The sequence below is a fragment of the Typopeltis vanoorti genome, chromosome 17, assembly GCF_054136105.1.
Source record: "Typopeltis vanoorti isolate ZY-2024b chromosome 17, IOZ_Tvanoo_1.0, whole genome shotgun sequence".
Classification (NCBI taxonomy): domain Eukaryota; kingdom Metazoa; phylum Arthropoda; class Arachnida; order Uropygi; family Thelyphonidae; genus Typopeltis; species Typopeltis vanoorti.
The window spans coordinates 74,735,511-74,867,986 of NC_143565.1; the positions used below are offsets into that span (position 1 = coordinate 74,735,511).

Consider the following 132,476-nt stretch of genomic DNA (forward strand, 5'->3'; position numbering starts at 1 on the left):
ATATATATATATATATATATATATATATATATATATATATATATATATATATATATATATATATATATATATATATATATATATATATATATTATGTATAAGGACTTTTGGCAAAGCGCCATTAAAAAGAATCAGCTGAGAAGCACATGCTGCTAACAAATCTACACACTGAAGTATTTGTTATAAATAACCGAAGCGTGAATCTGATCCTTTGTTCGACATTGTAAGAACAAAAGAACTTTGAAATTCCAGCTAAAAGTAGAGTTTCTCTTTTCCTATGATATATAAACAGCAAGGTGTCCTTCCTTTGGAGTGAATGGAGTTAAATACCTAAAAATTAGAAATGAATGAAGAAGCAGCTTTGTTAGTCCTTCCAAAAATATCATTAGATGAAAACTTAATCAAATAGCTTAGTTTGGTAGTGTGTGGATTTTCTTTGCTATGTAGTCATGTGCAACCACTACTTGCTCGTGTTCTATATACTAAATGACTTCCAATAGTTTTAGTCTTATTTTCTCTTTTCCTTGAGTACTTTGCTGCTTCCAGCGGCACCAAAGAACAGTATTGTCTCCAGTAAAATACCGTTTTCAACATTCTCCTGCAGTTTCGTTTTCTTTCTGTACTATCACTGGCATTTCTGTTTGTCCTGTCAGGTATCACATGGAGTGATACCTATTTTCAGTGTTTGTGTTTTGTTTCCCTACATGAAGGAAAACCAGGTTTCTCTGTCATATGGAGAGTTGGGGAAGAATATTGCTGATGTATTTCCAATAATGAGTTCGGGGTCCCTCTTTTCCTTTTTCCATCTGTAGGGGCGTAGAGAACGAGAGCATCAAAAGGTGTAGAGCGTGGGTGTCTGAGCAAATGGCCAAGCCATTTTATTTGGTTTCTTTCAACAATGTTGACTAGAGGACATTGCTGGATTTCCTCTAATATAGTAGAGTTGGGAATGTGGTCTTGCCAGGAGTAATCTAGGATATTTCTTTGACAAGTAGTTCCAAAGCTGTTTGTAATATTGATTGCTGCTTTTGTTGAGATGTTACAGGTCTGGAAGCCGTACAAAAAGATAGACTGGCTGGTGCACTTGTAAAGACAAATCTTCGTCTCCTTTGAGATGATGTTCCACTTCCATACTTTTTTAAGGCTTTTGTGAAACTTGAGTGCTTTTTGTTTTCTTGTCTTAATGTCTATTAAGGAATCTGAGATGTGTGATCCTAGGTATACAAAATCCTCTTCTTTGTCACGGTAGACATTTGATTTATATGGATGTGCCCATCTATCTGATTTTTTAATATCTTTGTTTTTTTTAGTTTATTTTTAGTCCAAATATTTCTGCAGTTGTCCTAAGGCTGTTGAAGTGGTTTGGGGAATCTGCAATGTTGGAGTCAATGAGGACTATATCACAAAAGCTGAGGTCTGCCAGGTGCATCGGTGTATATCGGTTCTTTGATGGGATTCCAGATTTAACTTGAACAATTCAAAAATATAGTAAATTACTACGATGAACAGATATGGGGCCAGAGTATCTCCCTGTAGGATTCCTGTAGTGATGGAAAAACTGTCTGTTTTGTCTCCATTAATTAGTACTGTAGCTTAACCCTGGTAGAGTGCCTTGATTGCTCTGATAATTTTTGGTTGAATGCTACAGAGTTTGAATGTTTCCCAAAGTCGTTTCCTATCAACAGAATAAACTGCTTTAGTAAAGTCTATAAAGTTCAAAAGCAGTGTTAAGTTCCTGTCCTTTGAACCCTCTATTAGCCTTCTGATACATTGAACCTGTTCTAGAGAACCATTCTTAAGGAATACAGCCTGGTGTTTACGAAGTGCTGGAGTTATATTTGATTTAATTCTATTTAATATCATTCTATTGTATTTTTAGTGGAGTAGATAAAAGTGTGATTCCTCTATAGTTTTAAGGTCTCTTCAGGTTACCCTTTTTTTTGGATTTAAGATTATTAGACCCTCTTTCCACTTTTCAGGAACTTTCCCAGAGGAAAGTGCTAAGTTGTATATATGTAGGAGTTTTTCTCTAATGTCTGTAGAGCAGTTCTTTAAAGCCTCAACTGTGATATGATACTGCCTATTCTAGGTGATTTTCCTGCTTTTTCTGTTATTGAAGGGCTGTTGTGAGCTGCTAAGAGTTCATTATCATCATCATCATCATCATCATCATCATCATCATCATCATCATCATCATCAAATTCCTCCCATGTACCCTGGAGTGTACAGGATATGATAGTACTACATGAAAAATGTACATAATTATTAACTTCCTATCTACAATTTTCCTCCAAATCAGTCCGTTACTTGTCAAGACTCCAATATTATCAGATCTTATATTTTGTCGTCTAAGGCACTTTGTACCCTATCAAACCACATATATCTTGGTCTTCCTCTGGGTCGTTTTCCTGCCAACATGGCAGAGAAACGTGTTTTGCCAATCTTTCCTCGCCCATTCTGTTTAAATGACCATACTTGAGATTAGCTATGCTAACGCATTCCTGGATATTGCCATTAATGCCATCTGTTCACGCCTCTAATCTTTCTCAGGACTGTCATATCTGCGGTCTCTAGTCTTTGGTCAAGTGTTTTACTTCTGACCCAGCTCTCAGATCCATAAGTTAAAATTGGTTTGAACACTGTCTTGTATACAGCTAATTTAGTGTTCCGACTAATTTCTCTCTTATTCCATATGAATTTATTCAATTGACTTCCTACCATACCAGCTTTGTTGATTCTGTTGTCTATTTCTATATTTAATCCACCATCTTCAGCAAAAATCGTGCCTAAGTAGCTGATATGTTTTACTTGTTCCACAGGTTCCCCGTTCACAATACAGTTGATATTTTCAACGATTCTGCTTATTTTCATTGTCTTTGTCTTTTTATTGCTGACCTTCATACAATATCTATTACAACAGTTATTCAATGTAATCAGGGAATCTTGCAGACTCGTGGATTTATTGATAAGTATAACATATAGCATAAATCGTCCGCATAAAGCAAAGAGCTGACATTATCATCTCGAATTTTGATGTCATATTTAATACAACTTTCCTTCATAATGTGATCCATATAGATAATGAATAACAGAGGGGATAATGTACATCCTTGTCTCACACCAGATTTAACATTAAACCATCTTCCTCTACTTCCTTCAATTCTAACTGCTGACTTACAACTCAAATAAAGACTAAGTATTGCTTGATATAATGCCCCATTGACACCATATAACTGTAGCGTATTGAATAGCTTCTCTCTTGGCACCATGTCATATGCCTTTTTCAGATCGACAAAACTTAAATACAGATCTTTGTTATATTCACGTGATTTCTCCACTATTTGTCGTAAAGTGAAGATCTGATCCTGACAGCCTCTATTTGGCCTGAATCCAGCTTGTTCTTCACCAAGCTTTTCTTCTACAATTCTTCTCAACCGTTTCTTAAGTATACCTGCATAGATCTTGCCAGGAACACTCAGTAGGGAAATACCTTTGTAATTCTCACATTCAGTTTTATTTCCCTTTTTATATTTGGGTACTATTAGAGCTCTACTCCAATCATCCGGAATTCATCCCTCTGTCCAGGCCTCCTGAACTATGCAGTGCAGCTACTGCAAGACTTTTATACCACCATACTTCAGCATTTCTGGATAAATATCATCTACTCCTGCTGCCTTTCCACATTTTAAGCCTTTGATGGCTTTTTCTACTTCAAGTATGGATATGTATTCCTGACTGTATGCCGGTTAAGTTTTTTTTTTACCACTGTGCTATCACTGCTTGTTTCATTTAGCAATTTCTCGAAGTAATTACTCCATATTTCAAGAATAAATTTTTCTCCAGTGTTCATGTCACCTTTATCATCTCTAACTCCTTTTACAGTACTCTTTCTTCCATTTCTAAGCTTTATTACTAACACCATGTTCCAACATAAAAATGTTGGAACATGGTGTTAGTAATAAAGACTATCTTAGTAATAACCAGTCCATGTCCTGAGCAGAAATCCAACAAATATTTGCCATTATTATTAGCTTTGCTCTTTTATCCAAAATTTCCCAACATATTTTTGTATGTCTCACAATCATTTCCTACTCTGCTATTTATATCCACAACAAGGACCAACTTTTCCTTTTTCATTGTGTCAGATGCATTCTCTAAAGCATGAAAACATTCCTCCACTTCTATCTTAGTAGCACCTTCTGTGGGACCATGGGCACAAATAAGTCTCATTGTCCAGTTTCCCATTCTGATATTTTCCCACATCACTCTACTTGAGACTGCCTGCATTTCAAGAAGATTAGCCTCGTATTTAGTGTTGAATACTATGGCTACTCCTTCTTTTCCTTGATTGTCATTTCTTGAATATAGCATTTTGTATTTATTGCTCAGAACGATCTCACCAGTTTTTGTCTTTTTTGTTTTTTCAGTCACCCCTATTATGTCGTTCTGATACTTATCTAATTCCTCAGCTAGCTCCATTTCTTTGACATTCAAGTTTCTGATGTTGATAGTACCGAACTTTAACTCTGGTGATGTTGAGTTGGTGTGTTTTTTCACTGCTAAGAGTTTCCGGTGTTATAGTTTTCTAGCTGAAATCAATGTTTGGGGGTTGGTGTGTTTAGAAGAGTTTGGAAGTGTGCCTTCCATTCATCAAGTTCTTCGGTCTTGTTTTCAAAGGAGGTTCCATCTTTTTTTCTTGATTCTCAATGCTCTGGGTTTTCTTTCCTCTGTTCTCAGGGATTTGGCTATTTTATAAGTTTCTCTTATTTTGTACAATCTGTGACAGCTTTCTAGCTCTTGGCAGAAATGCTGGATGTGGACTTCTTCATCTTTTGAGAGGGCTTCATGTACATCTGTATTTAGTTGTTTTAGTTCATTTTTATATTTAAGGGAGTCTTGGGTTCTTGCCTTGCGTTTTATTTTATTGCTCTTGTCAATCAGTGAGTTTGTTTCTTTAGTTACCCAGTCTTTATTTGTTTGATTGAAGAAATGTTTGGGAGGCTGCTTGGTGGATGACACTAGTTATTGCTTTAAATACATTGTCTGTATTATCATTCGATGTTGCTTGTAGGTGGTTGTTCTTTGTGAGTTGCTGAAATTGATTTGCCTTGTTAGAGTCATTTAATTCTTCCCAATTGTATCTGAGGTGTTTTTTCTGTTATTTGGGTGCTTTAGTCGTAGTTTTAATCATGCATTTACAACAAATCTGTGGTCAGAGTTTAATTCTATGCTGTTATATGTTCTACAGTTTTGGGCTGACCTTATCCATTTGCCATTTATTAAGATATGATCAATTTGAGTATTAGTTCCATTGGAGTGCTGCCAAGTCCATTTTCTTTCTAATTTGTTTAGGAATATTGATTGACGAGATATCAGATTCTGCGAGTTGCAAAGGTCCATAAGAAACTTATTAAACTGTTACAAAGAAGGAGATAATGATTCCTTCTATTTTTTTTTTTTTTTTGCACCTAGATTAGAATTATCTGAAACTGAAACCTACCATAGAACATCATCTTACTTTTCTGCTCTTGAACTGAAAATCACACTTTTTTTTCCGGTTGATATGATATGGTATGAATATTAGAAATATTCTTATTGATCACAGTACTAAAAGTGTATTTGATGGTTGTTATATTATTTAAGAGAATTTTATACCGTTTTGACTGAGATATCTATTTAATAATATGTATGATGTACAAAGAATACAATTATTAGTTTAGTGAATTTTTACCATAAAATTATGAGATTGAAATATTTAGCTTTCTGTTAACATAATAAGCAATAATTGTCATCACTGTTCTGTTGGTTTTCATAAAATTATTATTATGACATGATTAATATCATTATTTACAAATTATCATATGCAATTAGGAGCCTCCGTCGCTCAGTTAGTCAATATGACGGAGCACTTTGGTCGGAAAGAGCTGGGTTCGATTCCCGTCAGTGACGTGAGGAACCTTTATCTAGTCTCTTTCTACCAGAGGTGAGTTAACCGGTCCCATACCGAGGAGGTCGGTTCCCCCCCTCGGTAACTCGGGTTTTTAATCCCTCAAAAACAGGTAAACCGGTCCCGTGAACACACACAGCTGCAGTTATACCACGGCAAGGAAGGCAACTGGAAACCATCTTGCTCATAATCATCTCCCTAATATGGTAGTATAGCTACCCCCCCCCTTCCTACCAGCCGTATGGCCGAGGGAACAGGATAGGATATGCAGTTATTTTAATAAATATTCATCAAATGCTTTGTGTAGGAATGATTTATGCTCCATGACTGCAAATACAAATAAAAAACTACATTCTTTAACGTCTTCTGTTCGGGAAAGATTATATTGTTGGAAAATCGAACCAATAAGAGTTTTTCTTCGGGCAGCCTAGCGCTATGGAACCAAATACCAGATGACTGGTATTTGGTTCTACACAGAGGGCTACACAGTCATCATAATTACAAATATATTTATTATTTTTTTTTCTTTTTCTACTAACAATTTTATTATTGTTCACTACTGCTTTCTTAAATCTTATTTTCTCTGTTTTATTCATTTGAATTTGATAAATTAAGTTTCTCTTTTCTTACAATATTGCAGAGAAACTGCAGACATTGTAGATCTATATGCGAATAAAATTACACACACACCAGTTATAAATCTGTCAGTAATAAATATCGAAGTATTCACTCAAGTAAACGAATGAAATTCCAAGCATCTTCATAAAATCTTATTTAGAATTATAATTATACATAAGTGGGTGGTCTGAAACGTTCTCGGCCTCAACAATAAATTGGAACTCTATCGCAAGCTTTTTTTTCTAAGTTGGTTCATCTATCATAAGCATCCATGTGAAATTGCAAGTCATTCTATCAAGTATTTTTTTTATACAGCTGTCGGAAGCCAAAGTGTTGTTGGTATCCCTCGGAATGGATAAAATTGAGCATCGTGCGGTTATAAAATTCTTTGTAAAAGAAGGTTTAACGCCAAAAGAAATTCATTCGAAGTTCGTAAAAGTTATGAGCACTCTTCTTCGTTTTTGACAATTAAGAAATGGACTGCCGAGTTTAAACGTGGCCGTACCAGTCTTGAAGATGATCCACATGAAGTACGTCCAAAAAGTGTAACAACACCAGAAATCATTGATGAAGTGTACGATATGGTATTGGATGACCGGCGAGTCAAAGTGCGTGAAATTGCTGAGACTATAGGCATTTCAAAAGAACGTGTCGGATATATTTTGCATGAAGAATTGCAAATAAAAAGCTTTGCGCAAGATGGGTGCCTCGCTTGCTCACAGATCAAAAACGCACTCGCATGAAAATCTCTGAACAGTGCTTGGAGCGTTTTAACAGAATAAAACTGATTTTGTGCGTCGATGTATTACTATGGATGAGACTTGGATTCACCATTACGCACCAGAATTCAAACAGCAGTCAAAACAGTGGACAGGAGCCTGTTGTTCAGCGCCAAAGAAGACAAGGGCATGACATCGGTGTTTTGGGATGCTAAAGGCATTTTGTTTATTAATTATCTTGAAAAGGGTAAAACAATAACCGGAGAGTATTATTCCGATCTTTTAGCCAGACTAGACGAAAAACTTCGTGAGAAAAGACCCAGTTTGCAGAAGAAAAAATCATCTTTCATCAGGACTATGCACCTGCCCACAATGCGAAAATTAATGGATCTACACTATGAATTATTGGAACATCCACCCTATTTCTCAGATTTGGCTCCCTCTGACTTCTATCTCTTCCCAAAACTAAAATTCTTCCTTCCTCGCTGGTCAATGTTTTTCTTCGAATCAAGAGGTGATTGCAGCTGTAGAGGGGTATTTTGTAGATCTTACTGAGAATCCCTACAGGCACCGGATAATGGCGCTGGAGCATCGCTGGAATAAATGTATTAGTCTTATGGGGGATTATGTTGAAAAATAAATTAATTTTGAAATTATAAATTCGTTTTTTCATTGTTAGGCCGAGAAATTTTCAGACCACCAACGCAATGCACTACAGGTTTACAGACTTTAGGGGGTGACGTTCGCATTAATATCATATGATATTTGACCAAATTATGATTTTAACGTATATAAAGATATATATGATTCCCGAAATCATATAATTTTTCATGTGATTTTTAAACGTACTAGAACAAGCTGTTGGCAAACTGAAACCATAGGATCCATCAATGTAGAATTATGAGATAATATACAATAAACTTATACTTTCTGTGGTAATAGGCGCAATACAATACGACATTAATAATAATCATATTGGAAATAATCAGATTAAATGCAGTCACTTATCAAGAGAATAGGCATGATATCACAAGATACCAAAGACACATCTTATTCATTTATGACTATCGATATTAGACCTGTAACTTCAGAAAATTATAATTAAAATGATCTTTCAGAATGCCCTCCCTGCATATTGTTTGTTTGTGTTTTGGATTTACGACAGAAGCAACCAACTATGAGAGCAATGTATTATGTCTGTTCATTCCGTGTATTCTTCTAGTCACTTGTTTTCCGGGATGAAAAGCCCCCAATTGCCGTGAGTAAACACAATGAGACCAGCTGTGGATTGTAAGTAGGATTCAAAAACTGTTCAGTCAGTCACATACTCCCACACGAAGCTTGACATTAGCTGATCCAGAAAGTTAGATATGTCAAGCGAATTTGAAATTATATATAAATGTTGATTACACTGCTGTGCAACAACATTGATGAATAACTTCGTGTCAGATCAATAATAAACTGCATTCTGTGACAAACAGGATGTTTGTTTTGCTAAAGGTGTATTTACCGAAAAGTATCACAATAATGTCGAACAACCTACAGCCAGTTGCTTTATCCTTCTCAGTCACACACACACACACACACACACACACACACACACACACACACACACACACACACACACACACACACACACACACACACACACACACACACACACACACACACACACACACACACACACACACACACACACACACACACACACACACACACACACACACACACACACACACTAACCAAAAAACGAGTGATTTATATTAAAATGTTCTCAATAGCATTTTTTCCTGAAATTCCAGTTTTAGCACTCTCTTATGACATATGTTATAAGAGAACGCTAAACATATAACATAATATAACATCAAGCAGTGATACATAACAATTTAATTATTTCTACATCAGTTAGCAGTATATCAGTGAAGGAGCAGCTTGGATATAAAGCCTCACTGAGAACTGAATTTGAGTTCAATATATGCGATAATTAATGTACAGTTTTTTTCGCATTACTTTGTTTTATCGAAATCAAGACTTTTTCACTTCATTTTGAGACGAAAGCACTTGACAGAATATGAAGGCTATTTTTTATGTACAGATCTCAACATAAGGTTTTATAATCGTAATTTAAGAAGACACTAAAACATGAGAATGTTGCAGCAATTAAAACCTCCATCGTTTCTGGTTTCTATTTACATGTTTAAGCACTTCATGTTTGGTTTGGAGAGTTCATTAAAACGAAGGAGATATATTTCCCAAGGCTTTTACCTACTTGATCTGACCATGACCCCAGCAATAAGTGGATACGAAGTTCATCATTTGGTACATTTAATTACGAACATTGTTACGAGTGTGCATGTGACTCAGTTTTAATGTGTGGGTGGGTGTCATAAGTGCGACAATACATCAAATCGTAGCTAAACTCACTATTCGATAGAGAGCGTGTCAGCAATTGATTTTTCTTCTTTTGATTTTATATTAAAGATGGACAGCAAATACTGAATCGTGATTTTCATTACAATAGAAAAATTCTTCCATTTTCTAATTTATATATCACTCTGCCTTTTCATCGGAAGAGCCAGAGCGATATAAATTGAGGATATATATTTTATTTATTTATTTCCAATTTTTGTTTCATTGTGAATTCAAAACTTTCTTCCACATTTTCATTCTGCGTCTTGATTTCACTTACTTCGATAATATTTTCGCAAATTTCTTTCTCCCACTTGTGTGCATATTCATAAGAATATCATTATCAGATCAGTAAGAAATAATTCCTTAATTAAAAAACTTCTTTCATATTATGACTTTCGTATGTCTGATCCCACAAACTCTGCCTAGACATTACGAATAACTACACTTCAAAGTCATAACGCCAACATCCCAATCATTAATTGAGAAGCGATGTTAATGTTAACAGACGTAAACAATAGCAACAACGCAGTTATCATGAAAAAGAATCAAAAGATATACAATGCAAATATTAGTACAACTGCTCTTAGCGCCACAAACAATAACAATAGATCTAATATTTAGAAGCTTGAATTGCATTGTTCAAAAAATGATGTTTTTTTCCTGTTATAAAGCCACAATTATATTGTCGTTAGTGGCGCCTAATGGCAGTTCATCTACTGAAGTAATATAAATGGAACCGCTAAGGAAAGATCATTATTTTAATGAGTTTTGTTTTATATTTTTCACAAATTAACAAGTATCTGAGATTAAATTATGAAACAAACGGATGTGATAATTGTCACCTTAATGCTATTAGAGTCTCTCAAACTACTTTAGTTGCTGGGCAGTATTAGGATAATGTGTAAAAGTTCATGAATGGAAGACGCATCCCGTATTTATCTGAATAAGAATCACCTGATTATGGAAGAATCGATGCCATCGTTACAGGAATAATATTGTTTTAATTCAGAAACATCCATAAAATAATTAATTTATAAAGATAACTTCCCCCTTATATTTTTTCTCTCTCTCTCTCCCCTTCTCTCTTTCTCATCTGGAAGTATGGCGGAAGTAACTAAGGCCGCTGTATTATGTCTTAATTGTGGGTTCTAAAATACTAAATAGGAAAATTCACATGATTTATCTTTGAGTAAGTAATTTCATATAAAAGAATAGAATTCCAGCAGATTAATTGGCCATATTCTTCTACACTTATCGAGTTTAGTGTAAGTGGCGTTATCTAAGTCTGAATTTGTCGTTAGTTGTAGAGTACTGATCTTGTTATTGGCTCAATCTGAACCTTAAGTTGCGAAAAGTTTGACAAGCACTAAGCAGGTTTATTTGTATTTGATAATGAAATATATATTTTGTGAACACTTTATATTAGATCTAATGGTTACGAAAGTCACTATCAAGCATGGTAAAGAAGAAGGAGGTATGTATGAAAGAGAGGAGGAGCAGTGTTGAAATATTTTCCTTTTCCAAACGTTTTGACTTCCAAACTTGTGAGAATTACATAAGTAATTTGCTTATTTTATTTCATGCAGATTTTTTATATTATTTCAGTGCATAAAGTGAATAACAGAATGCTATTTGATTGTAATTCATTTTTCTTTGGAAATCTATTTCATAAGTTGTTATTCAGAATAATTTTTCTGGATTTTGTACCTGTAGAAAAAAAGGTAATGTCAACTTTTAAACAGTTGGAATCACAGCTTTAAGTGAAACTCATTTGAATGATTGAATATTTGGTGAGACTTATGAAAATGACAACGGTCGTAAGCTTTATCAGTGTAACAATTTTTTAAAGGGTTCGAAATAACATTTATTTATCGAAAACAGTACAATACAATACTTAATACAAATATTGTCAGTTTAACAATGACAAATGTGTTTAACCCAAGAGAATAAGCTCATCCGGGTTATAAAATGCGTAACAATTACAGAAATCAATATGCAATGCATGATAGTGCAATGCACAAAATATTGGCAAGAACAATATATATAGGGAATAAAAGATATTAATTATTTTTCAGTGGTTAATTTCTCATTTTGTACTCTTATTCTAAAGAAATTTTTAATATTCTTATGTAATTTTAAGTACTTTCTAATCATCTTTCTGTATGTGTTCACGTTGGCCTCGTTTTGGATTAAGAGAGGCAAGCCATTAAAGATTTTTGGAGTCAAATATAATTTGTTTAGGTTAAACGTGCATATGATTATTAAGGACATTTTCAGTAACAAAAGTCGTCTTTTGACCATTTTTTGAGTTGTTCTTTTGTAATTTCAAAACAAAAAAAAACAGACTCTAGTTCTTAGATAAGTTTAGAGTTCACTAAGCTTATTTCATATGGAAGGAGGTTTTACTTCTACACATACCTTTTTAAGGAATGCGTAGAGGTTTTCGGTGCACGCGAGGTTTAGCACCTAACGTCCAGTTCTTGTGTGTTACACTCTGCTAGCAGTAATAACTAGATACCAAACGAACGACGGCTATTAATTTGTGAATTAAGCTACCAAAGTATGTTCTGTATTTAGCTTATACCAATAAATAATGATGGTACAACAAGATGAAGTGTCAAGTCAGCTGTGGAGTTCGATCGCTTAAACAAGTCCCAAGCTGCTTCCGTCAGAGAATGAGCGAAAACAGATGAAGAGTTTTGATGGATCCGGTAATTTATAGAACTAATAATAAAAATCATTTTTAGCGTTATTTATTTTGATTGATATTTGGAACCGGATGGTCCAATTAAAATTATTTTTGAATTAAAGGATATATTAATTAATTTAGCAAATTCTTAGATACGAAGTAAAGATATAAGAATCTGTAAGGTCTCAATGCATTTATTAAATACACCATCTGATCATAAATATCCGGACACTCCCTTCATAGTAGCGAATATAGGTATATACATCATCACAAACGTGGTTCGTACAGGTGTAAAAGTAAATACACTCTCTTGCAATTTTCATAGATAAACATCAACAGTAAAATGGGCAGCAAAAGAGAGTTTAGTGACTTCCGATTTGGCGTGATGAGGCGGCAGGCGTCATAGGATGCCTGCCACCTTCGCAACAACTCAGTTCTGGAAATTTCTATCCTCCTGCGTCCACTTACTTATCAACAGTAAGTGATGCTATTGTAAAGTGGAGATGCTTAGGAGCAGCATCAGCACAATCACGACCTGGTTGGTCACATAACATAACAAAGCAGGACGGCGGCTAGTTGAAGCGTGTGGCGCAAACAGGAGTTCCGGAATGCTTTCAAACAACGCCAGAAACATAACTAGAGGTCGGGAGCTTATACGCTGATTCGTCGAGGTCTGCAAAAAAGTTTTTTGCTACTGCAATAACCTTTTCCTCCGACGAAAATTTCTTTCTAGCGAAGAAAGTTTTGAGTTTCCGGAATTGGGAGAAACCTGACCGAGCCATCAGGCGAATTCTGGATTTGAAACCAAGTTCATAAAATCTGGTAAACTTGTTCATTGCCGTGGTGAAACTGCACAGTTGTTTGACTATTTCTGGAATTTTTTTCAGAACGTTCTCGCGTAGTTTTCTGCAGAAGGCGAGTATAGTACATTTATAGATTGGTGTTTTGTAAAAGTGATCGACCATTATTGTACCCTTGTAATCCCAGAAGAATGATGCCATGAACTTTGCTAGCCGATGGAAATGCCTTTCCCTTTTTTGGAGTTGGACATTGGAGATGTTCTCGTTGTTTTCGCTCTTCTTTCGCCTATGATTTATAGTGGTGGATCTGAGAAAATCGGATGGATTCTTCGTTAAGAGCTCCAAACACTTCGAAATTTCACATCGAAATTTCACACATTTCGAAATGTGTGTTTGTTCCGGTTTCAATAAACGAGACACTCACCTTTGACATATCCAATTCTTGGATTAGGGAATAATGCCACCCATTCGATTGAGATACTCGTAGTTTCGCTACTCACGGTTTAATTAGTAACTCTTTCTACACCACAGTGCGGATATTTTTCGATGATTTCTTCATTTTTCGCTGTGGATTGTTTTCTACTGAGATGGTCGTTTTCTAAGTTCTCTCTGTCCTGTTTAAATAAAGCTGCCCACTTTTTACTATCGAAAAAAGAAACAAATTCACCTAAAGTAGCATCATTCATGTAGATTTTAATTTCAGTTGGAGTCATATCTTTCGTTACATGATATTTGATGACTGTAAGATGCTCAATATTTTCCAGTTTCTTTAAAGACCGCTAAAGATGGTGATTGCACCTTCAGTAGACGCTCCAAGGTTTTCTAAAAGTTCTAATTTATATTTCGGATCTGAACTTTGTAACTAGCTGTCTAACCTCTTCAATCCGGTCTCTTCCAAGTATATCATCATTGCCATCAATGTACGATATTGCGCATTATCATCTTTTTTGGTGGGAGATGCTACAGACCTGTCCAGAATATTAACGTAATGGTCAATGTTAATTTTCTAATCACTCAGAGAGCAGAGTTGTGGTACAGACAGGAAAAGCATCTTCACGCCATAACATAACCATTCAAAATAATTAACAAGTTGGATAACATACTCTTGTGAATAACTCTGTTGAATACGTGTATGCATCATAATTTGTTTTCAATACTTTCGCTAGATCTACTTCTGTTTGTAACAAATGCTGAACCATTCAAATCGAAACCCGAGCTTCGTGTGATGTTTTTCTTGCATGCAGAAATTTTTCTGTGGAAACTGAGACACCGGAATTTAGTATGTAATGTTTCAGAAGAACAGTTAAAATCTGTGGACGCCCTGAATTACCGGAAGGAACGAACAAGTGGAAACTTGCGTGTCTCCTTACGCCAGTTTATATTTTGGTATCTTTTTACCATCATTTTCTTCTGTTATGAGATGCCAACCACACTAAACCATATGCTCCAACTGAGTTTTATCTTCTTTAAAATAGTCTTTAGCTTTCATGAATCAACTATAATTTAGCAATGTTGACATACGTTTTGATACCTAATTGGTCACAGACTGTGAATACTTTACTTGCATAAGATGTTTATTGGAGGTTTATTCACGGTCAGTTTTTCTATTTTATAGATAAACTGACCGTGAAAAAGATCACAAAAAAGTTGCTCGAGTCAGAAAAATTTAGAGAAAAAACTTTAAGAAAAGTTAATTAGGAATCTGTTCTAGATAAATCTTAGAATTTAAAGGAAGGCTCTTTCCTCTGAAGTAAATTGATGTTCGCCAAAAAAGATGTCACAGCACAAAAGGCATCAAGAATCACTGAAAAAAGAGAGCCAAAAGGCTTCACTTCGGCGATAAAAAATTATTCAAATTAAGTGAATATTGAATCCAACATTATTTCAACCATTTGAAGCTTTTTGGCTCTCTTTTTTCAATAATAATTATGAATTATTTTTCTTGTTTACCTGTTTTCAAAAAGTCAGTGAAAAATAAAAGGGTTCGGCCTTTTGAAATAAAAAGGCGTTTTATTATTGCCAAGTAGTTTTAACTTCAGAAAAGGAAAGGAAATTTTTGAACGCCTGAAAAGTTAAATACAAAAACTACCATTAAATCAAAGCTTACCTTTAAGTACGCTTCGCTTATGGTTTGTCGTTCGCTTGAGACTATGAAAAAAAAATTAATGCTTTGAATGATTTTATTAAACTTCAAAAACAAGAAGAGCGAAAAAATATTGAGCTTAAAGCCTAAGCAACTTACGAGGCTGAAATATGAGGTCTGGTGTGTGTGTGTGTGTGTGTATATTTAGGGGGTCAGCGAACTATTGTCTTTCAGGATAAAAAGCGGATTTTCCGACTCTGAATCACCCGGAAAATCTGCGCTTGATATATATATCTTGATACAATGCATGAAGTTTACATATGTGAAATAGGGGAAATGCAGGAGATCTCTTCCTGTCAATTGCAAGGGATTTCATACACCCTACAAACTGTGAGTGAGCGAGGGGTTAAAATGCAAATATATTTTCAAGACACAGTATAATTTCTTATTCATCTCCACTGATTATTATTCTTTTTCTCCGCCTCTTTTCAGAACATAATTGGTAGCATCGGAAGAGAATGCATCAAGGGGGTAGGTAGAAATTTTCTACCAAGGAACTCGAGTTTTTCAATTTTTAAAACATGCAACGCGCACACACACACACACACACACACACACACACACACACACACACACACACACACACACACACACACACACACACACACACACACACACACACACACACCCGAATTAATATAATGACTTCATAGCTGATTTAGCTATAATTTCTACCAATTGAAAGCGATTATTTCCCCTATCAGTCATTTTTTGAAGTATTATTTTTTTTTAATTAACAGTTTGACCTGTATAGGTTTTATTTCTTTCTCGATTGCAGTATAAAACCTCTTGCAGGTTTTTCTTAAAATTGAAGTGATTAAGAACTATCGGAAAATGTTATATAATTACATTAAAGTACTCCTGTTTAGAGCAATCTGCACAGAGAGAGAACCAGTAACGAAATACACTCATATTTGGTGGGAACAGTAACTAGATCATGTGGAGGAGATATTGACAATAAAAAAAATTAGTTCAAAATATGACCGATAGAGGAAATATGGTGCTGTGAGGAGAAGAAAATTATATTAATGTGAACTGGATGGTATGCGATTGTCAAATGATTCAGACAGAGTTATTGGATTTCGCTCATTTCATAAAATAACGTGATGCAAAAACACATATCACATAGAACTGACATTCTGCTAGGAGCTGTCAAGGAGATCTGGATGATCAATGGAGGTGACGTTCAATGTGTTGCCTTTTGTGCAGGCCGATACCGCTATACAACGTTGTCTACAGCAGAACGCAACTGATCTGTCAAAAGGTTTCGATTTTGTCTTTCAAATTTTCCAGGTAAAAAATTTCGTCTTTATGCACTATACTTTTGAGGTAACCCCTAAAGCCAAAAGTGAAAGGGATTAAGGCCTGGTGAACGCGGTTGTCATTTCATAGAAAATGAGCGACTGTTTGCTCTATCTTCTGTGAAATCTTCACGCACTAATTGTTAATATTCACATCCTACTGTATGTGTGGAGGAGCTCCATCTTGCATCAAAACTGTTGTGTTGAGGCACCCTCTTTGCTGCAGTTGCGGGATGAAAAACAAACTGCTCAACATGTCACAATAATGCAGTCACAGATCGGCTTTCATGGATTATTTCGTAGGCTCGATAATGAACTTGGCATAAAATCCTTTCCATACTGTTACCTTTAGCTAATCTAAGGGATGTTGAAATGCACGGGGATTCTCTGTAGCCTCGATGACAAGTTTGAATGTCTTTGAAAACGCGCGTCATCATTCCATAGGTTGGTCCAAGGTCCAATCCCCGTCCACCTCCATGCCTAACAGAAATGTCAATGAAAACGTTTCTCGGACTCTGGCATCTGCCGTTTGCAAGTCTTGGCTATAGCTGAGTTTACATGGTGGTATTCCAACGACCTGTGTAACGGGATACTGTTGTGAATGGCAAATGTAATTGTCTTGCTACAGCACGTGCACGTACAGATTTCTCATTTGATTTCTCTCACTCAACAACTGCAGTTGTAACATCTTCAGTCATTTGAGGAATTTCGGAAATATCAGTGGGCTGATATTAATGTATGTGTGTTACTTAAAATTATTTAATTATGGCATCATAGAACATCTTCGCCGCTTAATGAAATGTTAATTATTTGTCATTTGTTTCATGTTGAAATATGTTTATCTAAATAAGGAAAAAGTAAGAATACTTTAGAATACTTTGTATAATTTAGAGATTAATTTTTAATTACAAAAATTAAAAATCATTAAAAAATCGTTTATTTGATTCGCATTCCTCTTTCTCTATGTATTAGAATGTATTCATTTACTACGTTTGCAAATTATTAAAATTTTCCCACGCAGCTGTTAGTATAACTAGACTGCAAGAACATGTAATTGTTGTTAATTAATTGTTTCGATTGAACCGAACACAACTTTTTTTGTACTCAAATTTACAACAAGAAAGTTTCATATGTTTTTTTTGTTTGTTAATATTTTATTTTGTCTTTCGGTCAGATTTATAAAGAACAGTAAAAAGATGTTAATCGTAAATTCCATTCAAGCAAAATTTCTCGGATTTTATTTTAATAGAAAAACAACTGTTTTTAACATGTATGTTGAAGAAAATTCCCTATCTGTCTGTCTGTCTGTCTCTCACATGTAGATAAACTGAAATAACATATTCTGTCTCTGGAAGTTCCAAAATTACACACAAAATTGCATTAGACCGCTGGAACAAATACTTTATACAATAAAGTATTTGTAAAATATTGTTCCAAGGGTATCTTTAGAACCAGTGGTTATTTAATGCTATCAGACATGAAAGAAAGTTCATCTTGTCTGATAGCATTAGTGGATAGGCTGTGAAAACAAATCACCAACATGAAATCGCGATTTGCAATTTAAGTTTCCTACAAAAGAGATTTTTGGAAGGATTAACAGTGCAAATCAGTTCTAGGACGTCTTGCTTATTTTGGTTGTTCTTTATCAATATTTATTTCTTTTACTATTAAGGCAGCGTTTGTATTTCTTGCACTCTTGTAGATATAAAAATCTTCTACTTTTACCGGGAATTTTGAAACTGTTTTACACTTATTGTGGCAGTCTAAGAATACGCTTTTCTTGCAAAATACTCGATGTTCAGGTTTGTGAGTAACACGTGATTTCCGGATGTACTCTTTTTATGGCCCTTTGCCAACATCCTCTTTTATATATATATTTTACTGTGGGAGACCAGTTAAGATGTCTAGCTGTGTGACGTTCATTCAGAGTTAAATAACAGAATGTCACAGCTATGCTCGCGACTTTGAAGAAACACTACGTAAGGTCTGAAATTGCACTTAAACACGAGAGTAAGCTACATTTATTTTCTGTATTTAAACGGATGCAGTATCTACCTCAGTCATCATTTCTCCATTACTTTAGTTGTACATTTCTCCAACCAAGGGTAAGTTTTATTATTTTAATGCCGATTTAAATTTTTGAAATGATCAATGCAATAAAAACTTTTCTCGATAAAACTTATATGTTCTTCTTCTTTAATGTTAATTCTATCTGACAATTAATGCAATAGAAATAATGTTGAATTTTAAACACTTGTGAATGTATTGTAAAGACTGTAAAAAATCCAGTTCTTAATGTTATGAAAATACCGCCTTCTTAAGTAACGCAAGCATAACTTATGCATTGATACCTGGAGCTACGACAGATGCAGCATGTAATGCATCTGTTGAGGAAAAATAAGCAGTGAGGTAGTTCTTGTTAATAATAATAATTATTATTCGTGGGGATGGTTATACTGAGATTCAGTGTTGTCGGGACAATCTAATGTACTTGTTTTATTGTTAGGGAAAAAAAAATAGACTATCTGTTGTTGTCGTCATATGGGGTTCCCCCACTTTTCCTCAACCGTCCGTTAGGACAGCGTCAAGGAAGGGAATCGAACCCAGGTGTTTCCAGAACTACGGAGACTCTAGACTGTAACAAACTTATAAGAAACTGTATAAGAAATACACTGGAGAATCTCTGCTGAAGAGAACAATAAAGTACGTTTTAGACATTAGATATTAAGACTACAGACGGATAATAAAGCATGGCGCAAAAAAAAAAAAGTGATGAACTTCAACACCTCCCCTTCGGTACACGCGCTATGAGATATGCCGTCTGACTGCATGCATATTAACAGAATAGCAAGTGTATAGTCTACGCCATCATCATTTAGCTATAGCAATGGTGTTGACGTTGAAAGAAAATACGTTTATTGTTGAGCATTTATTTTCGTTTATACGGAGTTGGAAGACCAAATGGTCCAAGCCTACGACATGTTTGCGAGCAGTTTGTTTCGTTTCAGTAAGCGTGTCCAGTGTCATCATTGCCTTAATCGAGAGGTTCCGACGTACCTGGAGTGTTCTGCTGCATTGCAAAGGGCATTCGGAGAGACCCCGAACTATTAATACAATGAGAATCACGAGCATGTGCTAGAGCAAGTGTCGCAGTCTTCGAATCGCAGTCAACCCCGAACAGCGGTAAAACTTGGGATACCGAGGTGGTCACTACAGAGAATCCTAAATGAGTTGGGTGCCTTTTCCTACGTCATTCAGGTGGGTCAGTAACTTTAACAGCAACGGATTACGCTGCACGTCGGGAAACTGTGCACGTGAGTTGGCCAATGTCTATGAAGATCCGTCCTTCCTCCATAATGTCTGGTTCTCGGAAGAAGTGCATTTCAATCTAAGCGGTCATGTACACCAGGGGTAGCCAAAGTTATTTGCCCGTCGACCCCTTGAAGAGTTTCTTGACTTTTTATCGATCCCCTCTATTTTACTTTACGTAATTATAATAGGACAAGCAAAAAAAAAACCGCTTATGTGAGTTTTTAGATTGTTTATTTTATAGTTACAGTGTTTATTGTATGTATAATATAGTATATATTATTATAGTATATACTATTACTACTACTATTACTATCACTAGTAATATCACTGGTATTACTAGTGATATTAATAAACTACTGGTATTAATATCACTGGTATTACTACCGCGCTGCTCAACTCTTCAACATAGAGAAGTTTAGTTCGTGAATGAATAACGATTGAATTATAATATGTATGTTGATGAATTTTAGAACATTAACGCTCACTTGTATGTCGATGCGCAAAAATGAGACTGGGATCGAATACTTGTAAGTATCAGTAAATAAGAACCACACACGTGTTGCAATCTCGCTCCCACTGCGCCGGCCGGCAGGAACCACCAACATCCGTTTATTGCTAAATACGTCATTTTGGCCTACTTGATTGGCCTCAGTAACTATTTTCATGACCTTACTCCATCTTACAGGTGCTATTCATGGACCTGTAAGACGGAGGTACTGATCCCACGATTCACTCTTAACTGCGTTGTCATTACCTCCATGTCTTTTGTCATGGAGGTAATCCAAGTTAACCGAATTAAATATACCCATACAATGATGTCTTATATTTTTCTGTCGACCCCCAATCGACCTCTGAGCCCGAATCGACCTCTAACAATGTTATATCGGCCCTTTTGGCGACCACTGATGTACACAGACGAACCTACAGGTTTCTTGGTTTCTCGAGACCGAAATTTGTCCAAGAGAAACCGTTTTACAGAGGAAATATCACCGCATGGTGCGCGGTTTCCCACCAGGGCATAATTGGGCCCTACTTCATTGAAGAGTGTAAAAATTTCATTCAAAGTGTTAACTTGAATAGCAAAATTTTACATCGAGAATGTGTTAGTTCCGTTCATCCAGGATTTACATAGGATTTGTAGTGAAAAAACATTCCATTTCCCGCACAAGTATTCCAACAGGAGGGAGCAGCCTGTCACACATCGCGTGCTTCTAGAGCCTATTTATCAGAACACTTCCCTGGGATGCTCATTTCGGAGTTCACAGAATTCCCGTACCCTTCACGTTCTCCTGATCACGCGATGCCTTCGTTTGGGATATGTTGAAGGAATGGGTATTCCACCATGACCTGTCCTCAACCCTTGATGAACTATGGGATAAAATTACACGATACGAGCAGCAGCTGTCCCAACCAATATTCCACCGATAGCTGTGTCTATACATATCATCATATGTAAACATATTTGTTTGTTAATAAACCCGTAATTTACTCCATAACATAAATCGTTGTAGTTATTCAACACTGCTTTTATTTTATTTTATTTTTATTTTTTTATTTTTTTTGCGCCATACTGTATTACATCAGAATCAAGAACAAAACAAAAACTGACATTAAGTTATTTTGAGGATTCTGAAATTTTAGTTTCATATAGCTCTCATTAAACTGCAAATATATGTAATTTGCATAATTTATATAAGGATGATTCTTAATACAATATGCTTGCTGTAATTACTTATATCTGATAGTCAGTGCTACAACTTCAAAAATCTGAGATGCTTCAATAAATTATTTTACCTTATTATTATTTTTTTTTTATCGAGAGGTTTTCGTTGTTCTATGGTTTTCAGCTCTGTATAGCGAACATGAGATTGAGTGAAGTGCCGTAAAGTGTTATTGATAACGTCTTGTTTGCATAGACTCTTATTATGGGCTTACACAATACAGCGTATAGGTATAGAGGAATGAGAAATTTTGCATCTCTCTCTCTCTCTCTCTCTCTTAGATAATTACATTCATCAGCTATTTCATACTACTCGCCTCCTTCGAAGTATTTTTCGTACGATTTGACGGAGTCACCACAGTGCTCCACTGTCGAAAACATTTTTAGAATCCCTGAGTTTGAACACTTTAACTAAAATAGCTGCTTTATTTGTTTATTTATTATAAACTAGAGTTTTAAAAGTGGGGGGGGGGGTAAAAGAGAAAATTCAGAGCGTGGATGAGCAACTACGTTGCATTCTTTTTGTTCCGAAATCCCTCCATATACAAAACGGAGGGAGTTGAATCATATATATATATATATATATATATATATATATATATACATACATACACACATACATACATACATATAATCTTCAGACGGTATTTTTTTCGATCAATTTCACTCAACAAAACTATTTTGAAAAAAACGATGCTCATGTAAGTTCTATATTATTCTAATTCTAATACTAATGAATAAAGTTTTTTTTTCTTCTAATTATAAGATATTTACAGCGTTGGAATATTAATCTAGTTCCGAGAAAGAGATTAATACTCCAATTTACATACATATAAATTACATGCACGTACTTATTCTAGTATTCCTGTAATTGATGGGACGCCTTTCAAACATATTGAAATTGGATTTGAAAAAAGAGGGAAACACAGATGGGAGTTTTATCCCCTACAAGAAACGGATTTTTTTTTTCACAGTTCTGTAAACATTGGCAAACTTGGACTTGCGAACTCATGCAAATTACACCCATAGGACAATTAAGTTGTAGGACAACTTGGCTGCCTCTATATTAAATCAACCTAACTTTGTTCTGTTCTCATTAAAATGCTTCCTTTCGCAGTATTTGGTGTTCCATTTACTGTAAATTCTATCGGTTACTTTTTTATTCTTTTTTTTAATTTATAATTGAAGGTCAACAAAATACAATCTTCTGTTATCCGTAAACAATTACACTAACGCTTGAGTTGTCGAATATAAATACATCACGTGAACGAGTGTACATAACGTGAATTCTAAACTGCTTTTTCTTTAACATTGCCTTTTCATGCTTACTTCACTTATTATTTATTTATTTTTTTATTTCTGAGTGTCGCTGAAGACACAGTATTAAGCGAACGTACGTCACATGCAGGAATTGCGTGACACCAAATTACGTGACATACGATTGTGCTTTAATGGACGCCATCGAATGACGTCCATTATTTACTATTCGGTAAGTGAATACGAAAACTCAGGTCAGAGACATGACAAGACAACATTAAATAAATTTATTTAACTTCAAAAGAAAAAGAAAAAAAGTCGAACCCAATCTCTACCCGAGCGACTTTAAAATCGATCGAGTTTGTTCATTTAAATCAAGTGAGTTATGTTTCTAGCTGGGTTATACTGTATTTCCTTTAGTAAGACGTCTTCACCATATGGTAAGTAAAATTATCTTTGCTATCCATTGATTCTCTTGCCTTTAAAATACTGACGAAATTATTGATTTAACAAATACTAAGGTTTCATTATTAAGATATGGATTGTTTATTTCCGTAGACTAAACTTGTGCTAGTAAATGAATTGATCCATAAATATGACAGAATTAATATTAAGATAAAAATTATAATTGTGTGACAGTTCATTGTTGCTTTAGAGTGCAATAATAACTCATTACATATTAACATTTCCGACAATAGTATTGGGTCACGTCACCAATCACATGATCTTTAAAATACAAATGGGAAGATGATATTATTGGTCAAAATTTAAATATTATTTTCAAATGTCGATTCATTCATTACGTCATAATAGACATCTGTTGAAAATGAAAATGAACCAGCCGAAATACATGGAGACATTGAATTAACTATCAGGAGTTACAAAATTTACAAAATTCACGAAAGAAGCCGAAATATGAATTCCAGCCATTTACGAAAGATCACAACTTATTGCTCCTAAAATTCCATATAAAGCCGGGCGGTATAAGGACCAAATGCTATCTGCAATGAGCAAGTTGATAGACCGTGAACAAGCTGTGTTTTCTTATAGAAATTACAAACAATATTGATTTGCTTAAACAAATTCTTTTCATTACACCTACATTTGAAAGCCATTTCAGACGTTAAAAGACGATGTCATGTATTAGTAATACCGTATACTGTATAATTTACAGTGGTAGTATTTATGTATACCATATATCATTTTCATTATTAAAAGAATCTTTTTGACCATAGTTTTATTGTATACCATTACTTATGTACACTGTGTTTAAACAGATATTTAAATAAGCATATTTCAGAGAAACATCATGTGTGTTCTTGATACTGTTTTGATCTTGCTTTTTTGCTGATGCCCTAAATGATTTATATGCAGCTCTTTACTAGACAACGCCGATTAAAAAAAAATAGATTCAAATTTTATCTATGGCTAATCTTTATAAAAGCTTTTCAGCTAAGAGTAAGTTAATCAATCTCGTACGGAAATATCGAAAACATTAGTTTTTAATCCCTGAAAGAACAAACAGAACAAACATAATACATTAGCAGCATAGAACATCGGTGGCCTTTCCCAACATGAGATTGCAACCAGTGCATTGATATTTTATCATTCATCTGAAGAAAAACAATACAATATTGTATATCAAGAGGTACCATCTGACGTAGAATTGAAGTATAATGAAACAGTAGGTGAGCAACGTCAGTGTAAGCAACTGAAAACTTACTCAAATCCAGCGAAATAGAAAAATCATACGTGGGCTCACTACTAGAAACTCCATTGTCGGTCTTACTAGATCTTTTTTAAATGATCAATTGCAAAAAAGAATCAAATCAGAATTACGTTTCTGGATTGTGAGAGCGAATACATCTATCACGATCTTGACAAAATTAAAATCTCAAGCGATGACACTGTGATTGCACCAAAGCGATATTTACCATTCTGTACGTGTCACTTCGGTGAAGGGCACTAATCTATTGTTTTATTTAAACTGAAAGCAAGCTAATCAGTTACATCAGAAGACGATAGGATTCTTGCTCGCTGGACGTTATATTTATTCTTAGCCACTCAAAATAGTCAAATCTATGGGAGAAAACAGGCAACTGAACGTAATTCAAAGGCCACATAAATTTAGTTGCTTTGGTCAAACTTCTAACACTGATTATTGTGTATCCCTGATCTTCAAAACCTTGTATGTAAGAAAAACACTGCCTTATATATCTCAGATATACTAAACATAATCCACCAAATAATAGAATACTCTTTAGTAATAGCATAATAATTTCATAATCTGTGAGCTCAACAAACTGTACATTCCATCCTATCTCCTTTTATGTGCTATGCTCGATGGCCAGTAAAGAATGACAGAACGGTAATTCTCCGCATAACATATTTGTCTGTTATTGTTATGTGTTGTTTGGCGAGTTTGTGATCCAATAGCACACACATTAATAGGTAAAGTATATAAATGTCAGTCAAAAATCTATTTAAGATAGGAGAAAACCTCTCAGAATACTGTATGCCACTATCATCAATTGGTTTCATTTCGAAATCTCTTATAAATATCCCTAGTGTAGGCGAGATTCGAACTTAGTGTACCAGCCAAAGGAGTTTTTACTATACATGTCACATTAGAAAATAGTAAAAACTCCTTTGGATGGTAATTGGTAATCGGTAATTCGTAATATACAGATTACGAATACGATACTGATTCATATTATTTTAACTGATATTAAATTAAAAGTCAATTCTTCTTCTTTTTTTTTTTTCGTTTTCTTCTTCATCACTTATTGTGAATATTTTCAGTCAGATAGAGGGAAAAAGAGAAAGAGAGAGCGAGACAAAATGGCTAAACTAAACATTTCATATTCTTAATTAATGAATTATGTTATTTTTCCAGTTCATATAAACCATCATGGATAAGGAGGTTAATAAAGATCATCTTTGTGGAATTGGTAATTTCACTCCAAGTTGGCTACAGAGGTTTGCTAATCCCAAAGCTTGCTTAGTAGTGATCAGTGCCCTGAGTCTGATTCAGGGATCGTATTTTGCCTACTCTGTTGGTATCATGACAACGTTGGAGAAACGATTTGGATTTGATAGCACATTTAGCGGTGTGCTGATAGTAGGAGAAAATGTGGGTCCTATAACAGGAAATATTTTGATTGGCTATTACAGTAGACGTTCCCATAGGCCACGTTTTCTTGCTATAGGAATGGCCGCTGTAATGTTTACCTGCTTTCTCTCTATACTTCCATATTTTATCTATGGTGCAAATTATAACTCGCCTGTGGATTCAATGAATGCCACGAGTTTGTCAAAGAAGGAGTACCAAATGTGTAAGGCAACCGGTCTAGAAGCTTCATGTGAAGACGGTGGAACGCCTCTAACCATGCTGCCTTTATGTATATTTTTTATTGCTCATGCACTAAATGGAACTGGATCTATAATCTTTAATCTTATAGGATTACCTTACATAGATGACAATGTAAAAAAGCAAGACTCTCCAGTATATCTGAGTAAGTAACAATTGACTTCTTTTCTAAACCTAAAATGAAAGTTAATTTTCTTACGTACATTAATTTGAAGCAGCTATATTCCTTCTTTTTAAATATAAAATCATTTCTATGTGAATTTGTCATGTATAAAGTATCCCAACAACCATTACCTCGCTCAAATTTAACGTCGTTCCCTCGTGATGTATTTTAGGCTCCTAAAATACATCAGTATGCTCGTGAGATTGAAGTAAACTCCTTGTTTTGATTTTCTATTCTTTATAAAGCTACAAAGCTGTACATTATGGAGCAATCTATACGTATCCCCTATTTATTTAAGTGAAGCATATGTCTTGTTTTTCTTTTCGCTGCTCATGCATAATTCTATGAATTTTATAACAGCTTAAATGTTTTAACTGTGACATGAAGTCATGAAATCAAGTACGTCGATTTATTTATTGTATTTATTTTACTCGCTATTTATTTTTCTACCTAATTTCGATTTATTTTCTAAATGAAATCTTTATTTTCTCTTCCAGGTATATTGTTTGCTTTACGGTTATTAGGACCTGTTCTGGGTTTCTCCCTATCCTCAGTATGCTTAAAATATTACGAAGATCCATTCTGTAAGTAACACGTAGCATATATGTCTGAAAGTGGAATATCTTATGACAAAACTGTAACAAACATTTCCTTGATAGCGTTTAGGTTTTATTGGTTTATATTTGAATCTTAATAACAATCACTTAAAATCAATGTGAGATATTACAGCAATTCCATAAATGTTTCCCTGATTCGTGGAGAGTTGTACGTCATAAACATTTCAAGGACAGAAGAGAATAAAATCGGAATGTTGCAGGAGCTAGCATAAAAGTATTGATATGAACCTCACACAGCAACTATGGGGGTAAAATAAAAAGCTTATATAGAGCACAGACAAGTCTGCCTCAATGGCAAGTTTTCGATCACAATCCATAAGAGTAGTTTGTTGTCTCGGCTGTAGATGATTTTAATATTTTAATATCTTTTGATATGCTTAAGATATTTTTCATTGAATTAAATAGAAAATTATTCCCATCAAAATCTGTTCATACAATATATCTTTATGCCCATATATTTTTATGTTTATTAGATAAAAATAAGTAGGTTAAGTAATTGTTGGTAGAAACATAAAAAACTAAGCAGTAAAACTTCTTAATAGAATTCGAAACGTTCGTCGATATAATGCTGATTTAAATAACGAAATTATCGGTGATCACATGAGATGCATCTTTTTGAACTACTGTAGATATGCTATTTTTTTCCCAGACAAATCCATGGATGAACGTATAAAATCTAGTAGCCTATTTGTGTGCGTATGTACGTTGTGTGTGTGTGTGTGTGTGTGTGTGTGTGTGAGGGGCGGGGGGGTAGATTAGGTTCTTTTCTTGGTTCGATGTTATCACCTGCTTATCAGAGGCGAAAACGGATTTTTTTAAAAAAATGCATATTTCGTATCTAGAACAAAGTTTTTGAAGTATCTAACTCTTAAACCACCTAGGATGCTACTGTTGGTTTAAAATCTTCGTGGGTGGAACATTAATAAAAATATATCGGTAAGAAATTATTTTCTGTCATCTTGCATAAAGTGATGAGTCATGCATGAGTTCTCATGCAGTATATTCTTATTGAACCATAGCATCATACAAATGAAAAGCTGGTGAAAACGGCAATATTTTTGAGAAATATGCAATTATAACGAATCAGTAATGTGTTCTAGTTATTCATTGTGAATAAGTTATGAAATGGAAGTTGTAACCCATTTTGAAGACTATGTTCTCACAAGCTTTCAGGAAAATTTCAATTAGGATATAAAATTGAAATGGATGTATAATATAATTTATAAACTTAGCTTATTTTGGAATTAAACATTTAGGCTCTTATTTTAGTAATTTATTTACACATCTACCAAGAGTTCACTTATGAAAAATATAACTTTCTTACATGTGATGATTGCTACGATCGTGGACTGAGTTCATGTCCTTGAACAATAATTACTGCTATTGTTTTCAGATAATCCTGGATATACATCCGATGATCCTCGATGGATTGGAGCTTGGTGGGTAGGGTATCTTGTGTTGGGCTTTGGTTTACTTCTGTTCACGATTCCAGTTGCTTTGTTTCCAAAAAAAATTAATATTTCTTCAAAATCTACCCAAGAAATATCTTCTCATGATGAAAAAGAAGAAGAAAAGTCACATCCTCCCGGATTAAAATTGTCAGGCAAGTAATGATTTTCAGTATACTAATAGATAAGTATACCAATTACGAATACATATTTTGTAAATTTAACAAGGGATATGTTGTTAAATAAATAATTGTGGTTTGTTAAATTTAAGCAAAATGAGTGGGAAAGTATGAAATTTGAAGAAACTGTATGCGATTTTAACCAAAACGATATATGAACTTTTCATGATCTCATAGGGGTTTTAACCCCGTAAATCAAGGATAAATGATCGTAGAACAGAACTAAGCTATTACAGATCCTAAGTTACATTTTAGAGTAAGAGAGACCACAAGACAGAGACCGTTGTGTGCCATAATTTTCCCCACGGACACTATAAAAATTAATGAAACTTTAGATCAACTGTCAGTGATGGTGAAGGATGGAGCCTAGCTGCTTATCTGATTTCAAAAAAACTTGGAACAAAACTGCTTTTCCTATTCCCTCTGGGAAGTAAAAGGGTGTTGTGTATTTCATTTAATGCGATGTGGTGACGTTTCATAACTCCCCCCTCACACAAACACAATTTCTTATATGTTGAATTATCAAACACTTTTCCTGTTCACTGTTTCTTAGGCTCTTGTTTCTTTCCAATAGGTATCCCCAAAGCTGTGAAGAGATTATTACTAAATCCAATACACGTATGTCAATGCATTTCTCTGATCTTTCATATCAACGCCATTGAAGGTTATTATATGTTCTTACCTAAATATATGGAGACGCAGTATCTCTTCTCCGCCTCTAAGGCAAATCTCCTCTCAGGTAATTAAAAAAAGAAATATTTGTTTATTTATATAACATTTTACGATATTATAAAGATAAAAGTACTTTTCATCAGATGTCCCAAGATAATTCATTGGGTCATCATTATTCTCCAAGAAAATCTGCTTTGTCATCCTACTAAACATGCAAACTAGTTGGACGAAGACTCCCATTCAACAGATTGTGTTTGGAATCTCATGCAGAGACAGAAATTCAAAATAACCATAACTAAGAATGTCATAAATGTTTGATAAATTTAAGTACGTTGCTGAAAACAAATGACTAAATAAAGCACGCTGTTGCGTTGTTCAAAATAATTAATACGAAATAAGTATAGAGAAAAAAAAGTTAATTAGAAATAGTGCGGTAAATTCTGAGAAAACTGAATTACTCCTTGACTTCTCCAATGATTCTGAAGTAGGTTGATTGTGTTTCATGTTAATACTGTCGGTAGCCGTTAGCTGCTCACAATGCCGATTTTATATTGTGTGTGTGTGTGTGTGTGTGTGTGTGTGTGTGTGTGTGTGTGTGTGTGTGTGTGTGTGTGTGTGTGTGTGTGTGTGTGTGTGTGCAACCACAGAGAACATATCCCGTCTTCTAACCAAGCTACATATGAACCATAAAACAGGGTGAGTATTGCATGCAAAAACAATGAACACTTTTTGGGTGGGTTCATCATGAGCATTCAGTAAATTATATTCTTGTTCTCTACTGTATTATGCTCAAGTTAAAGCACGTGGAATCCGTAGATAAAGTTATATTTATTACATATTTCATGTCTTATGTGAGAGACCTATCTGGCGATAAGAAGCATTTAAAACGAAAGAGTAGACCCAGTTCGAGACTATGGATTTTACGTGATATGTTTTGCTGGGATAGGGACTATACTAAAGTCAGTGTAAGAAGAGAAAATTAGTCATGACTGGATAAAAAGTGCGAGTGAAAGCACAGTGTCGTGGAGCATCCTACACAGGACTAGAACATCCTAGACTAGAAAATTTTCAGAGGAAACCATCTATCATCGTACCCAATGAACGGCCACAAAGTAATCTAACAATCCAATCCTAAAAGACAGGAGGAGACTATATGATGGTAAGTTATTAAGATTTGCTCCATGCCAAAGTCGATCTGTTTTAAGGAAATGTCAAAAGCAACACACCGCTTTATCCAGACATTTTCGTGTCTCGTGTTCGAATGTGGATAAGGTTAGCTAGTAGGTATTCCATAGAACGATAGTGGATAAATTCATATTGGTGATAACTAATTAATTGGTAAACCTCTAGGTAGAAAAGTTGGTTGTTAATGATCTTCATTACTTTCTAGAATATATATGGAGGCGGGCAAGTGGATGTGATAACAGTGTGAAAGCTGATTTTTATCTTCTTTTTTTAGTTATGCGCGATGGATTAAACTTGCTTTCATGTTGTTGGGTAGATGCTTGATGAGTAATAAAGTTTATATAGGGGACAGAGGATAGGGTTAATTCTGAAGCACATCCTGAGATATGCTGAGAAGGAACTAATTTTCCTTCATCGTCTAAACAAGAATTGGAGGATTTTTTTTTCTTTCACAAATATCATCTTTTTGCTATGTACGAAGTCTGTTTCGGATTTATTGATAATTTTCTTTAGTGTAGGCTAAGCTAACATGGATTTTTTAACTCAACCATATTTATCTAAGAACCTTGCAACCTGCTTACGCTCAGATAGTTCATTGTTTTATCTTGCGAAGTTTTTTTTTATTATCTTGGAGCACATTCGAACATTTATTTGAAAACTAGAGCTTGCAAAACCCTCATTCCGGCAAGGATTATTTTAGTTATCGGTCGGAGAAGTGTTTGGATCAGGAGTATGGAAACAGCAATGAAAACAATCGTAAAGCTGATTTCAGTGTTTTCTTCCAGTTGACCCTATGATGATCGAAGCAAGTGCGAGTAACGATGAACGTTTTCCTTAAAGCTATGTACTTTGCATTTTGTGTTTTCTTTAATAAAAATATCGTCAAATTTCTCATCTTTGTCTTACTTGCTTCGTTTCATTTTTTCTAGCAAGAAAATGTTTATCTAAACATCAGCTAGTATGAGAATATATCGTTAATATTTGCGAAAATTAAAATTAAAAAAAATTCTCGAAAGTAACCTAAACAATACCAAAGGTAAAAAAAAAAGTTCTGGAATAATTCTCAATGCAAAGTGTGAAACGGGGACATGGTTAGGAGGACAGGTAGTAGGATAATATATATATATATATATATTATCCTACATATATTATCCTATATATATATATAAACAGAATTTTTGTATTTTAATATATTCATTTTGCTCTACAGCAGCGCTTGTAGATAACATTATTCACTTTCGATCACAGACTATGAAAATATCTAGAAAAAGAAAATGCTGATAGCTTTTCAGGATGGTGATAATAACGCCATAAATCCCTCAAATCCTTGAAATGATTAACGGCTTCCTTTCGTTGAGACCTATCCTAACCATGGACAGCTAAAGATTCAGTCTCTTATAGTTCTTATAATTTCCATGATCGTTTATATTACTTTGCAATTTGTACTAAGTGAAGAAGTGTAAAGAATGCTTCAAGACATAGCCACTTTTACTACTTCCCCTTGATTTTTATTAATTTTCTCCTACCATCGAATACTATGTATCTGTTTAATTAACAGCAAATACAAACGATACGGTAATGTTACTTTTCTTCGCAAGACCTGGGTTCGATTCCCTTCTGGGACGCGAAGATCATTTATCAGGTCTTTTCAGATGAAGGTAAGTTGGCCAGTATCATAAGGACGTGAGAGGACTTTTTTCCCTCGAGGAAACTCGGATTTTTCATCCAGTAAAACAGGCAAACCGAGTAAGAGAACACACGCATTCACTAAGCCTAACAAGGGTAGAAAAATGACAAAAAAGAAGTACTTTTATTCACAAAAAGAAAAAAAAAAGAACTTGAGATACTATCTAATAATTCACAAAAACGTGTGAATTATTAGATATAAAAATAGAATAAAAAATATAAATATTTGTTCACCGATCATTAAATTAACTCTCTCTCTCTCTCTCTCTCTCTCTCTCTCTTAGTATCTAAAATTTGAATCGTAATTGACATAATTAATTCATGGCTTTGTTATCTTTCAGGTTCTGCAGCCATGACAACGATGTTTGTGGGTACGCTACTTGGTGGCGCAGTAATTCAAAAGTTTAAGCCAAGACCTCGTTATGTAACGGGATACATCGTGTTTCGTGAAATTATTTTTGCTCTTAGATTACTAGCATTCATTTTTATGAATTGTCCTCCAATAAATATGCATGGAACACTCATGGAAAATGGGTAGGTAATGAAGACTTTGGAATCTTCATTATTATTTGCTATTTGGTTATTAATACATACAGGTCAAAGAGAAAGTCTCTTGTTTTATATGGTATGTATATTTTCGTTTTATACTCCTGTGTCATAATTATATTTTTGATACTTTTAGAGTTAGGTGGGAAGTGAATGTCATTGCCCAATATGAGACTACTTCCGCGTTTATTAGATTCCTAAAGTGGTTTGAAAAGTTCCATGTTTGGTTTCTAGACTACATGATTACCGGACGATGTAAAAATGATAATACAATAATATATAAAATTAGTAAAAAAAAAAAGAAAAGAGAGAAAAACCTTAAAGGCAATATTCAAAATTATAGCATTCTTTATATTACAGACTTCTAAATGTCACTACCAATTGCAGCAGAGGATGTGGATGCACTACAGACGTTTTTGAGCCTGTTTGTTCACCAGATGGCGATATTACTTATTTCTCTTCTTGTTATGCCGGATGCAGCAACTATAGCACACAGCAGAATGGCTCCACAAATGAAATGGTATGTAAGAATCATTTATTATCATAGCTGGGAAACTTTACTAGTAGGGAATGTGCTCTCTCTCTCTCTCTCTCTCTCACACACACACACACACACACACACACACACACACACACACACACACACACACACACACACACACACACACACACACACACACACACACACACACACACACACACACACACACACACACACACACACACACTAAAAACAAAATGAGAACGTGAGTCTGTGATTTGGGGTAGTGTCGAACGCAGACGCCGTTTAGAAACCTGTTTAGTAAAGCATCTCTGATTTCGGTTAGTTGTTCGCTAGGAAGTACTAATGGCTGCAACCGATTCCTTCCTTGGTAAAGTACGGGCAATACTGTCGTGTGGGAAACACTAAATTCCGTGACCAGGTCAGATGCTATTTAATGTTCTTGAATTAAAATAGCAAAGGGAAAGAGCTATCCTTTGTAGCGAAACGGCCATCCTGCAAGCGGGATGGATCCCCTCTCTCTCTCCGTTGCTCAGTCGTCAACCATGATGTACCTTTCATTGGGGGTAGTCTTATGTTCTAATCTCCTGTAGGATGCATTGAACCCTTATAAGAATTTTAAAACTGAAGTGAAGTAGCGTTTCATTAGGCGGCAGCAGGATTTCCCCTCGTGGAAACTGTTTTAGATACTAAATCCACCAAGCCTGGTCAGAAGAATACAGATTAATAGCCATTAGACATTGAGCTCATCGTCCTAGTTTCTTTTGACGTAATTTAAAGCAAAGTACACCAAATAAAATCTGAACTCTGAACGTGGAGAATTGTGCTTACATCAAACCTCGGTGAAATTCTCTTCACACTTTTAGTGCCTCCTAACCATCCTGTTTTTCCAGATAAAAAATCAGAGTTTAAATGGAGATAAAAGACCTTTCGCCTCTGTGTGAGACCGTTTAAATCCAACTACTAAAGACTGATTCTCGCATCCTTTCTAGAGATCACCCAAGTAATGACGAACATTTCCTTCCTCCGATAACCTGGATCTTGATTTTCTTAAAAAAAAGAAGAAGCTTCTTCAAAAGAAACTTCGAAATGGCCATTGGAAAAGGGGTCATTTCGAAATGGTCCTTCTTCAATTCGCTCCAACACCGTTGTTACTCACACTGTACCACGGAGGAGCTTAGTGTAACAGCCAACACTTCTTAACTCTCCCAACTCACAGGCATACAGTGATGCCAATTCTATAAGAAAGAGTAATTCAATGAAGATATTCTAAGTGAGTAAAAAAGGTTTTCACTTACTCGCTATTAAATATATGTATATAAAAAAAACCAGTCTTCGGCATTTAATTATTTTTTTATATCCAAAATAAGCAGCAAGAATATTTTATGAAGGAAATGTATGTAAATAGTGAATTCTAACTATTTAAAGTCCCTATAGTAATATTTTTTATTATGAAAACATATATCTTTTTTTAAAGATAATTAATGAATTACAGATATTCGAGGAGTGCTCCTGTGTTGAAAGTGGTGCTGTTGTAAGTGGTTATTGCTCACAAGAATGTGGTTTCCTGATTCCATTTATGATCATCTTGTGCATCTCTTTAATGATAGAATCTGCTGCTAATCCCGGAGTTACTCTAGTGGCATTAAGGTACCTCTTGTTAAGCTATCAATTGCCAAATGATGTCATAACTGTAATTTATATATATCAATAAAATTTTAGATACTGGAGTTTTTAAACTAAAGGAAATAAAAAGCCTTGCCTTGTATTTTTTCCAAGGCCTTTTATTTCTTAATTAGTTAATAAATTTCTTAATAAATTTATTATTAATAAATAAAATAATAAATTTCTTAATAAAAGGCCTTGGAAAGGCCTTTTATTTCTTAAGTTTATTTCTTTTATTTCTTAAAGAAAGGCCTAAGAAATAAAAGTATAGCTCCTAAAACCCTAACTAACTTCATTCACCGTCAAGCATTTAAAGATAGTGAGTGCGAACTATCAATAAATGAAAACTTTACAGGAAAGGAGTTTGACAGACAACTGCCGCAGATTCGTGCTCATGAATCATAACACTTGTATTTACTATTCGATTTTCTTGAGATGCAGTTTCAGTAAACACTCCTTCCAATAGTCTGACCTGTTTCTACTAAAGGGAGTCTACCAAACTCAGTCACCATTCCAGCTGTAGAAATATATCTTTCATGTTGGAAGAAATGCCAACTAGTTCTATTAGCTGGTAGATGACCTTTTCGCAGTGAAATAAAACGATTATGCTTATTGTAGTACTGAGGTAGCGAATGCCCTCTTTGTTCTCCAGAGTACCGTTTCAGTTTCTATTCTGTAATCCAAAAGTGCATGCTAAATATACTTATAGACCCAAACCTCGTCCATTTCGAGGGTACATCAATAAAAAATGTAGTACCATAGGTCGGCCATGAGATAGTACACAGATCCGAACTTGATGGTGAAGAGTTAGGAGGATTCTCCGTTAGCTGCGCCGCATGATGTTGCTGTTACATACTCGATCAGGTCGTGGCTAGAGACGAGTCCGAATGGTGGTATGTGAATGGCAATGTCGATGACACGTCATGACAAGGAGATAAATTTATATCTATATGGAAGAATGACCAACAGCCCATCTCCTTTTCCTGCATGTCCCACTGTATCCTTCCATTTAACCATAAACCATAAATGTTCCAAGTATGAAGCATATATATATATATATATATATATATATCGTCAGTGCCACTGCGATTAAAACAAATCTCTCTCATTACTTAATCCCATTCATGATAACATTTTATATGATGTGTTTGGTGTGTCTTAGACACCAAATACATCATACAAAACATGCTGGAATTCCCACAAAAAGTCACTTTCACATCCACTTCTCAAACGTGTGGCACAAGCACCAGCATAAATGGTGCGCATCATCACTTACTGTTAACAAAAATCCATATTACAGTTACATCAACTTCAGTATCCATAATGTACTTTACAATTCTTTTCGACAGGAGGGTGATACCTGTACTTTTGTGAGATCTCATACCGCTTGCCAGAGAATGGCCAATTTAGAAATTTTGTTTTTGATCTCCTCTATCTCAAGGTTTCTTTGTCTGATTTAGCAACTTCATCTGATGAATCTACCAGCCTAACGGCGAAAACCGCTATAATATCTTCAACTTTCTCTCCATGAACTCGACCATCTGCAATGCAGCTAACAAAATACTGCAGACCAAGTTGGACAGAAGTGGAAGCCTTTTCGGTAAGCAATCCCCTAACAAAAATCTTACACCTGCCTACCAGAATTTCTGATAATCCTCTTCACCATCCCAATACAATTGATCTCTACTAATTCTGCTTCCGAATACATTGTAGAGGTCACCTCACCACTCAGTAACTCAGAGCCCAATCTTCTGCAAGTCTCTTCTCTCTCTCTCTCTCTCTCTCTCATAAAAAACGTCTGTCCCACAACCACCCCCAACTCCATTTCATCTGGCAGCACGAGCGGAACAACCTTCGGAACTTCTTCTCATTCTTTCCATGGCGAAGCATCTGCTCCGAGTGAACCACAGAAACTACCCATGTCAGCATGAAGACCTTCATTCCATATTCTTCCCAAAATTCTCACCAGTTTTCTCATTCCTGGTGTACCAATGCAGTTCAAGCAAAAATCCCAGCTTATCACAGCTGAACTTCATCAAGAACTGTAGCTTCGTACTCATCCAGCAATAAACAAAAACGAATCATTAACAAATCCGAAATCTGACTTCATGTAGTAGAAGGCTAAAAAATCTCATTCTCTCTAAATGAGAGCCGTTCCTTCTGTTACTGAAGCCATCAGATGCAACTTCGGTTCACGTATGCTTCCGCCTCTCTCTCATTCAGATGACATTATTATTACAGCGCCTAAAAAAGACAAATTTAGCTTCCTAGCATCACTATTTTGCTTCACCTACCATACACCAAAGCAAATGGCCACCTATCATACTAAACACTTTGCTCCATATGTTTCGTGGGGTTTTTAGAAAAAAAAAAACATCAGAAGATTTCTAAACATACTAAAAATCTTCTGGTCCTGATAACATCTCTACGAATGAATTCAAATACTGTTCCTCAGAGCTACTCGTCTCCAATCTTTTACGCTTAACGCATTATAACTATCACGTATCTTAACGCATTGAAGCAAGCATAAATCTATCCTATTCCAAACAATGAGATAAACGTCCACATCAAAGTACCAACCAATTGCCATCACCTGATTCTCCTCCAGTACAATGCAAAAGTCATTAACAGTGAACTTCGCACTACCTAGGGACCCACCAGTTAATCAACTGCCACCGGTATGGATTCCGTGAGTCCAGGTACAAAGATATCTTTCATGTTGGAAGAAAGGCCAACTAGTTCCTTTAGCTGGTAGATGATCTTCTTTTCGCGGTGAAATAAAATGATCGTACTTATTGTAGTACTGAAGTGGCGATACAAGGATGACCTTTTTAGGTTGCATTACCCACCATCGGACACGTTCCATGAAATGATTCGGAGAAATACCTGTTGCTGTTGTTGGCATTATACTCTAGAACAGGGGTCTCAAACTCAAACGCAGCAAAGGGACAGTCAATTAGATGTATATCAAACGCGGGCCGTATTCAATATTATTCAGCGAACCAAAACATAAACTAAAAAAATAAAGTTTCTAACAAAGGCGCTTTTGTTGCCTGGCTTTTCTGACTTACGTAAACAGTTACATCACCATTTAAATTTAAAATTTATAACCTTTTTTTTTTTTTTAAATATTCGTCAACTGCAATGGAAAACGTTTACAAAACTCTTTATTTTTTCACGCAATATATCTTGGATCTTGGAAGTTCTCTGCTATATCTTCAACACGCTCCGTAATTGTATTTTCTGATAGGCTTATACTTTGAAATGCTTGCTTTTTTTCCGGAAATATGATTTTGACTGCGCTTAAAATACAATTTTTAAAAAATTCTCTAATCAGTAAAAAGTTTCGAAGCCCGAGAATTTTTTTTCACTTATGACATAACTACATTTAACAGCATCATCATTTGTTGTGATAACATTCGAAAATATCCTCTGTTGAAACACGGTACAAAGAATTGTAGTAATAAGTTTTACTTTTGTTTAAAGCTATCATAAAACATTTAGAAGTTCGAATTTTTTCTGTTTTAATCCCCGCAGGATGTTAGAAACATTGATTTTTAGAAAAGAAATCATTAAGGTCGCGAGCCGGATACGAAGCCTTTGCGGACCGCCAATTTGCGACCTCTGCTCTAGAGCATTTGATCTCGCAAATTGGCGGTCCGCAAAGGCTTCGTATCCGGCCCGAGATCCCAGTTTACCTACCCTTATCCTCAGTAATAAAATATCACCAGACAGGATCATATCTCTCGGCTTGTACCAACGATAACTCACAGTCCTTCCTGGAATAAACACATCACATCAGTAGCTGTTTCAGAATTTAAAAAATGCTGAAGAAGTTATTCATGTAATGCACTTCTAAAACAGTACCTGTCTTAAATATTCTTGATGCTGTCCAGAATAGAGCAATTAGGCTCATAGATGATTTCTCTCCCCCCCCCTCTCTTTCTCTCAGATGTAGTTTCTGTGCTGTCTCTTATACAAGTACTTCGATGGTCTCTCCTCCACTGAACTGGAATCCCTCGTTTATTAACTTTCAGCTGGACTTGTTAAAACAAAAGGAACATCAGTACCATTTTCAATTCAACTACAGGCACAGCGAAAGAGCGTCTCGCTCTCCCTCGGTTATTCTATCCACCTGTGTTCTCTCGAACAGCCTTCCTCCTGACGTATTTCCAAACAAATTTCAACCAGCAGCTCTTCAAATAAGATGACAATAAACGACTTTTCCAACCTGTCACCTTTACCCAACATACGGCATTAATGTTCTTATAGGTTCTTCCATCTCTCATGTGAGGGATCACACTTTTGATCGAATACCCCGGCAACCGGTCGAAAAAAGGCTTAGAAAAAGTCTGCGACACGAATCGATTGATCTTTCTAGGGAAACTTAATGCTAAGGATGCAAACGTCAATTACATTTGGGGGGGGGTGCTTTAAAAAACACTGCCAATAAAAATATTGAGAATAGCACTCAAATAACTGAAGAACACCCTACATATTTCTCGATCCTTAAGTGAATTAAATAATAAATCTGTGATAAATAAAAGTAAAAAAAATATCGACTTAAAGATGGTTAATAAAAGATTCAGTTCGTTTAAAATTCAAAAATATGACTTTCTCTGATATTGTGTAGAAAATCTAAGATAAACGCTTTTTTTAAAGTATTATAAAGAATGTTTTCTATTTACAGATGTGTTGATGAGGAAGATAAAGCTCTAGCTTTAGGAATGTATGATTTCATTGTCACTTTTTTCGGTAGGTATTCTCATTCTTTCCATGATTGCAATTAGTCCTATCTATATTAATATACCATAGTAGGATTTCGCGTATTATTCAAATTTGCTTTCATGCTCCAACGTTACTACTAAAATTGAATGTAGTATTTACGAAATCAATTCTTAAGAACTCATTTAAAAGTTGGAAAACAATCTTATTTAGATTGAATAATATCAAAATTTCCATAGTACGTAAGCTTATATAATGACCGTGTAAAAAATGACGTCAAGCAATTTGTTCAACCAAACCTGCAACAAGAAGTACAAACCGATGCCGTGATAAAGCCACAGGATTCTTGGTTGCATGATGCTATTGTATAAAGTGAACCCATGCAACGTCAAGTAGTTAATACATACATTATGCATAGATTATTTACCCATTTTTATTTCAGCATTTCTTTGATAATAAACTATTTATTAATGGTTGAAATATAAAGAATATTAAAGTAAAACAGTTATTTTTCGATACACAAAACTTTGATCTAAAATTGCTAACTTTATTTGTGATTCAGCGTTTATTCCTATCCCAATTATAACTGGAGCAGTAACCGACAATGCGTGCATCTTATGGGAAGAAAAATGTGGAGAAACTGGACATTGCTGGTTGTATGATACCGCCAAATTCAGTTATTATCTACAGGGAATGTCCATAGGATTTACTGCAATGGGTCTCTTCTTTAACGCTGGAGTGTGTTTCTTAAGTAAGAGGCTGACAAACTTCTACGACGATGAAAAGAACTTTGAAGATGTAAAAAATATTGAAGATAGCAAAAATCCCAAATCTCAGACAAGTTACAACGGCATGCTCACGCTCAAAGAAATGAATGATGGCCAAAAAGGAAATATTACAGAAATGCATAATATGACAAACTCTGATTAGCCATACCGTACTGTTGATGCTTGTTTTTCTATCCAGTCTCAGGAGAGGTAAAGTGTCCGATCAAAACCGTGTTATTAGCATTTGTAGACTTTAATTAAATTTTTTTTCTACAATGTGTTTGTTTTTGAAAATAGTAAGGTTTATGCTTCTAATATGTTCTCTTTATATTTTAATTACGACACGTTTTCATAATTCATATCTATTCAAGAAATGCCATTAATCATATAATCATATCTAGGGGAGTAATATTTTGGGGAATTATGACACTAAAAGTAAATGTTACTTTTAGTGTCATACAACCCGAACTATAACTTTCCGTTTAGTACTCTTAACATTCCTTTGGTCTGAATTGTTCCTAAATGTTAACACTCCAAGTTTCTCTTAAATGTTAATACTCCAAGCTCTCCAAATGTTAACAATCTAAGTTCTTCATAAGTGCATTATCTTGTTAGTGACCTTTTGGTAGAATATAGAAAGTTATTGTTTCAGCACTTAGGAGCAATCCTTAAATTACTGAATTACTAAACTTAATGTTGGAGTCTTGACCGGTAACAGATTGATTTGGAGGAAAATTGTGGATAAGAAGTTGGTAATGATGTAAATTTTTCATGTAGTACTATCATATGCTGTACACTCCTTGAGGGTACATATCAGGAATTTAATGATGATGATGAACCAAGATTTCATGAGCTGTTATATTAGTCTAACGGTTTTCATAATCACTTATATTAGAGTATCGTTTCAGCAAACCATTTTGTCCTATTTTTAACTTGCTATATTGCTATTACCAATATAGCATGTTATCATATTATTTCAATGTAATGACACAGTCACATTTGTGAGTGCATCATGTGCAAAGGCGAAGTGCGGGTGGAATGTACAACTTTTTAATTTATATCATAAGTGAAAGACAAAGAACTGGTATTTGTCATTAAAGAAATAGCTCTGTCGCCAAAGATCTTTAAATGATTCAAATATCCTATTGAGAAGTTACTAGTAGAATATCCACTGCATAATTTGGGTACCGAATACAATTTCTGTAGTGTTGCCGTAATAATTAATGATTACTTTTTCAAAGTTACGTGGATAATTACGTTCTACAATAACCAAATGTTTATTTATTCACATTACTTGGATTTAGTAGATTTATTTCGAGATATAGTAACATATAAATTAAAAGAGTTTAACATTTGTATAATATTAATTCTCTTGACAAATGATTGATTTCTTGTCAGATATTTCTTTTCTACTGGAATAAAACTCTTTCAGTAATACCAGAGGTAGTAGAGGCAACAGATCTGAATGAAAAAAAAAAGAATGTATTCACTTAGATAAACTTTCAATTACCATGGGATTTAAACCAAACAGAACTGCAAGTGTAAAATTATATCTGGATAGTTGATGGTAATATCGCATGATTTGGCGAGATACAATACTATACATTCTGTTATCATTGAAAATAATACACGATTGGTATTAAAAAAGGGACAGAGAGAATTTGCGAAATTATGAAATTTTTCTGGGGGAGACAGGGACGTAACTAGCACTTTCTTCCACATTTCAAGATAACCGATAATTTTATACATCCAAATGCATAACTTCAACTTTTTATGATAAAGATAACAAAGAATAAAATAAAATATGCTAAAAGGGATTATCACATCAGTTTTCTCATACATATAATCGGCATAAAAATCCTAATTGGGATGCGAATTCAAATACCTTTTAAAATAAGAGAAATAATGAAACATTTACATCGTTATATAAAGAGGATGCATTTAAACATCAACTATACGCATTTTAATACGCATTATACTCATTTTAATATAGATATTTTAAAATTTGCCACGCGGAATGCAAGAAGCATGTCAATATAAGAATTAGAATTAGAAAAACAACTAAAAATTAAAAAAAATATATATATTTGATAACAGAAACAAAACAAATAAGGTGAACAAAAGATATAAATAATTTTACCAGGTTATATAGTGGAGTGAATCAACATGACAGAGCTTCTAGTGAAGTAGCCATTTTAATCGATAATAAATGGAAAAATATAATACGAAAGTACAATTTTGTAAATGATCGAATTATAACAATTAAATTAAAAAAACAGAAGCTACTCAATCATAGGAGTTTACCCCTGAAGAATGTAGAAAAGAGGAGTCTGAACAATTTTATGAGGAACTACAAAAATATTTAAATAAAGGAAATAAAAATGATTATATTATTATTATTACTATTATCTAAGACCTCCAGGGAGTCAAGGATTCATTGAGAAAGGCTATAAATCACTCAAACTAGCTGTCTTGCCTTCTCTTAAATTTATTCACACTAGATGCACTCACTACCCATAAAGGAAAACTAATCCACTTACTCATTGCTCTGTGAGAGAAAAGCCTAGCTTTTACCCCTTTCTTGACTGAGAACAACCTTAACTTCTATGGATGTCCCCGTGTTCTCTCCCCGCTTTCCATATAACGGAAAATTTTCATCAGACATTATTCTATAATACCCATTTAAGCGTTTATAGAACTCCATCATATCGTCCCTCTTTCTCCTGTTAACCGGAGTCTGCAGTCTACATACTCGTAGTCTCTCCTCATAATCTAAATCCCATAAACCAGGTATAATTTTATAACTCTTCTTTGCATCCTTTCCACGGCTTCTTTATGCCCTTGGAATCCGGGAGACCAAATCTGCGCTCAATAATCCAGGTGTGGTCTTATCAAAGCCTTGTAAAGAGGTGAAATGACATCCTTATCCTTGCATGTCAAGGTTCGTTTCAACATTGCAATTATTTTCTGATTGTATTTGCAATGTTTACTATCTGGCCTTTAAACTTCGAATTCCTATCCACCAATACGCCATGATCCCTTTCCTCCTCAGTTTCTTGTAGCATAATCCCGTTAATACTGCTGGAAATCTCATCACGCCACAGTACGTATGCATAACTTTATACGTACTAATATTAAACTGCTAGCCATTTTCGTTTGCCCAAATTTCCAACCTATTCAATCATTTTGTAAGTGCTGAATATCAGTAGCACCTCTGATTACCCTGCCTACCTTCGCATCATCGGCAAACAATTGCACTTTTGATGATAAACCCTGCTTGATGTCATTAATGTATAGATTGAGCAATAATGTTCTAAGGACTGAACCATGAGGTACACCACTGGTCACCTTATATTTGACAGATTCACATCCACTGTATATCACTTTTTGATGTCTGTCTGTCAACAATCCCCTGATTCAAATCAAGAGTTTATATTCCAATCCCGTATTCTCCAGTTTATGCAACAGTCTTTCGTGTGGCATCCTATCAAATGCCTTAGAAAACATCGAACATTATCATAGTGTATCCATTCCCTTTATCCAACTCGGCATTAACACTGTTATAAAATATGAGCAGATTGCTAAAACATAACGTTTCTTTAGTAAACCCATGCTGCTCCTTGCAGAGTATAGCTTGTTTTTCAACCCATTTCTGCATGCGAATTCTTACCAACTTCTCTAAAATCTTCACTACCACACCAGATATACTGATAGGTCGGTAGTTAGATACATCAGGTTTTGCACCACCCTTGTACAATGGAACGATCATACATTCCTTCCATTCCAGAGGTGTCATTCCTGAGCCTAGACTCAGGTTATACAAACATGTGAGAAGCCTAGCCAGTTCGGCTGAACATTCCTTTAGTAAACGGGCTGATATTCCATCTCTCTCTCCCTATAGACAAATTCTTATCTCGGTTATGCAACAGCTCTTCGACCTCATTTTCATGCCCCTCTTCATCCAATATAGCAGTAGCAATGTGCCCTACGTTACATACACCTGTTTGATATATCTTAGCAAAGTGAGCACTCATTATTTGAACAATTTCATTAGCTTCCGATATCTGAGTAATCTGCATTCAATAAATTTATTGTTTCACATGCATTAATTTTTTTACTTGCGTCATAAAGATGAAATTCATTTGGATTGCCTTTAGCTTGCATGCCCAATTTCTTTTCATACTCCGATTTAGCTTTCCGCACAATACTCGCTACTTTTCTGGCTTGAGAGTTATATATTTTATAACTCCTGTCACTCTTATTCTCACGATATTCCTTCCCCATCATCTTCTTCTTGTGGATCTCTTGCTTAATAAAGTTGCACATCCATTTCACTCCCAATCTATTTATTTTCGAAACTAGGGATACATTCAGTAGGTCGGTATTTCTAAGATTTTCCCCATTCAATAACTGATACCATGGGATCAAAGATAGCATTCTCTTAAGTTGATCATAATTTCTAGTTTTGTAGTTCAGCATGTAACCTGTTCTAATCGGAGCATCAATACAATTAGATACTTGCCAAGAAAACACAGCATGATCACCGTCGCCCACTGGTGATAAAATAGCCATATTCTTGACAGAGACTCCGTCTGACGCTATGAGCAATCCATCACTCCATGACCTCGAGTTCTTTCTTTCACATGCTGCTCGAGAAAGTTGTCCAGCAACAATTCAATAAATTCCTCTACTTTCTTCTCATGAGATTTCTATTCTACCTAATCAATGTTTGGAATTATACATTAATATGTATTAATAGAAGGAGATCCTAATACTTGAGTTGAAAATAATCCAATCCCAAAATGTCTTAGGAAAGTATGGAGAAATTTGCACGAATAACAACGGTCAAGGAATATCAAAATTCGATATTTTGAATAGTTTGAAAATAACGAACTCTATTTTTTAAAAATAATATAAATAAATATAATTGAAATAGCAGACGAACAAAATCTATAATTGGTTATATCATTACTAATAAAAAAATAACTCCATGTGTGAGAGACGTACATGTTTACAGCGGAAATGAAATATTTTCGAATCATTACTTAGTAGTTTCTAAAATAAATAAAATGGAGAATGAAGTAAATAAGGAAAAACAAGAAATAGAACAAGTACACAATGTACACTGCTTAGAAAGAAGTCAGCGGACACCATAGTATGTGGAACAAACAGCCATGGTGCCCACTAGACTTCCTTTCGCTGGGGCATACTTTGAGGCATACTTTGCACAAGCGTACATGCAGCGTCATTCTTTGACATCAACGGAAACTCCAGTTCATCCCACAGATGTTCAGTAGTGTTGAGTCCTATTGAACATCACGCAGTAACAGCAGCAGTCTTATGATACGGTGCATTGTCTTGCTGAAAGAGACAATGGTCAGTTCCGTAGAACACCACATAGTAGGAAGGATTGCATTGTCCAGAATGTTTAGATACCTCTCGGAGTTCAATGTTCGCAGCACCACAAACAGAGGCCATACCAAGAAAAACAGGAACATACCATCACACCGCCACCTCCGAATTTCAAAAATTGGGATTACGCAGTCTGGTAAGAGACGTCCTTCAGGCATCCGTCACACCCACACTCTTCCATCTGCTCAGTAGAGGATGTAGCGCCATTCTCCTAACACAGCTTTCTAAGCTTCCACATCCCATGTACACGCTATTTTCACCACCGAAGATGACGCTTCATGTTGGTTCGGGTAATGTAGAGCTTGTATATTGCGGTCGTACCATGGAAACCTATCTTGTTGAGCCTCTGTTCTGAATATTTTTATGCAGATTAGCGTTCAAATTGATGCCAGGAACTCCGCATTCAACTTGTCGGGGACGAATGACGGTTTTAGCATATTATTCTTCGTGGCATCCTACAGTCACATTGGTGAGTGTGGTTAGTGGTAGGTAGCACTTGCAGTTGACTCCCTGCTTCCATCTCATTATGCTGTTACTGACTGTTGACCTTTGATAGCCCAATTTGTCAATAATATCCGAACAGATAGGCATGCAACATGGCATCCTATCAAGGCCTCTTTCGAACTCTGTCAGTTCCCTTCTCGCAGCTATTTTGCCCGGAAATAGTTACATTGAATTGGGAGCATCATATTCCTCCAATTTATACTGCATACAAACACGTGACTCTTTAAAAGGCATGATACACCTTGCTCAAGCGGAGTATCCGTTAACTTCTTCCCTTTCAGGTAATCTTTTTTGGCTTTTTTAGGTAATCCTTTCAGATTACCTGAAAAAGCCAAAATCAAGAAGACGAATGGAAAACTTTGATAAAGATAATTCATAAAGCACCCTCTGAAGAAACATAAAATATTAAAAATAAAAACATTAAAAATTTGGAACGCAGATATAGAAAATGTGATAAATGAAAACCTAGCATACAAATGACTTATTCAAAAACACACAAAGGCAACCAAAAAAATATACAAAAACAAAAGAAATATAGCTAAAACCATATTACAGAAAGCTCACCAAGATTCATGGGGCAGATTTATTAATAAAATAGACGAGGTTTATGACAGCCTCCATAGCTCAGTCAGTATTGACGAAGCCCTTTGGTCGGAAATCGAACTGGGTTCGATTTCCGTCAGTGACTTGAGGAACTTTCATCTGATCTCTTTCGACGAAAGGTGAGTTAGCGTTTCACAAAGAGGTAGAGGGGGGAGGGGTTCACATAAAAATTCGGGTTTTTCTTAACCCAAAACTCCAGAACAAGCAAACCGGTTCCGTGAGCATACTGACTTAGGATACTCCTAGGATAGGATTGATCGACCTATTCAGTGGGATTTCCGGTTTCGAATGTAATAGGCCACTAGGCCTAATATGTAAAGGAAGAAGTTATACATAGCCTATAAAATATTAAGAAGAGTAAACAATAAGGAAAGAGATACAGCACAAGTTAACATACTACATGAGAACCAATGGATAGAACAGTATAAGAGTTTATTGTAAGTACCAAATTTAATAACAGAAAACAAGAATGAAGAAATTATTACTGATACAGAAGCAATTAAATTAGAAACACTAAAAGAAGGAATCAAGGTATCAAAAATAAATAAATAAATAAAATAGAAAATCAACCGGATTTGAAGGCATTAATACATTTATAATATTATTAACATACCGAAAACAACAAGTATCCAGTTAACAAGAGCTGTTGTCAATGCAATGCTGTATGCAGAGATGATCATATTACATTACAAGACAATGAAGATTATCAGTCTTTGAAGTAAACAAAATAAGTCAAGAAGACAGTTGAAAAATTTTAAAAAATAAAACAAATTTCATGCCATTTGAAGGTCAAGATCATGTGAGATCGAAAATAGTCATAGTTCGATGTACGAAAACAAAGTCTCAAGTTTCACTTATTTGAAATCTATTTCGCTGCTTATCTAACAATTGCAACACCACACTGAATCCTTTCTCGAACAAGTATGAAGAAGGAAGTTCTTAAAAGAACTGGGAGATGGACTGAGTCCTTGACTCTTTATCCAGTGATTTTATTGAGCTAAGAGCTCTAGTCATGGCTGGGTAACGGCAATAGCCGAGCCTCAGTTAAAACTTCACTGGCTACAGTATTGCTATTTGTTACTCTGGAAGTCCTAAAAAGGACTCTTCCCCCATGAAGAAGGAAACGCAATGAGCAATGAGCAGTAATTTTCTTTCTTGCTACAACTGAGGATTCTATGGTGTATCAGTACAAAATTAATATATAAAATATGTTTAATAAAATTGAAATTAAAAAAATATTTTTAGCTTATAAATATTATATGCAATTTTATTTTATAAGAAAATTGAAATAACTACTATTTTAGCTGTTTCCAGCTTTCTCCCATCCCTAAAACCTAGTCTCTTGCATTGCATATTTAGCCAGAATCTTTCATACGCATGCTGTTGAAATTGTACTTGAGTACAATTGTAATTGTACATTAAAGCGTCGCAGATAGTTTCCATGTGAGAGCCATCTAACTTCACTGTAAAGCCAAAGACGCTCAAATTCATCTTCATTTTAATGAAAAGTTTCCGAAAAATACGGTATTCAATGACTGCACTTCTATTTTATCGCTGCTTTAATAACATCATCCAATGTCTTATGTAGTCTACCGCTAAAATGTTTTGCAGCTAAGTGCTGTCTATGAAGAATGCCGTGAATTGTAAAGATATTTGGAAATGCTTCTTTTAAATGCGCTATAAATTGACGGTGACGACAATTATAGCTGGTGCTCCATCAGTTGCACTCGCAATGATATTTATGAAGGAATGTTTTCGGCATTAAAAAGTCTTTAAGAACCTGGAAATTTGCAGAACCTTTTGTGTCAATTTTCAGTTCTTTAGGAAATAGAAAGTCTTCCATAATTTCTTCATTATTATTTATATAAAGCACGTAGACCATTCACAAAGCTTCGTGGGCACGTAAAGTTGTCTTTGTCTCATTTGAGTTGCAAAGAAAATTCTATGGTTTTTAAATCATCCCAAAGTTTTTTTTTTTAATGTCCTTTGCCGTTTCGTCAGTTCTTGTTGATACTGAACTACTGCTGAGAGGAATTGACGACGTCATATTACTTTTACTCGGGCCAATCAACGTATCTGAAACTTCATTTATAGCCGGTAAGATAAGAGTTTCGCCAATAGGTGATAACTTTCCACATTTGTAACTAATTTTGAAAGTTTGTAAGACAAAACAAGTGTCCCTTCTCTTGTTGGTTACTTTGTTTTGCAGCCAACCCTGTAAGTCGAAAACGATTTTTAAATTTAGTCTTTAATTCGCGAAAGTACTCCACATCCTTTTTTTGCTTTATTTGGTTGCTTTGTTCTTAAGTGCTCAATCATTTCTTCGTTTGAGAACGTTTTTCACATATTTAGTACATTCGTAACTGCTCATTATTTATAGACGGAATAACTCCATATTTTAAATATTCGCTTGAGTTTTGAGGACACATTTTTGCACTCATTTCAATGGGCTACAGTGCTACACAATATCAACGAAGTGATCCACACGATACCACGGGCTACATGTAAACAGCTAACCATGGTTGTCGGATAGGCGTTAGGAAAGGTTGAAGATAAAACTCATAAAAGTAGTCTTTGCTGTTAAAATATCCCAAATTAATTATTTTCAATGTAGAAAATTCTTAAAAATAAGTAGCGGATAACTTTGAACAGTATTGCCAGACATACAACATTCTGACATTGTCGCCAAACATACAACGATAAATAGGGATGCTAGATTATATATGGACTTTTTTGCTTTTATTATATCATTAGTATTATAATGCTTAACGCTCCCCCTCGGCGTTCACAGCGCCCCCAGGAGGGGGCTATCGTCCAGGTTAAGAACCAATGTACTAGAGTATCTCTGCAGTTCACAATCGATTCAACGAAATGCAAAAGTAAGAAAGAATGATGAAAACAATTTCCATTTTAATGACTACAAGAAGAATAAATTATGCTTATGAGAGTGGCAGCAATCTGAAAAAAATCTCATCACCAACAATTGTGAGTTGCCATTGGAGTTTTCTTCAAGGATATTTTTGGAAGGATTAACAGTGCAAATCAGTTCAAGGATGGATTTCCTCTTTCGGTTGATTTTTATAATCATTTATTCCCTTCACTATTAAAGAAAGAACATCTTACGTTCCATACATTATTGTATATGTGAAAAACTTATACTTCTTTTATTTGATTTTTGAAATAATTCTCCAGTTTTTGTGATCGGCTAAGAATAATATTCACGTTTATCTACCAAAATACTCGATGATCACGTGTATTAGTAACACGTGATTTCCGGAAAGGAGGCACTCCTTCTAATGGCTCTTTGCCAACATTCTCTTTTTATATTTATTTTACTGTGGGCGACCACTTAGGGTGGCTGGTTGTGTGACGTTCTTTCAGAGTTAAATAATACTTATCTCACAGTCACACTTGCGACTGTGAAGAAATGGTGTATAACTGCAGCATTTAAACGCGAAATCGTGTTTAAATGCTGCAGTTAGCGATTTATATGCCGTATTTAAATTGAAGTCATATCTGCCTCGGTAATTCGTGGTTCATTATTTTAAGTGTGCACTTCTTCGACCAACGTAAGTTATCCGTTTTAATACCGATTTAAAGTTTGAAATTATCAATATAGTAACAACTTCGCCCGATAAAAGTTCTACGATAATATTCTTTTATGGTAATTCCATAGGGCCATTAATGCAGTAGAAATAATATTGAATTTTAAACAGTTCGTAAAGAACTCTAAACAGTTAATGACATTTTAAACGATTAAAACAAAGTATATCTTCAATGCTTACAGAAAATATTGCCTACTTAATTAGTAATTCTGTCTCAGAAATGTGATACACAGGATTTATAATGAACTGAATAAAATCTGCATAATTAATTTGAAGGAATGATCTGACAACTGCGAAAACCACCATGTGAAGGAAAGTTGAAATTAATTGGTTCTGGAATATACTTCAAAGCCACGAAAGCAGATCAAATGTGAAACTTTACCCAGACATTTCAGCACCAAATATTACAACAGAGTTTATATAACGGTGCTTCTTAATGCATAATTACTTATATCTGATATTAAGTGTTGTAATACTGCTCAAATCGGAGATATCTTTCTATAAATTCTCTTTTCTTATATCGTGGAGGTTCGTTCATTCTTCTGTTCTTGTTCGTTTTGTAGATAAGATAAGCTAACGCTAGATTGCGTTAAAATGTTTAAGGTTGTTAATAACGTGTTGGTTATCTTACATTCATCTGCTATCCACGCCCGGTTCCTTCAAATAATTTCTTACAATGTAGCACAGTGCTTGCGTCACTGTCGAAAACATTTTTAGAATCCCTGGGTTTTGAATATTTTTACTAGAATAGCCTTTATTATTTGTTTATAATTTATTTATTACCGTTTAAATCGTAGTGATGATGTCATCTTTCATTTTTGCACCAACTAGAGTTTTGAAATGGGGAAAGAATAATTTTAGGATACGATGAGCCGTTGCATTATTTTGGCCCGAAATCCCTGCACATACAACAACAGAGTTGAATCCATTGTGATAATAAACAAGATGTTAAATGACATATTTTTAGTTGGGAGATAAACATTAAAGTCATGTGAAAGACCACCGTCTCAATTAATGAAGGTTTGAAGTAACCTGAAAAAGTAGGGTTTCCGGGCTATCTAAAAGTAAATAAAACATAATATTTACTTTTAACATATTAATACAAAAACATAAAATTAATAAAACTAAATAAATAATTAAATAGGAAAGAAATCCTAAGCTCTCTCCCGAGGTGGATGGGCGGGAGCAGCATAAAAAATCTCCAGAATATTAATTTTGCTGAGCTAATTCTTTGGCTAATGTCTTCTCTTCTTTTCGTGGAGAGTTTTCTGAGGATGTATCCATTTCAAAATCATCAACCACTTAGTTTCACTTTTAAGTTTGATAACCAATATTTTTTTTTGTTATTGCATTCTCTCCCAAACCATCTGTTAGCAACTTCAAAGCTTCTCCAGTAGTTTTTCTCGATTCGCTTATGAAGTCAGCCATTTTTAATGGAGCAGAAATCGCCTAAGTAGGGCACAACACATTCATCCTTTGCGAGATGGTCCTTCTCAGTAAGGCAACCAAGAATTTTCAAATAAAAGGCTCATAACCAAACGATTTCAACTTAATTGTATCTACTTCTAGAGAAAAATGTTTTGTAATAGCATTACTTGGTTGTAAATCCAAGAAATTGGTTACTGATGAGACTTTATATAACAGTCACTTCAATTCGCTAATCAAAAATAGCCCACTGAATTCCTATCATGGTACAAACCACAATATGCACTTTGGGTTCAACTTTTTAATTCTTTGAAATTTTAGAATTTTTTGAGAAATGATGCACATTTCTGGTTCGTAAATCACATGTTACTGTTGTAATACTAGAAGTGTTAGATTTTTTTCTTACTTTATAATCGTACTTACAGAGTCTGATTATCAATTTTATTCAAAGTATAATACACACTTATTCTAGTATTGTTGTCACTGATGAAAGCGCCTTTCAAACACTTTGAAAATTAACTTTGTCAGATATGGGAATATTTTTCTTTCTCGGAGACTTGCAATATTTTCCCTTTCAAGTTTTTTTAAAACGAGACAAACTGGCCCAGCGAACACATGTAAATGACACAAATAAGACAATTGCCTCATGGGTAATAAAGTAGTAGAGCAACTTAATTACCTCTACATTAAATGAACCCGACTATGTTTTCTTTTCATTCAATTACTTCATTTGGCAGTCTTTTGTTTGTTTGTTGTACATTCGTCCGTCTATTTTATTAATATTTTTTTAAAGTTTTGTCTTTGCATTTCGGCATCTATATCAACGAAATTTGGACTTCAATTATCTGCAAGTAATTACACTCATGCTTGAGTTGCCGAATATAAATATGTCACATGTGTGATTTACAAACTGCTTCTCCTTTAGTATCGCGTTCCCCCCCCCCCTTCATATTTCTGATGGTCACGGAACGTATCCAGTACTAAGTGGATGATGCACGTCACAAGAAGAATCACGTGACATGAAGATATACTTGCCATCGAATGACGTCCGCTATTTAGAATTCGTCCATTTCCGAGTTAGTGAATACGAGGAAACTTATGAAAGACACCATATGATGTAAACTCCTAAATAAATTAGTTTACTTATAGAATAAGAAAAAAAGATGAAACCACCCACTACAAAAGTGACTTTAAAATCCAACTCAAGTTTGTTTATTTGAAACAAACGAGTCTATATTTCTAGCTGGCTTATATTTCAATCAACTATTCATTTTCACCGTATGGTAAGCAAATACCATTTTCTGCTTACCTATCCTTTGTCTTTAATATGTGAAGTTATTGATTAAACAAATACTGAAACTACTAAAAATATTTAATTTAATACGTGGATTGTCTTATACGCGTAGATAGTTGAAATTGTGCTGTTGAATGAAGTGATCTCTGAATATAATTAATATGGATAATAAAATTACAATTTTTCAGCAATTAATTATTGCTTTAAAGTGCTATAACTTTGAAGAAGAAGTTGAAGAAGCTTAGGAATGGAGGAAATAGTGCTGTAAAAGGAGTTAGAGATGATAAAGGTGACATGAAAACTAGAGAAAAAGATATCCTTGAAGTATAGAGTAATTACTTTGAAAAACTGCTAAATGAAACAAGCAGTGATGAGAGCACAGTGGTAAAAAACACTGACCAGGCATGCAGTCAGGAATACATATCCATACTTAAAGTAGAAAAAGTCATCAAAAGCCTGAAATGTGGAAAGGCAGCAGGAATAGATGATATTCGACCAGAAATGCCGAAGAATGGTGGTATAAAAGTCTTACAGTAGCTGCACTGCATAGTTCAGAAAGCCTGGACAGAGGGATGAATTCCCGATGATTGGAGTAGAGCTCTCATAGTACCCATATATAAAAAGGGAAATAAAACTGAATGTGAGAATTACAGAGGTATTTCCCTACTGAGTGTTCCTGGCAAGATCTATGCAAGTATACTTGAGAAACGATGAAGAAAAAATAAGAAGAATTGTGGAAGAAAAGCTTGGTGAAGAACAAGCTGGATTCAGGCCAAATAGAGGCTGTCAGGATCAGATCTTCACTTTACGACAAATAGTCGAGAAAGCATGGGAATATAACAAAGATATGTATTTAAGTTTTGTCGATTTGGAAAAGGCATATGACAAGGTGCCAAGAGAGAAGCTATTCAATACGCTACAGTTATATAGTGTCAATGGGGCATTATTTCAAACAATACTTAGTCTTTGTTTGAGTTGTAAGTCAGCAGTTAGAATTGAAGGAAGTAGAGGAAGATGGTTTAATGTTAAATCTGGTGTGAGACAAGGATGTACATTATCCCCTCTGTTATTCATTATCTATATGGATCACATTATGAAGGAAAGTGGTATTAAACATGATATCAAAATTGGAGATGTTAATGTCAGCTCTTTGCTTTATGCGGATGATGTTATACTTCTAAATAAATCCGCTACAAGCCTGCAAGATTCTCTGACTAAATTCAATAGCTGTTGTTATAGATATGGTATGAAGGTCAGCAATAAAAAGACGATGACAATGAAAATAGGTAGAATCATTGAAAATGTCAACTGTGTTGTGAATGAAGAACCTGTGGAACAAGTAAAACATATCAGCTACTTAGGCACGATTTTTAGTGAAGATGGTAAATTAAATATAGAAATAGACAACAGAATCAGCAAAGCTGGTATGGTGGGAAGTCAATTGAATAAATTGATATGGAATAAGAGAGAAATTAGTCACTGTATACAAGACAGTGTTCAAACCAGTTTTAACATATGGATCTGAGAGCTGGGTCAGAAGTAAAACACTTGACCAAAGACTAGAGACCGCAGATATGAGAGTCCTGAGAAAGATTATAGGCGTGAACAGATGGCGTCAATGGCAATATCATATTAAAAACGAGGATATTAGGAAAGAACCTGACATTGTCAGCATCCAGGAATGTGTTAGCAGAGCTAATCTCAGGTGGTATGGTCACTTAAACAGAATGGGCGAAGAAAGATTAGCAAAACAAGTGTTCTCTGCCAGGTTGGCAGGAAAACGACCCAGAGGAAGACCAAGATATAGGTGGATTGATACGGTAAAAAGTGCCTTAGATGATAGAAATATAAGATCTGATAATGTTGGAGTCTTGACAAGTAACAGACTGATTTGGAGTAAAATTGTAGATAGGAAGTTAGTAATGATGTAAAATTTTTTCATGTAGTACTATCATATCCTGTACACCCCTTGACGGTACATGGCAAGAATTTGATGGTGATGATGATGATGAGTGCTATAATTCATTGCACATTATTCTTTCCGATATTTTTAGTGATCACGTCACCAATCATATGATCTGCAATGTACAGATGGAAAGATGATACTATTGGTCAGATATTAACTGTTATTTTAAAATATTCATGTGTTTATCATGCCTTAATAGACTTTCTATTAAAATCAAAATAGGAAAGAACCGAAATAATATGCGAGATCTTGAATAATTAGTAGAAATTGAAAAAAAAATCACGATAGAAGCTGCAGTTTGACTTCCAGAGAGAACTGGAATTTATGAAAGACATCATAAGACGTAAACTCCTTTATGGTAATTTTTGGCCTTCGGAATACAAAAGAGCATAACTTCTGCTCAGTCATTCCAGATAAAGCTTTTAGGCGGGAGCAGGAGAAATAAGTTTGAAATCCTCCTGTATTCTGTTTATAAGACACTTTTTCTCGTTTTTATTAGGCAGTGATTAAATTGTGTTTGTACTGTATATAGAGATTACTAACAAGACTGATTTACTTACATCAACTGTTTTGTACAGCGCTTCCCAAACTGTGGGCCGCGGCCCCCTTGGTGGCCGTAGGTTTTGTTGAGGGGGACGTGAATTAATGAAAACACATTTAAAATGTTTTAAGACTAAGTAGATTTTTTTTATTTTAAAAGAAACGTATTTAACTTTTATTATTTATTATTTCTTTTTTGTTATTTGTTATATTTTAATGAAAAAATTCACACATTGGTGTTGGTTCACAAACTTTGCTTCCTGCGTATTTCGGCGCTTAATGAATATTAGTAAATATTGCTTATTCGTATATTTCATTTCAAAGCAGTGGTTAATTGTATTTACTTCCAATGCTCTCCAGGGAAGCTCCAAATTTTCCTGTCCCTTTCATCACGGACTGTTGATATTGACTTTATATACATATCAAAACTCGTTTTATATTATCACTGTCATTCGAGCTAGTTTTCTGTTACCAATAAAAGTTTCGCATATACTTCACACATGAAAAATGCTTAAACAAGTTCATATGGGGAGATAGTAACTCGCTTGCATGGTAAACAACACCCTCCCTAAGAGCCACTATACTGCAGAGGCAATAAAAACAAGTACTTTTATTATGCCAGTGAATAAGGTATGAGGAGTCTGTGTAATATATTTCTCAACAAATAGTGCAATTAGAGGCAACTGGGATAAAAACACACTAATTAATGAATCATATAGAAACTATGCTGTATAGACTGAAACAAAACCATATGTTGCATGGGCAAACACAGTATCTAACTAAAAACTATTGTTATTAATTAGATGTGTGTGAGTTCGATTTCCCAAGGTAGCAATAAAATTCAACCGAACGTTTTAAAATTCGTAAAAGTGTTAAAACTAAGTAATATATATATATATATATAATGAATGTTATGGCAGTTTCACATATGGGATTCGGTTGAAGAGAGTTAGCATTTCAACTCAATTGTCAGCTATGCTTTTATCTTTCGGTTGAGGGATCTTTTGTTAATACCGCACCAATCATATGCACGTTTTAATAACCTGCCTTTGCTGTCTGTTTCGCGTTAGGATTAATTACCGTAAAGGGAGAAAAGTCACAAAAGAGAAAAATGTTCTTGGTCTGGGGATTCCCTTATTCAGGTAATATTCACTAATTCCATGTTATCAGTCTGTGGTGTGCCAGTATCGGTAAATGGTGATATTATTTGATCTATTCTACGTTAAAAAATTTAACCCTGAGATGGATAAGTGGTTGATAAAAAAAAATTCCGCGAACAATCAGAAGAAGCAGAAACAGACTCAAAAAAAAAAAAGGACATTATTTTACCAGAACAGCCCGCATCGTCTTCAGAACCAAACGGTAAGAGGCAAAAAATGTAATATATGCATTTGATTTTTGCAATATTCGCTGTGTATGTTTTGTATTGAATATAAATACAATACATATTACAATAATATATCTCTCTATTACGATATTTTTTCGAGGGGGGGCCGTGAAATATTTTAATTTTTGCAAAGGGGGCCCTGACATCCAGAAGTTTGGGAAGCACTGGTTTTGTATATGCATTTTGGAAAGTCATTTTAGACATGTTAAAAGAAGCATGTAGTAAGTGAATGGTAAATAGCTATAACACATTATATTGATAAACATTCTGTATAAATTATATTCAAGACTAGACAATTATATAGCATGATTCTGCACTTCACTTAGCATTTATTTATAACATCAAATTCATTAACATTAACTGTGATGAAACTCGTGTGTAAACATTCACCATGAAATAAAAACAGTGAGTTATGGGAAATTGCAGGAATAGTGGATGTACTGATTTTCATTTGTTGATTCAAATTTTGGAAAGAAAAACTTTCCAAAAATGTCTACATTTTTCATCATTATTAAAAACCTTTATGACCACAACACAGTTTTACTGTATACTGTTAGCCACGTATAGTATTGTTTAAATAAGTATGGGCAAGAAACTATATTTCAGAAAACCTCGTGTTATTTTTAATAGCACGAAAGTGATCCTCTGGTCTTGATTTTTCTGTTGATTGTTATAATGATCTTGTCATATGTGTGATCCTTTAATACATCTGAACTCACTTGCTCATTCACTCACTCACTGGAAAAACTAAAACTGGATTCGAATCCCATCTAGAAGTAAAACCTTCATAATCGTTTTCAGCGTATGTTAGCCGATCTCAACTAAAGTGGGAGAGTCTTCCTAACGGGAACTCGGTTATTTTTATTGTGCTAACATCGCATAAGAACACACGTAAAGAAAATGTGTCATACTCAGCTCGTATAGCATTTGTTACATTCCCTAAACAAGGATTTGCATTGATTCTCTCAATCATCTAAGCACAACATAGTGTAATATTTTCACATTACCATTTCATGTAGGATTGAAGTGTAATGAAACAATAGATAACCTAGCAACTGAAAACTTACTTAAATACAGCAAAATACCAAAATTATACTGCAGCATTCACATGACTACTAAAGGGTCATTTAAGATATTTTGAAATTTTACGCATGGATATTTTCACAAATGATAACTTGCAAAAAAAAGTCAACTCAGCACTATATTTCTGACAATATTTAATTAATAAATTAATTCATAAAGGCTGTGGTTTTCCTTTTTTTCTTTATCAGGTATTATCAATATTTAGTCAGATAGGCAGAGAGAGAGAGAGAGAGAGAGAGAGAAGCTTAATTGAAAAATTTCATGGTTAAATTTAGTTTAAATTTTTTATATTCATAATGAATGAACAGATTTGTCTTTCTTTCCAGTCCATAAAAACCATCATGGATAAGGAGATTAATAAAGACCATCTTTGTGGAATTGGTAATTTCACTCCTGGTTGGCTACAAAGGTTTCCTAATCCCAAAGCTTGCTTAGTAGTGAATTGCGCTCTGAGTCTGCTCCAAGGAGCATTTTTTTTTCTACTTTACTGGTGTCATCACTACATTGGAGAAAAGATTTGGATGTGATGGCGTATGAAGCGGTGTGCTGCTGATAGCAGAACATGTGGGTCCTATAGGTTGGAAATATTGTGATTGGCTATTACAGTAGAGGCATCCACGGGCCACGACTTATTGCTGTAGGAATGATCATGGTCATCTTCAGTTGCTTTATAACGGTACTTCCGTATTTCATCTATGGCGCAGGTTATAAGGTGTACCTAGATTCGACGAATGCCACGACGATAAGGCATCTCTGACCATTCCAGCTTTTTGTATGCTTTTTATTGCACATGAACTCAATAGGTTTGGATCTGTAACCATTAGTATTATAGGATTACCTTACTTAGATGACAATGTAAAAAAGCAAGACTTTCCAGCATATATGAGTAAGTAACGATTCACTTTTTTTTTTCTAAAATTAAGTTCATTATCTTCAAGTTACATCCATTTTTAAATATCAATGCATTTCAATGTGATTAATTTAGAATTTTTCCTGTCAAATTGCTGTGCCATTATTAGTTGATATTAAACAAAAACCCTATTAAATGATGGTGTATAGAGTCAATAATGATCTGAAATGGTTCCTGAGCAATCTTGGATCATTCTTTTATCTAGAAAGTCTATCAATACGAATCGGCCGGCTAAATATTTATGGAATGAACCTATAATACTTTACTTTCTAAAGAAAATGCATCCTATGAAGTCGAGATTTGATGAATGCAAATGAGAAGAACGAATTGAAACTGGTGATTAGAGCCTATTAAGTTATCGACAAGCTTTCATGCCTTGAAATGAAGAAATGCAATTACGTCAGTTTGTTTATTTCACCAGTGTTATTTTTCTATGCCTAATTTCGATTTATTTTCTAAATAAATTATTGGTTTATTTTCCAGCTATAATGTTTGCTATACGGATATTTGGGCATGTGTTCGGTCGGTCTGTCCTCGATCTGCTTAAAATACTGCGAAGATCCATTCTGTAAGTAAATGTAGAAAATAAGTATGAGGGCAGGAGTTTTTTTTGACGAATTGTAAATTTCGTTAACTATTTTAAACAAACAGTTTGAGACAATAAAATATAAATGTCATATTTAATGTTGCAAAAATATAAGCAGTTTACCGGAAGTAATGGTTACACTTCAGGAATGACAAGTGTAGTAGAAAAATAATTGATTTCTCATAAACTCCTTTTTATAATAGTAACGTGAAACAAGAAAATGCCCTTGATGCATTAAATGAACTTGATAAACTAAATTAAAAATCAAATGTAGATGCGTAAAGTATTCGTTACACACACACACACACACACACACACACACACACACACACACACACACACACACACACACACACACACACACACACACGGAAATCTACGTATCCACTAATTTTCTAGATGCCACATTGAATTCTTTGAGTTCATTTTTGCATCCAGTGAGATACAGTAATCCCTCGATTAGTGCGCTTTCCAGCAGTGTGTCATTTTCTTTCGATACCCAAATTCGATTAGTGCGCCTATCTTAAAAATAAATGTTACAGATTTTAAAAATTTTCGATCTATACATTTTGTATGGTTAACTATTTTAAAAATTCACTCACTAGAATGAAATAATTTAGTTCCTGATTTAAAACATTTTAGAAAGTTATTTTTAATGGCATGCTAACTTCCATGTACACTATATATACTATGTTCCAAATTTTTACCGCCAAAATTTATGTCGTCTGCTAATTACATAGCATTTTCCTGATCATATCTCGTATCTCCTTTGCAATTATTTTCCTTACATTTTTTTATTATTTTAAAGTATTTTCCCAACCTTTCATCATGAGTAAAAGAATTAGTGATCAAAAAAGTGAAAGTGTGAAAATGATTCGAAACGTAATCTCATTGGAAGAAAAACTTGAAATAATAAAGAAAGTGAACAAGGCGAGTCCAGAGCAAAGATAAGACAAGAACACAAAAATGGACGAATCAAATATAAGAGCAAGTTTAAGCAAAGCTGCTGAATACAAAGTATTATAATGATTGAATTAGAGAGACTTCTTTGTACACGGATCGAAGATTGTAACCAAAAACGGATCCCGCTAAGAACTAACCTTATAAATCAAAAGCATTAAGTCTCTTTGCAACTTTGAAAGAACGAGCTATCAATGATGGAAAAGAAGAATTCCATGTTAGTGCTGGGTGGTTTTTGAGAAATAGCCTACATAATGTTCTAATCACAGGCAAAGCTGCAAGTGCCGATAAGGAGGTGGCCGCAAATAATCCAGAGATTTGAAGAAAATTGTATAAGAAGGGGGAGTGGCTATTGTGACCAACAAATATTCAAAGTCGATGAAACTGGCTTTTTTTGTAAGCCAATGCTTTCCGAGACTTTTATGGCTAAATCAGAGAAATCTCAGCCTAGTTATAAAGTCGCAAAGTCGAATGAAATTACTGCTAGCAATATGTGATCCATTTGGAAGCACATTCTTCGACATTGTGCAAATGATTTTAGAGACTTTTCAAATGAATATAAGTTAATAAAATTTCATTCTGAGCAATTGATTGATTCCGACCTGCTAAATTTAGATGCGCAGCGGGAAGATCCTGAAGAATATGAAGAAAATTTAATTACTGACAAGCCCAAAGAGATTTCACAGAAACAAATTTAAAATATTTTTCGTGCAACCGAAACGTTTAAGTAGCAATGCTTAGAAACTTGCCCTTGTGAAGAGAGAAGCAGGAAAATTTGCAGAAGAGGCAGTTGTATGAATGAAAGAAACAGAATGCCGGCAGAATAATAGATTTATATCTTGAATATGTTTTATTGTCTTTCAGCTTCACAGTTTTCCTTTAACTAGGCCCTGAGACATACCTTAATTCTTTTATAAGAAAAACAAGGATAAAAAAAGAAACTTGAGGAACGAATTATACTTTTTTCCTTAGGTGATTATACTCGATTAATTTGTTTTAGATTAATGTGCCTGTTTTAAAGAACGCGGTAGGCGCACTAATCGAGAGATTGCTAAATTTTCCTAAATTGCAAAGAGCATAGCCTCCTCACGATATTTTAACATCCATAAAGTTCGCCATTTCTACGATTTTCATGGTCCATTCCTGCAGCAGTAAGAAAATGATTGCGTCTGTGGATATGCAAATTTTGTGTACTGTAAAGATCATAAGCCAGGTTGGAAGTAATTTAATTTTTAGTCATTAAGAATAATGATGAAATTGAAGTTAACATACCTGACGGAGAAGAGAAGAAATGGAAGGGACCGATATAATGCACAACCATGACCTTCGTCATATTCAACTGAAACACTGAAACATCGTGTGCTGAACAGACCAATGTGTCAAAAAAAAAAGATACATAAACTGATGATCATGTCGTAAAGGTTGCAGAGTCAAAAATGCTGGATTCATATTATCATAATCTAAAGCAAAGTATGGAAAGAATGATTAGGACGAAAGATGATCCTGCAGTTATTCAAGTGTATGAAAGTTCTCTAGAATATATTAATCTGTGTCAATACCTCTATGTGAAATTTCTGATTATAATTACTGCTGAATATTGTTATTTTCAGATGATCCAGGATATACATCAGATGATCCGAGATGGGTGGGAGCTTGGTGGATTGGACTTCTTGCGTTAGCCTTCATTATATTTGTGTTCACAATCCCTGTTGCTATGTTTCCAAGGGAAATTAAACGTTTTTTAATATCTACCCAAGGAAAAGAAGAAACAAAGTCAAAGACGGCTGCATTAAAACTTTCAGGCAAGTAGTGGTTTGGAATACTGAAGAAGAAATATGCATATTAGGAATATATCTTTGGAATTCCATAAGAGATGTATTGATAGTTAGTTAACATTAATTTCCTAAATAAAAGTCAGTCAAATAAGTGAGGGAAGTATGAAACGCAGAGTATTCATCCTAGTGCACACTGAATGGAATGCATTATCGGAATAGGTTGTTAATACTGGAAGTGTTAAGAATTTTCAGATTCAGTACGATAAATATGTTGTCAATTGAATAAACCTTCATCAACGAGTCTGCTGACTCCATGGAGGGTGTGATGATGATGATAATAATAATATGAGTAATATGATTTGAACCCGCAGCCTGTCAGTTGTTGAGAAGGTAATTTTCTCTGCAGACTAGGGCGGTACGTATTTGTTGGATGGAAATATTATAAGCTGAGTAACATGTAGCCGGTACTATTCACCGTCAGCAGACTTCAGTAACTGAAATAACCCAAAATAATCATTCACGCACGGAGTTTATAATGAATCGGTGTATATTTACTGAGATCCAATTTATCCGTTGTTGAGTAATTGGGTCTAATGTTCATTGTTCAAATGCTGACTCAGTTTTTAGTTCTTAGTACAAAACTTATTATTTCATTTTTAGAAATTATGGAGACTACTAACGTGTTAAGAATAATTGCTTTAATTTTCCAACGTTTTTTCGACCTTCATATGAAGGTCATTATCCGAACTGTATATATATATATATATATATATATATATATATATATATATATATATTCAGCGGATGATCAGATATGACCTTTCTGCTAGTGTTCGTATGCAATTTGATGAATGTACTGGAACAATCGTGGCCAGTTCAGTAGAAAAGCACCTGTGAAGAGAGAAAAAACATAATGCAAAAACAGACCGTCTGTGTGATTTTCATTGGACAAAGTTTCAGAGGGAGCAATAGACTTTTAAGCGGATTGACTAGAAAGCATTGAGCATTCTTAGGGAAGCTTTTGGAACAGAACGCCACATCTGAGAAGAGCATGGTAAGATGGGGCGGATATGAGATTTATAAAGTGCTGTATATTTACTGATGGTGAGATGCAGTTACAAACGAAAAAGGGCACCACGTTTTTGATGAGTTGCGTTAGGAGAGGCTCGATATGAAAGCCAATCCAAGAGTGAGAGTGTAGCATTGAAACTAAGGGGGATCGATAGGAGATCTGGTAAATAAGTTAGTGTTCTGTTTTGGAAGCTATCAAAATGACTAGATGTTTAACAATAAGAAGTTGAAATTATACACCAAGAAATAAGTAAGTAGGCACTATTCGGAAATTCTCCAAATTTATTGATGCACTTGTTCTAACAATAGATCAGTGTATCGATACAAGTATTGAGGTCCCTGACCCTGCCCAGTAAACAACATCGCACCAGCTGATGAACTTCCACATCCATAGTGAAATTCTGCCTTCCGTAAGAGCCTTCCGGAAAGAAAAATGTTTCTTGAACGGAGCCGAAGAAGTGGAAGTCTGAAGGTGCTAAGTCTGGGTTGTATGGGGTGGGTTGTGGCAGATTTTCCCAACGATTATAGCGCAGCCACTCACGAGTGGTGCGCGCAGTGTGTAGAGTAGCTTTATTCTTCACCAAAACCACACCGCTTGTCTGGAGTCCTGGTCGCTTTCGTCGAATGTTGGCTTTCAGTTTGTCCAACGTTGAACAGTAAAGCTCTGCATTGATTGTTCCTGCCTTTGGCAAGAAGTCCACAATAGAATGCCCTGGGGATCCCATGACTTTTCGTAGAGTGGGAACAGTTTTGAATTTTTTGCGCGCAGAAGTTGTGGATACTTCCAGGTCATAAGTCTTGTTTTCTTTCCCGGGTAAAGTGATGATCCCATATTTCATTTCCTGTGACTATGCGAGGGAGAAAATACTCGCCTTTGTCGCTGTATTATCGCTAGATATTCTCCAGAAACATCCCTCATGCTTGTTGTCTTGTACTCCTCTGACAACGGGGCACCAAGCAGAGCACACTTTTAGAAAGCCAAGGGCATCGTGAAATAATTTCTCAAATAGTGGACTTACTCAAGCTCACCAGTTGTTATTTTTACGCAGTTTTACTCGCCATTCTTCAAGAACGATGCCATCAATGCGAAATGTTGTCTTCTGTCTTGCTCGATGAAACTGTGACCTCTCAATGTCGATCTTCAATGTCACAAAGGCCCGCTTTAAATTCATTGTACCAAAAACACTTGCTTCTTTGACCTTTTTTCCATACACATCAACGAGTTGAAGGGGATTGTCACTTGATGAAGCCCCTTTTGTTTTCAAAAAGCGCCATCTTGCAACTGGAATTAGCTGTGAGGCGCCACTAGCGCCACGCTGCAATGGCGTTTTTTTTTTTTTTGTGAAAAAAATGACATCAACGGGTCTATCAATCCACCATTCTTAGAAAATGGGTAGGTATGTAAGACGTCGGCATCTTTATTGGTTAGTAATATAAAATATGTAAAATAAAAACCGTTCTTGTTTTATGTCGTAAAATTTTGTGATTCCTGTTTCATATTTAGATTTTTGGCTATTTTAGACACATGAATTGTATCGACACGTCTGTGCCCATCGCCCCGTTGACTGTAGACTTGAGTGACGTTTAAAAAGTTGCGTTGTTCCTAGAACGCATTTTCGGATTACGTAAAAAATAAATGAAAAGACACAAATAAAATCAATAAAAAAACAAAAAAAAACCTTTCATTTATCCACGGTACAAATATACGTTGACAACCTTTCGTGGATTGAAGTCACATAAAACACTTTTTATCAATCACATATTACGGTAATAAGAATTCAACATCACGAGATTATATTACTGACTTCTAAATGTAACTACCAACTGCAGTAGCGGATGTGGATGCAATACCGAAGCTTTTCAAACAGTTTGTTCATCAGATGGCGATGTCATTTAATTCTCTTCTTGTTATGCCGGATGCAGCAACTACAGCACATATTTGAATGGTTCTACAAATGAACTGGTATGTAGCTGTTTTTTTTTTTTTTTTTTTAATTGCGACAGTTTCTGAAACCCTAGGGTGATTCAGTTAATGACTAACTCTATAATATTAACTGTTAAAGACACTCAGTTATTATCATGGCGGAAAACACACACACACACACACACACACACACACACACACACACACACACACACACACACACACACACACACACACACACACACAGAGTTTGTGAATTTACGGAATGTCTTAATAGGCTGCTGTACAACTACTTAGTTTTACAGTACCACTGATTTTGGTTAGTTCTTCATCAGCAGTCATGCCGAAAGCACTAATTTCTGCTACCATGCCATATGTTTTTCACTCCTCTTAAAATACAATACAAATCGATCGCAAAAACGCCACTCTTGGCTCGAAATATGAATTCTTCTTGAACATGGGGAGATTCCCTTGTTTAGTCGTTATCCATGCTGTGCCTTTGGAAAATCATAAGTAGGATTATCCTCTATAAAGTGAAACACCTTTATAGGGACTATTTGGAAGACGAGGAGTTGGATAGGTTCATATAAAGGTAGCCGGAGTTTTCTTTCCCGAATGTCGGGTTTTGATCATTCTAGATATATTAGCAAATGAACACTGGACATAATTCCAATGATAAGTAAACCAAACCAAAATTCCCAACGATTGGTTGTTTGGAATTACAGCCGAAATATCTGAAGCAATAAACCAAGGCATTATCCCTATGTCCTTCTGATTGGTTTATTGATGAAATACAAGAAATACCTGAAATACCTGAAAAACATTATCTTTATGTGATCCCGTCCAATTCCAACTAGTAGATGTTGATTCTCACGTGCTTTCTGGATACCATGCAAGCAGTGAACGAAAGTCCTGACGTGATTTTGAGCAACGAAATTCTGGATCAGAGTTCTAATCACCTTGGGATTTATTGATGAAAGTAGTGAAAAAGAAAAGTCTTATTCAAAACAAAGTTGCACATACTTATCCAAGGAAGAGTTTGGAAGCATCCATCCCTTTCTAACTCCTAACTAACTATAATGTAATGATGGGTATTTCACAACACAACACGCGTAGTTGCAATACAGATGTTAACAAGGGGGGAAAACGTTTTCAGTAATATCGTACTAAATATATTTTAAAAAACCAACCTCAATATTTACTCTTTTACTTTTCCTGCATTCAAAATTATTTTATTAGTAAGAATTTTCTGCAAGTAAATGTTTGTAAATAGTATCCGATCTGTTCATATAGCAATATAAAATAAATTACACTATTAATGTTTTTCTGATTGCGAATAATATAATATACCATTATCTAAAGACAATTATTGACTTACAGATGTTCCTGGAGTGTTCCTGTGTAGACAGCGATGTTGTTATAAGTGGTTATTGCTCAGAATACTGCAGTATGCTGATTACTTTCATGGTCCGCTTGTGCTTCTCTTCAATAATTAAGTCTGCTGCTAATCCTGGAGCCACTCTAGTGGCATTAAGGTACCGCTTGTTAAGTTATCAATTGCCATCTGCTTTTATAAGTGCCGTATATAGTATATATTCGCCTATAATGTCATAATTATTGCATACATTTATTTATCTTGAAAGAGATTCAATTTGTGATCTCCAAAAGCGTACTAATATTTCCTCAAGAATACTACGGAGTTTCCTAGAGATACTTTCGCTACACACTTTTATTCCTCGACTATATAATGTCTTGAAAATACATAAGAAAATACTCCGCTGAGACGTATTGCGGAAGGCACTGGCTCTCCCACATATAAAAGTTTGAAACATTTGATTAAAGATGGAAAAGATTTAACAAGTTCTACCATCTCCTTCGTCCAAAATTCTAAACATTTCGTTTCGATTATTAAAGATATATGTCTTCAGAGGGATGAAAGTATAGCCAGTTTTGACGCGATTTCCCTCTTTACTAATGTGCCCAATGAGGGAATTATGGTTCTTTTAAAAGAGAAGTTATGTAAAAAGCTGTCACTTCCGATCCATTGCATAAATTCTAGTTATTCGTATTTTAGAAACGCTCTTCAAAAACAGAACTTCGGCTTTGCCAACCCTTTATTTCTTGTACTGGTAAATATATATTCAGAGGAAACTGCCATCACTTCTATTCCAGTGAAAAGAAGATTATGATATATATATATATATATATATATATATATATATATATATATATATATATATATATATATATATATATATATATATATATATATAATTTAGACGTGTGTCGGACATATATAATATCTCTATTTACAGAAAGCACACACCTAATAACAGATATCTTCATGTGCATCTCATAATTACCTACCCTAAAATCATTGTATCATTTCTACATTAGCTAATCCTACTTGCTCTCTTCTCAGTGAAGAAAAAGAGATAACGAAAGAACTACAGTTTCTTCTTACAATATTTCAAGGGCTATTAATAAGCTGCTATTTAATCCACTTACTCACCATATTGAAGATAATAATGTAGTAAGGTTTTATATCTCTACCATATACAGCTCGGTTTCACCAACGTAAGCTAAAATTCTCAGGTAATTTAAATTAGCACTTCTTTCATTCCTCTAACCAAACTCCATTCCTTACTTCGTACAGCAAAATCCAAACATGATTTTTCTATACTAAGAAATTATATACTTGATTTAATCCTTTATCCAAGTGTAAGCAAACAAGTTTTCGCCTGAGCTATTTTCAGGCCTGGGGCAACTCGTATAAAGAAGCTAACGACTTCACATCACTTGCCTTAGTATCCCATAATGCAAAGCACATATCTTTACGAGTATATATAATGCTGTGCATTATGCATCCAACAACTATCTCTAATTCAGAGTACAGGTATCCCTTGCTTAACGCAGCGAAATGAATTGCGACAATCCCTTAATATACGCGGCAAGAGTTTTAATTAACGCGTCTTTAAATTTACTACACAAAAACATGTAAGCTTCGAGGAGTGTTTCCTGGCCGAGAGAAAGAAAATCGTGAGCATGATGACGTCATTCTTTCTATTCAGCGTTAAGAGTGGGAGTATTATAAACTTCAAAATTGCTTTGCTGTATTTACAAATTATTCTTTGTAGATGTTTTCATCCAGAATGTGAAAGTTTTATTTTTTCCACCGAATACGACATCATTGCTACACCCAATGGACATTCGCGTCATTGCAACTTTCAAAGCCTATTTTCTTAAAAGGACGTTCCTAAAGGCAGTAGAAACAACAACAACGGGAGAAAATGCGATTACGCTCCAAGAAATTTGGAAAAATGTTAACATTAAACACGTAATTGAAGACATTCATGAATCGTGGGAGCTAGCAGACAATCGTTGCAATTGGTGAAGACCTTGGTTTTGATGGTGTTGATACAGAAGATGTTAAAGAATTGATGGATTCAAATTCAAAAGTTTTCAGTGACAACGATCTTCTTGAAATTGAACAACAACAACGCGCAGATGAAGACAACGAACAAACAGAATGTGAAGAATGGGATCCAAAGCAGATAACAATCGAAGAACGATGGAATATTTCTCGGTTTAGAATCGCTTAAGCAGCAAGTAATGGATATGGATCAAGATGTTAATCGAAGAATGCTTGATTGCCGAAGTCCAGAGTGTAATTTTGCTTGTTATCATAGAAATTATGCTGATAAGAAAAAAACTAAAACTTTTCAAACGACCCTTTAACTTTTTTTTGATAAAAAAATTGCAGTAATAATGTAGGTACAAGTATTTATTAAAGATTTACTTTGCATTCATTTTTTATTTCCTAAAAGAGTAAGTACCATATAAAACGAATTATTAATACAGTAGTCGATCATGGACGAATTGTAATTTTTACCATTGATTATTAGATTTCATTAACGAGATTTTGATATACGTGGTAACATCGAGGAATTAATTAATCGCGTTAATCAAGGTGTACCTGTATTCTAATATTAAGGTGTGACACCTTTTGGCAACTCGTGTATAGAAATATGACTTCTGCATTACTTCAACCGTGGTATCACCTCTGATACCAAGATATCACCTCTGGCTCCCACTAACGAGAAAGTTCCAAACTGGTCTGGGTAGTGACCTTTCCCATAATGCATAGCGTTTCCTTAAGGATATGTACTTTGCATTATGGGATACTAAGGCAAGTGATGTGAAGTCATTAGCTTCTATATACGAGTTGCGCCAGTCCTGAAAATAGTTCAGGTGCAAACTTGTTTGCTTACACTTGGATAAAGCATTAAACCAAATTTATAATTTCTTAGTATCTTTAATTTATGACTTTTCCTGCCTAAATTCAATGCATTTTCTTAATAAACGATTCACGTTTTCTATTTACAGATGTGTTGACGAGGAAGATAAAGCTTTAGCTTTAGGAATGTATGCTTTTTTCTCATTTTTTTTGGTAGGTATTTTCATTCTTTTCTCTACTTATTAGTCCTAACCGTATTAATGTGTCATAGAGAAATTTCGTATAATATTCAGATTTTTTTTTTTGTTTTTGTGCACAATAACGATAATGCTAATTATTTGTGTAGTATTTAGGAATTTTATTCTTAAGAAAACTAATTTTAAATTTTGTAGAAGAAAGTCTCTGCTTTGATTTAATAATATCGAAAATCTCAAAAGTGCATAAGCTGTTATCATGCCACTGAAAAAAAAAATTGCCATCAGCAACGAACAATTCCTATTGTTCCCGATGTTAGTGTACATAACGACATCACGCAACTGCTAATACTGTGCATTATTGCGTAAGTTTACTCATTTGGTTTTCGTGAAATGTACTTGTCATCACATTTTACCAGGTTATCTAGCCAAACGTGAACCATTTGGTAAAACGTGACGACAAGTACCTTTCACAAAAACCCAAATAAGTATAATTACGCAATAATGCATAAAGTATTCTCAATTGCATGATAGTTTTATGTACACCTGACATCATGTGAACTGGGACTCTTAATATAGAATATTTGTAGATTGTTTTCCCGTGTAATTTAAGTACTTTAAGAATGATTTATTATTATTAATATTATTAATTGAGCGACCCGCAGGATCAGAAAGTAAAAATCTCAGAAACGTTCATTTGCTCATCTGTAAGGACAGCAACAGCCGTTTCGACATTTATTGAGGTCCCTTCAGTGGGAGCCAGACCCAGGAGAGATACCAAGTTTGAAGTAATGCAGAAATCATACATATCTCATATACAAGTAGAAAAAAGGTGCTTGACCTTCTTAATAAAACTGTCTGGATGAATAAAAGATGTAAAAGATTTTACTTGGGCGTAAAATACATCAAAGATACCAAGAAATGTTATACTTGGTTTTAATTATTTTTCAAAGTAAGCAAAAACAAAGTTTTGCGCTTGAAATATATTCACGTAATACTTGCCTTAGTATCCCATATCGTAATGTATTATAATACTTGCCTTAGTATGTATCCCATACTATATGTATGGGATACATACAAAGCACCCCCCCCCCCTCTTTCAGACGTGTATAATGCAATGCATAATGGGCAGGTTAACTACCTAGACCGGTTTCGACCTTTATTGAGGTCTCTTCAGTGGGAGCCAGAACTGAGAGAGATACCAAGGTTGAAGAATGCAGAAGTCATATATATCTCATATACAAGTAGAATAAAGATGCTTGACAATCTTAATAAAAATTCACATGAAAGATGTGAATATCTTTCACGCGAAAAACTTTGTTTTGGTTACTTGGGAAAAGCATTAAAACCAAGTATAAAATTTCTCGGTATCTTTAAAATGTTTACTTTATATTTTAATTATCGTTGATACATTTTCGTAATTGATATTTGTTCAATAATTGTCGTTAATCATATGATTATGCTTAGGGGATTAGCATTTGAAGAAAATAGGACACCACTAGAAGTAAATATTACTGAATGATAACTTTCTGTTTAGAACTTTTAAAACGTTGTGTTCATCTGAATTATTCCTAAATGTTAATCCTCCAAATTGTTCTTAAATGGTAATACTATGATAAATTTTTCATAAGTGTGTTACATGTTAGCAACCTTCATGTCAGAAATTAGAAAGTTAACATATTAGCAATTATGAGCAGTCCCCAATTTCCTGATAATTAATTTGCTAAAACGACTAACATAGTGAACTACTAAAATAAGATTTTAATAAGTTGTTACATTTCTTTAATTGGTTTTATATGTTTATCTTTTTGTATTACTGTAATCAGTATTTAAAAAATAATGACTATTGAAATGTTAAAGACAGTATCACGTTTGGGGGTGCTTCTTGTGGAAAAGGGGGTGCTCAGGATTATAAACCTTCTCCTGAGTGATTCATGGAGAAGGACAAGGTATTTGTCATTGAGGAAATAGCTCAGATTTCAGAGATCTTTAATATGCATCAAATATCCTGTGGAAAAGTCTCTATTATAGAGTATTTCCATTATAACGAAAGTAACTGATTTCTATTGGCTTGCGTTAATCGTGATAAAGATTAACGCAATTATCATCACATAATTGCAACAAAGATTTCTTTAAATAGAAGAACATTTAGTATAAACAGAGAGCATTTAGTATTTGCATAATAATAAGGAATAGTTATTTTAACAAATGATTAATTTCTAGATTTCTTGGAATAAATCTCTTTCAGTAATGAGAAGGATAACAGAAAATACAGCTGGTTTGAATATATACAGTATAAAAAGAACATATTCTGACCAGTAGATATCCATCTTCTCTTCAAATGATTGAAAGTTATGAAACGCACTTATATACGTTTGTGCATTAGGAAAGAAACAGTGGTCTGCTTATTTCCTGAAGCTCAATCAAAACACATATCCCCTTATGTGTATTTCTATTTACTATAGAATAAATATCCAAAGAGAACTGCGTGCATAGAATTATGACGATGATTGGAGGAGAAAACAATACTGGAATATTCAGTATTGTTTTCTCCTGCTTTATTCAGTTAAAAAGCTAGGCATGTACATTGATTTAAATTCTACGATCATTGAAAATGATATATCCTTCCCAAAAACCTAAACTGTTTTACAATTTTTGCTGTAATACATTTTGGGTAGGAAGGGAGGGCGGGACAGAACTTATTGCCACATTTGTAAATAACTGATACTTTTATATATCTACATGTGGAACTTTTATGATAAAGAAATAAAGAAATAAAATATGTTAAAAGAAATCATTATCATGAGATTTTCCATACATATCCTCGGAATCACATCAAAATACCTCTTAAAATAGGATGATTTAAATCATTACAATAACACTTCCCTTTCTCATCCGTCGCTTATGAATAGTTAAGTTCTCTAATAAGGGATTTACGACGAATTAATGCATCCTCTGCTGCATCCCCTAAGGGCAGTCATGGATGTAGATCCGTGTGTTCATGGGGCTGGTTTTTTCTGTTATGAACGAAAAATCCCAGTTTACGGGTGAAAAAACCCTAAAGCTAACTCATCTTTAGTCGAAAGAGACCAGATAAAGGTTCCTCACGTCATGGACGGGAATCGAACCAAATTCTTTCCAACCAAAGGGTTTCGTCTATACTGACTGAACTACGGGACTGTTGTAATAATACTTAATAGATGATGAATTCAATCCTTTCCAGTCACTCTCTTTGGGAATTAAGTTGAACGTCGTATACCATCAAAGTAATTTAATTAGTAGTGTTTGGGGAATATCTTTATTTAAATCTCACTTTGGAGGAATACATCATCATCATCATCATGCATATCAAGGATTTAGGCCTAGCATGGCCTGTTCCGGCTTCAGAAGTCAAACCAGGACGTCCTCTTGTTTAAGAGGACCTCCTGGTTTTCTTTTTCCTAATGGCTTGTACTTTAATGCTTGTTTTGGTAATCTTTCTGTTTTCATCCTTTGACCGTGTTCCATCCATTTATGTTTATAATTTTTATTTTTTTCTATTACTGGTTCTTCGTTTAATTCTTTCATAATATCTTCGTTTCTTTTGTGATCAAATAGGGTATACTTTGCAGTTTTTCTCATAAACTTCATTTATGCTGTTGTTAATCTTTGTTTGTCTTTTTGTTTTATTGTCCAGATTTCGCTTCCATACATTAAGACCGGTAGGGCTAATGTATAGTATACTTTTAGCCTGATTTGTTTTTGAACTAGGTTTGGTTTAAATATAGCGTTAATTACACCTGTTATTTTTAAATATTTTGCAATTTTTACGTTTATATCTTTTTCATTTTCATATGTGATCGCACATCCTAGGTAGTTAAATGAATTCACCTCTTCTAAGATTTTGTTATCTATTACTATTTTAGTTCTTGTTGGATCTTGTCTTTTAAAGGCCATAGTTTTTGATTTTTCCGTTGATATTATCATACCATAATCTTTGGATATCTCATTTAGATTTAAAATAGCTTTCTGTAAGTTATCTTCAGAATTTGTAATTATTATTTGGTAGTCAGCAAACAGGAGAGCGTTTAAGTTCTGTAAGAGAAAGTTTAATTCCTTGATGAAAAGTTTTATTCCATTTTATTATTATTTCATTTACGTAGATATTAAAAAGAGTTGCTGAGAGGGGACATCCCTGTCGGACCCCTTGGTTTATCTCTCTCGTATATGATAGCTCGTGATTTAATCGTATTTGTATACAGGAGGAATACTGACTAATTAAATTACTTTGATGGCATATAATACCATCACGTGGTATATAGATTACGGACTATGTCTAAAATTAATTAAAATACGATGAAATATATACAATTAATAAAACATAATAAATAAAAAAATAAATAAAGAAGTTTTAACCGACCCCCGTACTAAATGTACTATCGGTTTGCAAAAATCTTTGTGTGTGTGTGTACCACATAAAAATATTATTGACTCACTTTTCATACGTTTTGGATAAATATAATTTTATAATGAAGTAGGCATCGACTATTTAGTCAACTTGAAATAGTCTTTCGAACGCACTCTATTATTTATTTTAATTTCATTTACCTAAATGAAATTAAAATAAAAAGCAGAACATGTCGCTGATGTCTGAAAAACTATGTTACTTTCTCTCTCGAATTTTGGCCAGCAGTGTTAATATTGTCAACGGAACCGAAACAAGTAAATGTGATTCATTTTTATCGAAACCAGTTGAACGATATGACACGAAAGACGTCTCTGTGAAAAAAAAAATACCTCATAAAGAGGTAGAAGCTCATTTTACTCTAGTTCGGGGGAATTCCTCACCAAACTTAAGCAGTAAGAAACATTCGAATTGGTTGAAGCATTCGAACTAGAGAATGTCATCACAGCAAGTAGAGGATAATAAAATCTACATGTTTTCTAATCTTTCATTGTTCTTCAAGTTGTTCTAGTTCTTTCATTAATTGGATTTGGTAGTGTTATCTTGTTGAACACCAGTTAAGAATAGAATAGAAGTAGTGAACCGATGATATTCAATTTAAAACCAGGGTTACATTAGGAGGAATATTGTCCTAATGATTCTTGAAATAAGCGTGACTCTTATGCCTTTAACTGCACTTATTCGGCTTAAGAATCACTCTTAAGCTCGATTTATAACGCGATTTTGATATACGCGGTAACATCGTGGTATTAATTAATCGCGTTAATCAAGGTGTACCTGTATTCTAATATTAAGGTGTGACACCTTTTGGCAACTCGTGTATAGAAATATGACTTTCATTACTTCAACCTTGGTATCACTTCTTCCACTGACGAGAAAGTTCCAAACTGGTCTGGGTAGTGACCCTTCCCATAATGCACATATCCTTAAGGACATTATACATGTCATTAAGGATATGTGCTTTGCATTATGGGATACTAAGGCAAGTGATGTGAAGTCATTAGCTTCTATAGTTGCGCCAGTCCTGAAAATAGTTCAGGCGCGAACTTGTTTGCTTACACTTGGATAAAGGATTAAACCGAGTATATAATTTCTTAGTATCTTTAATTTATGACTTTTTCCTGCCTAAAATCAATGCATTTTCTTAATAAACAATTCACGTTTTCTATTTACTAATGTGTTGACGAGGACGATAAAGCTTTAGCGTTAGGAATGTATGATTTTTTTTCTCATTTTTTTTTTTTTTGGTAGGTATTTTCATTCATTCCTCTGCTTCTGATTAATTCCTAACTGTATTAATGTGCCGTAGAGAAATTTTGTATAATATTCACAATTTTTTTGTTTTTGTGCACAATAACGATAATGCTAAATATTTGTGTGGTATTCAGGAATTTTATTGTTAAGAAAACTAATTTTAAAGTTTGTAGAAGAAATTCTGTGCTTTGATTGAATAATATCGAAAATCTCCAAAGTGCATATGCTGTTAATAGGACACTGAAAAAAAATTTACATCAGCAATTAACAATTCAAGTGTTCACGATGTCAGGGTATATAACGCAGTCATGCAAATGAGAATACTTCATGCATTATTGCGTAATTTTACTCATTTGGTTTTCGTGAAATGTACTTGTCATCACATTTTACCAGGTTATCTAGCCAAACGTGAACCATTTCGTAAAACGTGATGACAAGTACGTTTCAAGAAGAACCAAATGAGTACAATTACGCATAAAGTAATCTCAGTTGCATGGTGATTTTATATACACCTGACATCACAAATCTCACACCGGTGTATACTCAAAAAAGTGAATGATGAAAGAAAAGAAAGAGGAAATACTACAGAAATGCATAATATCACAAACTCTGATGGAGAGCACAATCTACTTTGCAATACAGAATAGATACAATTTTTTCAATCTCATCTCAAGAGAAGGCAACCGCCCAATGAAAACCGTGTTATTAACATTCGTAATTAAAATATTTTTGTTCAATTTTCTCTCTTTGTATCTAAAATGCGTTTTTTGTGAATGATAAGGTTTATGTTTCTAACACGTTCTCTTTATAAGTAGAATTTTTTTTTACCTTGGTTGTAATATACCTTAAGGTTCCTCACGTCACGGACCGGAATCGAACCCAGTTCTTTCCAACCAAAGGGTTTCGTCTATACTCACTGAACTACGGGACTGTTGTAATTACACTTAATAGACGATAAATTTAATCCTTTCCAGTTTTTACTCTCTGGGGATTAAGTTGAATCGTATACCATGAAAGTAATTTAATTAGTATTGTTTGGGGAATGTGTTTATTTAAATCTCACTTTGGAGGAATACTGACTAATTAAATTACTTTGATTAATCAGAGTAATTTAATTACTCTGATTATATATATCACGTAATTTAATTACGTGATATATAGATTACGGACTATGTCTAGAATTAATTAAAATACAATGAAATATAAAATTAATAAAAAATAATAATAAAAAAATAAAGAAAGAAGTTTTAACCGATCCCCGTACTAAATGTACTATAGGTTTGCAAAAACCTTTGTGTGTGTGCCACATAAAGATGTTATTGGCTCACTTTTCATATGTTTTGGATAAATATAATTTCATAATGAAGTAGGCATCGACGGTTTAGTCAATTGAAGTGGTCTTTCGAACACACTCTACACCTAAATGAAATTAAAATAAAAAGCAAAATATGTCGCTGATGTCTGAAAAACTATGTTGCTCTCTCTCTTCGATTTTGGTCAGCAGTATTGTCAACGGACCCGAAACAAGTAAATGTGATTCATTTTCATCGATACCAGTTGAACAATATGACACGAAAGACGTCTCTGTGAAAAAATCCTCATAAAGAGGTAAAAGCTCATTTTACTAATTTTACTCCACTTCGGGGGAATTCCTCACCAAACTTTAGCAGTAAGAAACGGTTATATTCTAAATCTGGTATGAAATGGTTGAAGCATTCGAACTAGAGAATGTCATCACAGCAAGTAGAGGATAATAAAATCTACACGTTTTCTGATCTTTCATTGTTCTTCAAGTTGTTCTAGTTCTTTCATTAATTGGATTTAATCCTTCAGATTTGGTAGTGTTATCTTGTTGAACACCAGTTAAGAATAGAATAGAAGTAGTGAACCCATGATATTCAATTTAAAACCAGGATTACATTAGGAGGAATATTGTCCTAATGATTCTTGAAATAAACGTGACTCTTAAACCGTTAACTGCACTTATTCGGCTTAAGAGTCACTCTTAAGCTCAGGAAGTATAAATAGCAACATAGACTATTTATACTTCCTGCATATTAAGAACAAAAAATCTATATTGTCTTTCAAAAACAACCAGCTTTTTATTGTAACATCACAGAAGGTAAAGAGTGGCATCGAGTCAACAAATTGAGATTTCGCTAACAGTTGCTACTTACTGGCGTAATGGCTTTTTTTTTATTAGTTTCTGCTACAATATTAGCAAAAAAACAACAACACTGATTTCTAGATGAGTACTGGGACCATCACGTGATATACAGAAAAGGAAAAGCTGAAAATTAAAACAAAAATCAAAATATTGTTTTTGTATGGTGAAGCCCGAACTTCGGCATGCATCAAACGTTCATTTTACGGGATAATCTCTGTACTTACATATGAACAAATTTCATGAAAAAATAACCTGTATTCTTACATAGGACTTCAGTTCTGACAGATGTTGGAGTCCACAAACGATTCCTTACACGATATCCCACAAATGTCCATTTGAATGAGATATTTAGTTAAAACTGCTTTGTTATTTTCTAACCAATCCAAATGGTTGGGGGTTTCTTTTGTTTGGAACTGTGGCCAAAACAACTAAAGCCGAGTATCCAGTGCATTTTTTCTGATAATTACGTATGTTCTGCTGGCTATTTTATTAAAAGCGGGTTTTAAAATTCTTATTACCATGATGGATATTTACTGTAAATTTAATTAGTGTAATGTTATCCCTAGAGTGGAAATATACAACTTTGTTAATGGGTAGTATCGATAGAAATCAGTGAACCAATCCCACATACTCAACAAAAAAATGTACAAAAATTCTTGTTCCCGCTTTCAGTAATATTTTCATATTACTAAAACTTATAAAACCATGACGCCCATCAGTAACAAATTGTGTAAAACTTTTTTGCAAGAAATAATGCCGTACTATGGTGCGTCGATTATTTATTTATCATTGTTTCAGGTTTTTCTCAGCAATACTTTATTTGAATTTCTGCATGTCTTTCGAGAGCACTTCGTCGAATCTCGAAAGCATGGTGCTGAAATATTTAAATCCTAGCTCGCTCGCAGCACTAAATGTGCTCTGAGCGTGTGCAACTTTCTCCTCAACGGAAATGAGAAGATAAAATAAATTAAAGAAAGAAAGAAATGTCTGAATAGTCCTGCTGAGTCAAAAAACTGATGCTTGTACTATTTCAGTACACTAGGAGAAGTGAAAGTAGCAGATTTTGTTTGTAAACAAGTTTATTAAAATCACACCTTATAAGGTCATTATTATTATTAAATTCACCTGTCAAAAAACTTCGAAGGATGCATTGCGTCATGAATCTACTATCCGCACTATACTATCAGCTGCTTACTGGTTTAAATAAAAGAAGATTTACTCTCTGCACCATCTACTTCCCAATATTAACATCACTATCTGTTAATTCCGTGTATTCTCTGGCCGATTTGACTATATGCGGGATTAAACACACGGGAGTTCCAGAAAGGGAGTGGGCGCTCCCCTTCTTCCTCCATATAAATGGGCTAACACATCTTTATTTAAAAATTCCACATAAAGATTCCTCTCATCAACGAGAACAGAACCAAGGTCTTCCAGTCGAAGGATGCAAAGTGCCGTCGTTCTTTGTGTTTTATTGTGCTATTAAAGCACTTAATGTACAAGACATAAATGAATAATAAATTTAAGCAAAATATTATTTGTAGAAAAGATGTTTGGTATGCTCTGATTTGTAAATGTTTGTACTTATTGTAAGTGCTGTCATTTATAGTACTAATTGAGATAAATGGAGAATTTTCACATATCATATTATTGTTTTCGAGTTATGTATTGTAGAAGCACAATTGTCCACGTTCTTGAGATGCCAAATTTTAACAGATATAACACTATTGTTATTCAGAATAAGTAATATGTAATATTCAAATGAATGGATTTATATATTAACATACAATACAATGTTGAAATTATCACGTTCTTTTAATTAGTAAACAAACAATATTAATGTGCTCTTGATAATTATTATTCAAGAAATGACCAATAAAATTTCCCGACTTTTATTGAAGTTTCACCGCCCTGAAAGCTGTTTGTAATAGTTGGCTCGTGAGAGATCAGGTGGAAAACTAACGACAGCAACAATAAAAATATACTACTTGGAATTTTGTAAAAGAGTAGAAGAGAAACATACGATGGATCGTGAAATAAAAATGAATATACTTAATTTATATTAAAATAAATGACTCGGACTGCAGATATACATTTTAAAGAAGAACTTGTACTTACTCAAGTATAAGGGAGAATCGATCCTCTTCACATTGTCATCTAAGTAGGGGAATCCAACTATATATTTAAAAAAAAAAAATCAGCTAACGCCTTTTTATTCCCGTATACGGGAGTAGGCGAGGCCATTTAGCCCTATCTAACTTTTTGGAGACTGAGTGGGCAGTTCAACTATATAAAGAGCCTGTGTAGCTCAGTGGATGTGGCGTTTGCATACCACGGCGCTTGGCCGCACGAAGGAAGACCTGGTTTCGAGTCCAGTCGGCGACTAGAGGAAATTTTTCTCAGCCTTTTTTCGACCGGTTCCCGAGTTAGTCGATCTCTGGCACGGGCAAGCGGGTTTATCCTCGCGGAAACTCGGGTTTTTCGTCCTGTAAGCTCAAGAAAATCGACCGTAGAACCCACATTATTTCAGACATTAAATATATTGTGTTAGGGTTAGGGACCACGAGATGGTGGCACATTTGAGCCGTCTCTCTCTTCACTGCGTACCGCTTAATTAGTGATAGACTTGGGCCATCTATCTCTGATTGGGTACCAGTGGAGATTGAACTGCCCACTGAGTCCTCAAAAGTATCCAACTATATAAATAGTTGAATTCCTCTCTGATCAAAATCCATTTAACAGATGAGCAACGAAGTATATAATTGTAGCAGCTCAGATAGGAGACACTTCATCTTGGCTATAGGAATATTCAAGTGGGTTGATATTGAACATCAATTCCCTTAAGTGTTATATGATAAGAGATTGAAAAGGAGACAAATACACATAATAAGAATTGGTAAGCAAATAAACGTTCTTTCTTTCTTCTAAGGGAAAAGTTGAATTAACAATCAGAAAAGATAAACATGTCAATCACAAAATGGATAGAAATGAAACCATTTTTTAAAAAAAAGAAACATGATCTTAGTGAATCTATATTAATGTATGTGAGTAGATGAGTCACTAAATTTGTTTAATCTGGAAAATCATTATAGTTTAATGAAACCTTAGTTATTTGTAAAATTTATTTCATTTTGAAATATTTCTTCTAAAAAGAAAGTAATAATAATTTTATTTAACCAGAATACTCATTTATAATCTAAATTAAAATATTTTAAATTTTATTTATCTGATACACTTTTCTGAGAAATATATATATTTTAAAGATGATTATCAGTTCGTTGGTTTTCTATTGTTTCTTTATTATTCGGCTTAGAATCGCGCATAAACACAATAGAGGGGAGAATTAAAGTGTGCATGTATTTTTAACATCACTGCTTTTACGACCTTTTAAACTCACATTTTATTAGTTATGTTATTTTAGTCTTACAGTATTTGATTTCATTCCAATGGCCCTTGTAGGTCTCCCCAATTTGTTCACTTGTTTTTATTCGTTTAATAGGTTTGAACACGCTTATATATTTCGTATACTGGTGTTTTAATAGTATTTTTAATATTTTTTTTATCTGTTTACTCTTGTTAAGTTTATTATTTAGTGCATTTTTTTTTCCTTTTTGGGACTTTTCCTTTAATGAGAGAAAAGTCAAACGACCGTTTTAGTGATACAGAAGACAAAGAGGCTGAGACTTCTTTCTCTCCTCTATCACTATTTCACTCTCTCTCTCTCTCTCTCTCTCTCTCTCTTGCTGAATCTCAGCTCCACTTTTTTATGCTCAAAAAGGATAATGATGAGAGACTTGAACCGAAAAAAAAATATATATATATATACAACAGTCGTCCTTTATTATTCGGTTATTTAACGTGCCGGTATTGGTATAACAAGACTGCAAGAACATGCGTAATTGCTGTAAATTAAATTAAAGATGCCAACAAATTATATTCTTGGTTTAATCTTTTATCCAAGCGTAACTGAATTTATCATAAGTAGAATTTTATTCGACTGAAAAGAAGCGAATACAAGGAGTTGCTTGTCATTAATCGCACAAAAGATATTGAAACACAGCAGTCGTCAGAATTCATCGTTTTAGAGGGCCAGCGAAAGAGATAAACTGACACCGAATCTGCCCATTCTGAAGCAGATAGACTGGAGCTTGCAGAAAGTTTCATTAGCATCGGATGGGCAGATGCGGTGTCAGTTTATCTCTTTCGCTGGCCCTGTAAAACGATGGAGATTTATTGCAGGAAATAGTCGATTTTTTTTTTTGTATTCTTGTATTTCGGTGTCATAAAGAAATATAAAAAGACATTAATCTCTCATAACAAATAATTCCACTGATTGTTCTATTAAAAGCTTCTCATTTATTATTTTTAATGGAAAAACTTCTGTTTTTAATAATATACCGTTGAAGAAATCTCTCTCTCTCTTTCATAGACGTGTTTGATAATAGTGTTTCCTTCCTGACAACATATTTAACAGTGGATTACAAACCCGGATTATCGTTGGGGAATAGGACACATTTGAGATTCTTGGGTTTTGCTAAATATAAAGTTTGGATTTATATATGCCGACCTAATTTATTTTGGATTTATGCCGGCCTGGTTGACCTAGTGGTTAGCGTATCCGCTCTCCAACCAAAAGACTACGGTTCGAATCCCTCCATGGTGATTGTCTGTGAAAATACTAATCATTATGTCGGACAGTAGATCGCTTTGGTGTAGATGATGCGGTTCGCTGTAGTTGGTGGACTGAGTGAGGGATAGCTGTAGAGTACGTGTCCTCCCTCGATGAATCTTTGGACTCCTTGGAAGTGTCACGTATTAATAATAATAATATATCATTTTGTTTGAAATATGCTTGATTTAATACAGAAAACAAAACTTGGGTAGACTTGAAACACAAATATTTGATTGAATAGTCTATTATACTAAAGAAGTGGTTCTTAACCTATTTTTGTCTGGCGCCCCCTACACGAGATTAATGACTCAACATTACACAATCCAAAATACCATCAGCATATTTGAACTAATAGATAATTAAAAATTAATGACGTTGATACATTAAATTTTACTGAAAAATTAAGTAAACTTACTGTATTTGAAATCATTGATGGCTACCCTGAACCTGATGAGATCCTGCTAATTTTTCAATATCAAATTCAATGTTCGAGAAACGAAGTCTCCTCATTCATTTATTTGCAATCTGTTTCGTTGCTTATCTAACAATTGCAACAGCACACTGAATCCTTTCGCGACCAAGTATGGAGAAGGAAAAGCAATGAGCAGTAATTTTATTTCTTGCCAAAACTGAGGATTCGATGGTGTATCAGTACAATTTAAATACACAAAATATTTTTCATAAAAGAGAAATTAAAAAAATATTTTAGCTTATAAATATTATATGCAATTTTATTTTATAAGGAAAATTGAAATAACTACTATTTTAGCTGTTTCCAGCTTTCTCCCATCCTCAATGTCCAGTCTCTTGCATTGCATGTTTAGAAACAATCTTTCATACGCAGCCTGTTTAAATTGTACTTGAACTTCAAAATCGTTTTTAAGTCAATAAATCCTTCACACAAATTTGGATGAACAGAAGTGGCATCAGAAAGAAATGGATTAATGACACAATCGGGTATTTTAAGGTCATCAAGGTTTTTGAATCTGACGAAATCATCTTTCAGTGTCTTAAGATGGGAAAAATAACAATCCAAATCTGTATCTAATATTAAATAATCAGCTATTATTTATAGACTTGGGAACTGCAGAAAATCTCGTCTTTAATGCTTTGCTTATATGTTAATTTGCTGATAAAACTATTTATGATTTCGTTTGTTTTAATAAGATTCGTGTTGCTTCCCTGCAATTTGACGTTATCCTCATTTAATTTGGGGAAAATATGGGAAAGATATGCGATGTCAACCTTTTTTTCTTTTTTAGAACATTACACATGTTCTTATCACGTGAATTAAGAAATTCTAAAACAGTATCGTAGAGATCATTAATGCGTCGCAGACAATTTGAGAGCCATCTAACTTCAGTGTGAAGCAAAAGACGCTCAAATGCATCTTCATTTTTATGGAAAAGTTCCCGACAAATAGGGGAACTGTTCAATTCAATGACTGGGCTTTTGTTTTATTCACTGCTTTAATAACATCATCCAAATTCTTATGTAGTCTAGCGTTAAGATGTTTTGCATCTAATTGTTGTCTATGAAGAATGCAGTGAAAAGTAAAGATATTTGGAAATGCTTCTTTTAAATGTGTTATAACACAACGGTGACGACAATCATAGCCAGTGCTCCATCAGTTGCACTCGTAATAATATTTAGGAAGGAACGTTTTTGGTATTAAAAAATCTTTAAGAACCTTGAAAATTTGCCGTTTCGTCAGTTTTTGTTGATACTGAACTACTGCTGAGAGGAATTGACGACGTCATATTTTACTTTTACTTGGGCCAATCATCGTATCTGAAACTTCATTTATATTCGGTAAGATGAGAGTTTAGCCAATAGCTTCTTTTCACATTTTTATTTATAAACACCGACAAAATTAAATTTTTTCATTTTTTTCTTGGGGGTACTGCAGTGTCGCGGTGCTTATGCACGGCCTGCCACTAGTCTAGGTTAAGAACCACTATACTGGAGTATCTCTACAGTTCAAAATCGACTCAACGAAATACAAAAGTAAGAAAGAATGATGAAAACACTTGTCATTTTAATGAATACAAGAAGATAAAATATGCTTATGAGAGTGGCGTCATTCTTAAAAAAATCTTATCACCAAAAATTGTGAGTTGCCATTGGAGTTTTCTTCAAGGATATTTTTGGAAGGATTAACAGTGCAAATCAGTTCAAGGACGGATTTCCTCTTTCGGTTGCTTTTTATAATCATTTATTCCCTTCACTATTAAAGAAAGAACATCTTGCGTTTCATACATTATTGTATATGTGAAAAACGTATACTTTTTTTATCTGATTTTTGAAACAATTTTCCAGTTTGTGTGATCGGCTAAGAATAAGATTCACGCTTATCTACCAAAATACTCGATGATCACGTGTATTAGTAACACGTGATTTCCGGAATGGAATCACTCCTTTTAATGGCTCTTTGCCAACATTCTCTTTTTATATTTATTTTACTGTGGGCGACCAGTTAGGGTGGCTGGTTGTGGGACGTTCTTTCAGAGTTAAACAATACTCATCTCACAGTCACACTTGCGACTGTGAAGAAATGGTATATAACGCGCGAAATCGTGTTTAAATGCTGCAGTGATTTATAGGCCATATTTAAATTGAAGTCATATCTGCCTCAGTAATTCGTGGTCCATTATTTTAAGTGTGCACTTCTTCAACCAACGTAAGTTATCCGTTTTAATACCGATTTAAATTTGGAAATTAATAACGTAATAACAACTTCGCCCGATAAAAGTTCTATGATAATATTTTTTTATGGTAATTTCATAGGGCCATTAATGCAGTAGAAATAATATTGAATTTTAAACAATTCGTAAAGAACTCTGAACAGTTAAATACGCTTTAAACAAATAAAACAAAATATACATTCAATGCTTACAGAAAATATTGTTACTTAATTAGTAATTCTGTCTCAGAAATGTGATACACAGGATTTCTAATGAACTGAATAAAATCTGCATAATTAATTTGAAGGAATGCTCTGACCACTGCAAAAAAGACCACGTGAAGTTGAAATTAATTATTTCTGGAATATAAATCAAAGTCACGAAAGCTGATCAAATGTGGAACTTCACCCAGACATTTCAGCACCAAATATTACAACAGAGTTTATATAACGGTGATTTTTAATGCGTAATTACTTATATCTGATATTAAGTGTGGTAATACTGCTGAAATCGGAGATATCTTTCTATAAATTCTCTTTTCTTATATCGTGGAGGTTCGTTCTTTCTTCCATGCTTGTTCGTTTTGTAGATAAGATAAGCTAAAGCTAGATTGTATTAAAATGTTTAAGATTGTTAATAACGTGTTGGTTATCTTACATTCATCTGCTATCCACACCCGTTTCCTTCAAAGAATTTCTTATAATGTAGCACAGCACTTGCGCCACTGTCGAAAACATTTTTAGAGTCCCTGGATTTTGAATATTTTTACTAGAATAGCCTTTATTATGGATTTATTATTTATTTATTACCCTTTTGATCGTGGTGATGATGTCATCTTTCATTTTGCCCCAACTAGAGTTTTTGAAATGGGGAAAGAATAATTTTAGGGCACAATGAGCCGTTGCATTGTTTTGGCCCAGAATCCCTGCACATACAAAAAAAAAAAATACAGAGCTGAACCCATTGTGATAATAAACCAGGTGCTAAATGACATATTTTTGTTGGGATAAACATCAATGTCATGAGAAAGACCACTGTCTCACTTAATGAAGGTTTGAAGTAACTTGAAAAAGTTCCATTTATAGTCTTAGAGTAGGGTTTCCTGGCTATCTAAAAGTAAATAAAACATAAACACAAAAATATAAAATTAATAAAAAAATAAATATTAAAGAAATCTCCAGAATGTCAGTTTTGCTCAGCTAATTCTTTGGTGTTTTTTTTCACGCTTCACACTTTTCGTGGAGAATTTTCTTAGTCTTTATCCATCGTTCAAATCATTAACATACTTAGTTTCACTTTTAAGTTTGATAACCAATATTTATTTTTGTTATTGCATTCTCTCCCAAACCAGCTGTTAGTAACTTCAAAGATTCTCCAGTAGTTCTTCTCGATTCGCTTATGAAGTCTGCTATTTTTAATGGAGCAGAAATCGCATAAGTAGGGCACACCACATTCATCCTTTACGAGATTGTCCTTCTCAGTAAGTCAACCAAGAATGTTCAAATAAAAGGCTGATAACCAAATGATTTCAACGTAACTCTATCTACTTCTAGAGAAAAATGTTTTGTAATAATATTACTTGGTTGTAAATCCAAGAAACAGGTTACTGATGAGACTTTGTATAACCGTCACTTGAAATCGCTAATCAAAAATAGCCCACTGAATTCCCATCACGCTAAAAACACAATACACACTTTGGGTTCAAATTTTTAATTCTTTGAAATTTTAGAATTTTTTTGAGAAATGATGTACATTTTTTTCTTACTTTATTATCGTACTTACAGAGTCTGATTATTAATTTTATTCAAATCAAATGCTTCTTATATATACACACTTATTCTAGTATTGTTGTTACTGATGGAAGCGCCTTTCAAACACATTGTAAATTAATTTTGACAGATATGGGAATATTTTTCTCTCTCGGAGAATTTTTTTTCCCTTTAAAGTTTTTTTAAAACGAGACAAACTGGCCTAGCAAACACATGTAAATGACACAAATAAGACAATTGCCTCATGGGTAATAAAGTAGTTGACCAACTTAGTTACCTGTACATTAAATGAACCCGACTCTTTTCTTTTCATTCAATTTCTTCCTTTGGCAGTCTTTTGTCTTCTATTTGCTGTACATTCGTCCGTCTATTTTATTAATGTTTTTTAAAGTTTTGTCATTGCATTTCGTCATTTATTTCAACGAAATATGGACTTCAATTATCTGCAATTAATTACACTCATGCTTGAATTTCCGAATATAAATATGTCACATGTGTGATTTACAAACTGCTTCTTCTTTAGCATCTTGTCTTCCCCCCCCCCCCCCTTCATATTTCTGGTGGTCACGGAACGCGTCGAGTACTAAGTGGATGATGCACGTCACAAGAAGAATCACGTGACATGAAGTTGTACTTGCCATCGAATGACGTCCGCTATTTACAATTCGTCCATTTCCGATTCAGTGAATACGAGGAAACTTATGAAAGACACCATAAGACGTAAACTCCTAAATAAATTAGTTTACTTATAGAATAAGAAAAAAAGATGAAACCACCCACTACAAAAGTGACTTTAAAATCCAGCTCAAGTTTGTTTATTTGAAACAAACGAGTCTGTATTTCTAGATGGCTTATATTTCATTGAAGTATTCATTTTCACCGTATGGTAAGCAAATACAATTTTCTGCTTACCTATCCTTTGTCTTTAAAATGTGAAGTTATTGATTAAACAAATACTGAAACTACTAAAAATATTTAATTTAATACGTGGATTGTCTTATACGCGTAGATAGTTGAACCTGTGATGTTGAATGAAGTGATCTCTGAATATAATTAATATGGATAATAAAATTAGAATGTTTCAACAATTAATTATTGCTTTAAAGTGCTATAACTCATTGCACATTATTCTTTTCGATATTTTATTGAACACGTCACCAATCATATGATCTGCAATGTACAAATGGGAAGATGATACTATTGGTAAAAATTTTTTAAGTGTTATTTTCAAATGTTGATACCATGTTTTAATAGACTTTCGATTAAAATCAAAATAGGAAAGAGCCGAAATAATATGAGAGATCTTGAATAATTAGTGGAAATTGAAAAAAAAAATCAATAGAAGCTGCAGTTTGAATTCCAGAGACAACTGATTATTTTTCTTGCCTTCAGAATACAGCCTTCTCCACGGAAACTCGGTTATTTTTATTGTGCTAACATCGCATAAGAACACACGTAAAGAAAGTGTGTCATACTCACCTCGTATAGCATTTGTTACATTCCCTAAACAAGGATTTGCATTGATTCATTCAATCATCTAAGCACAACATAGTGTAATATTTTCACATTACTACTTCATGTAGGATTGAAGTGTAATGAAACATCAGATAACCCAGCAACTGAAGACTTACTTAAATCCAGCAAAATACCAAAATTATACAGCAGCATTCACATGACTGCTAAAGGGTCATTTAAGATATTTTGAAATTTTACGTATTGATATTTTCACAAATGATAACTTGCAAAAAACAGTTAACTCAGCACTATATTTCTGACAATATTTAATTAATAAATTAATTCATAAAGGCAGTGGTTTTCCTTTTTTTCTTTATCAGGTATTATGAATATTTAGTCAGATAGGCAGAGAGAGAGAGAGAAAGAGAGAGAGAGGGAAGATTAATTGAAATTTCATGGTTAAATTTAGTTTAACATTTTTTATATTCATAATGAATGAACAGATTTGTCTTTTCTTTCCAGTCTATAAAAACCATCATGGATAAGGAGATTAATAAAGACCATCTTTGTGGAATTGGTAATTTCACTCCTGGTTGGCTACAAAGGTTTGCTAATCCTAAAGCTTGCTTAGTAGTGATTTCCGCCCTGAGTGTGCTGCAGGGAGCGTTTTTATTCTACTTTACTGGTGTAATTACTACTTTGGAGAAAAGATTTGGATTTGATAGCGTATCAAGCGGTGTGCTGCTGGTCGTAGAAAATGTGGGTCCTATAGCTGGAAATATTTTGATTGGCTATTACAGTAGAGGCATTCACAGGCCACGACTTATTGCTGCAGGAATGACCATGGTCATTTTCAGTTGCTTTATAACGGTACTTCCGTATTTCATATATGGTGCAGGTTATAATGTGTCCCTAGATTCGATGAATGCCACGAATTTATCAAAAACAGAGAATCAAATGTGTATGACCGGTGTGGAAGAGTCTTGTCACGACGATAAGGCATCTCTAGCCATTCCGGCTTTTTGTATGCTTTTTATTGCACATGCGCTCAATGGAATTGGATCTGTAACCATTTATATTATAGGATTACCTTACTTAGATGACAATGTAAATAAGCAAGACTTCCCAGCATATATGAGTAAGTAACGATTCACTTTTTTGTTCTAAAATTAAATTCATTATCTTCAAGTTACATCCATTTTTAAATATCAATGCATTTCAATGTGATTAATTTAGAATTTTCCCTGTCAAATTGGTGTGCCATTATTAGTTGACATTAAACAAAAACCCTATGAACCCTCTCATGCACGAATTGCTGCCATCCAGTCCACCATCATAGCCACACAGTGCTTATTAAAAGCAATTTATGACTTTGGAAGTCGCATTCTTAGCCACTAGATAACACCACTATGCAGAGGAAACCCACTAGGGTGGACTGCATGCATCAGAGGTTACGAAACTTGTCTCATGGAGATGTGAAGTAAACCATGGTAGCTGTCCACCACAGTGGACATGATGCGTGAGAGGTTTAGAGTCAATAATGATCTGAAATAGTTTCTGAGCAATCTTGGATCAATCGTTTATCTAGAATGTCTATCATTTCTTATTTATACGAATCTGTCGGCAAAATATTTATAGAATGCAACTATAATACTTTAATTTCTAATGAAAATGCATCGTATGAAGTCGAGATTTGATGAGTGCAAAACTGGTGATTAGAGCCTATTAGGTTATCGACAAGCTTTCATGCACTGGATGTAGTTAATTCTGAAGTATGGCTTGAAGTGAACAAATGCAATTATGTCAGTTTGTTTATTTCACCAGTGTTATTTTTCTACGCCTAATTTTGATTTATATTCTAAATAAATTTTTTATTTATTTTCCAGCTTTAATGTTTGCTTTACGGATATTTGGGCCTGTATTGGGTTTCACTCTGTCCTCGATCTGCTTAAAATACTACGAAGATCCATTCTGTAAGTAGATGTAGAAAATAAGTATGACGGTAGAAAAATTTTTTAGCGAATTGTAAACTTCGTTAATTATTTCTAAACAAACAATGTTTCTGCTGAGACCATAAAATATAAATGTTAAGCAGTTAATTGGAAGTAATGGTTCGATTTCAGGAATGACAAGTGTAGTAAAAATAATTGATTTCTCATAAACTGATTTTCATAATGGTAACGTGAAACAAGAAAATCTTTTTGATACATTAAATGAACTTGATGAACTAAATTAAAAATCAAATGCAGATGTGTAAAGTATTCTTTTCACACACACACACACACACACACACACACACACACACACACACACACACACACACACACACACACACACACACACACACACACACACACACACACACACACACACACACACACACACACACACGCGGAATCTACTTATCCACCAATCTTCTAGATCTAAATAAAGTAATAAATATTGTTATTGTGTTCGAATGTCATTGAAGTACTCTCGTTTAAATATCCATACTTGCGGTTTTTTAGAGCTAAAACACTAATGGCAACAGTTGGACACATTGAGCTCTTTAATTCATTTTTGCCTCCAGTGAAATATTTTCCTAAATTGTAAAGTGCATAGCTTCTTCATGATATTTTACCATCCATAAAATCCGCCATATCTATGATTTTCATTTTCCATTCCTCCAGCAGTACGAAAATGGATGCGACTGTGGATATGCCCTGTGGCAATGTGTCCAACTGTATGGCAACAGTTGGACACATTGAGCTCTTTAATTCATTTTTGCCTCCAGTGAAATATTTTCCTAAATTGTAAAGTGCATAGCTTCTTCATGATATTTTACCATCCATAAAATCCGCCATATCTATGATTTTCATTTTCCATTCCTCCAGCAGTACGAAAATGGATGCGACTGTGGATATGCAAATTTTGTGTCCTATAAAATCAGTAGCCAGCATGAAAGTAATTTCATTTTTAGTCATTAAGAATGATGAAGAAATTGAAGTTAAACGGATAAGAGAGGAAATGGAAAGGACAGATATAAGGCACAACCATGCCCGACTTCATAATCAAGTAAAACATCGTGTGCTGACCAGATCAATGTATCAAAAAAAATGAAAAAAAAAAAGATACATAAACTGATGATCATGTAGTAAAGGTTGGCGAGTCAAAAATGCTGGATTCATATTATCATAATCTAAAGCAAAGTATGGAAAGAATGATTAGGACGAAAGATGACCCTGTAGTTATTCAAGTGTATGAAAGTTCTGTAGAATATATTAATCTGTGTCAATACCTGTATGTGAAATTTCTGACTATTATTACTGCTGAATATTTCTATTTTCAGATGATCCAGGATATACATCAGATGATCCGAGATGGGTGGGAGCTTGGTGGATTGGACTTCTTGTGTTAGCCTTCACTATATTTGTGTTCATAATTCCTATTGCTATGTTTCCAAAGGAAATTAAACGTTCTTCAAAATCTACCCAAGGAAAAGAAGAAACAAAGTCAAAGACTGTTGGATTGAAACTTTCAGGCAAGTTGTGGTTTTGAATACTGAGGAAGGAATATGCATATTAGGAATCTACTTTTTAAATTCCATAAGAGATGTATTGATAGTTAATTAACATTAATTTCCTAAATAAAAATCAGTCAAATGAGTGAGGGAAGTATGAAACTTAGAGTATTCATCCCAGTGCACACTGAATGGAACGCATTATCGGAATAGGTTGTTAATATTGGGAGTGTTAAGAATTTTCAGATTCAGTGCGATAAATATGTTGTCAGTTGAATGAACCACCGCAACAAGTCTGCTGACTCCATGGAGGATGTGATAAATTTTTATTACATATGATACATATATTTGTTTACATATGATACATATATTTGTTTACATATGATACATATATTTGTTTACATATGATACAGCATCATATACATTTGTTTACATATGATGCATATATTACATACATTTGTTTACATATGATACAGCACCATATACACTTGTTTACATATGATGCATACATTACATACATTTGTTTACATGTGATACGTACATTAAATGCGTTTGATTACATATGGTACATTAAACTTTTTTTTTTTAAATCTTGGATGAGATGTAATGAATTTCTCAGCTTACATCCCCGAAGCTTACTTGTAAGCTTATCTGAGGATGACACCATTTAATTATTATTCATTGGTTTGTTTGTTGTGTTGGGAAGCTACAAAATCAAGTCTAGATGTCCACTGCAACCACTGATTGAAAAATTCGCGCGCGTGCACGCACGCACGCACGCACACACACACACACACACACACACACACACACACACACACACACACACACACACACACACACACACACACACATACACACACTTTTTTTTTTTCATTTAATTATATAACATGTTATAACATCATGAAAGCTAAAAACGCGTTTTACCAGATCTAATACAATGCGTGTGTTAATTATTCTCCAAGAACTTGAGGTTTTTCATTTGTCTGAAATATTTTGCATTAGTATTGTGGGTGGATGAACAAACAGAAAACTTTATCGAGCTGTCTCAGGCCTCCAATAAGCAAGATTGGTCTCATACTTGATGAAATTTATCTCTCATGTAAAGGTATTTTACAAACATCCACATCTATGTGGGGATTTGAACTGGCAGCCTGTCAGTTGTTGAGAAGGTTTTCTCGGCAGACTGGGGCGGTACGTATTTGTTGGATGGAAAAATTATAGGCTGAGTAACATATAGCCGGTACTATTAACCGTCAACAGACTTCAGTGACTGAAATAACCCAAAATTAATCATTCACGCACGGAGTTAATAATGAATCGGTGTATATTTATTGAGATCAAATTTATCCGTTGTTGAGTAATTGGGTCTAATGTTCATTGTTCAAATGGTGACTCATTTTTTCGTTCTTAGTACAAAACTTATTATTTCATTTTTAGACATTATGGAGACTACTAACGTGTTAAGAATAATTACTTTAATTTCCCAACGTTTTTTCGACCTTCATATGAAGGTCATCATCCGGAGCGTGTGTGTGTGTGTGTGTGTGTGTGTGTATACTCCGATTTACTTGCTTTGTATGTTCCCACACCTGAAGAAGTCAGACAATCCGATTATAGTCAGTATATATAAATATGAATATATATATATTCAGGGAATGATCAGATATGAGCTTTCTGCTAGTGTTCTTATGCAATTAGATGAATGTACTTGAACAGTCGTGGGCAGTTCAGTAGAATAGCACCTGTGAAGAGAGAAAAAAACATACTGCAAAAACAGACCGTCTGTGTGATTTTCATTGGACAAAGTTTCAGAGGGAGCAATAGACTTTTAAGCGGATTGACTAGAAAGCAAGAGCATTCTTAGGGAAGCTTTTGGAACAGAACGCCACATCTGAGAACAGCATGGTAAGATGGGGAGGATATGAGATTTATAAAAAGTGATGTATATTTAGTGATTGCGAGATACAGTTACAAACGAAAGAGTGCACCAAGTTTTTGATAAGTTGCGTTAGAATAGACTCGATATTAAAGCCAATCCAAGAGTGAGAGGGTATCATTGAAACTAAGGGGGATCAAAAGGAGATCTTTCGTGTAGAAACTAAGTCAGTGTTCTGTTTTGGAAGCTATTAAAATGATTGCATGTTTAACAATAGGAAGTTGAAATTATACACAAAGAAATAAGTCAGTAGGCACTATTCACAAATTCTTCAAATTTATTGATGCACTTGTCCTAACAATACATCAGATTATCCATACAAGTACTGAAGTCCCTGATCCTGCCCATTAAACAACATCGCACCAGCTGATGAACTTCCTCATCTGTAGTGAAATGTCTTCCAGAAAGATGTTTCTTGAACGGGCGGAACAAGTGGAAGTCTGATGGCGCTACGTCTGGGCTGTATGGATGCGACAGAGTTTCCCAACGATTGCAGTGCAACCACTCACAGGTGGTGTGCGCAGTGTGTAGAGTAGCTTTATTGTGCTCCAAAACCACACCGCTTTTTCGGTGTCCTGCTCGTTTGCATCGAATGGTGGCTTTCAGTTAGTCCAACGTTGAACAGTAAAGCTTTGCATTGATTGTTCCTGCCTTTGGCAAGAAGTCCACAATAGAATGCCCTGGAGATCCAATGACTTTTCGGAGAGTGGGAACAGTTTTGAATTTTTTGCTCGCAAAAGTTTTGGATGCTTCCAGGTCATGACTTGTTTGCTTTCCCGGGTAAAGTGATGATCCCATATTTTGTCTCCTGTGACTATGCGAGCGAGACAATTATCGCCTTTGTGGCTGTATTATCGCTAGATATTCTCCAGAAACATCCCCCCATGCATGTTGACTTGTGCTCCATTGACAGTTGTAGGGGCATCCATCAGGAGCACTTTTAGAAAGCCACGGAGATCGTGAACAATTTCGTAAACGGTGGACTTACTCAAGTTCACCAGTTGTGATTTTTACGCAATTTTACTCGCCATTCTTCAAGAACGATTCCCTTAATGCGAAATGTTGTTTTCTGTCTTGCTGGATGAAGGTGTGACCGCTTAATGTCGATCTTCAATGTCACAATGGCCCGCTTTAAATTCATTGCACCAAAAACACTTTGGTGCAATGATTTTAATGAATTTAAATGAAAAACTTTGGTGCTTTTTTTGACCTTTTCTCCATACACAACAATTAGTTCAAGGGGGGGATGTCACTTGGTGAAGCCCCCCTTTTGTTTTCAAAAAACGATTAACTTCATTTAATTTTTTAACTGAATAATTAAATAACTTCAATTAATTAATTACTAAATCTCTCTCTCTCTCAATCAGTAAATATTAAGCAGTGACATAATGATTTAATTCTTTGTTATCATTCAGGTTCAGTGCCCATGTCAGCAGTGTTCATAGGTACGCTGCTTGGTGGGGCGATCATCCAAAAGTTTAAGCCAAGACCTCGTTACGTAACAGGATATATCGTGTTTCGTGAGATTTTTTTTATGCTTAGTTTTGCGGCATTCATTTTTATGAGTTGTCCTGCAATAAATATGCATGGCACATTCTTAGAAAATGGGTAGGTATGTAAGACTTTGGCATCTTTATTGGTTAGTAATATAAAATATGTAAAATGAAAAACGTTCTTGTTTTATGTCGTAAAGTTTTGTGATTCCTGTTTCATATTTAGATTTTTGGCTATTTTAGACACATGAATTGGATCGACACGTCTGTGCCCATCGCCCGGCTTACTGCATGCTTGAGTGACGTTTAAAAAGTTGCATTGTTCCTAGAACGCATTTTCGGATTATGTATAAAATAAATGAAAAGACACAAACATAGAATCAATAAAAAAAAAACACTTTAATTTATCCACGGTAGAAATATACATTGACAACCCTTCGTAGTTTTAAGTCACATAAAACACTTTTATCAATCACATATTACGGTAGTAAGTATTCAACATCACGAGATTTTTTATATTACAGACTTCTAAATGTAAGTACCAACTGCAACAGCGGATGTGGATGCAATACCGAATCTTTTCAACCCGTTTGTTCATCAGATGGCGATCTCTCTTATTTTTCTCCTTGTTATGCCGGATGCAGAAACTACAGCACATATTTGAATGGTTCCACAAATGAACTGGTACGTAGCTTTTTTTTTTTTTAAATTGCGACAGTTTCTGAAACTCAAGGGTGATTCAGTTAATGACTAACTCTATAATATTAACTGTTAAAGAGACTCAGTTATTATCATGGCGGAAAACACACACACACACACACACACACACACACACACACACACACACACACACACACACACACACACACACACACACACACACACACACACACACACACACACACACACGAGTTTGTGAATTTGCGGAATGTCTAATAGTAGGCTGCTGCTGTACAACTATTTAGTTTTACAGTACCATTGATTTCGCTTAGTTCTTCATCAGCAATGCAGTATGTGCTATACCGTCATGCCGAAAGCACTAATTTCTGCTACCATACCAGATGTTTTTCACTCCTCTTGGAGTACAATACAAATCGCAAAAACGCCACTCTTGACTCGAAATATGAATTCTTCTTGAACATGAAAAACCTTACCTTTGGAAAATCGTAGGTAGGTGTCTCAGTTTATATCCTCTAGAAACTGAGACACCTTTTTAGGGTCTTTTAGATGGCGATGAGTTAGATAGGTTCATATGGAGGTGGCAGGAGTTTTACTTCCCGAAAGTCGGAATTGGATCATTCTAGACATACCATCCAGATGAACACTGGGTCCCTAGCCCTGGTGATTTCTGTCATAATTCAAATAAAAAGAAAAACAAACAAAAATTTCGAACTATTAGTCGTTTGGAATTACAGCCGAAATAGCTGAAGCAATAAACCAGTGTACTATTCCTATAAACTGGGTGTATCCTTCTGATTGGTTTATTGATGAAATAAAATAGTTCAAGAGGACCTGAAAAACCTTACCTCTATGTGATCCCGTCCAATTCTAATTAGTTGATGTTGATTCTCACACGCTCTCTAGATACCATGCAAGCACACGTTAATGAAAGTTCTTACTTGATTTCGAGTAACAAAATTTTGGATCAGAGTTCTAACCACCTGGATTGTGATCTCGAGATCAAAATCCACCGTGGGATTTATTGATGAAAGTAGTGAAAAAGAAAAGTCTTATAAAAAAAAAGTTGTACATACTTATCCAAGGAGGGGTTTGGCAGCACTCATCTCTCCTTAACTTCTAACTAACCATAATGTAATGATGTCATTTCATAACACAACAAGTGTAGTTGCAATACAGATGTTAATACGGGGAAAACGTCTTCAGTAATATCGTACTAAAAATAATTTAAAAAACCAAGCTCGATATTTACTCTTTTACGTTTCCTGCATTCAAAATTATTTTATCAGTAAGAATTTTCTGCAAGTAAATGTTAGTAAATAGCATCCTATCTGTTCATATAGCAATATAAAATAAATTACACTATTAATGTTTTTCTGATTGCGAAAAATATAATATACCATTATCTAAAGATGATTATTGACTTACAGATGTTCCAGGAGTGTTCCTGTGTAGAAAGCGATGTTGTGATAAGTGGTTATTGCTCAGAAGACTGCAGTATGCTGATTCCTTTCATGATCCTCTTGTGCTTGTCTTCAATATTTGAGTCTGCTGCTAACCCTGGAGCTACTCTTGTGGCATTAAGGTACCTCTTGTTAAGTTATCAATTGCCAGCTGCTTTTATAAGTGCCGTATATAGTATATATTCGCCTATAATGTCACAATTATTGCATACAGATATTTATCTTGAAAGAGATTCAATTAGTGATCTCCAAAAGCGTACTAATATTTTCCTGAAATATACTAGGGAGTTTCCTAGAGATACTTTCGAAAAATCCTTTTATTCCTCGATTACATAAGCCTTGAAAATACATAAGAAAACACTCCACTGAGACATACTGTGGAAGGCACTGGCTCTCCCTCATATAAATGTTTGAAATATTTGAATAAGGATGGAAACGATTTAACAAGTTCTACCATCTCCTTCGTCCAGAATTCTGAACATTTCGTTTCGATTATTAAAGACATATGTCTTGAGAGAGATAAAATTATGGTCAGTTTTGACGCGATTTCCCTGTTTTCTAATGTGCCCAATCAGCAGATTATGATTCTTTTAAAACAGAAGTTATGTAAAATGCTAGGACACTCCTGATCCATTGCATAATTCTAATTATTTCGTATTTTACAAATATTCTTTACAAACAGAACTTTGGTTTTGCTATGAATAATCCTTTATTTCTTGTACTGGGAAATATATACTCAGTGGAAAATGCCATCACTTCTGTTCAGGTGAAAAAATATTATGGGATATATATATATATATATATATATATATAGTATTCACCAAAGCTTGATTTGCTTCCTCATTCTTAAGAAAAGGCCGGTTATATTCCAATGATTCGGGCCCTACCGAAGGGCCTATGAGTTGTGGAAATACTTTCTTAAAATGAAAACTGTGCCGAACAAAGCGGCCTTTTGCAGCTGCCCAATTTTTAATCCATCTAACACGAGTGCTTCTAGATGGTTTTTCAATGTTTTAGGGATAGTGCCTATTATTATGGAATCACTTTCGTTTTCTTTTGTTAGATTCGTTCAACTTCGATTTGCCAATCGCGATATTTTATAATTTTTTCATTTTCTTTGTCACCAATCCGACTATCTCCTGGTACTAATATTTCCAATACATATATATATATATATATATATATATATATATCATATATATACACTAGGGAGACTGCCCCCCGAACGCCGAGTTTCGGACTGGTAGGCCGGTTCTTCTTAAATTCGGATGACTTGAATTTTGAAAACTCGACACTCAGGGTAGCCCCTGTTTTTCAAAACGTTTCAAATAACTTGATAAAAAACGACACAAAAACGTTACAAAAAAGGCTTATCATTTTCTAACATGGAGCCATGGTTTGGATTTCCACCAAGAGTTCCTGAACCATTTCAACAGCAGCATGAACAATACAATTTAACTCCGAGTTGTAAATTAAAGGTTCTCTCCTGTTCCTGGATTACGAACTTACAAGTGTGTGTGTCGGACATATTGAATATATCTATTTACAGAAACACAAACATAATAACAGATATCTTCATGTGCATCTCATAATTACCCACCCTAAAATTATTGTATCATTTCTACATTAGCTACTCCTGCTTGCTCTCTTCTCAGTGAAGAAAAAGAGATAATGAAAGAACTACAGTTTCTTCTTACAACCTTTCATAGACTATTAATAAGCTCTTATTTAATCCACTTACTCACCATATTGAAGATAGTAATGTAGAAAGGTTTTATATCTCTACCATATATCACCTTTTTTTCTCCAAAGTTAGCTAAAATAATCAAGTAATTTAAATTAGCACTTCTTTCATTCCTCTAACCAAACTCCATTCCTTGCTTCGTACAGCAAAATCGAAACATGACTTTTCTATACCAAGAAATTATATACTTGGTTTAATCCTTTATCGAAGTGTAAGCAAACAAGTTTTCGCCTGAACTATTTTCAGGACTGCAGCAACTCGTATAAAGAAGCTAATGACTTCACACCAGTTGCGTTAGTATCCCAGAATGCAAAGCATATATCCTTACGGGTATGTATAATACTATGCATTATTCATCCATCAACTATCTGTAATTCAGAGTATTCTAATATTAAGGTGTGACACCTTTTGGCAACTCGTGTATAGAAATATGACTTCTGCATTACTTCAACCTTGGTATCACCTCTGAGTCTGGCTCCCACTGACGAGAAAGTTCCAAACTGGTCTGGGGTAGTGAACCTTCCCATAATGCATAGCATTATATATGTCCTTAGGGATATGTGCTTTGCATTATGGGTACTAAGGCAAGTGATGCGAAATCATTAGCTTCTATATACGAGTTGCGCCAGTCCTGAAAATAGTTCAGGCGCAAACTTGTTTGCTTACACTTGGATAAAGGATTAAACCGAGTATATAATTTCTTAGTATCTTTAATTTATGACTATTCCTGTCTAAAATAAATGCATTTTCTTAATAAACGATTCATGTTTTCGATTTACAGATGTGTTGACGAGGAAGATAAAGCTTTAGCTTTAGGAATGTATGATTTTATTCTCACTTTTTTTGGTAGGTATTCTCATTCTGCTCATTCTTTACTCTACTTCTTATCAGTGCTAACCCTATTAATGTGCCATAGAGAAATTTCGTATAATATAATTCTTAAGAAAACTAGTTTTAATTTTTTTGAAGAAAGCGTGTGCTTAGATTGAATAATATCGAAAATCTCCAAAGTGCATAAGCTCTTAATATGACACTGAAAAAAAATTGCCATCAGCAATGAATAATTCAAGAATACTTCATGCATTATTACGTAATTATACTCATTTGGTTTTCGTGAAATGTACTTGTCATCACATTTTACCAGGTTATCTAGCCAAACGGTGAATCATGTAGTAAAACGTGATGGCAAGTACTTTTCACGAAAAACCAAATAAGTATAATTACGCAATAATGCATAAAGTATTCTCAGTTGCATGATGGTTTTATGTTCACCTGTCTTCATGTGAACCGGGAGGACTGTTAATATAGAATATTTGTAGATTGTTTTCCCATGTAATTCAAGTAGTTTAAGAATGATTTATTATTATTATTATTATTATTATTATTATTATAGGGAGGGCGCTTTAGCAGCAAGCGGTCGCAAGCACGCTATTTCGATGCTCCCATATTTTATGTTGCAAAGTAGATCTTTTCTTGTGAATTAAAATTTAAAGTACATCAGTGAATTCCGTTCTTCAAGACTAACATATAGATGTAAAAACTGTAAGTATCTGTTAAGTAATAAGTAAAATATAAGTATTCAAAGTTCGAAGTATACGTTGGTCAACTAGGCGAGAAGAGAACAAAGGAAGTCGCCATATTAGAAATTACAGCAAGATCGTCAAACAAGAAGTATGAAGTGCTACAAATGCCAAGAAGACTTAGCGGGGGAAGAAAACCACGTAACATGTAGGAACTGCCAGAGAAACATGCATTTTCTATGTTCAGGTTTAACATAAACATAAACTAGAAGTAACGGAAATAAACTATAAATTAGAATACGCAGAAAACATATGCATCGAAATTAAAAACATCAAACAAGAAAACTCCCTGATATTAATCGCAATATATAGACCACCCAACTTAAGCACCACAAAATTCCTATAAGAACTAAACAGATGGCTTTCAGCCACGGAAGTAGGTACCTCAGAAAACTTGATAATAATAGGAGACATTAATATAAACATTAGGAACATAAATAACAACACAGAACAATACCTAGACCTATTATCGGCATATAACATAACCCCATCCATACAGTCGTATACACGAGAAGAGATAGTCGGAAACACAACAACCTCATCCTGCATTGATCATATAAATATAAGGGCCCCTCCAAACAGCTACACAGCAGCCATCATAACATGCAAACTGGCAGACCATTATTTCACAGCATTACAGTTACACACTGAACCAGAACCCATAAAAATCACTGAGACTACAAAACAGTATTATAGCATTTTAAACGAAAGAATAGTAAACGATGAAATCAGAAAAACAGACTGGATTCAGATAGCATCTTTAGACCCTGCTGAAGCTGTATATAATAATCTTAAACTTGCATTTAACAAAATATATAACAAAGCATTAACAAAAATAAAAATACGTCCCCAAACGAAACAAAATCCATGGATAACAGACAACATACTAACAGACATACAAAGAAAAGATGCCCTATGGAAACAACTTAAGAAATCGCCGAACAATATCGCTTTAAAAGCTGAATACAAAAGAAAATGAAATCTCCTAACAACACAGATTAGAATGGCAAAAAGAAACTATTACAGCAACAAATTAACAACAGCTCAGAATGACATAAAGGAAACCTGGCACCTGATTAATGAAATGCTGGACAATATACACAGAACCACTGCCTCAGAAACAATAAAACACAGCTTTGCCTGCGACCCCAAATCCCTCAAACAGTTGGCAAACAACTTTAATCAGCATTTCGTGAACTCTGTCCAAAAGCTACAAGAAACAACCTTTCCTCACACAAACGAACATTCTCTACTAGGTCCACGAGCAACCCAGTCGATGTGGTTCCCCACAGTAACAAAAGAAGAACTAACACTGGCAATTCAACAAATTAATCCTAACAAAGGACCGGGGATAGACGGAATCAGACCAAAAGACATCAAGAAATACTCAACCAACCTACTTCCAGTTATACAAACACTGTTAAATAAAATCTTCGAAATGGGACACATACCTGAAACACTGAAGACTGCATTAATTACACCCATACACAAACAGGGGAAAAGAAACATTATAAGTAATTAGAGACCCATCGCCACGCTGTCTGTAATCAACCAAATCATGGAACGCATTGTGCATCAGAAACTCTCCACATACGTTGAAAAATTTCAAATCATACCCAAAACACAGTATGGCTTTCAAAAATATAAAGGAACAGCAACACTCCTGGAAGATTTCACAGATCTAATAAATGCTGCATTGGATAAAAACAGAATAACATTAGTGGTATTCATTGACCTAACAAAAGCATTTGACACACTAACACACAAAACCTTATTAACGAAACTAACCCATATCGGAATTGGAGGTCGTCTACTCCAGTGGTTTAAAGCATACACGAAAAACAGAAAGCACATCACAGGTATAGGATCAGCATACAGCAAAGAGGTACATGTAACCTGTAGCGTACCGCAAGGAGCTGTCCTATCTCCCTTCCTATTTAACATATACACACACGACATAAGCCAACTCCCCCCCTAAAAAGTAAAATTTTCCAGTACGCAGACGACACGGCCATAGTATCCATTCACAACAATGCAAATATCGCCTACACAAATATGCAACACGACATCAATCAAATCACTAACTGGTTAACCGAAAACAGCATATATATAAACCCTGGAAAAACAAAGCTAATGGTATTCAAAAACCCCCAAACCCTGCCCATAGAAACTAAATATCTCACTATCCAACATTCATCCTCCTATACACAAAGCGCAGAACCTAAAATCACAACCATCACACAGGTGAAAACAACACGCTATCTCGGACTTCACTTCGATGCTGATCAAAGTTGGAATAGCCATACAAACTACCTACATACCAAGCTTAGGATAATAGCAAGCAAACTATACAGATTAAAAGACATTGCCTCAACCCACATAAAAATACTAATCTATACAGCATTATGTGAAAACATTTTAAGATATGCAATCACATCATACACATTCTGTGCAGACTACAGACTTAACAGGCTACAATGGTTGCAAGATAAAATGGTAAAACTGATATTATGGGAACAACCCACTCTTATGCAGGAAGCACGGACAAAACACAAAATATTTAAGGTGAAACACTTATGCCACTACACAGTCATGTTAAAACATTACTACAGTCCAACATATAGAGTAACCAGAACAACATATCAAATAACAAGACCACAGTCAACAAACTACATAACATATAAATACAACAATCACTACGGCAAAGCCACCCGAAACTTCTATGTAACTGACATGATAAACAAACTGCCGTATGACAACAGAAACCTAGGAACATACAGAGAGCTGAAGCAGGCGCTATATAAATATTATAGCGAGAATGAAAATTGGAGCAATTCCTGTTTCTCTCCCCCCCCACACACACATACACACACGCACACACACATAAACCAATGACAAAGCCCCTCTCAAAAAACCATCACTACAAGAACACAAAGAAACAAACATGCCATGTCTAAATCCAACCCTATCTGCACAAAAAAAAAGTAAAACTGCTGCCTGGTTTGTAACCAGTATAGGAACATAACCAAGAAACCACCACCATCTATCATCTATTACCTTCCTCAGATAAGCTCTGCTAAGCTTCGAAGACGAAAATTATTAACTTGCAAATATCTGTTATTCACAATTGTAATGTGTTATAAATATTTTATATATATATATAGGAACATAACCAAGAAACCACCACCATCTATCATCTATTATCTTCCTCAGATAAGCTCTGCTAATATATATATATATATATATATATATATATATATATATATATATATAATTATTACAGCATCTATGTATGCAATTTATCTGACACATAAAATAAAATAAAAAAATAAAAAATAAACTAATTAATTAAATAAATAAATTATTATTATTATTATTATATAATTGTTATTAATGATTTTTTAATAGTTATATTCATTAATAGTTATATAAAGAAGAGTATGTTTCATTGCTGTAATATGTGTGTTTTAATCTTGATATAAAAATTTTTTTAAATGAGTAATCTACATGAAATTAAACTGAACCAAATCTGAATTAAAATTGCTAACTTTACTTTTTGATTTAGCTTTTATACCTTCTCCAATGCTAACTGGAGCGATATCCGACGCTGTGTGCATCGTATGGGAACAGAAATGCGGAGAAACCGGACATTGCTGGTTGTACGATAACGAGAAATTTCGTTATTATCTACAGGGAGTATCCATCGGATTTACTGGCTTAGGTCTCTTCTTTAACGTGGGAGTGTGGTACTTTAGTAAGAGGCTGACAAATTTCTACGACGATGAAGAGAACTTACGAGACAAAAAAAATACTGAAGATGGCAAAGATCAGAAATCTCACACCGGTATATTCAAAGAATTGAATGATGACAGAAAAGAAAAAGGAAATACTACAGAAATGCATAATATCACAAACTCTGATGGAGAGCACAATCTGCTTTGCAATACAGAACTGTAGATACGATTTTTTCAATCCCATCTCAAGAGAAGGGAACCCCCCGATGAAAACCGTGTTATTAACATTTGTAATCAAAATATTTTTATTAAAATTTTCCCTCTTTGTTTCTAAAATGCGTTTTTTGTGGATGATAAGATTTATGCTTCTGACATGTTCTCTTTATATGTAGAATTTTGTTTTTTACCTTGGTTGTAAAATACCGTAAAGTTACCAAGAAATTTTATACTTGGTTTTAATCCTTTTCTCAAATAAGCAAAACAAAGTTTGCGCGTGAAATATATTCACCCCTGAGCTACTTGTATATAAAGGCTGATAACCTCAAATCACTTGCCATAGTATGTATCTCATAATGCAAAGCACACCCCCCCATTCAAGCGTGTATGATGCAATGCATAATGGGAAGGTACACTACGGTTTCGACCTTTATTGATGTCCCTTCAGTGGGAGCCAGACCCGGGAGAGATATCAAGGTTGAAGTAATGCAGAAATCATATATATCTCATTTACAAGTAGAAAAAAGGTGCTTGACCTTCTTAATAAAACTCTCTGGACGAGTGAAAGATGTTAAAAGATTTTACCTTGAGCGTAAAATACATCCAAGATACCAAGAAATTTTAGGCTTGGTTTCAATCCTTTTCCCAAGTAAGCAAAACAAAGTTTTGCGCGTGAAATATATTCACGTCTGAGCTGCTTGTATATAGAGGCTAATGACTTTATAATACTTGCCTTATTATATATCCCATGCTACGTATGCCATACTTAGAATGCTTCCCATATCGTATGGGATGCATACTAAGCACATCTCCCTTTTAGGCGTGTATAATACAATGCATAATGGGAAGGACAACTACTCAGACCCGTTTCGACTTATTGGGGTCTCTTCAGCTGAAGCCAGTCCTGGGGGAGAGATACCAAGGTAGAAGTAATGCAGAACCATATATATCTCATATACAAGTAGATAAAAGGTACTTGATATTCTTAGTAAAAATCTGTGAAAGACGTGAATATATTTCACACGAAAAACTTTGTTTTGCTTACTTGGGAAAAGCATTAAAACTAAGTATAAAATTTCTTGATATCTTTAAAATATTCTCTTTATATTTTAATTTTCGTTGATACATTTTTGTAATTGATATTTGTTCAATAACTGTCGTTAATTATATGATTATGCTTAGGGGATTAGCATTTGAGGGAAATAGGACACCACTAGAAGTAAATATTACTGAATGATAACTTTCCGTTTAGAAATTTTAACGTTGTGTTCATCTGCATTATTCCTAAATGTTAATCCTCTAAATTGCTCTTAAATGTTAATACTCTGATAACGTTTTCATAAGTGTGTTATCATGTTAACAACATTAAGTCAGAATTTAGAAAGTTAACATATTAGCAATTATGAGCAGTCTCCAATTTCCTGAATATTAATTTGCAAAAACGACTAACACAGTGTACTACTAAAGTAAGATTTTAATAAGTTGTTACATTTGTATAACTGTTTTTATATTTTTATCTTTTTGTATTACTGTAATCAGTATTTAAAAAATACTATGACTATTGAAATGTTAGAGACAGTACACCTTTGGGGGTGCTTCGTGTGGAAAAGGGGGTGCTCAGGATTATAAACTATCCCCTGAGTGATTTATGGAGAAAGACAAGGTATTTGTCACTAAAGAAATAGCTCAGACTTCAGAGATCTTTAATATGCATCAAATATCCTGTGGAAAAGTCACGATTATAAAGTATTTCCATGAAAACAAAAGTAACTGATTTCTATTGGCTTGCGTTAATCGTGATCAGGATTAACGCAATTATCATGACATACCTGCAACAACGAGTTCTTTAAATATGAATATAACCTGGATAAAGACTTTTTATAGCAGAAAGCATTTAGTATTTGTATAATAATAAGAAATAATTATTTTGAAAAATGATTAATTTCTAGTCAGATATTTCTTGGAATAAAACTCTTTCAGTAATGAGAAGGATAACAGAAAATACAACTGGTGTGAATATATAAAAAAAGAACATATACTGACCAGTAGATATCCATCTTCTCTTCGAATGATTGAAAGATGTGAAACACACTTATATATACGATTGCGCATTAGGAAAGAAACAGTAGTCTGCTTATTTCCTTAAGCTCAATCAAAATACATATCCCCTTATGTGTATTTCTATTTACTATAGAATATAATGCAAACAGAACTACATGCATAGAATTATGATAATGAATAACATTATTCTGGAACTTTCAGTATTGTTTTCTCTTGCTTTATTCAGTTAAAAAGCTAGACATGTACATTGTTTTAAATTCTACGATCATTGAAAAATGACATATCTTTCCCCAAAACATAAACTGTTTTACAATTTTTGTTGTAATACGTTTTGGTTAGGGAGAGAGGTAACAGAACTCACTGCCACATTTATGAATAACTGATACTTTTATATATCTACATGTGGAACTTTTGTGATAAAGAAATAAAATATGTTAAAAGAAATCATTATCATAAGATTTTCCATACATATCGTCGAAATCACATCAAAATACCTCTTACAATAGTATGGTTTAAATCTTTACAATAACACTTCCCTTTCTCATTCGTCCCTTAGGAATATTTGAATACGCTAATAAGAGATTTAAGACGAATTAATGCATTCTCTGTGCATCCCCCTAAGGGCATTCATGGCTGTAAATTCATGTGTTTTCATGGGGCTTGTTTTTTTTCTGTTTTGAGTAAAGGAAAATCCGAGTTTCCGAATGAAAAACTCTCATACAGAGATAGAAGTTAACTCACCTTTCGACGAAAGAGACCAGATGAAGGTTCTTCACGTCATGGACGGGAATCGAATCCAGGTCTTTCTAACCAAAGCGTTTCGTCTATACCGACTGAACTACTTAATAGATGATAAATTCAAATCTTCCCTGTTACTCCTTGGCGGATTAAGTTGCACGTCGTATACCATCAAAGTAATTTAATTAGTATTGCTTGGGGAATATGTTTATTTATATCTCACTTTAGAGCAATACTGACTAATTAAATTACTTTGATGGAATATAATACTATCACGTGATATATAGATTACGGACTATGTCTAAAATCAATTAAAATACAATGAAATATATCAAATTAATAAAAATACAATGAAATACATAAAATTAATAAATAAGTCTGAACCGATCCCCGGTACAATGTATTATAGGTTTGCAAAAACGTTTTGTGTGTGTGTGTGTGGCGCGCGCGCGCGCGCGCACACACACACACACACACACACACACACACACACACACACACACACACACACACACACACACACACACACACACACACTCACACACACACACACAGCATTAAAATGTTATTGGCTCAGTAATTGGCTCACTTTTCATATGTTTTGGATAAATATATAATTTGATAATGAAGTAGGTATCGACTGTTTAGTCAACTTGAAATAGTCTTTCGAACGTACTCTGCACATAAATGAAATTTAAATAAAAAGCAGAACATGTCGCTAATGTCTGAAAAACTATGTTGCTTTCTCCATCGAATTTTGGTCAGCAGTGTTAATATTGTCAAAGGAACCGAAACAAGTAAACGTAATTCATTTCCATCGAAATCAGTTGAACAATATCACATGAAAGACGTCTCTGTGAGAGAAGTGATCCTCAATCCCTCATTTTACTCCAGTTAGGAGGAATTCTTCACCAAACTTTAGCAGTAAGAAACAGTCATATTCTAAATCTGGTACGAACTGGTTGAAGCATTCGAACTAGAGAATGTAATCACAGCAAATAGAGGATAATAAAATCTATACGTTTTCTGATCTTTCATTGTTCTTCAAGTTGTTCTAGTTCTTTCATTAATTGGATTTAATCCTTCAGATTCGGCAGTGTTACCTTGTTGAACACAAGTTAAGAACAGCATAAAAGTAGTGAACCGATGATGTTCAATTTAAAACCAGGGTTACAGAAGTTCGAATATTGTCCTGATGATTCTTGAAATAATCGTAATCAGAGACAGGCTACGGCTTAAGAGTCACTTCTTAAGTGACTCTTATGACGTTGACTGCACTTATTCGGCATATTAAGCATATTTGGCTTAAGAGTTACTGCTGTGACTTAGCAGGATAGATTGTTTATACTTTCTGCATATTAAGAACAATTATGCCGATCTGATTTATTTTGGATTTATGCCGGTCTGGTTGTCCGAATGGTTAGCGTATCCGCTCTCCAACCAAAACACTGCGGGTTCGAATCCCGCTATGGTGATTGTCTGTGAAAATACTAATCGTTATGTTGGACAGTTGATCTCGTTGGTGTAGATGATGCGGTTCGCTGTAGTTGGTGGACTGAGTGAGGGAGAGCTGTAGGGTAGGTGTCCTCCCTCGATGAATCTTTGGACTCCTTGGCGGTGTCACGTATTAATAATAATAATATATAAATTTGTTTGCAATATGCTTGATTTAATACAGAAAACAAAACTTGGGTAGACTTGTGGAATAAATATTTGATTGAATAGTCTATTTTACTAAAGAAGTGGTTCTTAACCTTTTTTTGTCTGTGCCCCCTACACTAGATTAATGACTCAATATTAGGCAATCCAAATCCAAAATACCATCAGCATATTTGAACTAATAGATAATTAAAAATTAATGGCGTTGATACAAATTACATTTTACTAAAAAATTAAGTAAACTTACTGTATTTAAAATCATTGATGGCTACCCTGAACCTGATGAGATCCTGCTAATTTTTCAATATCAAATTCAATGTTCGAGAAACGAAGTCTCAAGTCTCCTCATTCGTTTATTTGCAATCTATTTCGTTGCTTATCTAACAATTGCAACAGCACACTGAATCCTTTCTCAACCAAGTATGGAAGGAAAAGCAATGAGCAGTAATTTTATTTCCCGCAAAAAATGAGGATTCTATGGTGTACGAAATAAATATATAAAATATTTTTCATAAAATAGAAATTAAAAAAAAAATGTTAGCTTAAAAATATTATATGCAATTTTATTTTATAAGCAAAATTGGAAATACTAATATTTCAACTGTTTCCAGCTTTCTCCCATCCTCAATACCCAGTCTCTTGCATTGCATGTTTACCCAGAATGTTTCATACGCATGCTGTTGAAATGTACTTGAACTTCAAAATCGTTTTTAAATCAATAAATCCTTCACACAAATTTGGATGAATAGAAGTGGCATGAGAAAGAAATGGATTAATGACCCAATTGGGTATTTTAAGCTCATCAAGGTCTTTGAATCTGACGAAATCATCTTTCAATGTCTTAAGATGGGAAAAATAACAATCCAAATCTGTATATCTAATATTAAATAATCAGCTATTATTTATAGACTTGGGAACTGCAGAAAATCTCGTCTGTAATGCTTTGCTTATAGAATATTAATTTGCTGATAAAACTATTTATGATTCCTTTTGCTTTAATAAGATTCGTGTTGCTTCCCTGCAAGTTGACGTTATCCTCATTTAATTTGGGGAAAATATGGGAAAGATATGCGATGTCAACCTTTTTTCTTTTTTAGAACATTACACATGTTCTTATCACGTGAATTAAGAATTCTAAAACAGTATCGTAGAAATCATTAATGCGTCGCAGACAATTTGAGAGCCATCTAACTTCAGTGTGAAGCAAAAGACGCTCAAATGCATCTTCATTTTTATGGAAAAGTTCCGACAAATACGGGAACCTTTCAATTCAATGACTATTCAATGACTGGGCTTTTGTTTTATTCACTGCTTTAATAACATCATCCAAATTCTTATTTAGTCTAGCGTTAAGATGTTTTGCATCTAATTGTTGTCTATGAAGAATGCAGTGAAAAGTAAAGATATTTGGAAATAATTCTTTTAAATGTGATTTAAATCGACGGAGACAACAATTATAGCTGGTGATCCTTCAGCTGCACTCGCAATAATATTTATGAAGGAATGTTTTCGATATTAAAAAGTCTTTAAGAACCTTGAAAATTGTAGAACCTTTTGTATCAATTTTCAGTTGTTTAGCAAATAGAAACTCTTCATAATTTCTTCATTATTATTTATATAAAGCACGTAGGCCATTAACAAAGCTTCGTTGTCACGTAAAGTTTTCTTTGTCTCATTTGAGTTGCAAAGAAAATTCTGTGGTTTTTAAATCATCCCAAAGTTTTTTTTTTTAATGTCCTTTGCCGTTTCGTCAGTTCTTGTTGATGCTGAACTACTGCTGAGAGGAATTGACGACGTCATATTACTTTTACTCGGGCCAATCATCGTATCTGAAACTTCATTTATATTCGGTAAGATGAGAGTTTAGCCAATAGCTTCTTTTCACATTTGGTAATTAATTTTGAAAGTTTGTAAGAAAAAGAAGTGTCCCTTCTCTTGTTGGTTACTTTGTTTTTCAGCCAACTCTTTATGTCGAAAACGATTTTTAAATTTAGTCTTTAATTTGCGAAAGTACTCCACATCCTTTTTTTTGGCTTTATTTGGATGCTCTGTTGTTAAGTGCTCAATCATTTCTTCGTTTGAGAACGTTTTTTCACGTATTAAGCATATTGGAAATTGCTCATTATTTGTAGACGGAATAATTCCATATTTTAAATATTCGCTTTAGTTTTGAGAACACTTTTCTTTTCACTCATTTCAATGGACTACAGTGCTACGCAATATCAACGAAGTGCGCCACACGATAACGCGGGCTAGTGGGGGTGCTGCATATACAAAATAAAAAAAAATATTTTTTTTACATAATCAGTAATCCATTTATTAATAAATAAATTTACATGCTAAAAAATTGCTTCATTAAAAATATTTCATCCTCACCACGAACAAACACCAATAATAAAAGTTTCGTTTCTGACAGAAATAACCAGCGCAAGTGTACGATACACTGCCCTAAGAGCAGTGTCAAGTAAACGAATATCGGCGAGTTTGGCTGCAATTGGTAGTACGTGATAATATCGACACTGCTTTAGATCTCCGTGTATTGGTTACGTAATCTAAAGCGTTAATCGAACAATTCCAATTATTAATTATTCAATCAATATCGAGACATAAGCTGTAACCTTTAACATGTTGTATTGCATTTATATAATGTTGTAAGCATTGTTGTTATTTAAAAACAGAAACAAAATTAAAATTTTTCATTTTTTCCTTTGGAATGCTACAGTTCCGCAGTGCTTATGTACGGGCTGCCACTGGTCTAGGTTAAGAACCACTGTACTAGAGTATCTCTGCAGTTCACAATCGACTCAACGAAATGCAGAAGTAAGAAAGAATGATGAAAACAATTGTCATTTTAATGAATACAAGAAGAATAAAATGCGCTTATGAGAGTGGCGACATTCTGAAAAAAAATCTCATCACCAAAAATTGTGAGTTGCCATTGGAGTTTTCTTCAAGGATATTTTTGGAAGGATTAACAGTGCAAATCAGTTCAAGGACGGATTTCCTCTTTCGGTTGCGTTTTATAATCATTTATTCCCTTCACTATTAAAGAAACAACATCGTGAGTTTCATACATTACTGTATATGTGAAAAACTTATACTTTTTTATCTGATTTTTGAAACAATTTTCCAGTTTTTGTGATCGGCTAAGAATAAGATTCACGCTTATCTACCAAAATACTCGATGATCACGTGTATTAGTAACACGTGATTTCCGGAAAGGAATCACTCCTTTTAATGGCTCTTTGCCAACATTCTCTTTTTATATTTATTTTACTGTGGGCGACCAGTTAGGGTGGCTGGTTGTGTGACGTTCCTTCAGAGTTAAATAATACTTATCTCACAGTCACACTTGCGACTGTGAAGAAATGGTGTATAACGCGCCAAATCGTGTTTAAATGCTGCAGTTAGTGATTTATATGCCGTATTTAAATTGGATTCATATCTGCCTCAGTAATTCGTGGTCAATTATTTATGTGCACTTCTTCGACCAACGTAAGTTATCCGTTTTAATACCTATTTAAATTTTGAAATGATCAACATAATAACAACTTCGCCCGATAAAAGTTCTATGTTAATATTCTTTTATGGTAATTCTATAGGGCCATTAATGCAGTAGAAATAATATTGAATTTTAAACAGTTCGTAAAGAACTCTGAAGAGTTAAATGCACTTTAAACAAATAAAACAAAATACACATTTAATGCTTACAGAAAATATTGCCTACTTAATTAGTAATTCTGTCTCAGAAATGTGATACGCAGGATTTCTAATGAACTGAATGAAATTTGCATAATTAATTTGAAGGAATTCTCTGATTCTGGAATATATATCAAAGCCACGAAAGAGATCAAATGTGGAACTTTACCCAGACCTTTCAGCCCCAAATACTACAACAGAGTTTATATAACGATGCTTCTTAATACGTAATTACTTATATCTGATATTAAGTGTGGTAATACTGCTGAAATCGGAGATATCTTTCTATAAATTATCTTTTCTTATATCGTGGAGATTCGTTCGTTCTTCTGTGCTTGTTCGTTCTGTAGATAAGATAAGCTAAAGCTAGATTGCATTAAAATGTTTAAGGTTGTTAATAACGTGTTGGTTATCCTACATTCATCTGCTATCCACACCCGGTTCCTTCAAAGAATTTCTTACAATGTAGCACAGCGCTTGCGCCACTGTCGAAAAGATTTTTAGAATCCCTGGGTTTTGAACATTTTTACTAGAATAGCCTTTATTATTTATTTATTACCTTTTTAATAGTGGTGATGATGTAATCTTTCATTTTGCACCAACTAGAGTTTTGAAATGGGGAAAGAATAATTTTAGGGTACGATGAGCCGTTGCATTGTTTTGGCCCGAAATCCCTGCACATACAAAAACAGAGCTGAATCCATTGTGATAATAATCAAGGTGCTAAATGACATATTTTTCGTTGGGATAAACATTAAAGCCATGTGAGAGAGCACCGTCTCACTTAATGAAGGTTAGAAGTAACTTGAAAATGTTCCATTTGTGGTCTCTGGAGTAGTATTTCCGGGCTATCTAAAAGTAAATAAAACATAAACGCAAAAATATAAAATTAATAAAAAAAAATAAATAGGAAAGAAATCCTAAGCTCTCTCCCAGGTGGATGGGCGAGAGCAGCATAAAAAAAAAATACAGAGTGTCAATTTTGCTCAGCTAATTCTTTGGCGGTTTTCTCCACTCTTCACTCTTATCGTGGAGAATTTTCTTAGGATGTATCCATCGTTCAAATCATTAACACACTTAGTTTCACTTTTAAGTTTGATAACCAATATTTATTTTTGTTATTGCATTCTCTCCCAAACCAGCTGTTAACAAATTCAAAGATTCTCCAGTAGTTTTTCTCGATGCTTATGAAGTCTGTCATTTTTAATGGAGCAGAAATCGCATAAGTAAGGCACAACACTTTCATCCTTGGCGACATTGTCGTTCTCAGTAACGCAACCCAGAATTTTCAAATAAAAGGCTGATAATCAAACGATTTCAACGTAACTCTATCTACTTCTAGAGAAAAATGATTTGTAATAGTGGTTGTAAATCCAAGAAACTGAGTACTGATGAGACTTTGTATAACCGTCACTTCAAATCGCTAATCAAAAATAGCCCACTGAATTCCCATCACGCTAGAAACTAAAACATGTATTTTGGGTTCAAATTTTTAATTTTTGAAAGTTTAGAATTTTTTTGAGAAATGATGTACATTTTTTTTCTTACTTTATAATCGTACTAACAGAGTCTGATTATCAATTTTATTCAAAGTAAATGCTTCTTATATGTACACACTTATTCTAGTATTGTTGTTACTGATGGAAGCGCCTTTCAAACACTTTGTAAATTAATTTTGACAGATATGGGAATATTTTTCTCTCTCGGAGAATTTTTTTTCCCTTTAAAGTTTTTTAAAACGAGACAAACTGGCCTAGCAAACACATGTAAATGACACAAATAAGACAATTGCCTCATGGGTAATAAAGTAGTTGACCAACTTAGTTACCTGTACATTAAATGAACCCGACTCTCTTTTCTTTTCATTCAATTTCTTCCTTTGGCAGTATTTTGTCTTCTATTTGCTGTACATTCGTCCGTCTATTTTATTAATATGTTTTTTAAAGTTTTGTCATTGCATTTCGGCATTTATTTCAACGAAATTTGGACTTCAATTATCTGCAATTAATTATACTCATGCTTGAGTTGCTGAATATAAATACGTCATGTGTATGATTTACAAACTGCTTCTTCTTTAGCATCGCGTCCCCCCCCCACCTCCGTTCATATTTCTGGTGGTCACGGAACGCGTCGAGTACTAAGTGGATGATGCACGTCACAAGAAGAATCACGTGACATGAAGTTGTACTTGCCATCGAATGACGTCTACTATTTACAATTCGTCCATTTACGAGTCAGTGAATACGGGGGAACTTATGAAAGACACCACAAGACGTAAACTCCTAAATAAATTAGTTTACTTATAGAATAAGAAAAAAAGATGAAACCACCCACTACAAAAGTGACTTTAAATTCCAACTCAAGTTTGTTTATTTGAAACAAACGAGTCTTTATTTCTAGCTGGCTTATATTTCATTGAAGTATTCATTTTCACCGTATGGTAAGCAAATACAATTTTCTGCTTACCTATCCTTTGTCTTTAAAATGTGAAGTTATTGATTAAACAAATACTGAAACTACTAAAAATATTTAATTTAATACGTGGATTGTCTTATACGCGTAGATAGTTGAACCTGTGATGTTGAATGAAGTGATCTCTGAATATAATTAATATGGATAATAAAATTAGAATGTTTCAACAATTAATTATTGCTTTAAAGTGCTATAACTCATTGCACATTATTCTTTTCGATATTTTATTGAACACGTCACCAATCATATGATCTGCAATGTACAAATGGGAAGATGATACTATTGGTAAAAATTTTTTAAGTGTTATTTTCAAATGTTGATATCATTTCTATTAAAATCAAAATAGGAAAGAGCCGAAATGATATGAGAGATCTTGAATAATTAGTAGAAATTGAAAAAAAAAAATCAATAGAAGCTGCAGTTTGAATTCCAGAGACAACTGATTATTTTTCTTGCCTTCAGAATACAGTCTTCTCCACGGAAACTCGGTTATTTTTATTGTGCTAACATTGCATAAGAACACACGTAAAGTGGGTTCATATGCGATGTGATCATACTGGCCTCGTATAGCATTAGTTACATTCCCTAAACAAGGAATTGCATTGATTCTCTCAACCATCTAATGACAACACAGTGTAATATTTTCACATTACCATTTCATGTAGGATTGAAGTGTAATGAAACATCAGATAACCCAGCAACTGAAGACTTACTTAAATCCAGCAAAATACCAAAATTATACTGCAGCATTCACATGACTGCTAAAGGGCCATTTAAGATATTTTGAAATTTTACGTATTGATATTTTCACAAATGATAACTTATAAAAACAGTTAACTCAGCACTATATTTCTGACAATATTTAATTAATAAATTAATTTATAAAGGCAGTGTTTTTCCTTTTTTTCTTTATCGGGTATTATGAATATTTAGTAAGAAAGGCATAGAGAGAGAGAGAGAGAGAGAGAGAGATCTTAATTCAAATTTCATGGTTAAATTTAGTTTAACATTTTTTAAATTCATAATGAATGAACAGATTTGTCTTTTCTTTCCAGTCCATAAAAACCATCATGGATAAGGAGATTAATAAAGACCATCTTTGTGGAATTGGTAATTTCACTCCTGGTTGGCTACAAAGGTTTGCTAATCCCAAAGCTTGCTTGGTAGTGATTTCCGCCCTGAGTGTACTGCAGGGAGGGTTTTTTTTCTACTTTACTGGTGTCATTACTACATTGGAGAAAAGATTTGGATTTGATAGCGTATCAAGCGGTGTGCTGCTGGTAGCAGAAAATGTGGGTCCTATATCTGGAAATATTGTGATTGGCTATTACAGTAGAGGCTTCCACAGGCCACGACTTATTGCTGCAGGAATGATCATGGTCATCTTCAGTTGCTTTCTAACAGTACTCCCGTATTTCATCTATGGTGCAGGTTATAATTTGTCCCTAGATTCGATGAATGCCACGAATTTATCAAACACAGAGCATCAAATGTGTATGGCCGGTGTGGAAGAGTCTTGTCACGACGATAAGGCATCTCTAGCCATTCCGGCTTTTTGTATGCTTTTTATTGCACATGCGCTCAATGGAATTGGATCTGTAACCATTAATATTATAGGATTACCTTACTTAGATGACAATGTAAATAAGCAAGACTTCCCAGCATATATGAGTAAGTAACGATTCACTTTTTTTTTCTAAAATTAAGTTCATTATCTTCAAGTTACATTCATTTTTAAATATCAATGCATTTCAATGTGATTAATTTAGAATTTTTCCTGTCAAATTGGTGTGCCATTATTAGTTGATATTAAACAAAAACTCTACTAACCCTCTCATGCATGAATTGCTGCCATCCAGTCCGCCATCTTGGCCACACAGTGCAAATTAAAAGCAATTTATGACTGTGGAAGTCGTATTCTTAGCCACTAGATAACACCACTATGCAGAGGAAACCCACTAAGGTGGACTGCATGCATCAGAGGTTACGAAACTTGTCTCATGGAGATGTGAAGTAAACCATATTAGCTGTCCACCACAGTGGACATGATGCGTGAGAGGTTTAGAGTCAATAATGATCTGAAATTGTTCCTGAGCAATCTTGGGTCATTCTTTTATCTAGAAAGTCTATTACTTCTTATTTAATACGAATCGGTCGGCAAAATAATTATAGAATGCAACTATAATACTTTACTTTTTAATGAAAATTCATCTTAAGAAGTCGAGATTTGATGAATACAAAACTGGTGATTAGAGCCTATTAGGTTATCGACAAGCTTTCATGCACTGGATGTAGTTAATTCTGAAGTATGGCTTGAAGTGAACAAATGCAATTATGTCAGTTTGTTTATTTCACTAGTGTTATTTTTCTCCGCCTAATTTTGATTTATATTCTAAATAAATTTTTTATTTATTTTCCAGCTATAATGTTTGCTTTACGGATATTTGGACCTGTGTTGGGTTTCACTCTGTCCTCGATCTGCTTAAAATACTACGAAGATCCATTCTGTAAGTAGATGTAGAAAATAAGTATGAAGGCAGAAGATTTTTTTTGACGAATTGTAAACTTCTTTAATTATTATTAAACAAACAATGTTTCTGTTAAGACCATAAATTATAAATGTTAAGCAGTTTATCGGAAGTAATGGTTCCACTTCAGGAATGACAAGTGAAGCAAAAATAATTGATTTCTTATAAACTGCTTTTTATAATAGTAACGTGAAACAAGAAACACATACACACACACACACACACGGAATCTACTTATCTACCAATCTTCTAAATCTAAATAAAGTAATAAATATTGTTATTGTATTCGAATGTCATTGATGTACTCCCTTTTAAGTATGCATACTTGCGGTTTCTTAGAGCTAAAAAACCAATGGCAACAGTGGGACATATTGAGCTCTTTCAGTTCATTTTTGTGTCTAGTGAGATCTTTTCCTAAATTGCAAAGAGCAATGCTTCTTTATGATATTTTACCATCCATAAAATCCGCCATTTCTATGATTTTTATGTTCCATTACCCCAGCAGCAAGAAAATGGATGCGACTATGGATATGAAAATTTTGTGTCCTATAAAATCAGTAGCCAGCTTGGAAGTAATTTCATTTTTAGTCATTAAGAATGAAGAAGAAATTGAAGTTAACAGATGACACTAAACAAAAGAATACTTGACGGATAAGAGAGGAAATGGAAGGGACTGATATAAGACACAACCATGCCCGTCTTCATATTCAACTAAAACATCGTGTGCTGACCAGATCAATGTGTCAAAAATTAGGGGGTGGGGGGAAATACATAAACTGATGATAATCTCGTAAAGGTTGCAGAGTCAAAAATGCTGGATTCATATTATCATAATCTAAAGCAAATTATGGAAAGAATGATTAGGACGAAAGATGACCCTGTAGTTATTCAAGTGTATGAAAGTTCTCTAGAATATATTAATCTGTGTCAATACCTGTATGTGAAATTTTTGACTATAATTACTGCTGAATATTATTATTTTCAGATGATCCAGGATATACATCAGATGATCCGAGATGGGTGGGAGCTTGGTGGATTGGACTTCTTGTTTTAGCCTTCATTATATTTGTGTTCACAATCCCTGTTGCTATGTTTCCAAGGGAAATTAAACGTTCTTCAAAATCTACTAAAGAAAAAGAAGAAAACAAGTCAAAGACTGCTGGATTAAAACTTTCAGGCAAGTAGTGGTTTTGAATACTGAGGAAGAAATATGCATATTAGGAATATATTTTTGAAATTCCATACGAGATGTATTGATAGTTAATTAACATTTTCCTAAATAAAAGTCAGTGAATGAGTGAGGGAAGTATGAAACTTAGAGTATTCATCCCAGTGCACATTGAATGAAACGCATTATCGGAATAGGTTGTTAATATTGGGAGTATTGAGAATTTTCAGATTCAGTACGATAAATATGTTGTCAGTTGAATGAACCTCCACAACAAGTCTGCTGACTCCATGGAGGATGTGATAATTTTTTATTACATATGATACATTCATTACATGCATTTGTTTACATATGATACAACATTACATGCGTTTGATTACATATGGTACATTCATTTTTTTTAAAGTCTTGGATGAGATGTAATTTTTCAGCTTTCATCCCCGAAGTTTACTTGTAATCTTATCTGAGGATGACACCAGGTAATTATTATTTATTGGTTTGTATACTGTGTTGGGAAGCTGCGAAATCAAGTCTATGTTTAATAGGTTTGATTTCCACTGCAGCCATTGATTGAGAAATTCACACACACGCGCGCACACACACACACACACACACACACACACACACACACACACACACACACACACACACACACACACACACACACACACACACACACACACACACACACACACACACACACACACACACACACACACACGCGCGCGATAACTTGGAATGTCCTGATGCGTCACTGAACTGGAAGCCTGAACGAATATATTCTGTTTCATAAAGTTTGTATGGTATTTTGGGTGCGTGTTTCTTGTTCATAGGATGTCCTTAGAGCGCTTTTCAGGCTATTGTAGTTTGTAAGGTTTCTGTATTCAAAAGGCAATTTGTTTATCATGTCTGGGATGTAGAAGTTTTGTGTGGCCTTTCCGTAGTGATTATTGTATTTATAAATAATAATAATAATAATAATAATAATAATAATAATAATAATAATAATAATAATAATATCTATAAGAAATATGATGTAAGACCTGCTTGTCCAACCCGCGGGCCGCATGCGGCCCAGGACGGATATGAATGCGGCCCAACAAAAAATCGCAAACTTACAAACTTTATGAGATTGCGACTAAAAATAGTAAATCAAAACCATCAAAACCATTAATAACACTACAAATACAATTTTAACATGCTATTAATTTATAAGCGCTGAATTTTTGAATTTAACACGTTCTTTAGCAATGAGAGATTCATAAAATCATTCTCAAATAATTGTATTTATTCAAAATTGCCGCCCATGCGAGTAGTTACTTCTCGACATTATAAATCGTGCGCTAGCGCTGTTGCTTCCTACTTTTACCACGCAATATATGTCTCTCTATGGTACGGTTTTCAATGTGTACTTGTAATGTGTTTTCAATGTGTACTACGCTGGTACTGTTTTCAATGTGTACTACGCTGGTACTGTTTTCAATGTGTACTACGCTGGTACTGTTTTCAATGTGTACTTGTAAACAGTCGAGTTGACCCCGAAAATAGGTGCTGACGTTACCTGTGTTTGTGGCGATTTGGCAAGTAATTTTTTTAGTTGTAAAAATTTAGCGATTATTAAACCTTGCTTTCTAATTTTCAATCTATTTTTTTTAAAATTCCAGCATGGCTTCCACAGTGCCTCCAAAGAAAACCGAACCAAAAAAAAAAAAAAAAGAAAAATTATAGAAGAAGAAAGATTGTTCAACGAAAAGTGGACAGATGACTACTTTTTTGTCGAGGCAAATACTAAGGCAATCTGCTTAATTTGTAGGGAATTTGTGCCAGTTTTCAAAAGACTACAATTTGAAAAGGCATTACACGCAAAAACATGCTGCGAAATTTAGTGCGTATCAAGGAATGTGTCATAAAGACGAAATAGCGGAACTGAAAAAAAAGTCTACCACCTCAACAAAGTTTTTTTTTAAAAAATAACAACTGAAACTGATTCTATTGTAAAAGCTAGCTATGTGGTTGCAAACCTGATAGCAAAAAAAAAAAAAAAAAAAATGAAAACCGTATGCCGATGGTGAGTTTATTAAGCAATGTATGGAAAGCGTGGCAGATATAATTTGCCCTGACAAAAAAGGGGATTTTTCTAAAATCAGTTTGTCTCACCAGACTATACCAGGCGAATTGAAGAAATAGGAAAATCTATCGAAAAAGGTTTGGAGAGTAGAGCTGCTAATTTCAAATGTTATGCTTTGGCGATAGACGAAAGTACTGATGCTACTAATACAGCTCAATTGGCAATTTTTATTAGAGGTATTGATGACGAATATAATATCACTGAAGAAATAGCTTCTTCAGTGCCCTTAAAAGACACAATGAAATCAAGAGATTTATACGAAGCAGTGACAAATACGTGAAAGCGATTTTCTTTGTCCATTGTAACATATTTGGTATAGCTACTGATGGTGCCCCGGCGATGATAAGTAAAAGAGATGGAGCTGTAAAATTAATAGAAGACGATGCAATTGCCTCCCAAAATTTACGTATGATGAAATATCACTGCATAGTACACCAATAAAATTTATGCACAAAAGCTTTAAAGATGGATAACGTGATGCAGATTGTCATCAAGGCTGTAATTTCATAAGGGCCAAGGGATTGAATCATCGCCAATTCCAGGAATTCCTTAAATTTATGGATGCTGACATCATTTACTTTTCGGAAGTAAGATGGTTAAGTCGAGGTAAAATGTTGAAAAGATTTTATGATTTGCAAAATGAAATCAAGTCGTTTATGGAATCAAAAACTAAATTTGTGCCAGAACTTGACGATGAAAACTGGATCACAGATTTGCCATTTTTAGTATAGACTTGACCGCTCATTTAAATGAGTTAAACATGCGTCTTCAAGGTGAAAACCAACTGATCAACACAATGTTTCAAACAATAACAGCATTCCAAATGAAACTATGGCAATCTCAAATTAAGGCAAACAATTTTATGCATTTCGACACGTTGGCTAAACACAGTCCTGTGAACAACGAAAAATATGCAGCCTTGCTTTTTGATTTGATACAAGAATTTGAGAACAGATTTCAAGATTTCCAGAAAAATCATCAATCTTTTGGTATATTTGCGACTCCATTTTCAGTCGACATAAAAATATTACCTGCCAATTTTCAAATGGAATGCATAGAGCTACAATCTGATATTCATCTTAAAGAAAAATTTGATCATGTCTCTTTACTGGACTTCTATAAGATATATCTTCCCAGAGAAAAATATCCCTCGCTTATAATCATGCCTTATTCATGTCATTGCTATTTAGAAGCACCTATATTTGTGAGCAGCTATTTTCAAGGATGAAGCACACGAAGAATAAAACTAGAACCAAAATATCCGATGAGCACCTTGAAAACTCACTGAGAATTGCAACTACTTCCATCGAACCAAATATCGAAGCATTAGTGTCTTAAAAACAATGTCAAACATCTCACTAATTTCATTTTGCTGTCTTGTCGTTTATTTTTATAATAAAAAATTCATGAATTAATGAAGTTTAAATTACTTAAATATGTTAACTATATATTCTACGTTATTTTGCTCATCAGCGCTGTCGTTAGTGTTAGTGTATTTTATGTGGCCCAAAACAACTCATCTTCATCCAATGTGGCCCAGGGAAGCTAAAAGGTTGGACACCCCTGATGTAAGATATAACTGGGTGCCTGTGTAGTTTTGTGAAAATGGTCCCTACTTTCATCGTACAAGACTACCACAAGAAAGACCGTTAAAAGTTCAATTCTAATCACTGAATAAAGCTTGTTCTGTACTTGTTTTTTTTTTTTTTTTTTTAAGCCGGTTTCCAATTCATTCGATCAATGGCACCGGCAAGTAGATTTTGCTCTTGGAAAATGTTATAGATCACGAGATGTAGAGTCCTTTTCCCTATTCCCTTTCCCGGATACCTATAAAAATCACTGATACCCTTCGACCAACTTTCGGTAATTGTTGAGAATGCAGACTGAGTGCATGTCAGTCTTCAACAAAACAAACCGACAGCCTCGAGTACTCCCTCTGGAAAGTAAAAAGCGTAGAGGATTTATTCTAGTTTACGGTTTTAATGCGATGTAGTTACGAGTACTAACTATATCACATGAAGCCAACTTATTACCGAATAAGTTGACTTAAATCGTTCGGCATCGTCTCACACAGATATACTGTACATACTTTTTATGTTAAATTCTTAAGGCCTTTCAATTCCGATTCTTTTTAAAGTGTTGTTCCTGTTTTTTCCCCACAGGCATCCCCAAAGCAGTAAAGAGGTTATTACTAAACCCAATACACTTATGCCAATGCATTTCTCTGATCTTTCATATGAACGCCATTGAAGGTTATTATATGTTCCTCCCTAAATACTTGGAGACGCAGTTTCGCTTGTCAGCTTCAAAGGCAAATCTTCTCGCAGGTAATTAAAAATGATTTTTTTCATTTACTTATATAACATGTTATAACATTATGAAAGCTAAAAACAGTTTTACCAGATCTAATACAATGCATGTGTTAATTATTCTCCAAGAACTTGAGGTTTTTCATTTGTCTAAAATATTTTGCATTAGTATTGTGGGTGGATGAACAAACAGAAAACTTTATCGAGCTGTCTCAAGCCTCCAATAAGCAAGATTGGTCTCATACTTGATGAAATTCATCTCTCATGTAAAGATATTTTACGAACATCTAGATCTATGTGGGGATTTAAACCGGCAGCCTGTTCAGTTGTTGCGAAGGTAATTTTCTCGGCAGACTAGGGCGGTACGTATTTGTTGGATGGAAATATTATAGACTGAGTAACATGTAGCCGGTACGATTCACCGTCAGCAGACTTCAGTAACTGAATTAACCCAAAATTTAATCATTCACGCACGGAGTTTATAATGAATCGGTGTATATTTATTGAAATCCAATTTATCCGTTTTTGAGTAATTGGATCTAATGTTCATTGTTCAATTGCTAACTCATTTCTTAGTTCTTAGTACAAAACTTATTATTTCATTTTTAGACATTATGGAGACTTCCAACGTGTTAAGAATAATTACTTTAATTTCCCAACGTTTCGACCTACATATTAAGGTCATCATCCGGAGTGTATATATATATATATATATATATATTCAGGGGATGATCAGATATGAGCTTTCTGCTAGTGTTCTTATGCAATTAGATGACTGTACTGGAACAGTCGTGGCCAGTTCAGTAGAACAGCACCTGTGAAGAGAGAAAAAACATAATGCAGAAACAGATCGTCTGTGTGATTTCCATTGGATAAAGCTTGAGAGGGAGCAATAGACGCTTAAGCGGATTGTCTAGAAAGCATTGAGCATTCTTAGGAAAGCTTTTGGAACAGAACGTCACATCTGAGAACAGCATGGTAAGATGGGGCGGATATGAGATTTATAAAGTGCTGTATATTTACTGATGGCGAGATGCAGTTACAAACGAAAAAGGGCACCACGTTTTTGATGAGTTGCGTTGGGTTGTGCTCGATATTAAAGCCAATACAAGAGTGAGAGGGTATCATTGAAACTAACGGAGGGATCGAAAGGAGAGATCTTTCGTGTGGAAAATAAGTCAGTGTTCTGTTTTGGAAGCTATGAAAATGACTGGATGTTTAACAATAGGAGGCTGAAATTATACACCAAGAAATAAGTAAGTAGGCACTATTCACAAATTCTTCAAATTTATTGATGCACGTGTACTAACAATAGATCAGTTTATCCATACAAATACTGAAGTCCCTGATCCTACCCAGTAAACAACATCGCACCAGCTGATGAACTTCCTCATCTGTAGTGAAATATCTTCCAGAAAGATGTTTCTTGAACGGGCCGAACAAGTGGAAGTCTGAAGCCGCTACGTCTAGGTTGTATGGGGTGGGATGCGGCAGAGTTGTTTCCCAACGATTACAGCGCAACCACTGACGGGTTGTGTGCGCAGTGTATAGAGTAGCTTTATTGTGACCCAAAACCACACCGCTTGTCCGGAGTCCTGCTCGTTTGCATCGAATGTTGGCTTTCAGTTAGTCCAATGTTGAACAGTAGAGCACTGCATTGATTGTTCCTGCCTTTGGCAAGAAGTCCACAATAAAATGCCTTGGGGATCTCATGATGTTTTGGGGAGTGGGAACAGTTTTGAATTTTTTGCTCGCAGAAGTTTTGGATGCTTCCAGGTCATGACTTGTTTGCTTTCCCGGGTAAAGTGATGATTCCATATTTCGTCTCCTGTGACTATGCGAGCGAGAAATTCTTCGCCTTTGTCGCTGTATTATCGCAAGATATTCTCCAGAAACATCCCCACATGCATGTTAACTTGTGCTCCACTGATAGTTGTCGGCGCATTCATCAGGAGCACTTTTAGAAAGTCAGGGACATCGTGAACAATTTCGTAAACAGTGAACTTACTCAAGTTCTCCAGTTGTGATATTTTCGCAATTTTACTCGCCATTCTTCAAGAACGATGCCCTTAATGCGAAATGTTGTTTTCTGTCTTGCTGGAAGAATGCGCAATGTCGACCTTCAATGTCACAAAGGCCCGCTTTAAATTCATTGCACCAAAAACACTTTGGTGCAATGATTTTAATGAATTTAAATGAAAAACTTTGGTGCTTCTTTGAACTTTTCTCCATACACAACAACGAGTTCAAGGGGATGTCACTTGGCGAAGTCCCCTTTTGTTTTCAAAAAAAAAACAAAAACGATTGACTTCATTTAATTTATTAACTGAATAATTTATTAACTTCAATTAATTAATTATTAACTCTCTCTCAATCTCTCTATCTCTCTCGCTCTCGATCAGCGGATAAAAGTTAAATATTAAGCAGTGACATAATGATTTAATTGTTTACTATCTTTCAGGTTCTGTGCCCATGTCAGCAGTGTTCGTAGGTACGCTGCTTGGTGGCGCGATCATCCAAAAGTTTAAGCCAAGACCACGTTACGTAACGGGATACATCGTGTTTCGTGAGATTTTTTTTATGCTTAGACTAGCGGCATTCATTTTTATGAGCTGTCCTGCAATAAATATGCATGGCACATTCTTAGAAAATGGGTAGGTAAGCAAGACTTTGTAATCTTTATTGGTTAGTAATATAAAATGTGTAAAATGAAAAACGTTCTTGTTTTATGTCGTAAACTTTTGTGATTCCTGTTTCATATTTAGATTTTTGGCTATTTTAGACACATGAATTGGATCGACACGTCTGTGCCCATCGCCCCTGACGTTTAAAAAGATGCATTGTTCCTAGAACGCATTTTCGGATTATGTAAAAAATAAATGAAAATACCCAAATATAAAATCAATAAAAAAAAAACACACTTTAATTTATCCACGGTAGAAATATACATTGACAACCTTTCGTGGTTTTAAGTCACATAAAACACTTTTTATCAATCACAAATTACGGTAGTAAGTATTCAGCATCACGAGATTTTTTATATTACAGACTTCTAAATGTAACTACCAACTGCAGCAGCGGATGTGGATGCAATACCGAAGCTTTTCAACCCGTTTGTTCATCAGATGGCGATCTCACTTATTTTTCTCCTTGTTATGCCGGATGCAACAACTACAGCACATATTTGAATGGTTCCACAAATGAACTGGTACGTAGCTTTTTTTTAAATTGCGACAGTTTCTGAAACCCTAGAGTGATTCAGTTAATGACTAACTCTATAATATTAACTGTTAAAGAGACTCAGTTATTATCATGGCGGAAAACACACACACACACACACACACACACACACACATGAATAATAACCGAGAGTTTAATAAAATTCATACACACACACAGTGTTTGTGAATTTGCGGAATGTCTAATAGGCTGCTGTATAACTACTTCGTTTTACAGTACCACTGATTTTGGGTAGTTCTTCATCAGCAGTGCAGTATGTTCAATACTGTTGTGCCGAAAGAACCAACTTCTGCTACCAGGCCTGATGTTTTTCACTCCTCTTAAAATACAATACAAATCGCAAAAACGCTACTCTTGGCTCGAAATATGAATTCTTCTTGAACATGGGGAGATTCCGTTATTTAGTCGTTTTCTATGCTGTGCCTTTGGAAAATCATAGGTAGGATTATCCTCTATAAAGTGAAACACCGTCATAGGGACTATTTGAAACACGAGGAGTAGGATAGGTTCATATGGAGGTGGCAGGAGTTTTTGGATCATTGTAGACATACCATCCAGTTGAACACTGGGTCTCTGTCACTGGTTCTTTCTGTCATAATTCAAAAGAAAAGAAAAACAAACGAAAAGTCCGAACGATTGGTCGTTTGGAATTACAGCCGAAATAGCTGAAGCAATAAACCAGTGCACTATCCCTATAAATTGGGTGTATCCTTATGATTGGTTTATTGATGAAATTAAAGACTTTAAGAGGACCTGAAAAACCTTACCTCTATGTGATCCCGTCCAATGCTAATTAGTTGATGTTGATTCTCACATGCTCTCTAGATACCATGCAAGCACACGTGAACGAAAGTTCTGACTTGATTTCGAGCAAGGAAATTCTGAATCAGAGTTCTAACCACTGGAGTTTGATCCAAGGTCGAAATCCAGCTTTCTATTTATTGATCAATGTAGTGAAAAAGAAAGTCTTATTAAAAAAAAAGTTGCACATACTTATCCAAGGAGGGATTTGGCAGCACTCATCCCCCCCCCCTTAACGCCTAACTAACCATTATGTAATGATGTAAAACGTCTTCAGTAATATCGTATTTAATAATTAAAAAACCCCAAGCTTGATATTTACTCTTTTACTTTTCCTGCATTCAAAATTATTTTATCAGTAAGAATTTTCCGCAAGTAAATGTTTATAAATAGTATCCCATCTGTTCATATAGCAATATAAAATAAATTACACTATTAATGTTTTTCTGATTGCGAAAAATATAATATACCATTATCTAAAGATAATTGTTGACTTACAGATATTCCAGGAGTGTTCCTGTGCAGAAAGCAATGTTGTTATAAGTGGTTATTGCCCAGAAGACTGCAGTATGCTGATTCCTTTCATGATCCTCTTGTGCTTGTCTTCAATATTTGAGTCTGCTGCTAATCCTGGAGCTACTCTCGTGGCATTAAGGTACTTGTTAAGTTATCAATTGCCAGCTGCTTTTATAAGTGCCGTATATAGTACATATTCACCTATAATGTCACAATTATTGCATACAGATATTTATCTTGAAAGAGATTCAATTTGTGAACTGCACAAGCGTACTAATATTTTCCTGAAGAATACTACGGAGTTTCCTAGAGATACTTTCGAAACATCCTTTTATTCCTAGATTACATAAATCCTGAAAATTCATAAGAAAACACTCCACTGAGACATACTCTGGAAGGCACTGACTCTCCCTGGTATAATCGTTTGAAACATTTGAATAAAGATGGAAAAGATTTAACAAGTTCTACCATCTCCTTCGTCCAGAATTCTGAACATTTCGTTTCGATTATTAAAGACATGTCTTGAGAGGGATAAAATTATGGCCAGTTTTGATGCGATTTCTCTCTTTACTAATGTGCCCAATGAGGAGATTATGATTCTTTTAAAAGAGAAGTTATGTAAAATGCTAGGACACTCCTGATCCATTGCATAATTCCAGTTATTTCATATTTTAGAAACATTCGTTACAAACAGAACTTCGGTTTTGTCATGAATAATCCTTTATTTCTTGTACTGGGAAATATATATTCAGTGGAAAATGCTATCACTTCTGTTCCAGTGAAAACAAGATTATGGGAGATATATATATATATATATATATATATATATATATATATATATATATATATATATATATATATATATATATATATATATATATATATATATATATATTTATTTATTATGGGAACAACTTTTGTTTTCTTTTGCCAGATTCGTTCAACTTCGATATGCAAATCGCGATATTTTGCAATTTTTTCATTTTCTTTGTCATCACTCCAACTATCTCCTGGTACTGATATTTCGATATATATATATATATATATATATGTGGAAATGTCAGTACCATATATATATATATATATATATATATATATATATATATATATACACGCACTAAGGGAGGTATATAAATATATATATACTAAAGGGGGTGTCTCCCCCCCTGACGCCTACGGCGCCCAACCCCCCCAAAGTTCCGGACTGGTAGACTGGTTCTCCTTGAATTCGGATGACTCGAATTTTGAAAACTCGACACTCAGGGTAGCCATTGAGTTTCAAAACGTTTCAAATAACTTGATAAAAAATGATACAAAAACACATCTCACTAAGATGATGTAAAACATTGAATAATGTAAAACACATCTCACTAAGAGATGTGTTTTTCTTTATTCAAAGTAAAATCCTTCTAGCAACTTTTATAGGTAAAGTTGATAATTCTCTGTATTACTAAAAGCCTTGGTATTTCCAGTTCTAGCTACTTACTGAGGAGACCTCAAAAAAGATTGAAACCGGTCTGGGTAGTGACCCCCCCCAATCCATAATGTGAGTGAGATGTGTTTTACATTATGGGAAATACTAAGAATAGTGATCAGAGCTTTACCTTCCTTTACAAACGAGTTGCCCTGGTGTTGTACCATCTTTAGACTTGAACTAAGTTCAGGCGCAAACTTAACTGTTTTGAAAGGAGGAATAAAAAAAAAACAAGTTTATAAAATTACTTGGTATGCTATATATATATTATCCCCAAGGTAAAAAACCTTTCACATATATATATGATCTTAACTTGGAGTCATGGTTCTGATTATTTCCACCAAGAGTTCCTGAACCATTTCAACAGCAGAACCGAAGAATACAATTTAACTCCGAGTTGTAAATTAAAGGTTCTCTCCTGTTCCTGGATGACAAACTTACACGTGTGTGTGTCGGACATATTGAATACCTCTGTTTACAGAAAACACACACATAATAACAGATATCTTCATGTGCATCTCATAATTACCCACCCTAAAATTATTGCATCATTTCTACATTAGTTAATCCTGCTTGCTCTCTTCTCAGTGAAGAAAAAGAGATAACGAAAGAACTACAGTTTCTTCTTTCAACCTTTCATAGACTATTAATAAGCTGCTATTTAATCCATTTACTCACCATATTGAAGATAATAATGTAGAAAGGTTTTATATCTCTACCATATATCAGCTCGGTATCTCCAAAGTAAGCTAAAATGCTCAGGTAATTTAAATTAGCACTTCTTTCATTCCTCTAACCAAACTCCATTCCTTGCTTCGTACAGCAAAATCCAAACATGACTTTTCTATACCAAGAAATTATATACTTAGTTTAATCCTTTATCGAAGTGTAAGCAAACAAGTTTGCGCCTGAACTATTTTCAGGACTGGAGCAACTCGTATAAAGAAGCTAATGACCTCACATCACTTGTGTTGGTATCCCATAATGCAAAGCACATATCCTTACGGGTATGTATAATGCTGTGCATTATTCATCCAACAACGATCTGTAATTCAGAGTATTCTAATATTAAGGTGTGATGACACCTTTTGGCAATTCGTGTATACAAATATGACTTCTACATTACTTCAACCTTGGTATCACCTCTGAGTCTGGCTCCTACTGACGAGAAAGTTCGAAACTGGTGAAATATCTCTGGGTAGTGAACCTTTTCATAATGCACTTGGATAAAGGATTAAACCGAGTATATAATTTCTTGGTATCTTTAATTTATGACTCTTCCTGTCTAAAATAAATGCATTTTCTTAATAAATGATTCATGTTTTCTATTTACAGATGTGTTGACGAAGAAGATAAAGCTTTAGCTTTAGGAATGTATGATTTTATTCTTACTTTTTTTGGTAGGTATTCTCATTCTTCTCATTCTTTACTCTACTTTATCCTAACCGTATTAATGTACCATGGAGAAATTTCGTATAATATTCAGAATTTTGTTTGTTTTTGTGCACAATAACGATACTGCTAAATATTTGTGTAGTATTTAGAAATATTATTCTTAAGAAAACTAATTTTCAATTTTGTAGAAGAATATCTGTGCTTAGATTGACTAATACCGAAAATCTTGCTTAGATTGAATAATATCGAAAAACTCAAGTGCATAAGCCGATAATATGACACTGAAAAAAAAATTGCGATCAGCAATGAACAATTCAAGTGGTCACGATATCAGTGTACATAACGCCATCATACAACTGAGAATACTTCATGCATTATTGCGTAATTATACTCATTTGGTTTTCGTGAAATGTACTTTTCATCACATTTTACCAGATTATCTAGTCAAATGTGAACCATGTTGTAAAACGTGATAACAAGTACGTTTCACGAAAATCCAAATAAGTATAATTACGCAATAATGCATAAAGTATTCTCAGTTGCATGATGGTTTTATGTACACCTGACATCATGTGAACCGGGACTGTTAATATAGATTTAAGAATGATTTATTATTATTATTATTATTATTATTATTATTATTATTATTATTATTATTATTATTATTATTATTATTATTAATGATTTATTAATAGTTATATAAAGAAGAGTATGTTTCATTGCTGTAATATGTGTGTTTTAATCTTGATATAAACTCTTTTTAAATGAGTAATCTACATGAAATTAAACTGAACCAAAACTGAATTAAAATTGCTAACTTTACTTTCTGATTCAGCTTTTATTCCTTCTCCAATGCTAACTGGAGCGATATCCGACGCTGTCTGCATCGTATGGGAACAGAAATGCGGAGAAACTGGACATTGCTGGTTGTACGATAACGAGAAATTTCGTTATTATCTACAGGGAGTATCCATCGGATTTACTGGCTTAGGTCTCTTCTTTAACGTGGGAGTGTGGTACTTTAGTAAGAGGCTGACAAATTTCTACGACGATGAAGAGAACTTAGGAGACAAAAAAAATACTGAAGATGGCAAAGATCACAAACCTCACACCGGTATACTGAAAAAATTGAATGATGACAGAAAAGAAAAAGGAAATACTACAGAAATGCATAATATCACAAACTCTGATGGAGAGCACAATCTAATTTGCAATACAGAACTGTAGATACGATTTTTTCAATCCCATCTCAAGAGAAGGGAACCCCCCCGATGAAAACCGTGTTATTAACATTTGTAATCAAAATATTTTTATTAAAATTTTATTTTCCATCTTTGTTTCTAAAATCCGTTTTTTGTGTATGATAAGGTTTATTCTTCTAACTTTATATGTAGAATTTTTTTTTTACCTTGATTGTAAAATACCTTAAAGTTAGCAAGAAATTTACTTGGTTTTAATCCTTTTCTCAAATAAGCAAAAAAAAGTTTTGCGAGTGAAATATATTCACGTCTGAGCTACTTGTATATAGATGCTAATGACTTTATAATACCTGCCTTAGTATGTATCCCATACTATATG

General features: G+C 34.3%; 3 protein-coding genes and 1 long non-coding RNA gene across 6 annotated transcripts; all 4 read left to right on the forward strand.

Annotated features, from left to right (window-relative positions):
- The first annotated feature begins 18,609 nt into the window (after positions 1-18,609).
- Positions 18,610-40,684, forward strand: LOC150097495 (solute carrier organic anion transporter family member 74D-like). Its single transcript, XM_090407462.1, has 10 exons — positions 18,610-18,734; positions 25,815-26,433; positions 26,949-27,035; positions 28,462-28,671; positions 29,270-29,434; positions 32,580-32,772; positions 33,145-33,304; positions 34,782-34,936; positions 39,642-39,706; positions 40,239-40,684. The coding sequence occupies exons 2-10, from the start codon at positions 25,830-25,832 to the stop codon at positions 40,604-40,606; spliced, it is 2,007 nt and encodes a 668-aa protein (XP_090263588.1). The 5' UTR covers positions 18,610-18,734; positions 25,815-25,829; the 3' UTR covers positions 40,607-40,684.
- Positions 40,685-50,396: 9,712 nt separating this feature from the next.
- Positions 50,397-69,938, forward strand: LOC150097496 (uncharacterized). Its single transcript, XR_016549709.1, has 4 exons — positions 50,397-50,531; positions 58,589-59,148; positions 66,869-67,023; positions 69,875-69,938. It is a non-coding gene; the product is annotated as an uncharacterized LOC150097496 (long non-coding RNA).
- A 15,069-nt stretch (positions 69,939-85,007) lies between these two features.
- On the forward strand, positions 85,008-97,519 carry LOC150097497 (solute carrier organic anion transporter family member 74D-like). Its single transcript, XM_090406937.1, has 5 exons — positions 85,008-85,136; positions 88,887-89,502; positions 90,251-90,337; positions 91,693-91,884; positions 97,404-97,519. The coding sequence occupies exons 2-5, from the start codon at positions 88,902-88,904 to the stop codon at positions 97,517-97,519; spliced, it is 996 nt and encodes a 331-aa protein (XP_090263063.1). The 5' UTR covers positions 85,008-85,136; positions 88,887-88,901.
- LOC150097498 (solute carrier organic anion transporter family member 74D-like) lies at positions 97,432-132,215 on the forward strand. Of its 3 annotated transcripts, XM_090407391.1 has the most exons (11): positions 97,432-97,558; positions 99,962-100,026; positions 116,395-117,010; positions 117,760-117,846; positions 118,853-119,044; positions 123,326-123,490; positions 125,934-126,126; positions 126,521-126,680; positions 128,014-128,168; positions 130,839-130,903; positions 131,734-132,215. In XM_090407391.1, exons 2-11 carry the CDS (start codon positions 100,003-100,005, stop codon positions 132,123-132,125), a joined length of 2,049 nt encoding a protein of 682 aa, XP_090263517.1. In that variant the 5' UTR covers positions 97,432-97,558; positions 99,962-100,002; the 3' UTR covers positions 132,126-132,215. The 3 variants fall into 3 exon arrangements, with proteins under 3 accessions (XP_090263517.1, XP_090263518.1, XP_090263519.1); XM_090407392.1 differs by lacking the exons at positions 97,432-97,558; positions 99,962-100,026 and adding an exon at positions 112,546-112,663; XM_090407393.1 differs by lacking the exons at positions 97,432-97,558; positions 99,962-100,026 and adding an exon at positions 115,193-115,307.
- Positions 132,216-132,476: the final 261 nt, after the last annotated feature.

Bases quoted from the DNA above. Each gene is read 5' to 3' on its own strand.
- LOC150097495 (XM_090407462.1), top strand. From the start codon at position 25,830: ATGGATAAGGAGGTTAATAAAGATCATCTTTGTGGAATTGGTAATTTC. The intron at 26,434-26,948 runs GTAAGTAACAAT...TTTCTCTTCCAG, and splicing joins AGACTCTCCAGTATATCTGA to GTATATTGTTTGCTTTACGG. The intron at 32,773-33,144 runs GTAGGTAATGAA...TTTATATTACAG, and splicing joins GGAACACTCATGGAAAATGG to ACTTCTAAATGTCACTACCA.
- LOC150097497 (XM_090406937.1), top strand. From the start codon at position 88,902: ATGGATAAGGAGATTAATAAAGACCATCTTTGTGGAATTGGTAATTTC. The intron at 90,338-91,692 runs GTAAGTAGATGT...TTCTATTTTCAG, and splicing joins ATACTACGAAGATCCATTCT to ATGATCCAGGATATACATCA. The intron at 91,885-97,403 runs GCAAGTTGTGGT...ATTGACTTACAG, and splicing joins TGTTGGATTGAAACTTTCAG to ATGTTCCAGGAGTGTTCCTG.
- LOC150097498 (XM_090407391.1), top strand. From the start codon at position 100,003: ATGATTTTATTCTCACTTTTTTTG. The intron at 117,011-117,759 runs GTAAGTAACGAT...TTTATTTTCCAG, and splicing joins AGACTTCCCAGCATATATGA to CTATAATGTTTGCTTTACGG. The intron at 126,127-126,520 runs GTAGGTAAGCAA...TTTATATTACAG, and splicing joins GGCACATTCTTAGAAAATGG to ACTTCTAAATGTAACTACCA.